Here is a 144179-nt window from a genome sequence, read left to right as displayed (position 1 = left end):
TATGAGAGAAGTAGAGTACATCTTAGGAGTGAAGATCGTTAGAGACCAATCAAAAAGGCTTTTGGGTTTGTCTCAAGAAGCTTATATCATTAAGATGCTACAACACTTCAATATGTCAGATTGCAACATTGAACAGACGCCTATAGCGAAAGGTACTATTTTGAGAAAAAGTATGTATCCCAAGACTCTTGAGGAAATAACCGAAATGAAGAAGAAACCATATGCTAGTGCTATTGGTAGTTTGATGTATACTATGTTATGTACTCGTCCTGATATAAACTATGTTGTTGGCTTAGTAAATCGTTTCCAGTCAAACCCAGGATTGAGACACTGGAAATCGGTGAAGAGGATATTTAGATATCTCAAAGGAACAACGGATTATTGCCTTTGCTTCCAAGGATCAGAAATGAACCTAAGTGGCTACACAGATACAGATTGGGCAAGGGACCTTGATGACAGAAAATCCACATCTGGCTATGTTTTCTTGCTGAATGGTGGCGCCATCTCATGAAACAACAAGAAGCAGGCTTATGTAGCATTGTCGACAATGGAAGCTGAGTATATGGCTTGTGCAGCGGCTGTGCAAGAGGCTATCTGGTTAAGAAGGTTCCTAAGCATCTGAACATTGCTGAGGACAGTGGAAGTCTTGTTACAGTGTACTGTGACAGTCAAGCTGCGATAGCTTTTTTCAAGGATCCCAAATATCACAGCAAAGACAAGTATATAGAAATTAAGTATAATTTTGTAAGGGATTTTGTTGACAAGAAAAATATTATTCTTGAATACATCCCTACACGGAATATGTTTGTTGATCCTTTTACTAAGTCATTGACTAAAGAGTCATTTCATGGACATGTGAAGTCTTTGGGACTTCGAAGAATGTAACTAATTGTAAAGATATTTTGATAAATGAAAAATATCATGATCTATTCAGTGTATATGTCTTTATTACATTTGAATAAAAGTCTCGATAAGCATGTTGGTAGATTGAGATTGGTCCACTCACATGAACAATCATCTCTATTAGTTAAGTACAAATAGAGGTAAGACCGTTGCTTATGGGACAACTTATGTAGCTGTGAATAGAGACATACCCATAAGTTAAGATCGCCTTGATAATTGTGTCAAGATGAGATCATTTATGTAATGATTGGAGTAAATGCACCCACCATTTACTGAATCTGCTTAGAGGCCAGATTAGAATTTATATGTTGAATTCAGGATTAGACATTAGGTACGTCTAAATCGAAATCTGTACGATGTTAAATTTGGGAAAAACATGCGCTCTTTTTAGTAAAGAGAATAACATCGTAGCATGTGATTCATACCACATGTGCTATGGCGACAAGAAGGGTTGTAGGAGAATGGATCCCTGCTTCTCTACTATGTGAGACCCTTGAGATTATAAGTTAATCTCAATCTTACTCTAAGTGACTATTTAGCTATCTACTTGAAGTTTTGATCAGTGTCTGCTACTTTAGCATGTTTCCTATTGCCTATGGATGATTCGGCCTATGGAGCATAACTAGAAAAGTGACTGATTAGAATGAATAGATTCTAGCTAAAAAGGAAGATTAAGATTGATTTACATCTGTGACATTTATTCACTGGTACCAGTTACATTTTTAGTTCAGTACATAAAATGTAATTGTGAATAATTTATTTGATTGGAGATGTTGAACATGCTCTTGACATATAGTCAATATGAGGGATTAGAGATGTTCACAATGATGTAAATAATTTGATCTGGGGTAAAGGCAAGCCATTTATGTCTCTGAGTCGCTCTATGGACATTTATGTCTCTGATTCGTTATATGGAGCAGCTAAGTAAGGTGTGACAATTTTCTTAGCAATTAAATGCTCAGTGTGCTTGTTGTCGTACAAACCATTTTTCCTAATGTATGGAATGGATGTTCTTATATGGTCTTTGTGACTAATTTTATGCTCTTGTCTTTGTGACTTGATCCTCATAAAGTCTACGTGACTTATTTGGTCTTTGTGACTAATTTTGCTCTGGTCTTCGTGACATGATCACCTTGAAATCTATGTGGTTGACTTGGTCTATATGACCATATAACCTTATGGATTGACTTGGACAAGTGGAAGATGCTGCGCGTTACAAGAGATGAAGAGGTTCGTCTCTCTAGTTGCTGCAAACATCTCGTTGCTGCAAACTGCTGCAAACGCCAAGGAGACAAAGGGCGTCCTTTCCCCTTCGTCTTCCTTAGTCTTATAAAGGTGCGTCCAAGTCTTTGAGAAGAGATCAGATGATCGTAGCAGAAGGTTTGCGAAGGTGATCAGAGAGCGCAAGCGAAATTGTGTGAGGTGATCAGAGAGCGCTAGAGAATGTCCAGAGGCTGAGATTTGATTCGTGGAAAAGTTTGAGGGGGTTCTGAGTGGTGATCTTCTTGGCGACAGCAACAACGACTTCTCCGGCGGTTCTTCGGCGATTTCTTCGGGAGATCACTATGAGTGGTTATTGTTTTAATTTCATTTTGTTTCATGCTCTTAAAAGATTCAACACTTTATATGAAAATTATTACAAAATTTTTGATGCCGGTGGGGGAAGCCTAAGGCGAAGCTACCACCGGTGGTCATCGCGAGACTGTGTGTTGGTTAAGGTGTCATCGCCGATAGAAAGGAGGAGGGGAGTGACGATGAAAAGGCACAACAGAATGGTCGGCATTGGGGCTGAAGTGAGCAATGCTAAGTATGAAAATTGTTTTCTTTTCATGCTATGTTTTTAACTGTATCTATATTTATCTTTTTTTTTCTTTATATACATAGGACTGACTTTAGGGGCCGTTATATTTATATTTTTTCTTTATATACATAGTACTGACTTTAGGGCCGTTAATGTGGCTATACCATATTCTATGAAATTGATTTTTTTTTACTACCAAACTGCTCAAATAAGCTATTGCCATATGAATTTATAATCACAGTGCATGAATTGACTTGTAATCATAGTCAATGAATTGACTTGGAATCAGTCAATGTTCTTATAGTGCTAAGCTTTGATTGAGAGTTTGTGACAACTAAAAAAATTGTATAACATTGTAACCTTATCCTATTCTAAAATAATGTTTTTGTGATAGACAAATTCATAAGTTTCCAGATGGGGATGTCAATTCAGGATCTTGAGCAACCATAAGGATCCCTTCCATTTGACTATCATACTCTACTATCTGCCCTATAATTATCGTCTCCTTTGCCATGTGAGAATGGTAAATAGTTAGACATTAGATATTAAAAATTTAAAAATTTGAATATCAGCTATGATACTAAGATATTTTCTTTTTAATAACAAGTAAATCTAAAAAAATTGATCATCTAGATAAGAGGAGATCTCCTGATCCACAAAAATATAGACCAGGGGGTATATCATATAGAATTACGGGTGAATCGTGGCAGCAATCTAACCACAATTGATTATCATCTCTCCTTGGATTTACTGTCCCTCCAGGTTATAATTTGAGTCGAGACAGATGATGTGTGGTCGAATGTCACCCCCGCTCGATGACTAGCAACCTGATCACTTGCCCACCATTGGCGGCAATCGCCATTATGGTCGAATCGTCGTCACGATCCGACCGTAATTCCATATGGTCTATCTTTTGATCCATAGGACCAGGAGAACTAGTCTCATCTAGATGTAGATTCATGACTACTTCCTAATTTATCCTAATAATGAAAATTTTTACAGAGTCTAGAATTAATGGATAAGTGATAACTAAAAAAACATTATATATATATATATATATTATATATATATATATATATATAAATATGTAAATGGCACAGTTTCACCGAGTGAAAGCATTTGAAGTAGGATTAATTTGAATGTGATGCAATTTATTATTATTAGGAAATTATTATTTTATATAATTTTTTTTTGGGCTTTTAGTATATTTTTGGTAATTTTTATATATTTTTTGAATTTTAAGTACGTGTAGAATTTTTAGGATTATGAGTTTTTTTTATTAAAATTTCTTTCTTTCTTTACAAGTTAGGAATTAGAGTTTATAAGTTAGGATTTTTTTTTTTATGTCTTAAAGTTTAAAGTTTATATAAACATATGTTTAATTACTTAAAGAATTATCCTTGATTGTTAAATAATATTTTCTTTTTTTAGAAAAAATTAGAGGACGATGATTTTCTCTTCTTGCCTTCTCATCAAACTTCTCTTGTCGATTCACAGGATATCACTATCTTGCCCGATGTCAATTGATATCATAGCTGACAAGTTTTGATTGATGAAGTTGAGCATCATATCCAATGGAAGGTCATCATGATCATAATCATAGTCGTGCTAGGTACTAGGTAGGTTCCGATTAAAGAAGTCTCGCATTGTGATTGTAGCACCCAAGATGAGATTGATGATTTACAGATGCAAGTCACAGTTACTCAACATATAGCGACGGCGACGCAAAATCTTAAATATCATGAGATCTCATATCATGGTTCTAAGTTTACCTTCAAGGACCCTTATCAATAGCGGACTATATGCCTAGAACGCTGTAGTAGGGAGGAAACTTATGGAAGCTTGGGTTTTTGAGTTAATCTGTCTAGGTTTTTAGGTACGTGTGCCTCCTCAAGTTCAAGCGTGAGAGAGAGAATCTCTCCCCATGCATATTTACAACTCTCATTGTTGTGATTCATTATAAACTAATCACAAAGCCACAAAACTTGAACTAAAATCTCATTTACAACAAAGTCTCCTTCCATTCATCTCTTTTCCATTAACATTTTTAACAATATATATTGTTCTAGTATTATAACATCTACCTAGTAGCTTCAATAACTTTGTATTAGCTATTTTAGCTATTTAGATAGTTGCTATAATTATTTTAAAGTGACTTTGATCTATTTAAAATTATTTTAAAGAAGTTTAAATAATTTTGACCTAGTTAATAAAGAGTATTTTGATTTAATTATATTTAGAATTTATGATTTAAGGTTTAAAATTTTAGAATTTAGGGTTGGGCTATAATATAATTTTGTGTATAATAATTTTAATTAAAATATTTTTACGTTATAACAGTTATTCAGTAGCCACCATGTGCTGTTGCAACTACCGAAAGCCGCTACATAATTATAACTAAATTCTAAATTTTAACATCTTAAATCCTAAATCTTAACTTCAATACTATTATATAAAAAAAAGCTCTTTACAAACCTAATTAAAATCATTTAAAGTTATCAAAAATATTTTAAATTAATTAAAATTACTTTAATCCTGTTACAACAATTGTTTAAGTAGTTGTTACATAGTTATATTAAGGTGTTACACAATGTAACAATTATAAAGTGTAGAATAAATAATAAATTATTGCTATATATATTGTAGCAGGTAGCTACTAGTTGAAATAAAATATACCCACGTAATAACATTTATGTTGAGGTTTTTTTTTGTAGTATTAAGTTAAATTAGACCGTGGAAAACATCAATCTATTTTGACTCTAACAAATAATAATCAATTTTTTATTCAGTAAATAAGTTTTTAAAATATTAAAATTATGTATTATAATTTTAAAATTATCAAATTGTATACTCACTTTCTTGTTTTATTCTTATTTTTAAATTAATTTGATGAAAAAAATTTATCGAATTGATTTGAACATCAAAGTAAAAAAGAATTAATTTGAGGACGAGAATAAAATAGAAAATGAATATATAATTTAATAATTTGAAAATTATGGTAAAAGTATTTTTAAAACTTATCTAGTTCGGTGAAACAGCTGAATAATATTGGGTAAAAGTTATTCGCCACTGTTGGTGAAAAGACGGGACATGAAGATTTTTCCCTTAAACAAATGGTTGGCCGTGGGCCGCTCCGGCGCCGCATCATCAATGATTCAACTCTGCGGCTTCTTCGACGGAAGACCGTCGGACGCTTGGTGATGTCGAGGTCAGTTACTTGGTTTCGCTCAAAATGGCATTAATTATTCACCCCCTCATTTTAATCGGCTCGCCACCTACTTCTACTCTCTTTGTCGCCGACGACCACTCTGTCTTTTTGGAATCTTGTTTCCTGGATCGGGATTTAAGTCTTTGCGCCATGGACCCGGAGGAGGAGCTGCCACTGGAACTCAAGGATTTCAACCTCCTCTTTCATCGATTCCTTACAGCACTCGCCTTCATCCATGGCTGCACAAGTTAGTGCGTCTTATCTCCGTCAATTTCATTTTTTTTTGCTTCTTTTTCCATTTTTTTTTGTCTGCGTATTTGTAAGTAAATCCATGTTTGATTTGGGTGCTTCTCTGGTTAATTTTAGGAGGAATACATTTCCTTTTGGCAACCATAAGATATATTCTTTTTCGATGTTTGGAATATCTTTAGGCTCTGGCGGTGAAGGATTCGAATACCTAGTTAGGTGTTCTATCTTTTTCTTCTTGATGGGGTTAAACCCTACTGAACTGAAGGCTTAACCCGAAGCGTAAACTAGGGCCCTAGCTCAATGACTGACACCAACAATAAGGGTGGGCGTACAAAACCATAAACAAAAAGCAAACCCAAACCATTGACAACAACAATAAGCCAATAATACAGAACTAACAAGGACGGTGACATATATATATGTGTTTGTGTATATACATTGCATGCATGTGTACTACATACATTGTCTCAGAGTTTGTAGCAGAAATCCTGGATTAGTGGGGTGGTAATTTTTTTTTTTTTTCTATTTAGATGTTATTTTTTTTTTTACCATCATAGCTATTATATTCTCCAATAATTATGGGATTTACCTCTAGTTTAAGGATTCTTTCTATTGCTTAATTGAGGACCAAAACACTTGTATTTATACCCTTAGAATAGTAGAATTGATAGCCAAGTCGTTTCAACTATATTTTCCTTTCATTTTATCAGAAAAACATCTGACCCTTTTGCTTGTACCTACCGCTGAAACAGTAGCCCAAACGATAACAAATTCTGGAGCTTCTTCAAGCGCACCATCTGCAAATCTCCTACATAACCCTCCACTGTCTTTATCCTTTGTTAATCATTCTTTGTAGATTTCCAACATAGACTGAACCTAAAAATTATGAGGAATGGTTAGCCTGGTCCTTCTCGTAATTTGAGGCAAAGGAAGTATGGCTATCTTTCTAGAAGTTGCTAACCTCCGTTTGTTAACGCACCAACTTCCTGAGCATAAGAAGCAAAGAACTTCGTTGTCATGGCATGGCTGATTAATTCAACGAAGTCAGAGATTTGTTGAGCCTTCCTCTTTTTTAAAACTTCTTAAAAGATTTGGAAGGTTATCCAAGAAAAGTATTCCAATCATAAAACACATCTTTGTGTTTCAAGGTTCACTTTGAATCCACACAACACAACAAGGCAATTTGTACCGAGTATTATAGAAATGGATCTCTTTCATGGTCCAAAGTAGGCTATTGGTGGCCTAAATTAAAAACCAAAACTTTGCAAGAGATGAAACCTAGTTGATTTCTAGCTTCTGGAGGTGTTGGAAGTGTTTTAGGGACAAGGAGAAGTTTATTGTAATTTTTGTGTCATGTTAAGGCCTCCTCTATTCATATTTATATATGTAATCTAATAGCGTAAGAGGATTTATATAGTTGACCCCACTTAGTAAGATAAAAGTTTAGTTACGTAACCCAACCTTATAATTTCAAATAAGGCAACTCAAATGACTATTTTTGCTAGACTTCAATTAACTTAAATCATCTCTAATTAATTAGATGCATGTATAGAAACCTTATCAACTAACGGCTAAATGCTAGTTGACTTAAACACCACTTTATTCAACAATATCAATGTATAGTCGACTCAAACCAAGTTTAATTAACTCAAATGGCTAAGACAACAAGGAGTCCAATTCCCACTTATGTTTCCAGTGCCCAGTTGTGAGGGAGCTTTGGGACAAGGTACAAGGTTGGTTCCATTGATTCCTAGAGTACTAGTAGCTGCTCGATGTTGCCTGTCAGTTTGCATGTCTAGAGTGTAGTAGCTTTGCGATGGCATCTTTCATTTCATTTCATAAACCTCTAGAGTTGTAATGATTTTGTGATCCTTGAGCTCTCTTTATATATATAAAAAAAAGGCTAAGACAACAAAAAATATCCACCAATGGCTAGTCTACCAGTCAATTTAAACCATTTTCAATTGACTTTAATGACTAGTTTACCTCCAATAGATAGGTTTTCAATTGGCTAAATATCTCTCCAATTGACTCAAGCCTAATAGAGAGCAAACTATTTTGAAGCAATCGAATAGCTGGTAGTCTCAACAGATTTAGTTGTCTAGTTACAATCAACTCCTGAGTAGACTCAACTTTAGTTAATTGAAAATAATCTCCAGTTGACTTTATCTGTTCGAAGATCCCAATTTAATTCGAGATCAGGTAGAAATGTTGACTATGACCCACTATTCTTTGGCTGTACAAGCCACTAAGTAGATTACCTAAAAACACATAAAAAAGTGCATTCCCTTATAATTTCTCACATTTTACATATCTTCAAAGATTCAATGTAGTCGATGCTTCTTATCCATATGTGATCTTCGGTCCCTTAGATTCTCTAAGTCTTGCATGGTTGTTTTATGTCATCCTTCTCCTTACTTTCAAGTTCACTTTGTTCTGGGCCTTCAAACCATTGAATCAACAACCAACTTGACCATGAGATCACCACTCGATTCTGTCGAGTTATGGTCTTTCCTACTCCATTAGCAACATACCAAGCTCCTGGTTAACCTCAACCTCTTCATCCAATAATCTTCTAACTCCACTATCTCAATTTACGAGTTTTTCAAGTTCTATGTGCAACCTGCCAAGTTCTTGATCAACCATGACCTCTTGGTGCATATACAATGCGCAATTTGACCCCACAGGTCATCCGAGTTGGTATGTGGTGGGATGCTTGCCACATGAGGTCGCGGGGTCGAAACTCAGGGTAGTCGGGGCGTAAATCCCCGGTCCCTGTGCAACTCACCCCACCTGCCACATGCTAGCTCAGGATGCTGTGATTTACCTCCCTCGTGATGGCCTTGGGTCGGGTGAGGCGGGGGCGCTGGAGGCGAGCGATTTCGCCTTTTGCCACATATACAATGCGCAATTTAAATCCTTTATCAATTGCATCAAAACAATCTAGTCGAAGTCGACTGCATAGAACATCATTGCACCAGCATCTTTGACTTCCTTTAAAGAATTAATGCTGATCTTGATAAAGTCCATAATTGTTTTCTAGGCACCAATTCTCTTCTCTCTCGTTGAAGTCTGTGCTGGATTTGAAGAGACACCAAAAAGGATCATGTTCAGCCCCTCAATACACTCCCAATTTATGCTGTTAACTTTAAACATGAGGTGAATCCCTTTAATGGTGTGATCACTGCAATGAACCGTATCATACTAGGGAACCGGAAAATATACAATAAATCAACAAATAAGAAGCCAACAAATAAGAGAGAGAAGGATTATTCAGCAATTGCCAATATAAATGCTATTGAGGTGGGAAAAAGTATAAGCTCGAACCACTCTAATAAACTTGCAAGCTGTGAGTCAAACCTAGTTGATTATGGGACATGACACTTCTACCTCCAACCTGATGACTCTCATGATCATCCCTCATGATTTTAGTCCAGTAGGAGACAACTTCATTTGGTGTGCATGATTAGAACAGATAGCTTAAATAAACAATATATGTCAAATGAGAAATCACAACCAATGGCACTGCCAATTTGATAACCATCTTATAATTGGAGGCCAAAATTAACTAGGGGAGTGAAACATTTTCAAGATTCTTAAACCAATTTATGATGTCTCAACACCTAGAATATTTGTTTGTACTTAACACTTATCTAGAACTCTCTAAATTGAACATAGATAATCTCGATACGTAATATAGGAATAAAAAAGGAATTTGACCCAAGTACCTTGCTAAAATTTTGAACTATATGAAAACAAGCTCTTCAAGTAAATTGGAATTACCTATATCCTTATGCTATTTATATAAGATCTAGATCTACTAATGACCAAAAAAATATACTTCACATACTTTCAATGTTGTCTTCATGCTTGATATAGATTAGGGATGACAATGGGGCGGGTTCGGGCCGGGTTTGGCTAATCCCAGAACCCGCCCTGCTAGAAAAAAAAGGATCCGAATTCGGACCTAACCTGCTTAGTTTTTCAACCCGCCTCGACCTCGCTCAAAACTTGACAGGTCTATAGCGGGTTGGACCCACCAACCCGCTAAGTTTAAAAAAAAAATACAATTCAATAATAAGTTATTATTATTGTGTGTGTGTATATATATATATATATATATATATATATATATACACGGGGTTCGGGGCAGATTCATTGAAATCCGTAGCCCGTTTCTAAATCCGGTCAACGGGTTTATACCCGCCTTGTAACTCGTTTGACCGGGTTTAAACCCGCCCCAAATGGGGCGGGTTTAATACGGGGTTGGGTTTAAACCCGTCCCATTGTCATCCCTAATATAGATACAAGATGAAAGCTTCACTTGCTTATTTGTCTTTAATTTAATTTATTCAATTTTAGTTATCATGACCTATAATGGATATTAGAACTGTAAATCGACAATCAGAATCAAATTAAAATTGTTATTAAATATTAAAATCACATGATTGATCTAATATAACAACCAAGCCTTATCCCACCAGGCGGGGTCGGCTGATTGATCTAATAGAGGAACCAAAATTATTCAACAATCTTTTCCTTTTTATTATTTAATAATATGCTTAATTTGTAGTTGAAAATAATATTTTATGAATTAAAACAAGTAGTTAAAATACATGAGATCAAGTCTTCCAATTTTTAATCTAAAAACTAAAAAGCTAGATCCCCAACCCCAATTAGACAACCTCCCCCAATACAAGCAAAAAAAAAAAAAAAAAAAAAAAAGGTCAGCTCGGTGCACAAAGCTCCCGCCATGCGGGGTTCTGGGGAAGGATCCATTGTACGCAACTTTTCCCTGCTTTTTGCAAGAAGCTGTTTCCAGGATTCGAACCCGTAACCTTTTGGTCACATGGTAACAACTTTACCGTTGCGCCAAGGCTCCCCTTTAACCTCTCCTAATATAAGCATCCGCTAGAAATGCAACACTTTCGATTTATGGATCTGTTATCTATAAAGTCTATCATCTACCTTAGATGAAAAATGGGTAGAGTTTCAGTTTGAACATGATCATGATCATACAAATATCACATAACATGTATCAAGTATAAATGCTAAACATATGCTAAACACATGTATCAAGTATAATTGATGAAAATCAAACAAATAGGCATACGATATTAAAATAATCAAATAAACATAGGTTCTAATATCAAAATAATAAAATCACAAGTCAGCATAGATCATGTTATTAAAATAATGAAAACTTGATAAATTTAAACCTTTATCTCTCCCACTTAGCGGAGCATATATTGAAATAATTAAAAATATGTACGAGGATGTAATGATAAGAGTGAAGACTCTAAACAGATTAACCGAACGATAGGGTTACATTTAGGATAAACTCTAAGCCCTTATTTTCTTACATTAATCATGGATTAATTCACTGTACACACCCAAGACACATTACTATAGTATATGTTGTTTGCAGGTGATATTATTTTAGTAGATGAAACACATGAAGGAGTAAATACTAAGTTTGAATCTTGACGAGAAATATTTGAAGTGAAAGATAAGATAGACTTAGTAGAGGAAAAACAAAATATGAAATTTAAGTTAGCAATATTAAACGTAATAAAATAATTGTTAAGATAGGAGATGACGAGTTAGCTGTAATTGAGAGATTTAAATATTTAGGATTGTTTTTGTAAAAGGATGGAGAGACTTGTATGGAATACAAACTGTTGGTGCGGGAAGCATCAGACGATCGAACTCAAGTTTTGATAATGACAAAGGGGTCAAAGTTAAGTCATCTTGTGATCTAACAAGTTCATGGAGCTTGCAGGAAAGTCCTAAGTGGTACTTAGGCAAAAGTCCTAGCTGTGGTTAGGCAGGTGGAAAACCCTAGGGAGTGGTAACCCTAGGTCATAGGGGGTGGTAACCCTATGCGGAAAGTCTTGGCGGGTCGAGAGCTTCAGGCAAAAGTCCTAGGGGGTGGTAACCCTAGGTGGAAAGTCCTGGTGTCGCGAACCAGGTGGAAGACTGGACGGGACGAGAAGCGGAAGTCCAGCAGAAAGTCCGGAAGCTTCGAACGCTGAGCAAAAGTCGAGTCGATCTGGAGGATCGCACTGGCAACAGGTAAATCTCCTGAGTGGAGTAGGTGAGGACGCGTTCCCCGTAGAGGAAACAGTAGGCGTCGGGTCGACCTAGGGTTTTCGGTTGAAAATCCGAAGTCAGACCCGGACAGTCCGATGACTGTCGATTATATCATTCATCATATTATTGTGCTAACTTTGTTTTGCATGGTTTGTGTTTGGGACTAACACATTTTGCAGGAACAAAGAAACACATTTGACCTCGGATGAACAGTGTCCGAGGCGCCTCCATGGGGCTTGGAGGCTCCTCGGGTGCGAGCCAGAAAAAGCCAGCGCAGCAGAGGTGAGGCGCCTCGGACCAGGCTGAAGGCGCCTTGGACCAGGCGTTGGAGGCGCCTTGGATCAGCCTTGAGGCGCCTTCAGTGGGATAAGGCGCGACCAGATCAGAGCTGATCCACGCGTGCGACTCGGCGGCCTGGAGGCGCCTCGGACAACTTTAGAGGCGCCTCCAGCACAGTATAAAAGAGGGGTCGAGGCAACAACTCAAAACAACAACTATCGAGCAATCCTTACGCTAAAAGCTGCTAACCAGACGATCCCGAAGTGTTGTTTCAAGTTTTCGACGACCCGGAGCTCCACAATTTTAGATTATGTCGTTCGGTATCATTTTCATTATTGCACTCATTGTAACTCATATTCTGTACTATTGTTTCGAGTTTATAGTTATTGCCCACCGGAAGCGATCAACGATCGCGGGTCTTGGAGTAGGAGTCGCCACAGGCTCCGAACCAAGTAACTCCTCGTGTCTTTGTGTGTTGCTCTGTTTTCTTTACTTAATTCCGCTACGTATTTTCGACTCTGTTTTAAATCGAACGAAATAGCCACGAGCGCTATTCACCCCCCCTTCTAGCGCTTTCGATCCAACACAAACATGATGGTTAAAATGGAGGAGAACATCGATAAGTGTTTTTTTAATCGTAAAGTACCTTTAAGGAAGGGAAGTTCTACAAAATGACGGTTAGATTGTTATGTTATAGGGAGCTGAATGTTGGGTAATAACTCAAGTATACAAGCAGAAGAGAGTTGCAGATATGAGGATGTTAAGATAGACGTGCAGATATATGAGGATGGAGAGGATAATAAATGAGAATATTAGAGAGAAAGTCGGGTTATGCCTATTGAAGACAAATTTCTAGCGACGCATTTAAGATGACACGAACACTTAGACGACAAATAAATGCTCTAGTTAGGCGATGTAAAACTATGACAAATATGCACATTAAATAGGGAGGAGGAAGACTAAAGAAGACTTGGTTAGCAATGATAAAATATGATAATATTTATTTAAATATAGATAATGATATAAAAGGGAATATAACTCAATGATATAGGAGGATCCATATAGTTGATCCCATCTAGTAGACTTAGTTGTTGTTGTATGCAGAAAATAGAAAATTTTATAGAACTATAGACAAAATAAATAAGATATTTCACACATATCGCATGAGTAGCATTAAGTTCCCAAAACATTTTAAATAGATAAACAATCACATTAAATTCATTAAGTTCATAAATGCCGAAAATACAGAATCAAGTCAAGTAGACTATGTGCATAAATATCTAATGTACAATTATGAAAGCTAAATGTTTCCTGAGTTATGTGATAATCTCAGCATGTGCTAAATATTCAAATGCTACTAAAATAAAACGAGTCTTCTTATAAGAAAGGACCTTCCTTGTTCCACATACAAAAATATTTAAAGATTTCTTGATATTTTACTCTCAATTTTGCTTGGTTGGCTTATTTGTGTAAAATTGCCTATCTATGTGCTTGTCAAATTCTTGAAATTAAGTGGTTAATATGTTATTTTCTCATCTAAGCTTCTTGGCGGTCCATGCGGTTCCTCTTTTTCTTCTGCTAGTGCTTCTCCTTGTTCATCCTCTGCCCCTCTCTTCTCCAATTGGTTGGGGCACGCTATCTTTCCAGATTATGGAGTTTATAGACACAATATGCCCTTGAGGTTTATGTTTACCATTCCAAGCTTTCCTTTGTATCACTCTGCTAGGTGTTTTTGTGGATATAAAGAACTGTTGTGATGATATATTAGTACAACATAAAAAGCTTGCTTGATGATATAACACTACAGCATAAAAACTTGCTTGAAGTGGTTTTCAATATACAAGCATGCACTCGTACGACAGCAATCTATGTTTATGTCATAGATCTACTATATGTACACAAGGGTGTTTTTATAGAATTATTTGAACATCTTATTTAGTGTAACCATTGGAGCAAGGGAGTTGCTCATGTTGAACTTAGGATACTCAATTTTTTTCTCAGAATTTAGGGTTCCAAGGAATTTATTTAGAATTGAAGGTAAGATAGTGATATCCTTCCTTAGCATGTAGATAGTGGCTTCATTGTTCTCCTTGGGTTCTCGATGACGATAAAGGATCTTCACTCCTCTTGCTAAGAAACAAACTATCACAATATGCTATTCAATGATTTGAGGGCATAGTTAGCATAACATCTAATGAAAAAATAATCTATATGACATATAACTTGGCTACAATGAGATGAATGTGGATATCCTATATCTAGATTTGATGGTAGACCTAGTTAGAGAAATATAACTTTGAGAAATATGGCTTAACTCCCTTTTAATAGAAAAATTTTCACCTTATTTTAGGAATCTAGTATATGTAACAAAAATATGATTTTGGTGAGATTTCAATGGCATTTGTATGAGATGAATTAGCCGCATGTTATATAAGTTGTAATAAAATTTTAAAAAAAATACTCAAGTTAGAAAGAAACAAAATATCAATTTATGATTTTTTAGAGTTTTAGGAGATAAAAGAGATACCATGCCCCCTTATGGTTAAAATCATGGTTTGAAATCTCGTACTGTGTCGAATGAAACAGTCGAAGTGTATATTCCGATAAATTAACGAAACTCGATAGTACTTGGCATTGAGACAATATTTCACGTGTCGTTGCCCTCACTAGTTGACGTAGTTGGTTCATGCAAGGTGTTACTGCTAATAGGCCTAGAGTTGATTCCTAGTGGTGCGGAATGTCCCGTTGGTTGCCTTAACTCCTTCTTGCATGCACTGCTGTTGTTGGGCAAAAGCTCTTACGATTTACCTCCCTTGGAGGGCCGTGGAGGTGACAGTTTCACCTTTTGCTGTGAATATTTCATGTGTCGTGTGTCAATCGTGTCAACAAGTTATAATTCCATGTTAACCCTTGAGATCCCTTGGCATGTTAAAATTGATATGTTTTTTTTTTTTTTTTGTAGTTTGTCTCCACACAAGATGATATCCAAATTGTAGCATTCTAAATGGAAAGTAAAGATTGAGCTTAACTATAATTTTCATATCTTTTTCTTTTTCTTCTTCATCTTTTTCCTCCTTCCACCTCCAATTTATCACCAGCATCATACATAAAATGCCCGAAATAGTATCGTTCCAATAAAAAATTGAAACATTGGTACAACTCGAGATTTCAAACTTTGTTAAAATTCAAGAAACAATAGTGTCATATCTTTTGGAATATTAGAGAAATAATTTGGAGTAGAAGAGAAATATAGAAGACCAAAATAGGAGTTAAATTGGCGGACAATAAATTGACTAATTGTATGTTTGAATTTATAGTTAACGGTGAATTAGTTGCGTAGTGAAACTTTTACTCACCTAGTCAACCTAAGTTTTAATTAACTAATGAAGCATTAGTTGCCTAAGTTTTACTCTTGATTAATTTGTGCAAACTCTAGTCGCTGAGTGGAGATCTAGTTGATTAGTTTTAACTTTTTGTTTGTTTATTTAGTTGACTAGATTATGAGTAAGCGCCTAAAACCAGGATTTTGTGAAGGTTGATACTTTGTTGTGTGTTAGATTAAGTTGCCTAGTTCACTTCTAGTAGCCTAGCATTGACAAAATTGAATTTTAAATTCGGAAATACATAAAAATTCAATGAACTTCATAAATCTGTTATGATCCCGAGTGTAGGATCGAGTCACAGGTCGAGATCCGGATCCGTACTTGGTCATGCAATATGTAAAGGGGAAAGGGGGGGGGGGGGGGGGGGGATTCGTCTTAGACAGAGTCCAAATTGCTCAGGGGAAAAACTCGTTCTAGACAGAATCTAAATTACTTAATTTTTCTTCCTCTCTTCATTGATAACAATACTCCTAATATAAGAAGTCAATTACATGAACTATTCAAGGAAAAAAGTAAAAGACAAATTGCTAAAGGAAACAAGGAATAAAAAATAGAAAGACCCTTTATTTATTTCTACTTATAGCAGTAGTAAATTTTGACAGTAGTAGAATTTGGGCAGTAGCAAATTTATTCCAGCAGCAAATTAGGTAGTAGCAGATTTATTCCAAACTGACAATTTAGGTAGTAACAGATTTATTTCAGTAGCTAATTAGGTATTAGCAGATTTATTCCAAGTTGATAATTTGCTTTCGATTATAGTGGCATCCAATAACGACGTCTACATCATCACTCCCCTCCTCGATGCTGAGCTTGTCCTCAAGATGGAAAGCGGGGTATAACGCCACTAATAGCATGGAGGGAAATTTCCGAATCCACTTCCACTTCCACCTCTTCCTCACCTTCCCTGTCATCATGAGACACTTTAATCCAAAACAAACGTTTACACTTGTGACCCGTGGAATAGGACTGATCACAGTTAAAACAGAGACCCTTGGCTCTCCGTTTTGCCATCTCGACATGGGTCAAATGTTTGAAGAATGAAGCAGGTGGAGTATCCTTGCTGATGTCCTCTGTTGTTTTGGTCTTCGCTAAAGGAGGGCCTCCACTGCTAGTGTTGAGCTTGGTTGTGGTCCTGTCCTAATTCGTGCGCAGCAACCACCCGCCTTGATGGAAGTACTACTTCCGTTCTAATGCCCTGGCCATATTCATTGCAATGCCTAGGTTTTCAGGCTTCTGCAATTCGATGTCGATACGGAGATCTTCGACTAGCCCTGCAGTAAATAAGTCAACCTTGTTACTGTGGTCGGAGGTCCGAGGTCCGAGCGAGGTGGGACTGGAACTGCTGCTAGTAGTCTTCTACTGAGCTTGTCTGCTTCAGATTTGTTAGCTCTCCCAGAGGGTTGTTGCTCATAAGCATCCCAAAGCGGATATGATAATGTTTTTGAATTGCTTCCAAGTCATATCAAGTTCTTCCTGTTCCATTTGATCAAACCAAAGTTGGGCTTCCCCTACCAAGTGGAAGGCAGCAATGCCAACCTTGTTGGTTTCTGTGGTCCTTTGGTTGGCAAAGAATTTTTCGCACCTTTTAATCCTGCTCAGTGGATCCCCTTCTCTAGAATAGGTGGAGAACCCCATCTTCGAGTACCGTGGAACTAGGGTGCCACTAATTAGTGGTTCGAGTCTGACCTCCGAGGCTTTGGAAGGGCCACACTCTACGCTAGTAGGGCTGTTTGCGGTGGGCACCGACTGCTGTCTTGTCTCTTGAACAGTATGGGATAACTCGGTCATTTGCTCCTCTAGTCCGCGGAAGGTGATATGCTCCATGAAAACTTGCTGTTGCGAGATCAATCTTTCCATGAAGGCATCGAGGTTGGATGTGATAGGATCCGTGTCACCTATGATCGACTCTAATACCAAGTTGACCTGAGTGCAAGATCGAGGTCGAGATCCGGATCTGTACTTGGTCATGCAACACGTAAGGGGGGAATGGAGGGGGAAATACTCGTTCTAGACAGAGTCTAAATTACTCGAAGGGAAAAGACTCGTCCTAGACAGAGTCCAAATTACTCAATTTTTCTTCCTCTCTTCATTGATAATAATTGTGGCAAAAGGCGAATACGCTCGCCTCTAGTTCCCCCGCCAACCCATCCCAAGGCCAACACGGAGGAGGTAAATCACAGGCGGCTACTAGCCTTTGGAATAGTGACTAGTACATAAGGGAGGTATTTACCTCGGCTTTGTCGAGATTCGAACCCCAGACCTCATTGTGGCAACACCTCATGCGCTAGCCACTAGACCCTTCCGAGGGGACATAACTAAGGTAGGGTAAACTTTTTACGTGACTGGGCCCACCGCTCCGCGGTCCCATACCCCAGAACCCCCCGAAAGGATTTTTTGGGGAGCCTCAGTACCACGTATCCGACGGATAAAGAGTTGATTAGAGGGCTCGAACGCGGCACCTCAGTCAACAATGCCCAAAATAGGACTTAAATTGATAAGAGCATGCGCAGGTGGGGGCTCGAATCTGACACCTCAGTCAATGGGTAACAACGTCATAACCAGAGCACCCCTAGTTCAGTTGTTAAAACTAAGGTAGGGTAAACTTTTTAACGTGACTGGGCCCAATGCTCCGCGGCCCCATACCCCAGAAACCCCTGAAAGGATTTTTTGGGGAGCCTCAGTACCACGTATCCGACGGATAAAGAGTTGATAAGAGGGCTCGAACGCGACATCTCAGTCAACAGTGCCCAAAATAGGGACTTAAATTGATAAGAGCATGCGCAGGTGGGGGTTTGAACCTGGCACCTCAGTCAATGGGTAACAACGTCATAACCAGAGCACCCCTAGTTCGGTTGTTCTCTTCATTGATAATAATACTCCTTATATAAGGAGTCAATTACATGGACTATTCAAGGAAAAAAGGAAAAGACCAATCGCTAAAGGAAACAAGGAATCAAAAATAGAAAGATCCTTTATTTATTTCTACTTATAGCAGTAGCAGAATTTGGGCAGTAGCAGATTTATTCTAGCAGTTAATTAGGTTGTAGCAGATTTATTCTAAACTGACAATTTAGGTAGTAACAGATTTATTCCGGTAGCTAATTAGGTAGAGTAGATTTATTCCAAGTTGATAATTTGCTTCCGATTATAGCGTCCACATCAAAATCTTAAAGGTTCACAAATAATTTAAAATCCTCTACATGGGAAAAATATCATTTATAACAAATTCAAACTATTTTAATAATTTTATATAAAATTAATTTATAGACAAACCCATTAATGCTATCAAGCAATCTTACTATCTTTTAACCATTCTACATCTAAACAACAAATGGGTATTTAATGTAATATATAAATATGACATAAGACTTTTTTTTTTTTTTTTGATATACCTCTAGTTGCTTGCTTAGACATAAAAGGATCATTATGTTTTTCTCCTAACTTAAATGTGTTTGTACACATAAAAAAAATAGGAGATTATTAGTGCAGTCAACCTCCTTGATGATCGAGTATGATCATAGGTTTTGATGTGTTAGAAAAGAGTTTAAGTTAAATTTGCCTACTGCTTTGGTAGTGTGTATTTGAGTCTTGCAGGACTTGTTAGAGTATACACAGAGATGACTCAACACGGTCAAGTTGGTTGGATATCTGGTGGTGCTGTGTAGATCAGTAAATGATGACGTACAACATTTGAGAGATTGAAGGATAAAGAGTATTGGAGTAGAGCTAGGGAAGTAGAATTCAAAGCAAAGACGTGAAGGATGACACAGAGAAAGATCGTGGCCTCAGGTGCATCTGAAGGATGTGGGGCCGAAGGAAGATGAATTCGAGGTTAAGGCAAACCTGAGGGAGTTGGGTGTTGAGAGATTATATACTAGGGCGAGGGTAATATCTAATATAGGCGGACTCAATCTTAGAGTGGTCAAGTCAAATGCACCAATCAACTAGTATATTGATGGTGATAAATCCGCAAGTGCACGGAAATGTCGTTAAGTTATAAAAAGATATCAATCCCACGAAGACTATAAATCAAGTACTAATCAAAATGGCAAAATAAGTTATCTAGAGAATCAAGGGGGGTTGAGTTAATAAGAGAGCTTAAGAGAACAAGAGTGAGTTGAGAGCGAGAGAGAATTGTGAGAGAGAGAGAGAGAGAGAGAGAGAGAGAATGTTGTGAGGTTGAGAGCAATTGAGAGACAGAGGAAGTGATCGAAGGGGGAAAGCGATTCTCGGACTTCGGTTTCACCCAAATGATTGTAAGCACCTAATCTATATTTGGTTTCCCATCATCTATGGTTATTTTTGTAGGTAGACTATTTTATATATCCAATGTGAACTTTTAGGACTACACTAGTGTATCCGTTCTAATTCATCGTCTACTTTCAGAGCGATAGAGCTTGGGGATTGCTTTTCTAAGGAGATCTCTGTCACGTGATCCCACTGTTAGTATTAGCCCTAGTACCAATTATAAGATGATTGACAATGACATTTTTTGAATCATATTTCATTAATTAATAAAAGACAAAGTTGGTTATTATATTACTTCATTTCAGTGCCGAATGAATAAGTATAATAATGTCCTAGGGTAGTAGGTTCTAGTCTATAATATATCAATTGGTTGAATTGATAGTAGGATATTGTAGATATATATAAAATGCTATTCTTAACTATTCCTAGTCAAGCATTAATATACAAGGACAATATTAATGCGTTGAGACTAGCATGTAGGTCAACGGATGACTTAATCTCACAAGTCATAGATATGAGATATCAGGTTGACACATGAGTATATATTAGAGAATATGTATTGAATGACCCATCATAAGAATGTTTCATGGATCGTTATATGAGTGTCATAAACATTCTTGACTATTAGTATGAATAGTCCTTAGACCTGAAGTCATTATAGTTCCTTACATAAGGAGATGTGTATTTTGGTATCGACAAACGTCACCTGTAACAAGGTGGACTATAAAGTCGATCACTAGGTATGCAATAAGTTATGCGAAAGGATGTGAGTGATGTAGATGAGATCTATTTCTTCCATATGACGGAAGCGATATCTGTGAGCCCCTTGATTATGAGTTAATATGCAATATTGAGCTTATTTGATTGAGTGTGTTTATTTAGATATCAAGAAACACAAAGATTGATAAGAGGATGACACGGTCTATGCCTCATTGATCAATCTAGATATTAAGGATAGAAGGATTGAGTCATACAAGATAATAGACACGGAAAGGTTAGGTCAGATTGCGACATTCTCATCACTTGAGTATTAATGATGTCTTGCTAGATGTCACTCATTGCTTATGTTTCTAAAATGATTTTAGAGACATTGCCAACGTTACGAGATCTCACACACAAAGAACATGTTAATTTAGAGATGATTTCATATGATGGATCATTGAGTCAATTCGGATTGATGAGGATTAATGAGTTATACTCATTCATTTAGAGGAGTGTTCAATTTAGAATTGATCATGCATTGGATGAAGAGCAAAAAGGTGGTCAATTTCATAAGACAATTGATATTAAGACATTTGATTGAATGAGTACAAAAGGGGTTTTTGATTCATTTCATAAATACACTTGTGTTCTTGCTCTTCTTCTTCTTCCCTCTTTGGCCGAAATCTCCTATTTTGGCTGCTAGTACAACCTTAGGTGGGTTTTCTTCTCTGAGTTTGTGAGTTCGTGAGACGGATGGAACGTGTTCGTGTGGATACCAAAAGAAGCGCAAACACTTGATCGTGTTGAGATCCAACGAGGACAAAGTTGCTGTCGTGAGTTCGTGTTTACGCAACAAAGGTATAACTCTCATCACAATTAGTATATGGTTTCCTTCGCATGGACCTTGTATTTATTCCGTTATGCTTGTGTTGTTTTACGCAACAAAGATCCTAACACCCACAACCCCTGAGATACCTACTCCTATTGGGTGGCGACGAATTGGTACAAATCCATTAAGTTCTATGATAATCTATTGCTTATCGTGACATACCGATCTGCTTTTGTAGTCGACTCTCCACGTCTCGGGTTTCTACGGATCGGAGGATTGGGTTCTCCTTTCAGTTCATCCCCAAATCCTCGTGGGATATGAATCTCGTGCTTTTGACATTGAGATCGTGTGTACATAGTAGGCTCGGACCATAAATACACATTTCATCCGACAAGAAACATGCAAAATTAATAGATTAAACAAAATAGTGTTTACATATCAAAGGGCTAATTCCTAATTCTAGAATCAAGAGAACTACTCCATGGTGAGGGAATTACAAACCAAAGACACTGAGAGAAACATTCATACAATCCAAAACAGAGAATAGAGGAAGAAATGCTTAGCGAGAAGATTGTCGGTGTCTTCGGTATGGTTCTTTACTCTGGAGGTGGACGAATCATCAAAACAGATGAAGATGGTTGCTCTAGGGTTTCCCCGAGAGAGGAAAACTCTCTCCAAAGGAAGGGGACGGAGCCCCTAGTCCAAGATCATCCAAAGAAGGGTTTCCTTGACTTTTTTATATCCTCCCCAAACTGTCAAGATCTGCCAGATTTACAAGGCTCCGCCAAAATGGATTTTTCTCGGGTTGGGCCCTGAAGCAAACTTGTAGAGCATGAGATTATATATATTTTGATAGGTGGTTTGACCTGTAACTATAACCGAGTTTAAAGTTATGACTATTCGAAGTTTGGTCTGCAGTTTGGGTTAAAGGCTGACATGACCCATACTGGTTGGCACGGGTGCCCATGTTAGGCTCACGAAAATGACCAAAATTGATACGGGTGGTGCCCACAAACACGAGTGACTGCAGTGGAAGGTGTTTATGGTCATTTCAGTACTGTTTTGCCCCTGATTTCATCCGTACGAACACACTTGTGTCATGGGACATTGCCGGAGCATGTTCCTTGATTAAAACTTCATTTTGATGGTCTTTTTAATCTTTTTTCTTTGTGGATGCTTCGTGTGTTCGGATCGATAATGAGACTCGATGATGAGGTATGGTTAGCCCGTGTTGAGCCTTTTTCCGCCTAATTCTTCATCTTTCTTGGCCATAGGAGCACACCCATGTCATGGGACACGGGCAGAGCATGTTCCTTGCTCCAACTTCACATTCGAAGGGATTTATGCTCCAGAAATCATGTCCTATCAATGAAAACAAGTAAAAAACAGTTCTCCGAACTAAAAGAGTAAAAGTAATGAAATGAAACATAAAGAGAGGCAAACATGAAATACGTGCATATAAAATGGGACAAGATGTGCGTCAAACTACGATAAAAATCTTATATGAAATACGCTCATCATATACATGTTGACTAAAGGTTGAGTTGGGTGCACAACGGTTAAATAGAACAACTTCTATGCTTGTGGTAGTTTGGTTTAGATGATTGATGGGACTAGATTTAGTGGATTGATAAAATCCAAATCCCAAATGAGGAAGCTTCGAGGTTAAGGTGGATTTGTAGTATTCCAATCAACTAATAAGGATTTATCAGTCGATTACTTGTCCAATTGACTTGGGGCTGGATGACAAGTGAACAAAATGTTTCTATTCACGAGCGAGTCAACTGGTGAGTCAATTGATCATGGATTGCTCAATTGCTAGAAAATTTCCATCGCTATAATATTTAGGTGGTGTTTGTTTAAATGATGGGAATGACTATGAGTATGAGTTTGATAGTAATGTAGAATGAGAATAAGAATGGAAATGAAACTCACCTAGTTATATGGGTTTTGTTGATTCCCATAAATTTGGAAATAATTTCCAAATTGTCATTTTCAAACCTACAATCCAAACACTATCTTTTTCTATCATTCCAGTCCCTCATTCCCAAACCCATCAACCAAACACCCCCCTTAGATTGTCATAAGCCAATGATGTAACAAGAAGGATCTGATCTGCCGACTGATGGAAACTTGGCATTCGATTGATGGCCGTCGAGCAGCCATTGACTTTACTGAGAAGGAGAAAAGTTTAGTGACTGATTCGATGATATAGGCTGTGGACATGGCAACTCGTGGGGGGCTGTGAAACAATTAGGTATTTGATTTGCTGAATTTAATTTCTTCATTTCCTCTATGTTTTTGTTCAACTAACCAAACTAGTCTTCAAACGAGCATGTGAAATCTGTAGAAACAGGGATGTTCGTTATTTACCTCTAGCTAGGCTATCGGATCTCCAAAAATTATGGGTGAGGTAAGCTGAATTATGAGTGTGGTAAATAAGAATATGCATGGACGATTTGAGCTCAAAGATACAAAGACTTACAGATATAACTTTTGAAGAGATTGAGGATGTGAGGAATGAGGATCTCTTTTCATTCAGAAGACAAAATATGTTGCATTTATATACCTCCTAGATATCAAAATTTTACAACAATAGAAAGAGGTTCAAGAAAGATTTTACTGCAACTTGAGAGTCTATTGATGCAAGTTATATGTTTTAGGAGGTTACATTCACCACGAAATTCACCAAGTTCAATGTTTTGAGAATAACATTATTATTATTATTATTACTGAGATATTAGTCTTTTTTTTCTTCTTACCTGCATGTGCAAATTAATTAAATTTGCAGACGTCAAAAATCCCAATTCCTAATTATATATATCCCAACACTATCACATAACTGTTCAGCAAATAAGGTGCAGCAGTTGAGGGAAGAGATGCAGCAAGGTAAAGTCCGTTGATTAGAGCTTCAAAGATGATCAATTGGAAGCCTAGGAAGATAGAAAACTACAATTAGGGCTTCAAAGAGATCTATGATGCGATTAGGTCTTCAAAGAATCAATTTGACGAGGAGTTTCTCTCCTTTCAATTTTTGAGTTGGAGTTTGGTAGTCACAGCTAAGAGTGGAGATGGAATGAGATTCAACAGAGATCAGGAGCTGCAATCAAAGTGCTAACTGGAGCAAACATGCGGAAACTGGCAGAGATGATCACCCGCACAATTGATGGAAGTTATAATAACCATCTAGCTGTGGAAATTTAATTGATGTGGCAGATGAGTTGGCAACTCTGCATCAGAAAAACTGTGACAAATCTAGCTGTGCTATCGACACTATAAAACTCACAGAAGGATTGCATTGGCAGATTGATCTTTTAGTGTAGTGTTGTTTTCACCTGATTGAGAGATACTAAATAGGTAAGAGATTCATGGGTTGATATCAGTACTGAATTTGCACTGGGTGATGATTACGTGTCGGTGCACCTTATAGACTTAAGTGCATAATACATATTATGCCTTTATACTTCCTCTAAAACCTTTTATTTATTTATTTTTACTACCTTACTGGGAGTCATTGAAACCTCCATCCATGTTATTAGGTCTCTTCATTGGTCGCACCCACCCAGCCTGTGTTATTGTTCTCGTTTGTCATTGAGGACGCTATGGGACATAGATAATGTTTCTGCCTTGTAGTAACTTGTTGCATTTCCTAACTTATTGGAAGAAACAGTTAAGAAGCTAATGATAAAGTCAATGCTCAATTTCATGAAGATCACAATGAAGATGAAGATGCAGCTTTTACTTGTCCATCTGAAAAACAGTGAATGAAGCAAATAACGAAACCTTGTTTTGATTTTGAAAGACCACATATAAGATGATGATTCAACCTTTTCTTATTGGATGGAACAACCTAAGAAAGATAACAACAATTCATTTAAGTTCTTAATGAAGGAGAATGATGCAGATTGAAATTAAAATGAATAAGATTAGAGCAATGATATGCACAAGGAAAAAAACTCAATGAAAATCTCAAGGATAGACACATAAAGTCATGGCCCACCATTTCACTTTTTGTGGGCCCCCATCACTTTATGTGTCTATCCTTGAGGTTTTCATTGAGTTTTTTTCCTTGTGCATATCATTTTTCATAAGATTATTATTATTTTTTTTTGGAAAAAATCTCATAAAAAGATCCTATCAACCAGACCTACCAAACCTAGTAAAGACTGGATCATGTTTTTAGGCAACTTGAGCCATTCTTGTTTCTATAAAAGAGAGTCTCAACCTCTTGTGCCAGTCATTCCATTTCTAAAAGTTTTGATTCCTCCAGTCATTTTCTTCCCGCGAGATGATCTAACCAGGCACGCAACATCAGGATCACAAATAGAAGCACACAGATCTGTCCCATCCCTGGTCATCACCACATCCCATCACTTTTTCATCTCTGTTCCACTTTGTGTAGTTCAAGCTGCTAGGAGTTTTTTTAGCAGCTTTAATGAGATATTGTTCTGAATGCACAAAGCCATAAGTTTACCCTTGAGAGAGTATATTGGAAGTACTTTTTTATGTTACAATCTCCAACTGTATCATTGTCATCAAGCTGTGCTTGATCAACCTGCTAAACATATTATAACACAGTTGGATTTCTCTTTGATTCCACTAAAAGAGGATCCATTGCCGGTATCAATGCTTAGAGGTGAGGAGACACCATGAGAAGAGAAGATTAGGGGAATCCTGGCTGGAAATTTCTTTGCTGATGTAATTCTACTACAAAGGGCTTGAAGTTGTCCCTTGCCATGCTATGGAAATCCATGGTTGCTCAGTGTTCTGATGAGGTCTTTCTTCTAGTGCTTGAGAAGGAACCAATATTTCTCCAAAATTCACTCACCGTTTGAGAAAACAGACAGTAACCATTAACACAATGGAGCAGAATTGAGTCCACCAGCAGCATTGCTCAGGGGATTGAGATGGCATCGACAATTGTGGGAGGAGGAAATTAGGAGGCAGTTGTCCTTGCTTGTAGTGAAGAGCATCTATGTGCTCATGAATATGATTCTATTGCTTCCTCTTCTGTACTTTCTTGTGCTGATGCTAAAGAAAACACATGCACGCTAAAGAAATGCTATATTGGAGATATGGCAGGAGTGACGACAGTTAGTGGTGACCATGAACCCTAAGTGGCTTGTTTGTAAAATTATAGAAGGGAAAGCAGTGTGAAATTGAAATCAACTATGAAAAGCAACTAGTCGAGGAAAAAAACATTTAATTAAAAAAATTGGCAACCTTTTGCCTACCTGACAAAGCACAAATAGGGTTGCAAACTCTTCCGTTTTAGTGTAGTTTAATATAGAAGATTCTAGAAAGTAGGTTGATATGGATTGTTGTAAAATTCATAGATTCATAATAAAAATTGAAGCTATTTTGTTAAACAATTTGCAGCTTTCTTATCAAATTGTCCAACATGCTGAAGAATGACTAGTATTCATACTCTTCTTTGAGTACTACCATTTCATTATGAATACTAGATATAAATACTGCAATGCTGTTTAATGCACGTGTTCCTTTAACTTTGCCAACACGGATATGCACTAACTTCTTGAAGTTGTCCAATTGTGGGAAGTAAATACATCTTAGACCTTTAAGATTGCAGTCATGGTGTGAAATGTCGTTCCGTGCCGGGCGGTACGAACGGTATTTACCGTTCAGTTGCGGGCGAAACCGACACCTCACGTGCTGAAGTTTTGCATAGCGTAGACGGCTGCGGGAGATCGCGGGGGGTGTCCGGCGGCATCGAAAACTTCTTGTGATGCTTTCGACATCGTTGAAAATGTCCTGCGACGCTTTCGGTGCCGCTGGAAGCTTCTCTCAACGCTTCCAGTGCCGTTGGATGCCCCCGCAATCCCCCACGATTCCCCGTAGCGATTTGCATAGCAAAGTAAATTTTTATTTAATTAATTTAAACAATTCCAGTGTATAATATTTCGAACAGACTTTTATAAACCTTAATTAAATTATCTCAATAAAATATATAAAAAATATATTTAAAATAAAAAATTTTAAAATTAAATTTATTAATTAATATTCTGAAAATTTATATTTTAATGTTTTAAATTTCATTTAAAAATTCAAAAAAATTATAATAATTCTGATATTTTTTTATTATTTTAAATTTCATTTAAAAAATTCTAATTTTTTTAATAAATTAGATTTATATTATGATAATTTTTTTCATTATTTTATATTTTTTTTACTATTTTACTGTTTAATTAATATTTTTTTGCTATTTAAAATATATATTATTTAAATTAATAATTAAATAAATAAATAAATAATTTTCTTAAAAAAATATATATTTAATTATTTTTTCTAATCATATTAAGTTGTCCAATAATTAAAATTTATATAAAATCAATATACAACTTATTTTTAAATTATACACAATAAACATATTTATTTAATAATTACTATATATAAATAAAAAATATTAAAATTGTATTGGCATGACACGATATGATATCAAAACCGTATCGTTTCGGTTTGGGACCAAAATCTCGGCACAAGTCGAGATTTTAAACCATGATTACAGTACCTACCTTGATAAACAATTTTTTCCCAAAAAAAATTATCGCTTTATTTTTTGTTGGCAAGCCATCACACTTACAAATCATGATCATGCATGACACTGGAGCATATTCATGTAGATTTATCTTCATGAGCATGCTATATCATTCTTATATGTGCAGTCATCTAGGCTTTCTTAGTGAACTTTACTATTTTCCATGAAATGTTTTAAAAAGGTGTGGATTATCAAATAAGAAAGTGTAAATTTTGATAATAAATAGTATAGAGGAAATAATAATAGATAAGGAAGAAATAAAGGATTAGATTAATTGGATTGGTGTTTTTGCTGCATCTCAGTTACATGATGCATCTTCTTATATAGGAGGATGCTTTCATGAAAGTCAAATTGAAGCACCCGTAGATTTGGGTCTACATTAATTTGGCAGCTACATTACTTTGACCTTTTCAAGATTGTTTGTGACTTGTCCAAGACTCGTTTTCAAGTTGGAGCATACACATCCGTGATGCCTAACTTTCCTAGTAGAAGCAAAAATGATCTCCTCCAAGTGACTTTACCGCTTCATGAATATATTGACCAACTGATACTTGGTTGAGCCATGACCTAGTGAAATGGTTAGACTGGACATGCTTTATCACTTAGTAACAATCAAATTTAATATGTTTTATTCATACATAAAACACAAGGATTAGCCGCAATGTGGAGAGCGACCTAATTATCACAACAAAAATGATAGCAAAAGGTGGAATCTGTCACCCCAACGACTCCACACGATCGGCCCCACAACCATCTGTGAGGAGGTAAATCGGGAAACTGTAGTTGGCCAGTACGGAGAGGCCTTTTTTTTCCTCGGCTTTACCGAGATTTGAACCTTTACCCTATGGTAGCAACTCTACCCGCACAAGCCAACTCAACCCTGCCCCAGGGGCAATTATCACAACAAAAATGCATTGATTGTGGGTGGTCAATTCTGAGTGATGGTAGCAAACCTTTTATGCATAGCAACCGACTTGTTGCTAAATATCATTGGCCTGAAATCTGCTTCTGCTTAGGGTCTTGAGGTGGTCGTTTGGTTTTTGGCCTTCCAAGAGATAAGACATCCTTAAGCATGAAAAAAAAAATGATTTGGAGCATCGAGTCAATAGGTAACTTGCCCAGTCTAAGTTACAATATGCAATAAGGTTGAGAGAAGTTGGCCTCTGAGCTAGATTTTTTGAACCAGATTTCTCTTTAAATATCAAAAACTCTTATTGTCGCATACCGATGTTCTTGGCCAAGAGCTTTTATAAACTGAGACAATATATGGATTGATTGAGTAGCATAACTCTGCTTGAGTAATACTCAAGGAGATAAGTCTGCCCATAAGACAATACTATTTTATTGGTTCCTTCAACCAAGTTATGTTTGCCTTTTTGCCAGCTCGTGTTATTGCTCCATCAGGAAATTGGTAGGTTTCAAGCTCAACATTCTCACATTCTCAGAGAATGTACAAAATATACTTCCTTTGATGCGAGTAATGACTAGTTTTCATTTTGCAATCTTAATTTTTAAGTACTTCAATGGACTAAGATCTTTAATTTTAAAATATTTATACATAAAATTCCTGACATCAAATAAAATGACATTCTTGCAAGCATGATTTAAAATATCGATCCGTTTCGGAGTTTTGATTTATAATTGAAACGATACGATTTTGGTACTGTATCATGTTGTACTGATATGTTTTGAATATTTTTTAAATATAAAATATATTAACTAAAATTACAAATTTAATCTAAATATTAAAAAAAATTAAAATATATAAAAAATGGAAAATAAAAAAAATGAATAAGTTTTTTAATAAGAAAAAAATGCAAGTTCACAGGGTGTCGTGACCTCACGGAGGTCGTGGCATCCCATAATCCCATGGCCCATGCAACCCCTCGAAGTTCGTGCGTCCTCACGATCCTGAGGGCCACTGCGACCCCGAGGCGACCTCCACGAGGCCGTGGCGGTCCCGTGTAGGCCATGCAAGATCATGGCACCTTCGCAAGCCCACAGAGATCGTTGTGATCCCGTGGCTGCTCGCTATGTAGGTGCCAGGCTACGGACGGAGTGACAAATTTTGTGTTTCACCTGACATGGTATGAAATTTGAAACCATGCTTATAAGAATGGAGTCAACAACATAAAGTAAAACAAATAAGTTTGTCACTTTGAGTAAGTGAACAACAAATAGCTAGAATCTATTTGCTTAAAGCTATACTCCACTGTAGAAGTGAATTTTTCAAACCAATTTCGAGGAGACTATTTCAACCTATACAGAGACTTTTGCAGCCAACATACTTTTCTTTAACCAATAGATTGGAATTTTAGCAACAACTTTATATAAGCCTCCTTGTTCAATCCTCTATGTAATAATGCATTGTTGACATCTAATTAGTGTAGATTCCAACCATGTTAGAAAGTATAGCAAAATATTTTTGCAAATTTGTACCCTCTTGATTGTTTATACCCATTGATTATAATTTTCTTTCCAATTAATAGGTCTTTAATTGTCCATGTTCCACCTAGGGCTTGTATCTCTATCAAAATTGATTCTCTCCATTGTGAATGTTGGACCACAATGAAAAAGGATGTTGGCTTTTTATCCAAGTTGATAACAACTACATAAGCTTTGTGAGAAGGCATTACTTTATTCAAAGAGATATTTTTCTTATAGAATAAAGTAAACATGGATATTTGGATGCCGAGAAAGGGTGGTCACGTGGCGTACATAGTGTTTAAGATATTAAGGTGGTCTCCATGCTCATCACGGAGAGCATGGATTCCCCTACTTGTTTATCACCATCTCTTCCATTGCCACTTTATGTTCCTTCACTTCCAAATTGTATTGACTCCTCTTCTTACTTATCTTCCTTCGTGTCTATATTCCTCTCCACTCATCATTTAATTCTTTATTCCTCTTCACTAGTTGAACCTCATTTTTATTTATCTACATATTGTGTCTCAACAACAAAGTATTATTTTAAGCAAAACAAAATTCAAGCTCTCTAAAAACACCGTTACATACAAAGATCTCATAGTTTTTAAGCCTAAGCACTTGCATCGCTTTTGGTCCCGAGGATACCCTAAAAACAAATTTACTTCACCTATTATCAAACTTATTCCCACTTTTTAGATGCATTGGATATAACACCAATACTCAAATACTTTAAGAGATTGTATGTTAGCATTTTTTAAAAGGATCTCGTAGGGACTTTTTCCACTTAAGTATTTGTTAGAGTTTGAGTAATTAAGTGTGTTGCTACTCGAATACACTCTGCAATATTTTATTGGAAGATTTGCTTGAAACATTACAACTTGGGCAACATTTAAAATGGTGCTTTCATCTCCACCCTTCCATTTGGTGTGTTTCTACTCGAATACATTGCAATCTAAGTTAAGAATTTGAGAACACACTATCCTAAATGCCTCCATGTTCAAACCCATCAAAAGTTGTTGCAGCTTCTTCATCTCACACTCCTTAACTTACTAAGTAGCAGACATGGTTTAAAATTTTGAGCCACATCATAGTTTCATATAGTATCATGCTGTGCCTATATGATTTCAATAATTTTTTAAATATACAATATTTTAATTGAAAAAATATTATTATAATACTTAATTATTATAAATACTTATGATGTGGATGCCGAGGTGGACACCTTTGTTGGGCGTTGCTATAGTCGGAAGTAAATAAAACAAATTAGCTACTACTATAGTAGAGATAAATTAGCTATTATGAAACAAATAATTGCCTAATTTAACTACTGCTATAGTAGAAATACATAATGGTCTAATTAGATTTTCTATTTTTGATTGTTTCCTTTATGGGTTAGTCTTTCTTGAATCGTGTCATGTTTGGCTTCTTATATAAGGAGTGTTATTATCAATAAAAAGAGGAAGAAAAATTGAGTAATTTGACTCGGTCTAGGATGAGTCTTTTCCCCCTCCCTTCCCCCTTGCGTGTTGCATGACCAAGTTTGGATCCGAATCTCGACCTGTGACTCGATCCTGCACTTGGAACCATAACAACTTGGTATCAAAGTCGGTCATGGGTGACACGAATCCTATCGCATCCAAACTTGTTGCCTTCAAGGAAAGATTGACCTCACAACTAGTTTTTTTGGACCAGATCACCTGCCAGCGAGGACTAGAGGAGCAAATGGTCGAGTTATCTCGTATTGTTCAAGAGACAAGACGACGGCCGGTGCCCACAGTAAACAACCCTACCAGCGTGGAATGTGACCCTTCCAAAGCCTTAGAGGTCAGACTTGAACCGCCAACCAGTGGCATCATGGTTCCGTGGTACTTGAAGATGGAGTTCCTTGCCTATTCTGGAGAAGGGGATCTATTGGGCTAGGTTAAAAGGTACAAAAAATTCTTTGCCAACCAAAAGACCATAAAAGTCGGCAAGGTTGGCCTTGCTGCCTTCCACTTGGTATGGGAAGCCTAACTTTGGTTTAATCAGATGGAATTCAAAAACTATTGTCATATCCCCTTTGGGCCGCCTATAAGCAACAACCCTTTAAAAGAGCTAGCAAATCTGAAGCAGGCTCGGTAGAAGACTACTAGCGGTAGTTCTAGTCCCACCTTGCCCAGAACTCAGACCTCAGACCTCCGACCTCCGACCATGACAACAAAGCGACTTGTTTATTGCGGAGCTAGTTGAAGAATCAACATCGAACTGCAGAAGCCTGGAAACCTGGGCATTGCAATGAATATGGCCAGGGTATTAGAACGGAAGCAGTGCTTCCATCGAGGTAGGGGACCACTGCACACGAATTGGGGCGGGACTGTTACGTAACCGCAAGTGCACGGTTTCGTCGTCAATAATAAAAAGATTATCGATCCCACAGGAACTGTTGCTTAAACACTAGTTAACTTCGCACGGTGAATTATCTAGACAAACGTAAGATTGATTGGAAAAGAGAGAAAGAGAAGAGAGAAGAGATGGTGAATCTTGAGAAGGGTTGAGCTAAGAGGATGTGAGAGATAGTTTAAGGTGTGATTCTAGGATTTTGGTTTCCTTGTGATACTAGGCGATGTTACATAGATTGCTTAGTTCCTATCCTCTATGTTCATGCTCTTGTAGGAAGTCAGATGCATTACCGACTCTCCCCTGCAGTGGATAAGCCGGCATGATCTCATACTCCATGTCCTATGCTACTAAATGGAAGTGATTCCTATGAAGTCCGTCAGCAGGGCAACCTGTCACTAACGTCTCTCGGTCATATAACACAGAAACACACTAACACAATAACATAGAAATAGAAATAGTGATTATGCCCGATCCCCTACTTCCTTGTGGAGATTTGCTTCTCCTTTCAAGGTGATACCCTAGACATCCGTTAGTGGGGCAGTCTGTCACTAGCGCCCCTCGGTCATACGATCTAGGGTATCCCCTCTACGGGATTAACAATTCTACATAACCATTTGATAAAACATGCAAAAGATATATATAAGCTTCACACACATTTCATCAAACATGAATAAGGCATTAACAAGTCATTAAATAAAAACATGACAAATCCACATAGTTTTACATCTCCATCACACCACAAATACTCCCTAATCCTAGAAAGGAGATCTACTCCGTTGCAAAGGAAGAACAACCCCAAAACATAAAGTAAAGCATACTTACAATCCTAGATGTGAGAAGAAGGGGAAGAAGAGATGCTTGCCGATGTTTCCGATGTCTTGGGGATGCCTCCTTGCTTTGAAAATGGACGAATCGTCAAGGGATGGAGGTGAATGAAGCTCTAGGGTTTCCCCCTTAGGGGAGAACCCTTCCCCAAGGAAAGGGACGAAGTCCCAAACCCAAGATGAGAGGATCCGGTAAACCGGGTTTTCACCCATTAAATCAGGTTTTCTCATGATTCACCTTGAACCAAAGTTGTATCTCTTGAAATTATCTACAATATGATATTTGGATCAAGCCTTGGCTCCAACCGAGCCGAAAGTTATAGCGGTTGAAAGTTTGGTCTACAGTCTGGGCGAAGGTCCAGATGAACCCACGGTTGGGAGGCACGGCCATACCATTTAGCACGAGTAGACAATGCTATCTCTCCGCTGGATCTGAAGCAAAGTTGTAGACCTTAAAGTTAACTACGTTTCAGTATAAAGAACAACCCCAAACTCCAACCGAGCGCAAAGTTATGGCCGTTTTACGATCGGTCTGCAATCTGCCCAGAATTCGGCATAGCTCTGTTTTCGCGTGGCACAACTCCGTGGCACGGCCGTGTGAGATCCACACGGCCTCACTGGACTTCCTCTCGGGTTGAGTCACACGGCCGTGTGGGTCACACGGCCGTGACCTTCTTCTATGCCAAAGTCACACGATCGTGTGGATTCACACGACCGTGGCCTTCTTCGCCTCTGGAAAGTTGGCACGACCGTGCCATTTGGCACGACCATGTGCTGCTTAGCCACAGGATATTGACACGGCCATGTGGCTCACATAGTTGTGGCTTGATTTGCCTCTGGTGGGGGAGCATAACCATGTGGGTCACACGACCTTGGCTTGATTTCTTCCAAAGTTGTTCTCATGTGCGTTTTTGTTCCATTTTCACTCCAATACGCGTCCTGTCAATCAAAATATGCAAAGAGCAAATCTCCGAACATAATATAATGGAAGTATGACATTATAATGAAATATGGTGCAATAAACATAGATTATGCTCATGAAATATAAGTAGATGTGCGTCCAAATATGCATAAAAGTGTATATAATCTACGCATATCAGGGACCACAACCAAACTCAACACCAGCAGTGGAGTCCTTCCTTTGGTGAAGACCAATACAACGGGGGACATCAGCAAGGAGACTTCACCCGACGTCTGACCCGCGCTGAGATGGTAGAACGGAGAGCCAAGGGCCTTTGTTTTAATTGTGATGAGTGTTACTCCATGAGTCACAAGTGTAAGCGCATGTTTTGGATTGAAGTGCCTGATGATGACAGAGAAGGTGAGGAAGAGGGGGGAAATGGATCCGAAAATTTCCCTCCATACTATTAGAAATAAATTAGCTATTGCCAAATTACTAGAAACAAATAATGACTTTATTTAACTATTGCTATAGTATAAACAAATAATGACCTAATTAGCTTTTATATTTTTGATTCCTTGTTTCCTTTATGAGTTGGTTTTTTCTGAATTGTGTCATATTAGACTCCTTATATAAGGAGTGTTATTATTAATATAGAGAGGAAGAAAAATTGAGTAATTGGACTTTGTCTAGGACGAGTCTTTTCCCCCTCCCTTCCCCTTGCATGTTGCATGACCAAGTCTGGATCCGGATCTCGACCCGTGACTCGATCCTACACTAATGACCATAACAACTTACTATTAGGTTAAACTAATATTTTAAAAATTAGAATTGAGTAAAAATTAATTAAAATCTAGACATAATAATTAGGATCAAATTTAATTTAAATTTGCATTTAATTTATTTTAATTAATGCTTGGAAATTGTTTCCTAGATATTTAATGAGAAAAAGGAATAAGGAAAAAAAAATCAAAAAGACAATTTTATCTAAATAAAAAATAAAATATAGGGAAGAAGGATAAAGAATTAATCATTTAAAAATAAAAAAATATTACTTAAAAAAATAAAATTGAAAAAAATTGTAGAAAAAAATTAAATTGAAAAAATAACTCCTTCGCGAGCCCCACAGGGCTCGCGTGACACCTCCATGGTGGTTGCGGGGCTTGCGCGACACCTCCACGGCAGTCGCGGGGATCGTGTGATGCCTCGACGGCGATGGAGGGCCTTGCGACGCCTCCACAGCGGCCGCAGGGCATGTGCGATGCCTCCGCATCGGTTGAGGGGCTCACTGGGCTCTCGCGACGCCTCCGCAGCGGTCGTGGGGCTTGCGGGGCTCCCGCGACACCTCCGCGGTTGTCATGGGGCTCACACGACTCCTCCGCGGCGGCCACAGGGTGTGCTGTCTATGTCGGCTAGCAAGCGGAACAACATGTCTTATCTATGCCGCTTGGTACCGCATGAGATTTTAAACCATGATAGCAAATTCACATATACAAGTTGGGATATTGGAGTAGTTCTCTAACATGTCACACAACTCCTGTAACTCTGAATAATAATTTACCATCATCATTCTCTTTTGTGTTAGAGTGGTGATAATGGTTTTATTCTTGTGGAATTTGGGAGCATTCTCATGGGAGAAATGCTCCTTCATATTGTCTTATTGTATCTTCCCCTCCTCAGTATAGGTAGGCCTCTCATGGAGGCTTTTTCCGCAAAGTTAAACATCATGCAATCATCATGGCGTTGCATTCAAGACACGTCCTGTACTCCAGTGTATCTTCCTTTAGCTTTCCAATAAAACCATCAAATTCAAGACACGTCGTGTACTCCAGTATCTTCCTTTAGCTTCCAATAAAACCATCAACTGATCCCGATCTTAATTTATTCCTTTAGCTCAAATAACATTTTGCATTCCTCAGACCAAGTCAAATGGAGGCACTTATATAGATGTTGCACGTAGCTCACAATGTAATTACAAAACTATGTCGTGCAATTGTAACTAAAAGAGATACAGTAACCTTGTTGTGTACGTTGATTCGATGGCTGCATTTTGCCTCACTTGTCCAATAAAAATCTCACTTTGAACTAAAGAAACTGATGTATTCAGATGAATGTTTTTCAGGTTGAAAATGCACTTGGTGGTTGGCCTTTCGGACTTGAGAGCTTGACCTTCAGACTGAGGAATATGGAGTGCTTACAAGCTCCCACAGTCGCAACAAATTCACTTAACAGACATTCAGATAGTTTTCCCTCCTATTCTTCTTCTGAACTTGATACTATCGTATGTCCTATTATCATTTTGTTTATTTATTTAATAATTCTTACATGATACTACGATAAGCTCAATGATTATGACACCACTGCATTATTAATCATTTCATGTATTTTGAATTCAGTCAACAAAATCCTTCTTTCAAGATCATAGCATCACGCTGGGCACTTTAATTGGGATGACTCCAGTAGACAGAAATGTGCGATTTGCAAAATCATTTTTGCATGAGGAATTGGAGTATGCAGCAATCAAGAGCCTAACGTGTGACTCTGCTGAGGAACATGACGAAGAGATGGTATCTTGTTGCATCTGTGCCCCTTTTGTAGAGAATGTTCTTCCTGGCAAGAACAGCTCAAGATGATGAAGTTGTCTAATGGATAATTTCAGCACCAAGAGATCGTCTGTTCTTTTTGTAGCTGTGAAGGTATAGCTGGATGTTCAGCCTTTCGCCTACTGCTGCCAAGAATAATAGCAAGTGTTCATTTCCACACTAGAACTCTTTGTATGCTCTAATATACTACAAGTGATGGAGAGAACTTGGGCATTATTTCATTGAGATCTTTGTTTTCCCTGATTTGCTACAAGTGAAGGGGACTTAGGCACTATTTAATTTCATTGATGAAATGTTGTTGTGGACTCTAGAGATTAAGGTTATCAGTTGATTTGATCTCCCGTCTATTTATCCCCGGAATAATTATTACAAAGTCTTGATTTCATTAGATTGAATAACAAGATAAAAGAATGCATTTGATTTTTGCGGTGATGTTGGGAAGAATCATTTATAGAATAATGAAACATATGAAAAAAATTATAGATCCGTTACATTAACGGTTCCCTAGTATCGATCGTACGAATATGGAGGGAGGTAAATATAGGTACACAGGCGTTAGGTACATGGTGGGATAAATCTCAAGTCGTCAGTTTCTGAGACTCGACCTTTGGCCATTACGCCAGAGATGTCATGCGTCCACCGTCTGTGCTACGTCCTGGGGCAATACTGAAGCATATAAGTATGGTCATTAGTTGGTTATACATATGTTTTTATTTGGTAATTCAGGTGTCTTATTTTTCGAACTAACTAATATTGGAGGCGATTGAGCCGACCCCATCGAAGTTTCTCACTAATTATCAGGTGTTGGGGTTGCAAGATTACAAACATAGTCTCACATTGAAAATACATGGGAAAGATCATGAGTTTATAAGAGAAAAGATATTTCCATTGGTATGAAGCCTTTTGGGTAGAGTCCAAGAGCAAAATCATAAGGACTTAGGCCAAAAGTGGACAATATCATACCATTGTGGAGATATCTAAATTTTTTTTATCCTTCAATTGGTATTAGAGCTATAGGTTTTTGGCGGATTTCTTCAACATGTCGGGAACGTCTTCTGCAAAGTTTGATATGGTAAAATTTGACGGAACCAGAAACTTTGAATTATGACAGAGAAGGGTCAAAAATTTATTGGTGCAACAAGGCATGATGAAGACACTAGGAGAAAGAAAATTAGAAAGCATGGAAAGATCAAATTGAGATTGCAACATAGCCGCACTGCTAGATGAGGACCACTCGGCCCTACCTAAGTAATCGTACTTTGTGTTGTGTCTCATGGTTTTTTCTGCCAAATGAAAATGTGCATGCTCTAACCAAAAATCGAATCATGGTGCTCTTGAGAATCTGCCAAGCACCTTACCACTGCACCGTGTGTGTTTGATTGTTGTTGATGGAGTATGACTATTAATTATTCCTTTTCACATGAATAATGAGAATCTATTAACAATTGTTTTGTTTAGCAATGTGAAGTATTAAGCGAGTTAAATTTAGAATTTAACAAGAATTATTTTCATTAGAGAATTAGTATCCTGGCGTGTTATTACATGAAAAAGTAATTCAAATTTATAGTGAAGGACAAAAAATAAAAAAAAAATCTTGAGGGAAAATTTTCATTAGCTAAATACTTAGGTGTGGTAATATACGGTGTTAGATATAGACCCCAAGCGGACATGAAAAAATAAAGTGAAGGAAATGTGGCGGTCCAAGTCAAGGAATGTTGCAGTCAAAGGGTCACCCCTGAGCCGGGCCTAGTCCTCCACCTAGTTTTAAGGCCCCTAATTCAAGGACGATCGGCCCAATAGACGGTCAATCCTTCTATATCCAATGATCATTATCCTTCTAGGTTGAAAAAAAAGGTTGGCCCAGGAACATGCTTGAGTAGATTTCCATGATCCGGTCTTACTCCAGATACAACTTCATGTACGACTTGTCAAGCATGTTGGCTTTATTGTTCGTTCTCCCGCCTTCCTGTATACAGTCAGCAAGGTAAAAAAGGAAACTAGTCATAGAACTCGATATTCTTAGCCTCACTGAGCATGTTAGGTAACTTTAAGAAACTCGACCAAATTCTTATGGCTCAAGATATCACTCCAAGTGCCCAGAAGACCAGTCTCTATACGGAAAGATGATCGGCTAAAATAACTAGTCGAGTCTTTTAAGGGCTCAGTTTCCTACTTTCCAAAAGCAAGCATCTCTGCATATGGTCGTACAGTCATAGAACTGTCCGCACTTAAGGGACTCGTTTCTCTACTAGTTCAATTGTCTCAAGCATCCTACGACATATACTCGAGCGGTCTTAAAGACAATGCATTCTTACAGAAATCAGTGACTGTTATACATTGATCTACCGCTCGATTAGGTGGTCGATTGGCTAAACTCTCCCAGCCGGGAAGCATCTAGGGAATAATATTATCAGAGAATCACAATAATCTGTCAGAGAATAACAACCGTGTGTCAGATAATATTCCTCAATGATAACATGATCATTCAATGGAACCTTTCTTAATGTTGCTCTACACTATCTGTTATCCGACACTTTATTACAATATATTCTTCTAACCGCCTCATTAACGATGTCAGTTATAAAAAGGGCATACATGCGTAACGAAAGATTCCTCTGATGGTAATTATATACCTCCCAGGCTGTACATATTCTCTTATTCAGCAACTTCTGACACCTGATATTCCCTGTCATCTCATGAGTATGGAGGTTATAGAGATGATGTATAAAGGGGGTTCTCTCCGATGAAAAGGTATGCAAAAAATACTCTTCATTATACTTACACGCACTGTACTACTCAATTACTGTTCTACATTTCGCTCGGGCAATACACTGATTTGAGAGTCGGAGGACCTTTGTCGGGAACCCCTTCCTTGATTTTTGACGTTGACGTTCTGTTGACTCGTTTAAATATGTGTAGAGTGCTTAGCGCATTAGCCTATAGTTTTTGATTCAATCCGGAGGTCTTCGCCCTATTAACATTGTAATTACGTGCCCAGCGCGTCAGAGGATCATGTGGATTACAAAGAAAAGGAATCAAAGGTGGGAAAGGGTAAAGTAGGGGAAAAAATGAAAGGAAAAGAAAAAAAAAATGGAAGGAAAAAATGAGCTAGCTTCGTGGAACCTCATGTGGTTACGAGTGACGCTGCCTACGATTGCTAGCTTTCTCTCTTGTGACTATATGAGGCTAGCGTCGTTGGAAGAGATTCGGCATAGGCTTTTGACAAGAGAAGAAAGAAAAGTTCGTTGTATTCGATTTTAGACGGATAAAAAAATATTCAAAAAATATTTCACAAATGGATTCTTGAATCTGTCCGTTTATTATTAGTCATTCCCTTTTCTTATCTGCATTAAATAAACTGACATTAGTTTTATTGATAGTGGAGAAAACAAAGGAGAAATAAAATATTTTAAATGAGAAATAATTCTTTCTTCTATTTATTTGAAGTATTTATTTATAAAAACAAAATATTTACATTAAAAAAAAAGAAAATGTCATTTAGTAAAATTTAATACTTAGAAATAATATTACAAGAATCTTTTGTGTCTCACTCTAAATATCATGACTAACTAACTATATAAGGGCATCTCCAATACAAGGTTTGTGAGGGGTTTTTAAAATTAAAAAAGTTGAATAAAAAAGCTTGAACTATTGTAGATATAAGATTTGAGGTTTGTAGTTCAATAGCAGTAGTGAAAACTCAAACCTGTTTTTTTTTATTGAAATTGATGTATATGTATGGAACCATGCAACTACATGGTATGAATTATATCATAAAAAAATTCATTTAGAACTTTTACCATTGGAGATATTTCAATGGAGTTTTATAATATTGACATGACATATTGAAATAAAAAAAAAGCTCATTTAGACGAAATTAGTAATATTATCCGTGAACGTATTGAACAATATGCTAGAGAAGTAAAGATTGTGAATACCAGTACCATACTTCAAGTAGGCGACGGAATTGCTCGTATTCATGGTTTTGATGAAGTAATGGCAGGTGAATTAGTAGAGTTTGAAGAGGGTACAATAGGCATTGCTCTGAATTTGGAATCAAATAATGTTGGCGTTGTATTAATGGGTGATGATTTGATGATACAAGAGGGAAGTTCCGTAAAAGCAACAGGAAGAATTACTCAGATACCCGTGAGTGAGGGTTACTTGGGTCTTTAACTATTTGAGATGCCCTAAGGTAAATTATATAATTCATCCATCCATTTTTTTTCTTTATTTTTATTTATAATAATAATAATAATGCCGGACAAATAGCATAATAAAATAATTCTACAATATTGCAAATTTTCTTTCTACCCCATTAGGAATAATAATATTGTGGGGAAAATATTTTACTTATATTTGCTACTTGACATGTCGTCTCAAGGTGCTTTGATATTCTAGGCAAAAGATGTTCGAGAATATACCAAGGGCACACTCAAAATTTGGCATTCCAAAGTTTGAAAATGCTCAAAAGTTGTATCTTTTCTCGGTTTTACCCCTACGTCAAATCCGACTTTTTCTTTTTCTTTTTTCTTTTTTCTATCCTCTCTCTTATTTCTCTTTTCTCTTTTACCAAAAAAAAACTCTCTTTCCTCTATTTTCCTTTTCCTTTTCCTTTTCCTTTTTTCAACCAAACACTACAAAAAAAATTATTCTATCATGACACATATAAATATCCTTATAACATATTTATGGTGACATTAACGTTTTGGTGACATTTACCAAAAACACCCTATAAAGTGATGTCGTCTTAGACCCTCCTCAATTTCCTGACATTTTATAATGTCGTTATACAATATCAATGCTAATATCAAAAGTGTCCTAATTTAAAGATATAACGATACTCTAAAATATCAAAAAAAGTCTTTTTTAAGGACATTTATATATGTCGTGTTATCATCATAACAGTGACAAAGATAAATGTCACCAAAACTCATTTATTATGATATTTATATTTTTTATAAGGACAATTAAAAGTGTTAGTAAAGATAATTTATAAAATAATTTTAAATGTCATCTTAATTAATCTATTATGACATTAACAAATGTCATTATAATAATTTATAAATATATTTAAAATGATCATTAATATTTATATAGAATATATAACATGAATTCAATATTTGAACATCATCACAATTCATCCACCATTTAGAATAGAAACAAATTATAAAATATAATTTAAAGTGCAAATATATAATCTAAATTCATCCAACAAATATTTGAGTCAAAGTTACAAATACAAACTAACGACAAGTTCTTTACATCCAAAACTAACAACACACTACACTCAAAATATTACGTTTTAAAACAAAGTCTTATAAAATAAAAACTAACTAGGCAGACCATCTTCAACCGTCGTATTGCTTCACAAAAATCCAAGTACCTATCACCTACAAATACAATGAATAAATTTGTATTAGTGAAATAAAACAATGAAGACAAAAAGTTAATAGAAATAATGATAAAGATTAAATATCATGCCAAACGAGAAAATGTAAAGTATCATTTCATATTCACCTGATAGTAATCTTTGTTTACTGTTAACTGCAAATGCATTTCATATTTATTTAAAATTATAATTACATGATAAATATAAAAAATTAATAATATTTCAATGAAAAGTAGAAAATATACCATATGATAAGGCCAAGATATCATTCCTCCAAGTGTATCCTCAAACTTCTGTAAAAGATCATAAGGTCTAATTAAACTCTCTTATGGTTCTAGGACAACTTGTATTCTTACTTCACACCAATTTGGTCCTAGTACTTATCTCCCTACTATAGTATTTGGATCTAGGGCCGTAAACAAGCTGAGCCAAGTCGGGCTTTGGGGTGTTCAAGCTTGTTTGATAAGATAACCGAGCCGAGCCGAGCCGAGCCGAGTTAAAATGAACCAAGCTTTTGAAATGAGGGTTCAAGCTTGTCTTGGTTTATTTTTTATGAGCTTGAGCTTGTTTGAAGCTTGGCTTGAACTTGGTTCGTTTAGATGTTATCAAGCTCTCAATTCAAGCTTGGCTTGAGCTTGGTTCGGGCTTGGTTCGAGCTTGGCTTGAGCTTGGTTTGAGCTTGGTTCGTTTAGATGTTATCAAGCTCCCAATTCAAGCTTGTTTGATTGTTTGAAACTTTTAATTGTTTGATTGGTTATTAAGATTGATAATTTAAATTTATTTATTTTATTTTATTATTTATTTAGCATATTGAAAGAATTTTATTAATAAATATGGTCCGTGAATATTGTTCATGAACGTTGTTCACGAACATTGTTCACGAACGTTAACGAGCCGAACACATATGTGTTCAAGCTTGTTTGTTTAGCTTAACGAATTGTTCAAGCTTGTTTGTTTAATTAATCTTATGTATATTGAACGAACATAAACAAGCTCTTACCAAGCCGAACACCAAGCTTGTTCACGAACGCTTGGTTCATTTACAGCCCTATTTGGATCCATGTATGGAGCACTCCTTTTGCCACAATTTTCGTTAAATCAAATAAACTTTTGATCAAAACAGAACATCCAATCTACATAAAAGTGTAAAAGAGTTAAAAATTTGAAGAGTTTGAAGATGTGTGAAACGCATAATCAAAATGAAATTAAATAAACCTTACTCGTAAAGATGGATGATGAGGAATAGACATTTGTAGATTACTACTTGGTGATGTGTGTTGATCACTATTGCAATTCGAAAAATGACTCTGGTTTGATTGATCATAAATTTTAGCTTCTAACATTGCAATATGTTGGCCTTGCTTTTTTAATTTGCTCATCCTTTTTTCTAATTTTGTCTGTTGCTTCATCACTAGTCGATTGCATGTGCCACGACTAGGAACTTCTCCCCATAAATCAGATGGACTAACACCATCACCAAGCATACGTACTCGACCAGGTCTATTTGGTCCCATGATTTGAGCAAATATATCATTCTGATTCACTGGATCATTAGAATCTTCAGGAAGTTGATTTGTTAATTCATTCGTTGCAGCCTTTATCAAAACATAACATGTTGATACTTAGTAAATATATAATGATAATTAAAATAAATCATTTTTGCTACAACATAGTTGAAGAGTATAAAATAGTTTACCAATCTTTCTGCTACAATATTACTTGAAGGACTTCCATTGGCATGAGTAAAGCAAGCTTGGAATAATTCAACTCCTAATGGAGGGTGTCCCTTTTCTTTTTCCTGCAAATATTCAAGTTCATCACAATCTAATAAGCATGTTTTCCACCTTCAGTTACTTTAATAAAACTAATCAACAAAAGCTAATAAAGCTAATCAACAGAAGCACGTTTTCCAAAGAGCATCAAACTTGAACAAAAATATTATATTATCTTAATGTAATCGGTGGGAGCAGCAGAAGCATTAAACTTGAAGTCAAATGGGAGCAGCAGCAACAAAAAAAAAAGCAAAAGAGGAACAACAGCGGGCAGGAGGCAGCAACATCAGTAGGGGCATCCAGAGTCAGTGAAGAGAGATCAGACTGCATCCCTACACCTGTACTTGGCATGCTTGTTCCTTTATCTGCTTTCAGTCTCAAAAAGAACATAGCACTGGCACTAGGTGGCAGAGACAACCAATAGCTGTTGCACCATCGGACACAAGCTGCACCATCGGACACAAGCTGCACCATCGGACACAAGAAAGTTTTTAAACCAAGTCCTTTGTGAACAGATACAGTTAAAGCTTTGAAAACCTACGAAATCGGTCTTATGATTCCCCTCTACCAACAGCTGCAAAATCAGTCTTATGATTCCCCTCTACCCTTTGACTGCTCAATCTTTACTGCTCAATCTTCCATTATCTGCTTCTTATTAAAAACCTGCATCACTTCCTTTGGTTGCTTTTTTGCTACCCTCTGTCACATTTTTGCTACATTTTTGCCACAATTTTACTACACTCTACTCAATCCAGTACCTCCTGATCTCATCACTGCACCAAGAGAAGCCTCTTCATGGATCCCAATGGTAAATTCTCTAAAGCATTTTAAGATCCACCATACCTAACTCATTTGTTGTAATTCATGTACTACATAATATATCGCTGACAACAATAAACTCTACTCAATCAATAAAATTCAAAATTTTCTTGAGGTTAATGTGCAAAAGGCAAACTCTACCATTTAGAAAGTTTGGGGATACTAAAACTCGTATAGAATTATAATATGAATAAGAAGAATTACCAATTTGTGTTGCACTTGAGCAAAAGATGTCCTTCCAGTGGTTTAATGCATTATCTTATGCTTTCTGGCAGCTTTATTTTTTTCACACATTTCCTAATATATTGAAATACACACATGTTACTCAAAATAAAAATCTACATACGATTAGAATCAAATTATATTCTAAATAAAAAAATATTGTTTACCTTTGATTTTTCTTTGTTCCAAAAAGTAATTAGTCTCATATACTGTTCAACATGAGCTCTTTCATCTCTCTGTTCTAAAAGGACTTGAATTGATAATTCAGGATTATAGTACTTCTTTTTAAATTCTGCCTTCCAGTTTCTCCATTTTTTTTTTGCTATTGAGCGTAGTGTCCAATTTTCTGTCCCCAGAGGAAGATCATACTTTTCATACCAAAAATATTTAGATAAATTATCATTGCATAAATTAAAAGTCTTAAACACTAAAATAATGCAAAGTGTTTTAGTTACCTTTATAACATTTAGCATGTCTTTCTTTTTTTTTCCGTTGGAATTTTATGCCAATTTTCCACATCGATTGGACAATAATTACCATTTCTTGCCAAAGATCCCAAGAAATCAATAAATTTATTTCTTTTTGTTCCTAAGGACGCCCCATATCATCACATGTAATCTCAATGCGTGGTAATGTGCTAGGTCGACCCCATATTTCTTTCATAAACGTAGGACCTCTTTTTTTCCTATTAGTATTACGAAATACGTCATCACTATCTATGCACAAAAATTAAAAAAGATGTTTAAGACATAATACAAATAATAAAATAAATTATTATAATTTTCATATATGTTACCTTCATTATATTTTTCGTTCATATCATCATTTTGGTCTGGAAATAAAGAATTATTTTCAACATGTGGGATATGATCTTTTACATCAACATGGAATTGATTTGAAGTTGCATCTCTTTGGTTATTCAAGGTAGCTTGCATATTTTTCACCATATATAAAAGTATTGATTCAAGTAAAAAAATGCAAATAAGAATTTTATATGCATAATTTTAAATAATAACTTGTTCAATTGAATGTCGATCTGTGTGATTTGTACACATAGCTGATGGTTGCATATCAATCTCAGTCTGAAGTTTCCTAATACAAATAATAGTTAGTTACAAATTATAGATAATATATAATCATAAACCTTCTAATATCAAATATAAATGTAGGACCTCTTTTTTTCCTATTAGTATTACGAAGTATATCATCACTATCTATACACAAAAGTTAAAAAAAGATATTTAAGATAGAATATAAATAATAAAATAAATTATTATAATTTTCATATATGTTACCTTCATTAGATTTTTCATTCATATCATCATGTTGGTATGGATCTAAATTTTTTGGTATGGATCTAAATAATTATTTTCAACATGTGAGATCTGATCTTGTACATCAACATGGAATTGATTTGAAGCAGTATCTATTTGGTTATTCAAGGTACCTTGCATATTTTTGCCATATATAAAAGTATTGATTCAAGTAAAAAAAAATGCAAATAAGAATTTTATATGCATAATTGTAGATAATACCTTGTTCAATTGAATGTCGATCTGTGTGATTTATACACATAGCTTATGGTTGCATATCAATCTCAGTTTGAAGTTTAAAGCGAGATTTCTTATTAGTTCGACGCTTAGGAGTCGTTCCTACTACAAATAATAGTTCGTTAAAAATTATAGATAATACAGAATCATAAACCTTCTAATATCAAATATAAATGTAGGACCTCTTTTTTTTCCTATTATTATTACGAAGTAGATCATCACTATCTGTGCACAAAAGTTAAAAAAAAAATATTTAAGATAGAATATAAATAATAAAATAAATTATTATAATTTTCATATATGTTACCTTCATTAGATTTTTTTCATTCATATCATCATGTTGGTCTGGATCTAAAGAATTATTTTCAACATGTGAGATATGATCTTGTACATCAACATGGAATTGATTTGAAGCTGTATCTCTTTGGTTATTCAATGTACCTTGCATATTTTCACCATATATAAAAGTATTGATTCAAGTGAAAAAATGTAAATAAGAATTTTATATGCATAATTTTAGATAATACGTTGTTCAATTGAATGTCGATCTTTGTGATTTGTACACATTGCTTATGGTTGCATATCAATCTCAGTTTGAAGTTTAAAGCGAGATTTCATATTAGTTCGACGCTTAGGAGTTATTCCTACTACAAATAATAGTTAGTTAGAAATTATAGATATTACAGAATCATAAACCTTCTAATATTAAATATAAATATAGGACCTCTTTTTTTCCTATTAGTATTACGAAGTACATCATCACTATCTATGCACAAAAGTTAAACATGAAAAAGAAGTGCATAACACCATATATCATTCAATCATCATATAAAAATCCATATTATACTGTTATTACACTGATAATTAAATAAACATAAATGCATGAACCAGATAAATTTCCATCACAAATCGGTATCAATTTCCACTCCTATAACATCATCACGAATCCAAACCACTTCTTCATGTTCATTGTAGTCTTCAGAATTACGAATATTACTTTGAAGATATGTATCAACATCTGTCATAGGCTGCATATTATGTTTTGCTCGTGCATCAATGGTGATAATAACATGTCAATCACAATCAATTGGATCTTCCACATAAAATACTTGCATAACCTGAGATGCTAAAATATAAGGCTCGTTATGACGTCTAACATTTTTAAAATTTGCTAACACAAAACCATCCTCATCCAATTTTAGCCGTTTACCTTTGGAGACCCACTCACACTCAAATAACACAACTTTTCGACCTCCTCCATAATTTAACTCAATCACATTGTGTAAAATCCCATAGTAATCAAGTTCACTTAATATTGGATTATGATCTCTTATACTTGAATAACTTGAAGTAGTTGCTCTAACAGTTACACCACAATTTTTAGTTTTTCTCTTACGTTCCACTTCCTTTGTATGAAACCTAAATCCATTTGAAATATATTTTTCATATCGTATGCCAATGGCATCCGGGCCTCTGGCAATTAATCTCAAATCATTTGACACTGGATCATCTACTGGAAGATTTGTATCTTCAATCTATCATACAAAAAGTACTTAATCAATCATATTTGAAAATAATTATAACAAATAGTTTTAATAACTATTACAACACAACTTACATGACTGGCAAACCATGAGGAAAATGTTTCACTATGTAAACGCTCAATTTGGTGTGGTGGAATACGAGAATGACTTTGATTCAGAATTCTTCGATGTTCACTAAAAAAGAATAATAAATTTGTAAATGTAACGCCCGAAAATTCTCAAATTAATTTCAGAAAAATCTCACTTGGTTACCAGGATTCATAAACTTTAATACTTAAGCCTGGAGGTTTAGACTTCGAATCCTGGGGGAGGCAAAAATCCACTGCCAGGGGTGGAAAGTCCTAGTGAATAACGACACGGCCAAGGGTCATCGGTCGACGACATGAGAGGTCGCCAAATGAGCCGACGACATAAGGACCGACGGTCGACGACATGAGAGGTCGCCAAATGGGCCGTCAAATGGGCCAAGAGGGCCGGGTCGTTACATTTTGAAACTATGATACATGATTTGAGTATTTTAAAAACTTATCTACTAGGTTCGATAAAAAACTGATCATTTTTTTTCACTACAAACTCCATCAACTATCCTAAAATTTTCATTATCTTTATTTGTTACTATTTTCTTCTCTCTCTTCTATTTTTTATTATTTTTTCACTCTCCTTATGTAAATCTATTTTTCATTACCCAATCCATTCTCTTTATTTTTTTTTTCTCTCTTCCAAATTAAATAATATTTTATTATTTAGGGAAAGGATTTTATTCCATAAATTTAGAAAAGTACTATTTATGAAATCTAAATTTCAATAATAGATAGGATAGATGCAAAAGTTTATTTTACGTAAAATATAAAATTTAAAATAATTATGTGTTTAAGGGAACTGATATGAATGCTCTCTCCCTATTATCTTTCCAATTGTCAAGTGCTTAATCAACCTTAACCTACTTGACACAATGCTCAACCATCAAACATATTAAATATTGAAACTAAATCCAAACTAGATCAATTTTGACCAAGAATCTCATGCAACCTTATTGGAATTCCATTGAACTAAGACATTGATCGTCTTATCCTGACCATGCCAAATTATCATCAACACTCGACCTCATTGAATCAAGATCTCCTCTAGCTTCATGTGTATACTAAGTTCCTACGTAACATATATATCAAATAGCAAAACATAATTTAAACCCTTTGTAAAAACATCAAAATCCAGTCAAACCTTACCACTTAAGATTTAAATTAAGGGAAAATTTTCATACAGTCCCTATTGACAAACAAATCTTTATATGTAGTCTCCATCCATAAAAATCTTTATTTCCACTCCCTATTCAATCATATTTACCTAATTGCTCATAATACTTTTAGGTATAAAAAGTCCAAAATCAGTATAATTCCTCTTAAATTCAGTACATTAAATTAGAATCTAGTATATTTTCTATTAAATTGAGTATGATTCTTTTTTCACCTCAATTGGATGGAAAATATACTAGATTTTTTTTAAATGGTACTCAATTGGATGAAAATATACTAGATTTTCTTTAAATAGTAAATGATGCTGAATTTATAAGGAATTATATTAAGCAGGAAAAAAGTTTGCTCAATTTAATAGAAAATATACTCAATTCTAGTTTAATGTGTTGAATTTAATAGGAATTATACTCATTTTTAGACTATTTGTACTGGAAAAAATATGATGGTTAATTTTGATAGAAAATATACTCGATTCTACCATAAAGTACTAGATTCTAGTGTAAAGTACTGAATTTAATCGGAAATATATTCATTTTTAGATTTTTTATACCTAAAAAATCTAAGGGACAATTTAGGTAACAATATTTGCATGAGGGACTTGAAACAAGTAAAATATTTTGCATGCAAGGAGTGGAAACAAAATTTTTTATGATTGGAGTCTGTATGCAAAATTGTGATTATGATTTAGGGATTTTTCGCTACTTTACCGTTAAACTAACAATATTAATTCGCGCTACCTAAGCCTAGTAAAATGTCCTCGTGTTCTTAGAACATCTCCAATGGTTAGAACTCTAAATGAGTTTTTTTTTTTCAAAATCCCAATATGTCACATCAACAATATGAAAGCTCATTGAAATATCTTCAATAGTTAAAGCTCTAAATGAGCTTTCTTATGATCCATGTCATAACATGAGTTGCATGACTTCATGCATATTACATCAAATTTGACACAAAAGAGTATGTTTGTGTTTTCACTACTACTCTTAAACTATAAACCTCAAACCTCACCTTTATAATAATTCAAGACTTTTTATTCAACTTTTTTTATTTTACAAACATCTCATAAACCTTGCATTAGAAATACCCTTATACATACAAAAAAAAAAATGGTTTTGATAGTGCAGGTTGGTGGTCGGGTGCATGCATCCACACGGGGAAGTGGACAACCGTAGCATTTTGATGAGTTTGCATTCTCATGACTACGAGAACCTCCAAGTCACAAAGTTACAAGACAACATCTTAATGTGAAAAATTATACACATTTGATGGTTATTTCCATGCTCCTTATCCTCCATCTATTGGCCCATAGATGTCTATAATATCAATTTTTAGTGTAACTTTTTTAGTCTTGCCTTGAGGTATTCTCACATCACATTCATCACATTGAATATGAGATTGTTTTCCCTTTGGGGCATACCATTACAAATTCAACTTTGCACAATGTTTGATAGGTGATCCTTAAATACATTCAAAAAGCTGTCTTTCACTGTTGTTTTTAATCCACTGGAATCGCACATTCTAGCACAATCGATGCACACGAAGTATGAACAGTTGTAGTTCAACTGTTTCCAACTACAAGAGTAGCATGAGATACCGGAGACGAGAAAAGCTAGAGCTAACCAGTGTTCCTCATGCCAGCTGCAATGCCCTTCATTGTCAATATGAGGGTGTCTTCCAGTCCAGGACCATATTCACTGGTGGGATTCAGTTTCACAACATCTGCTGATGAATCACTAGAATCCATGTAAGGAGGCTTTGCATTTGCATTGAAGTTAGGGTCCCTCATTCTCTTCAGTGTATAAGCTTGGCAGACATTTAGAGTTGTAATATACGCACGGCGCAGCCGTAATCTTTGTTTCAGATAAGGATCGCCTTCGAGAAGATCCTTGTGACCAGCAACCTGCCAAAGTTTATACAGATCAAGTAATATTTCAGAAAAAATGAATTGAACCAATCAAACTACAATAGGTTGCTTAGTTTTTTCAGGCAAACATGAAATCAATCATCAGAAAATTCACCACAGTACAACATCTACATGTCAGACCTACCTGAAGAAGCAGATGTTTTGTCTCCTCATAGTTGGCCCTCAGTCGCTCACCAAATGGACGCAGCTCATCAGACACGAGTAATTTGTCGTACAGAGCAGCGATTCCTGGATCTCCCTTTGCAAAAACCATCTCAACTAGATCTATTGTAACCCTGAAAAAGGGCCACTCCTTGTACATCTCCCTTAGCATTTGAAGGTTTCTGATATCCTTGTTCAGCACATGCTTGAAAGCTGAACCGAAGCCAAGCCACACAGGAAGGTGAAACCTTGTCTGGGTCCAAGCAAAAATCCATGGAATTGCACGAAGAGATTCTATCCCCCCACTGACCTTCCTTTTGGATGGCCGACTACCAATGTTCATCCTGCCGTACTCTGTTTCAGGTGTGGCCTGTGTATTTAAGTAGTTATTTCAGATGAATATATACCATTTCCTGTGAATTTGGATGAGATAAGCATATATGTTGTAGTCGTCTAGTAAAAGGGTTTAACATTTTCCATAATTTACACAAGCCTAGATGATCTTAGGCATTTGAAATTTTTAGAATAGGAAAGAAAGGCCTAGTTTATTTAATAGTAGACAGCAGAAAACCTTTTGGGAAAATAATTTCCAACAGACCAAAAAGAAAGAACATTGACAAAGGAGAACTAAGACGATTAGAGAACAATATTCTAATGAAAAATCAAGTAGAAAAGTATAAATTCCCAGAGAAGGTTTAATTTGCATGTTATTCCACTAATATTAGAAAGAAAAGTATTTCTCAGAAGCACAAATTGACAAGAGAGTACTTACTAGTCGAAAATATTCAACAAAATGTGGCTCCTTGAAAACTATTGACTGATATTCTTTTGTGGCCACTACAGCCATCTCATCCATAAGTGCGCGCCATTCTGGCTTAGGTGATATAGGAGGGTGCATTCCATGCTCAAGAGTAGCAGCTGTAAAACGCTGAAGTGTTTTAAAGCACAAATGCTCCTCACCAAATGATTGTTCGATTACTTCACCTTGAATTGTCACACGAAGTGATCCATTAATGGTTTCTGGAGGTTGTGAGAGTAAAGCAAGATGTGTAGGACCACCACCTCTTCCAACAGTACCACCTCGACCATGGAACATTGTTAATTTGATTCCATAATCCTTAGCAACCTTTACGAGCTCCTCTTGTGCTTTATATAACTGCCAAGCTGCAGAAAGACGACCAGCATCCTTCCCTGAATCAGAATAGCCAATCATGACTTCCTGCTTTCCATTAATCCTGTTCACGTACCAATCTATTGAGAACAATCGTGCTAAAGCAGCAGGGGCTGCCTGAAGATCTGCAAGTTTTTCAAATAGAGGCACAACTCTCAAGGGATTCTTCACATGACACTCGCGTTGCAGGAGTTCCACAGCAAGCACATCTGATGGAGAAGTTGCCATTGAGATGATGTAGGCACCAAGACTATCAAACGGAAGTTCAGCCAAGACGTGGAATGTCTGTAAAACATCAGAAATTTCCTCTGTTTGTGGAAGGTCATGACCAAATAGAGGGCGCTTGCCTCTGAGTTCAGATAACAACCACTCCTGGCGCTTCTCTTCAGGCCAATTATGGTATGATCCAATTCCAAGAAACTTAGTGATGGCATCAAGAACATCACTGTGCCTCTCAGATTCTTGTCTAATATCAAGTCTCACAAGGGAGAGTCCAAAGGTAGAAACTTGGCGCAGAAAGTCGAGAAGGCTTCCGTCAGCAATAGATCTATCACCACAGGAGCATAGCGACCTGTAACACAGTTCAAGTGGCTCCAGGAGCTACAAAGATAAATTTACTAAAGTTAAGTAAATAATAACTGATGACTTACTATAAGTATCTTGTACATCTATAATAGGAACTAAACACCTAAATACTAATTGTTCGTCGACGTATTTTTAAAACTATCAAAATTAAGGGAAGAACAAATGGATATGGATATTCCAAAAGAGAGGGAGACCGTGAGAGAGATGTCCTGTGCAAGTACCAATATAGCCTCTATAATGGAATAAATATACACATGCTTATCCATCGTATCTTTTTTCTACTTTTGGAACCAATATACCCAAATTGTAGTGAAAGCAACCTTAACTCAGCAAATATACTAGACTTGACAGCCTAAGTCCATAGTTAAAACTGCAATGATATTAGCGACACCTTTTTTCATTATTGAATATCAATTTATTTTATAGTATCATCACTAAATAATAAAATTGTTGATTTTGTGATAAACATTTTTTCTATCACATGTATAATTATTATTTATGATTTTGTCACCAAAAATACGTTGACAACTGCCTAATATTAGTTGTGACTAAAGCATCATTTTTTTGTAGTATGATAATTACCTGCTCAACATTAGTGAGGGTTGCTTCCAGTGGTATATCTGAAACTCCATTTGTCAATAAATGACGTGAACGTTCACGTGTGTTATAAAGTTTATCTCTCACATCACCCAATATAACACGATATGGTTCACTTGGAGGAATTTGTTTCCAAAATTCTGCATAAAAAAGTGCATTGTCAAATCACATCTGAAGCTCCATAAGCACATTTAAGTCCCAAGATAGAATTCAGCCCAAAAGACCATAAATGTTTTATGTTTTGGTTGTTCATTAACAAACTTCTCATTCAAACGAGAAGAAAGAAATTTTGATAAGCTACTTAACTATGGTTCTTATTACAAACAAGAGACTCAGGTAAGAAAATCAACCAATTTTTCATATTTTGAATAACTTATATCAGATGGTTTCCTAAAATACCATCTAACATAAAATAGCAGTGTGGAAACAACATTCCAATTGCTAAGGTTAAATCCCATGCTTCACTATGGCTCATATTATAGTAATTACCTATGTAGTGTTTTGCGATTTTCTTTGACAATTGGTGAAGCACATTTGCCCTTTCTTGAAGTTCACTGGTGCACCGCCACATAGATAACTACAATAAAATATGGTCTAAAATTAACATTAATAACTAAAGTAGCATCATGTTAGTAAATAATAATTTGCATAATATATGGATAGTTTGTCATACCTCAAACATCAAATCTTCTATCTGAGAATAATAGAAGCTTGCAGCAATCATTCTAGCTAGCAAGCACACATCTCTTGTGATTTCCGGGGTGACTCTAGGATTGCCTAAACAATTTACAGGATTACCATAGTATTCAATTTATTGCCTTTTGGGCAGGAATTGTCATCTAGTTAGCATATAAACCAGTTTCAAGGGTTCTCATACATGATGATGAAACTAGCAGAATTGGTTAAGCATAACCTACCATCACGGTCACCGCCCATCCAAGAAGAGAACTGAATGAGTGGGGCATTGTAAGGAATACGCTCATTGATTCCAATGTTCTTCAAAGCTGTATCTACACGCCGTAAGAATTTTGGTACACCTTTCCATATTGTTTCATGAAAGTAGCTCATTCCAGCACGCATCTCATCTTGAGGAGTAGGTTGTATTCTTCGGATTTCATCAGTTCGAAATGCAGCTTGAATCTGCAATAGAATGACAAGCTGACTAAGCATTGAATGTAAGTTTAGAAGTAACTAAAGCAACAATCTATGACAAGAATTATTTCAAGGTACGACCAGTTTTGGCGCCATAAAAGTTGGAAAATAGTAAGGAAACTATGTAATGAAACACAGGACAAAGCTACCTCCCTTTGAAGTGCTTCATCGAGTTCATGCTGATCATCAGTGGTAATGTCCTTGCCCGTAAGCTGTGTCAAGCAATTTCTTATCCTGAAGAAATATACTAATGCTGTAAGAAACTCCATGTTGTTTCCGTAACTGAATAAGGGTACATGTAAACTTAAGTTTTCTTGTGTTTTTTTCTTTTGTTTGACCCAAAGACATGAAGAACCTAGAGTCTGTGACCCAAACAACAAACTTATGCAGGGAAGTTTTGAGAAGCACAACACATTAGTATCATATGTAGAAAATAGCCACGGTACTAGAGTTAGCCAACATACCTGGCATGTTTCTGAAGCAATGATCTTCTTACTGACTGTGTCGGATGTGCAGTTAAAACCAGATCAACTGTCTGGTTTTTCACAGCATCAAAGACCTCCTCTGGTGACTTATGCATCTGTTCTACAAGCCTTTTAAGTGTCTCTTCGATATCAGACTCAGTTGTTGCGTTATTTTCATCAATAAAATCTCCACTTTTCAGCTTGTTCCTCCTGCGGTGAGCAATCTGCACCTCCTCGGCCAAATTGCCCAAATTGAGCATGTGGGAAAACGCACTGGTGACCAAGATAGAGTCCCCAGGATCCAGATTCATCAGCACATTTCCCAGCTCATCTAGCTTACTTAGGTCACGAGAACCTTCAAATTTTGCAGATATTTCATAACACTCTTGAACCTACAGAGTTATTGCCAAATCAAAATCTTCAGTATTCTAAATGGATTGACCAACTTCAAGTACAATAGATGACGCATACTGCGATGTCAGAAAAAGAGAGACAACTTCAGAGGCGATGGAAACAGAAACAAGATAGTGAAACAAGTTTTGTTCTTATATAGATGCAAATCACTACACGAGGACGTTGAAATTAAAACAATACAGTTTGTCTTCAATGAAAATTTTCAGGCTTAGAGTATTACGAAATCTTAAATTTTCTCAGAAATTGGCAAAGATGACAACTCACCGTTTCCCGAAGATCTTCGCCGTGCAAGGACTGGAGGATGTCGAGGAAGCGATCCACGAGAAGTGCATCGTACTCCACCAACTTATCATCCTCGGAGACCTTCGCCGGCGCCAGAATCCTGAGCTGTGCGTCGATCGACCCATGCCTCTCCAGAGAGGGTCGCGACATCTTAACCTAAAAGTTTTCGCCTTTACCACACCACAGCCTCTGCTCGCCCGCCCAGATCCTCTTTAAAGAAAGATAGCCGATCCATGGACGCAAGAAACTCGCCTTTTAGGGTGCGGCAAAGGTTGGAAATTAGAAATGAATGCGCCCCTATCGTTTTCTTCAACTCCCACCACACAGACCCCGGAGGAAGCCTCCAAAGATGTCAACTTTATCCGGTTTCCACAGTTTCCCATGCGACCAAGCAGAACAGCAGGCTAGAGAGGAAAAGAGTCCGCTTGGTCTGACTCCATGGGTGGGACTTTCATCGCATATCATGCGACTCTTATCGGAATTGGAATGGCGAGAGCGGGGTGGAGTTGAGCTTCTCTACTTCTTATAGAGGCTATGCACAGGGCGGACGTGTTCATGGAGTTCGAGTTCTGTTGTCGGGCAGTTCAAATCTTCCTGTATCTAAATTTGTCTGTTCTCGCGTTTTTTATCGTGTTTCTTGTCGTTGATGGACTAGATTATATTTTAAGACATCGTGATATTCGTAAGATATATAATATTTTCATGATGTGTAAAATATCCTTGAAATATGATATGATTAAAAAAAAAATTTGAGGACAAAAAATTTATCGTTGTCAGGTCCGTGGAGTCAATAGGCCGGATTTGAAGTATCATATTTAGTTATAGGATTTTGATATGCTATCTGATTAGCCGTCCGTGGTTGTCACCTGTTATTTTAGTACGTGACGTAGTGAGGCGGGATGTCCGAAGATAAGTCAAATGTCTGGAAGTCATTGCACACAGGATGACACGCAGTGTGACACCTCCCTTTATATATATAAAAAGAGAAATAATATCTTACACATCAGGATGAGCATTATTCAATTAATTTTTTTTTTTATTTCTCTTCTGTGTATATAATAATTTTTTTCTTTTTTTACTTTTAAATTAAAAAAAATTCACTTCTCTTTCTTTTGATTGCATATAATAATCAATATGATATTAGTCTTTAAAAAACATCACCATCAAATGATATTAACTTTTAAGCTGGTGTTAATTTTTAAAAAGTACCGTGCTCTCTCTAAGCATCATTGTTGATTTTTAAAAACAGGGGCGGCCCTGGTGGGGGGCAGGCAGGGCACCTGCCCAGGGGCCTACTTTGGGTGGGGTCCCATAATTTATTTTAATATATTATTAAAAATATATAGTTTAAATTTCTCGTCGATTTCTCCTCGCCGAATTGAAACCTTCTCGCCCTAGCCCTCTCCCTCCTCGCCAAAGCGAACTCGCCCTCCCTCTCTAGCTCTCTCGTCCTCCCTCTCTCCCTAGCCCTCTTTCGCCCAGTCGCCCTCCCTCTTGCTGCGCCCTCCCTCTAGTCGTGCCTCCCCCCTCATCGTCATCGCTGCCGAACTCTGAAGTTCCCCACGATGGCGCAACGTCGGGACAGCGTGACGGCACGACGACATCGTCCTTCACCGTGCTACCCTCCCTCGAGTTTTTAAGTTAATGTAAGAGGGAGGGCTCAAATGACCAAATCTATAGTTTTGTCCTAGGCCTAGTTTTTCTCAGGACCACCCCTGTTTAAAAATAAACATCAAGGTACTAAGGTATTTTTTAAAAAAAGAGCACCAAAGTAGTACTATTTTTAAAAACTAGCAATAAAGTGGTGTTGATTATTAAAAATCAACACTAGCACCAGCACCACCTTGGTGCTGGATGCTAGTGTTGACTTTTAAAGACCAGCATCGTCTCTACCGCAGTGATTGGTGTAATTAAGCTATGGTACTTATTTGTAAAAATTAGTACCACAGTACTTACTGCATGCAAGCAAAGGAGAGAGAAGAAAATTTTATTTTAATTTAAGAAAAAAGAGAGAAAAGTTGTTGCACACAGATAAAAGAGATTAAAAAATTATATATATATATATATATATATATAATTTTTTAATCTCTTTTATCTGTGTGCAACAACTTTTCTCTCTTTTTTCTTAAATTAAAATAAAATTTTAAGTTGTTGCACACACACAAGAATGATACCCTGCACAAAGGTGGGTGATAGTATACGTGGATGATCTAATACGACCAAAACTTTTTTTTTTATTTCCCTCTCTCATCAGCATGTAATATTTTTCTCTCTCCTATATGCAGCGTTGGTGTTGGTCTTTAAAGATTATGACCAACGTTGGTTTGAAACCAACACCCACTAGCACCACATTGGTGCTGGTCTTTAAAAATCAGTACCAAGTTGGCACTAGTTTTTAAAGACCAGCACCAACACTGATTTGCAACCAGCACCACTAACACCACGTCAGTGCTAGTCTTTAAAGATCAGTACAAATGTTGGTTTCAAACCAACACCAGGCAACACCATGTTGGTGATGATCTTTAAAGACCAGAACCAACAATGGTTTGAAACTAGCACCAACTAACACCACATTGGTATTGTTCTTTAAATACCAGTACCAACGTTAGTTTCAAACCAACACCAGCTAGCACCATGTTGGTGTTGATCTTTAAAGACCAGCACCAATACTAGTTTGAAACCAAAACCATCCAATACTAGCGAACACCACGTTGGTGCTAGTTTCAAACCAGCGCTGGTGCTAATCTTGAAAGACCAACACCAAGGCTAGTGTTGGTAAGACTAGCACCAACGTAGTGTTGGCTGGTGTTGGTTTCAAACTAGTGTTAGTGCTAGCTGATGCTGTTTTGAAACCAACGTTGGTGCTGGTCTTTAAAGACCTACACCAACATGATATTGGTTGGTGCTGATCTTTAAAACCAACACCAACGTGGTGCTGGCTGGTGCTGATTTGAAACCAGCGTTGATGTTGGTCTTTAAAGACCAACACCAATGTTGTATGCCGGAGAGAGACTTGTATGCAGGAGAGAGAAGAGCATTACATGCAGATAAAAGAGAGAAATTAAAAAAAAAATGGTCATGTTAAATCATCAACGTATGTTATCAGCCACTGTTGTGGAGGATAAGGGCATCTCTAATGGAAAACCCTCAAAAGTGATGTTTTTCCATTTTTGAGATATCATATCATTGTCACATCAAAAGTAGAAAATCTCACTCTTCTCTCCACTATAAAAAAAATCTTCCTACAACTCTTTTATGGGCCTCACGCTCAACAATTCATATATCTTTAAAAAAAATCTTAATTATTTGAAAACGATCACTCTTATATCACTTAATTTGTTAAAAAATAATATCAAAAATTTATAAATTTAAAAATAAGAAATACAACATTAAATAATAAATTATTACAAATAATTTATAAAAATAATCTTTTACTAATCACACTTGTAGCGTGTCCAAATATGCTCAACTAATTCGTCTCAAAGCTAATGATGTACTTGATTATCATGTAGCTCACAGTTTCTTCGAAGGTATCCTTCAAACTCTTAGATAGAGCCCTGAAACATCTATGCCAAAGGATCTTCTTCATCATTTGGCCAATTGCTTACTGCATCCCCCTCATCCTTAATAATCATGTTGTGCAAAATAATACACGTATATATGATATCCTTTAAGTTATTCTTATACCAAAATCGTCCTAGACCTCTCTCATCATTACCCAACGAGATTGGAGTACTCCAAATGTTCGCTCAACGCCCTTTCTTGTAGTTTATTATCTTTGTTTGAACATTTTTCTCTTCGAATCTTGGGGTACGAAAAGCTCTTAATGAAAGTAGACCATTCGGGGGTAAATCCCATCAGTTAAATAATATCCTTTTATATATTGTGTGTCATTTATTGTAAAATTAATCTCTGTTGCATTTCCTTGTAAAACTTTGTTGAATAAAGGTGATTCGTTAAGAACATTGATATAGTTACGTAACCCTATGATTCTAAAAAAAGCATGTCATATCCACAAGTCTGCAGATGCAACCTTTTCAAGGACAATTGTTGGGACCCCATGATTCCCTCAAGTAAATTGGCCTTTCCAAGCAACGAGGCAATTTTTTCATTCCCAATGCATATAATCAAGGCTACCAAACATACCAGGGAAGAGGTGTCTCTGTTCATGCATTTCAAGCAAACATTGGATATCAGAAACATTAGGCATTCTTAAATATTGTACCCCAAATACTGCAATCACATACTGACAAAAGTTAACCAAGCAATCTAGAGTAGTTATTTCACCCATGCATTGATATTCATCACAAATGTGGGCAGGGGATCCAATGGCAATTGACGGATAGTGTTTGTGCATTTTTGAAGGGGTGACAAACGACGTCTTCCCGCTACATCAACCCTCCATTTAAAATATTCTGAATGATGTCGCAAGGTATTGACTATGCTAAAGAATAACTCTCTTTGCATTTGAAATCGTTGTCAGAATACTTCATTAGGATATATCGATTTATCAGAGAAGTAATCATTCAAGAAGTGATAATGTCCTGCTTCACGATCTCAATTTAAATACCTTCTATGAGCTCTACTGGAAGAACTTTGAGCTGCTAAAACTTTCATTTCTTCATGCTCTAGTAGCATCATCGTCATTTGATCCAAGTCATCATCTGAATCTACCACAAAATTTCTCCACTGATCGCGAAGAATAGAATGCCTAGAGAGATTGGGATCATGAGACATTTGAAATAAATTAATACTATCAATATGGTTTGAGAAGACAATGTTAGTAAAATGGAGGATTCTAGCTTCCATACATGAGTATATAGAGGCATTTGTAACGACTAGTTTTATAATGGCTAGTTTGTAAGGTTTATTTTTATAACGGCTAGTTTGTAAGGGTTATTTGTAATGACTATTTTTTAAACTGGCTAGTTTTATAACGACTACTTTTATAATGGTCAATTTTATCCACCTCTAGTTGGTTAACGACTATTTTTAAATTGGCTCTTTAGTTATAATAGACAATTATTTCTCCTAGTTTTAGGAAACTCATTTCAATACAAATAACATTAATATAGATAAAAATGAATTACACGGATGAAAAAAAATAACAAATCTTATAAAGATAATCTTAAAAACATCCACTATATACCATATTTTTTTAATATTTTCACAAAATTTAGAATGTAACTTAAGTCGATCTACTATCATCCCAGTAGTATCCTAATTTCATACTCCTTCATTGTCATCTCATGCTTTTATATCTCAATTTGCTCTATTTGTAATTCTTCCTCTTTTTTTTGTCATTTATTATCAAATTTCATGTCATCAATGTCTCTAGTTTTAAATTTGTCTATCCTTTTTGCTGTCTTTTGCCCCATTGGAAGAGTATGGACTTCACAATCATCTACGTCGATAGGAGCATCCGGATTGGATGAGGATGTGTACTCTTGATTCTAAGGTCTTGGATTATTTGTTAACACAATGACCAACTCTCTGTGGAGTATATTTCTCACAATCTCTGAGAACTTGTCAAACATGTTCATAATTTAAGGACTTGTTGCAATGATTTTCTTACCACATTTTATGTGCTCTCATGAGCACATCCTCGTCGCTCCACCCGCTTTCACGATATGTATAAAAGTTGTTGTATATTGCTATAAATTCATTCACCATCTGATAGAGCCTATAGAAATGTAATTTTACCTTCACCCAAGATCGCTCCACAAATCCATCAAGCCGATACTTGTAGTAATCTACAATTAGTTTCTAGAAAGTTTGTTCCTTTGGATCATTATTGATCCATGTCTTTGCAAGGTGTATCTCTTCGTCCATTGACCACTTGGCTTGTTTAGTATTACGCACACCCAGATTCCCTTCATTGCTCAACTTTGGAACCTCAAATGGTGTTACTGATTCTTTGTCGGTCCCGAATACATCTATGTTAGCCCTTTTTGATACGTCTAAAAGCATGAATAAGGATTGTGGAGAAGAAATTCCATAAGAAGAGGATGCATATAAAATGGAGGTTGTGAGGCATTACTCGAAGAAGTCGGTAAATTTTGAGAATTTTAAAAATTTGGAGGAAATTATGGAATGTATGGAACATTTGGAAATTTTGAGGATAGTGTGTGGAAGTGGAAACTAAGAATATTGAACTTTGCGAAGTTATATTTTCATAATTAAAAAAAATATATAAAATCTCAACTATAATTTGGATCTATTTCGAAAGAACAAAGATGATGGATTATATAAAATAAGAATGAAATGACTTTGGGTAGGATGAATGAAAAACATCCAAAATTAATCCAACCGTTGGAAAAAAAAATTGATTACAAATTTGATAGAAAAAAAATGTTAAAAAAAAACTACAGAAGCAACGATTAGAAAAAAAAAGGTAAAAACGGACAGAAGCAACGGTTTAAAAAATGGTAAAAACACATTAAAAAAAAAAGACGATAGGCAAGACTCATTTTACAAAAATGGTAAAAGTTAACTAAATTATATTAAAAAATTATGATTTTGTTATGTAGGACCCACTAACCTTAAAAACCTGGTTCGATAAATCGAACCTAGCCAAAAAGTTTTAAAAAGAAAAAATCTGACCACAATGCCATTGTGGTCAGGTTTTTGGCACAAGTTTTTAAAAGAAAAAATCTAAAAAATATATATCTATAGGAGATACCCTAACTTTTATATATATATATATTAAAGAAAAAATATGAAAAAAGTATTTTTTTTAATAAATAAATTATTATTTTATGATATTTATTTTGTTTCATTCTATTTTACTGAGTTAGTTATGTTTATGCTATTTGACATTTACTTAAGTTTAGAACTTATTTCATTAATTGTGGGTTTGAGTGCCCAATGAGTACTCATCTTATTAATAAGCTGAGTACTTAATTTAGTTAAGTGGATGATATATATTTCAATTTTAAAATTTTATATGGGTATTTATTAGTTAAAAAATATAGATTTAAGGTGGGTAAGCCATAGAAACAAAACTTATTAAGACATGGTTTGAATCATTCATCAATGGAGTTGATACCATCGATATTGACCCTGCCTGCATGGCCCTGCTCTTGGAGTCTTGGTTAGATCAGACTCCCAAGTGTCATGCATGACTCGGCATCCCAATTTTTAGAGCGGTCAGACAGATCAATCTGTGGCAGGGTGGGTTGGTCCATGATGAATCAGTCATTTGGTGGAGTGGGACGGACTGACTCGTCATCTTGATAGATTAGAAACTCCTCAATCCAACCCAATTCAAGACGGATTATGGATTAAGCTAGCCAATCCATGGGCATATCAAAAGTTTAAAAAAAATTTATATCTTTAACGTTTTACTTCGAAAAAGTTTCATCAATTAAATATATATAGAAATAAATATTTTAAATATAAATGAATACAAATGAGTACTGATGTGTGATGAAAAATATTATTTTTATTTTAAAATTATATAAAGAAAGATAATAAATTGCATAAAACTTGACTTATATATATTTCTCAACCCGCGAGTCAACTCAAGCCTGTGACGGTATGACCTGTGCGGGTCACGAGCCTAGGCGGGTTAGCCGCGAATTTAGGTTTGATAAAATTCTAACTCAACCACTTAAATTATTTCACGGGACAAATCAATTTAATAGGTCCAACCTAAATAGACGGCTCTACCAATTTCTCATACAACTCGATTTCCCAATCGCTTCATGCGATGCAACTTCACGAGTTCTCCATCATCTAGGTGATTCTCCAATTATCATGCGGCTATACTCGAGTCTCCTCTCTCCTCTTCGAGCATCTATGTAATCAACTTTTAACATTTCGATATTTGATAATATATTTTGTATCTCATCAGTATTAATCAAAAATTAATCTAAACAAGTCAAGATTATCAGATATTTAGAAGTAATTTGATGAGAAGTCTAAATATATCAATGTTGATTGGATACTTGATAGTTTGATAAGTTTAATCAGGTCAAAATTGATTGGATGACTGATAAAGGGAAAGTCCAAATATATAAAGGCTAACCGAATGGTTGGTAAAAAAAAAAGTCAAAATTGGGCGGATGTCCGATAAAGGGTAAGTTCAAGCGGATTGGTGACTGAATATTTGAAAAAGTCCAAATAGATCAAGAGTGACTTAATATTTGAAGATGAGACATCTTAGAGCAGTGATCTCCAAGCGAACAGGTTTGGATGATTGAACAAAGGTTTTAGTTGACCGGAAAATCCGGTCGAACGGACCGGCATGTTTGATCAACCGAATAACTAAATTGGCAAGAAAGATGCTAAGATGGTGGCAGATAAGCTTTAGGAAGTTAATGTGGCCAAGGATAAGCATTGTTCAACTTACATGACAGAAGATTAGGTAACAAGATCTAGATAAGGCTAGATTTAGATAAGGTACCACTAAAACCAGATAAGACTGGATCCAAATAAGGGAAGAACAAATCTAGATAAAGTTGGATCCAAATAAGGCTAAACTGATCTAGTTAGCGAATGAACATGGGCAGAGCTGGTGATCAAGGAGGTTCCAGGATGGTGCTCCGTATTCAGGATGTCGAGAGACAATCAAGGGCCAGTAAACTATTTGTTGTGTTTACTTTTGTTTATTAATTTGTTGTTTTGTTTGTGCTTGTGGGCATAAGCTTATAAGAGATATCTCTTCTAGCGGAAGGTGTTCAGAAAGGAGAAAAGAAATAGTGCTCGTGCTCGAGATATTACCTTGGATATAATAATCCAGAAAGGTTGTGAACTAAGTAAAAAACCTAGTGTGTATCTTGTGTTATTAAGAATGACACAAGAAAGAAGAAAAAGAATGAGTGATATTCACCTTACCTCCTCTAACACATTTTTACGGTTCTACAATTGGTATCATAGTCAATCAAGCTCTTTACTAAACTAACTGCTTGAGGAGCAAGTTAGAAGTATTTTTTTTTTCTTTATCATTGTATTTGAAAGATTCGTACTAATATGTGACTTCGAAGGTGAGCGTCATTGAAGAAGTCCTAAGATTTGGTTGCAAAAACGAAGGCAATATAATTGATTTTAGGTATTTTACCAAATAAAGTTGTTTGTAGAATAGGAAAGTATGAGAATGCCCACGAGCTTTGGATCCGACTGATCGAGCTTCACGAGGATTTGTTGAAGTTAAAAGATCAAGTCTAACTCGATCCAAAGTCCTCAAGAGCTCAAGTCTAACTCGATCCAAAGTCCTCAAGGAAGGGAGGGGGTGTTCAAGTTTCACATAACATGTGGGCAAAAACAATTCGCTCGCCCCAACGCCCCCGCCAACTTGTCCCTAGATCAACACGGAGAAGGTAAATCACGGGTGGCTATTAACCATTAGTACAAGTGACAAGACATGAGGGGGAGACATGCTCGGACACGTCGAGTTTCACATAACATGTATTATTGTCATGTGTTCAATCAACCATAATTCATTTGGACTTTATCCTTATCAACTTTCTGTTGACCTTCCAATTGCTAAATGTCCCGTTAACCGTAATCCTCTTAAATTTTACTCTTACCAATTCTTATTGGACTTCTAATTATCAAATGTCCAATCAATCATTATCTATTTAGATTTCTCCATCCTTAATTTTTCAATCAACCTTGATGTATTTGACATCTTAAACTTCTGCATTATCAATTATTCGATCAATCTTGATTTATTTGACATCTCACTCAATTATCAAATACATTGATCAAATCTGGGGGCGAGCGTATTCACCTTTTGCCACCAAATACATTGATCAAATATCAAAATCTAATTTAAGCTTGGTTCAACCTTGATCAGATCAACCGCACCAATAATTAGGTTGTAGTTGGTTTTAAGTGTGTTGCGATGTATGTTATCTTTAGAATCTAGTTTGCTACATAAATGATACTTGCGTTTCTATTTATGGGGATGTTTATTTTTTTTTTACATCCGTCTCTTATCCTACTAATCCTAAAAGTGACCAATCCGAATCCCATGAAATTTTTCCACTGGATAAATCTAGAAGTAGAAGCATCTCATCATCCAACAACTAACGCCCCATATTGTAGCTAAAGTTCGAACCATAAATTATTAGGAACGGCTAGAATATCGTTACCACTGCACTGTAGCCCGGGAGCCCTATTCTTGGGGATGCTGCAAGTATAAGAGAGCGTCAAATTTTATAAGAATTAATTCTTTGAATTTAGAAAAAAAATGTATTTGCCTCTTTGTTTCTAAGAATTCTTTTGAGTGATGATTTAAATTAAAATTCTATTTAAGGTGCTACATATCCTCAAGGTGGTAAATTTGTTTCAATCATATTATTTCCAATCCTCACTGCAATACCCTGCAATTTCATAACAATATTTTAAAAGCAAAAGCATATTGAATTTGTAGTTAGATTCTCAAAGATATTGGCAATTAGCCTTAGCTAAGATGTGCATGAACCATGCAAATAATGTGGATTTTAAGCCAACGGTAATTAAGTTGCATTCTAAATGTTAATAACCCATTTCTAAGGTTAGAGTTAAATAATTACCTAAAATCCTCAACAAAACTTGTCTACTGCAATAAATCCTCACTCATACCTATTGCTCTTTATAATCAAAGACTCATGAGTAAAATTCAAACATTCTTCGGTAAAATTGATGTTGACTTGGTAAGAATTTATTTATTTTCATTCAATATATACCAAATTAATTAAATAAATAAACTTAAATAACTCGTTAAAATAAATGAAGAAGCTTAAACACATATGTTCATCTCGTTAATATTTATACAACGAGAGTTCAATTCTTATGTAAAGCACATCTGCAGCGCTCGAACTACTAGTGATGCTAAGGCGCCACATCAGACGTCACCTGCGCTTCGTGCATTTACCCTAATAGCCAGTGGAAATTTTTTATGGAGTCAGACCAGTAACCTTCAAGATTAGTTAGATCATAAAAACTGAATACTTGGATTACCAAAAAAAAAGTGAACATATATTGTGCACTGTTTATGATATTCATGAACAATATTCACGAACAAAATTTGTAAACTATGTTTATCAATAATTTTTTTATCAATGTTTAAATGAATAAATAAACTTGTATTATCAAGTTCAATAATCAAACAAACTTAAAATATAAAAATTTCAAACAATCAAATAAATTTAAATTGAGAGTTCGATAACATCTATACAAATCAAGCTCAAGTCAAGTTTGAACCAAGCTCAAGTTCAAAAAAAGATCATATCAAGCTTGAACAACCATTTCAACAACTTGGCTTAGCTTCGCTTAATTATTTTATCAAACAAACTTAAACACTGTAAAATTTAACTTGACGTGACTTAACTTGGCTCATTTACAACACCATCTCTTTACATATACATCTCTTCTCTAATCAAGACTATAATGATGAGATTAAGAACATTAAGACCATAATAATAATCATAGCAACAAAAAAAACTCAACACTACTCTCAAATGTTTGACCAAAAAATAATTAATGGTCTTCTTAGTCTTGGATCACACCATCAGGCCTCTAATGCTCTAATATGAACAATATATAGGTCCTCCAATGCTCTAATATGAATAATGCATACTTGTCAAATGTTTTTGGTTAAAAGTCTTCAATGACTCTTAAGTGATGGTCAAATATTAATACAACTAAACTACATTATCACTCACATTGCTTTCAGAAACATAATGATAATTGCAGATCTCTGATAAATAATGTTAATAGTACTTGTCGTAGGAACCTTGAATGCCATCCAATGCTCAAACAATGTGAGTAGAAAAAATCAATCACATAACTACAAAGAACCTATTTATAATCTTGTATCACTGAAGTGTTTGATGGTCTTAAATTTGTAATGACATGTATAATTGTATTAATACTCTAGGTTAAAAGTATTTGATAGCTCAAGACATGATAAAACCACTTGGCAATGACATCTTGATGTTCCATGGCGTATTGTAAACACCATGAAGCTTTCAGATTCAAATACCGTTAGGGCATCTCTCAAGGGCTACGACACTTTTTTCATAAGACATGACAGAAAACAGATCTCACAAGATGAGATCAAGAAAATGGTAGGGACAGCCTCATCTCATCAGATATGGCTCAATGAAGAAGTGAGGAATTAACTAAAGAAGCCAAGGTATTGCATCACATGTGGAAGGGGTGTGATACGAAAATTTTGAAAGAACATTTTCGGGCACGGTTCGAGAAATTTTTAGTTTAAGTGAATTACAAGAATAACCATTTCACTAGTTGAACTTTGTAAAAAATTTAAATACAACAACAAACTTAAACAACATCCAACTTCTTAAACATCATACACCATGCTTTCTCACAAGGCAGTAAAGGGTACAAAAGCCTATGGGACTTGCCTCACAAGCAATTAAGTCCAAGAAAAAATTATATTTCCCTACGGATAATGCTTTTTACCATTGGCAAATTATCGCAAGAGTTAAGAATCATTGACAAATCCACAACTTCAAAGGAACAGAATCCCGATATAATTAATTGCCAACGAGTCGATGAAAATTTGATGGGAAAATTAGTGCTACACTGGGCAAGCATTCTGGCAAAATACAAAATGTAAAATCATTCAACAGCATTCTAAAGTTTCTTTTATTAATAAAAAAAACTACAACTTCGATGATTGGGTCATATATTTTATTTACGTACACCTGAATGTGCCTTCATATAACCTATAGCACAATTCTCGAACAGAGGCGCCAATCTGCCCCAGGGTGGAATAGGGACCTTTCAAGAACCCAGATGTCTCGAACAAGCACCTAGACATGGCACGAAAAGTTTTTCAGTAAAAGCCTTTTATAATTAGATTCAGTATATTATACCTTAAATTGCTATAATAAACATATTCAGCAGAAGATGTGTGTAGATTAACTAACACAAGTTTCTAAACAGATGATGCATTCACCACCATATCCAAAAGAAGTACAAGCCCTACACTTGAATTTAATGTATGAGGAATTTGCATACATGTCGCTTTTAACAAAAGTTTACTATCACCTATACCCTATTGGAACTTTCATCCAGAGCAACAAGCATTCATTGTATCCTAGTGAGGAAATAACCAATTAAAGGTTCCCTGCTGCTTAGATCTAGAATGTTTGAATGCATCAGCTGAAACCATAAAGAAAATGATACATGCTAGAATTTAATACCTCCATATATGCATATGCAAGGCCCATCTTCATCACAATCATCTATATAAGTCTATCCGATAGCATTTTATCTTATCTTCGATTTTCTCACTCAGACAGTTATTTCAGTCTGTTCAACTTGCTATCTTTATGAATAACAACTATAAATGAATATGATGGTTGACCTAATTTATGTTTATTGGTTAAAATATAAATAACTTAGAAGGGATAAAAGATTCTTGGTTAAAACAAGACAAGGCATGAGTAAAAATAAAATCTAGAACAAAAAAGATTTGCAATGGATTTATCACTAAAAGAAGAGCTCCAAAATAACTTATACCTAACAAAAGACAATTAAGAGAATTCGATGAGGAGGGATTCAACGATGACTATGGTTTCTAAAAATTTTTACTAATTTGAAATTCATCCTTTTAGGTTAATATGTTTTGTCTCCTGGAAAGTGTTAAAACCTATTTGCAATGAGTAAATGCCCTATATTGAAATGATACTTTAGATAATAGTTTCCATAAATTTATGTTTTTAAGGATCCAATTATCCTCCAGTCGCACATATGCATCTGCATAAGCTTTTGCTTCTTGTCATTAGTATTCTCTTTAACACCAAGACTGAAACTTATATTCATCAATCCATCTTTGCTTCTGCAAAATATTATATGTGTTTAATTGTAATTGGAAAGAGAACTAATGTTTTCATTTGCCGCTGAATGCATATCATAATTTGGGAAGCTGACTTCCCAACACAAATAAGGAATTTACACTTATAAGTTTTGATATCTAATTTTGGTAATATCTTTAGGAGAACTAGTATTTAAGGCAGTATTTTACAATAATAATTGTTTTATTTTAGGGTGTTAAGTAGATTTTGTATGTTTTAATCTAAAAAGAGAGAATACTTCTGGTAGGAGTTTAATTTATTTTGATTTATTAAAAATTTATTATTTTGTAGTTTGTTTAGGTTGAGGTCTATAAAATGGTGTAATTCTTCAATGTTTATCATCTTTAAAGTAATAAAAGTCTTCTGTTTTTTATGTGAACTTCTTTCTCTATGTGAATCGTTCTTACTTTCTGTTTAAAGATAGTTATCCCACATTTCATCAATCCCAATATGGATTGTTAATGTAAGTTTGAATTGATTTCAGTATCAGAGTTGTAATTCTGATTTGGTTTTCCATACTCCATCCTTCCCTACACCATTGCATCTTAATTCCTCCTTCATATTCCACCATATCAGCGACAATAGTTTTCTTACTCCACTTGAGCAGTTGTCCACCTGATATCCACAACTGCCATCAAAATAAGATCCATCCTTTCCAAGTTAGCAATTTTCCTTGCTGAAAGTACATGGACAACTCATCTCCCCAGCAGTGGTGGTGGCTTTCTTCTACCTTAGTTACCAAAATTCCAAAGCTTCACTTACCCACTATTTCTATAACCACTTCTTGCTTGCCCTCAACCTGTGACATGGCAGCGATTTCTGAAAATCTGCCTTTGCATTGGCCATCCTTGGGATATCTTATACACTATAAATTGCTTCCTCAAACCTTGTACTCTCCTTAAATATGGCACCTAGAAGCTTATTTTACCTCAATCTCTTGAACATGCTTGACAATCAGCTGTTAATTACTGAACACCTAAATCTAAAATGGCTTAGATCAACAATCACCCCATATGTTTTAGTCTGGCTTCTCCTAAGAACATCCCCATCACATCAACCATGAAATTCGGCAATGAATTCATAAGCTCCTGATCTTTATGTCAGTGGCAACAGTTTGTTAGTCCAACACTTGAAGAAGTAAACAAATTTTTCTTAAAAGAGAATATAGCTGGCTCAAATGGCCTTCCAAGTTGGCCATCTACCTTCAAAGCTTTCCTTGATTTGACCTCATCTCATCCCTAGTGTCTTTTATGCCTACTTGCTATCTAGTGCGCAAGTTTGTTATGGTCAATTTTCAGAATAGATGTCTAAACCCACTGACATGTAGCTATTGCAGCTTACTATAGGGTTTGGTGAGAGGAATTACACAATGGAGTTTGGTTGAGCTCCACACTAGCTTGGCTGAACTATCACTCTGGCTCTGTTTAAACTCTCAAAAATTCTGACAAGTTAAATGTTATCCCCATGGAAGTTGACTAACTATTACTGAACCCATGTGGTCTTGAGAATGACCTTCACAGGGCTCTGAGAATGAGTTCACAGAGTTTAAGGATGAGTCGCTATAAGCATAGTCTAAAGCATTCCCCCAATATATGCCATCTCAGACCCTACTTATATGTTCTTTCATGAACACTCCTACGAAGTGACAACATGTGGCATAAAGGTTGCCCATGAACAATTCTTAGAGCAAGACATGTAACAGCCTTGATTGGTCCATGTTGGTGTTGCTAGCTGTTGATACTCTTTTCACTGGCACTTGTCCACTAGTCCATAGATAATATTGGAGTAAATTTACCCACATTGCATGTGAAAATTTAAACCCTAAATATTTTCAAAAAAACTAAAAAATCACCTCTAATTTTAAACTGCATCAGTAAATTGTCAATCTCCAGTAGCTCCTGTAGCTCCCAACCCCTAATGGCCCTCTCTTGTGTGTTCGGAGCAACAGCCAACTCTAGTCAAATTTCTTCACCACCACAGCAAAACCAACCCCCTAACTTCCTCATCTTCTTCACGAGCAAGTCAACCCTAGCACTTTCTTCTCACCTTGCAAGAACATCAATCTTCCAACAATTTTCTTCCCCGCATTAATAGCCTATCTAAGCCCCTTACTTTCCTTGTGTGAGCAGCATCAACAACAGCCCACTCTCTAGCATTTAGACGTCGATGACATCAGTTGATACAACTCACTTTAATTTTTCAATTTTCATGTGTATTGTCACTGTTATATTAGTGTTCCCTCGTTTTTCTTCATTTCCAGCAAACTGAATGAGCAAAGTTCACCTTGGATCATCAAAGACAAAGAAAGGATTTGTCATCCATCTCCAGCAGTTTATTGGGGATATTTCGGTTAATCTCAATGCCCATGTAGTAAAAATTCTTCAATGAGGAATTTCAGTTTATTGAGGATATTTCACCTAAGTGAGCGACGATCACCTGGCTTAGGTTGAGATCTAAGTGTTGAATTCTTCAGTTTATTATCTTTCAAGTAATAAAAAAATTATCTGTTTAATCTCTGCATGACATTCTTTCTTCTGTGTGATAAGAGATATAACTCATTTTATAAAACTGCTGCAATCAATATGTTTCCTATAGCAGGTCCCTTTCTGACTAAAAAGGTCGATAGATGAGTATTTAATTTATAGGTATCTCTTCAGCAATCAAACAGGAAACAAAAAGGATTAGGAGGCTGAGATCTATACCTCTTTTGTTTTGTCTCCAGAAACAACAGCGCCTTTCGCATTGTAAGCTTCAAACCTCTAGAACATGAACAAAAATAAGAGATCAAGGGAAGAAAACATAATAAACATCATAAAAGAAGTAAAATGACCCCAATGGAAGAGCTTATAGGGCATTGTACAGAATGGGCAGCATGTAGTCTTCTGACTATTACCCCTGGGTGGCATATGGTTCAGAAGGTACTTTATAATGCATAACTATTAGCGTAAACTTGATGACCCCAAATATATAATTGTTGCCCCTGTTAGAATTAAAGGTAATAAGAAATGTTGATTATACAAAGGGAGGTGTAGTCTCATTTATAACAACCCAAATTTCCTCATTTCGAGTCCTAAAAGTAATTTTAAAATGCCTTAGAAATATTCTAGAGATTTTTTAAAAAATTTAGAGTATTTTTATGCAATTTTTGGAGGTCGTTTGGTATTTTGACTAGACGAAAGAAGTTTCGACAAAAAAAAATGTCCAAGCCGAGATTCGAACTCGAGATCTCGGATTAAGCCGAACCCTAAGCGAGTCCGGCTGACCAAGTGTGCCAGCGGTCATTACTGATCAGATAAAGGATGAATAATATTTAAGCAGTAGTTAAGGAAACAGGAAATAATTGGGAAAAAAAGGGTTCGGCTGAGGAATCGAACCTGCAACCTTTGACTCGGTCAAAACCCGGCTGACCAAGTGTTCGCGCGGCCATTGCTGAATAAGGAAAGAGCGACAAATATTTAAGGTATAGTATTTAATAAAAACCCTAGTTATAAGAAAAGAATTAGGTTTTCTTTTTCCGGAAAATTTTCTCTCCTCTCCTCTTCCCCGTGCGTCGGCGTTCTGTTCTCAGGCAAAAACGCAGCAGCGCGTTAGGGCTTGGTCTCCGGCGCCAGCGAAAGGCTTTTTCCGGCCGGTCTTCACCCGTGCGTGACCACCTCTACGAGGGGAGCTCGGAAACACAAAGAAGCCGCCGAGATTTGAAGCTTCTCCGAACCCTAGAACCTTCCTCTTCCGGTTGTAAGTCCCAAAAGCAAAGGTAAGTTGCTACTCACCTGCAGTAGGATAGCTTCGAGGTTTATTCCTTGTTCCTCTTCTTGTTTCCGAAGCTTTGCATTGTTTCCCTTTTTGTTTCATTGCCGTAGCACAGGACATGAGGAATAATTATGGTAGCAAATCGTTTTCCTTGTGTTTCGGATCATGTATTGCAGAGTAGTTGCAATTTGGGTTCCTTTTTGTTTAGTTGCCGTGTAAGTCATTGATAAGGGTTTGCTGCCGTGAGTTTCAAAGGAAGGAAGTAATTAGATTAAGCATGTAGGGTTGTGTTTTAATTCCTTCTTATAACATGTTCTAATGCTTTGTTCGGTTTTGGATTGTTGCTAACAGTGAAGCAAGAGTTGAGTTGAATTTTGAGCATGTGTGCTGTTTTCGTGGATCACTGCTGTTAACAGTGTTGATCTATATGCATGTAACACCTTAGTATTTGTCTTTCCTTCTTGCTGCCATGGGTAGAAATATAAGTCTAAATGGGTATGCAGTAAGGTTGTTTTGTGCCTATTAGACCTTTCCTATTTAGAACTTATGAGCATGATTAATTCATTTCCGTGAAGTTGGTTCAACACCTTGTAAATGTTGTTTCTGTTGGCAGAAGTTGTGTTCCGATGCTGTTGCAGTGTGAATCTGGAGAAAAGGGAAATATGTATCATGTTGATTATTTTGATCGGTCGGATTAAGATTGGTTTCAGTTCTCAATGTTGTTTCCAGAAAATTTCCGAATTGATCTTGTTATGAGTATGTTCTGGTGCCGGTTTTGGGTTTTTGTTTGGTAACCAGTTAGATAGATCTGTGAGGCCTATTTGCTTAGGAGATGTGGAAATATGGAACAATTAGAAATATAGCCTATACATTATTATGCACGAACAGATTTCATATTCACTAAGTATCCTATGCCATATATGAATGTAGTTAGAGAAAGGTCCGGACAGCATGCTTGATATTCTATACCATTTGATAGTTGTAGACTTCTAAAGTGAAGTAGTATCTAATTGTTGGTATTATTTTGTTATTATACCGCGAGTTAACCTTGTGTAGTTTTGGATTCATGCGAAGCTGTATGGTAGGAAGTGGCTTTGATGCTTTGGAAATAGATGTACCCAGCAGCTAGACCACCAGTTGGGTGCCACTAAGATTCAAAGATAAGTTAGGTTTATAGAAATATAAAAGCATAAGGGAAAGGTCCACATTGTTGGTGAATATGCCGTAGGTTACTTTGGTTTTAGTTTAGTTCCTAAAGTGTGTAATTTAATGTTCTGCAGATTTCTTTTGGTTAAGCTCAAATACCGATTTATGTTAAGCTTGATTTCAGAATATTGTTAAGTTTATATACAGAATTAAGCTTAAGTGGGTATGCAGATTTTGATTTGTTTAGCATTTCAGAATCTTGTTAGACAAAGTATGCAGATTTATTTCTGTTTAAACTGCGGTTTTGGAACTTCCCAAACACAGCAGTTTCAGTTGTTATGACATTCAATTTTAGTTTGTTTAAGTATTCAATTTTGGTTTGTTAAAGTATTTGAGATCAATCTTGTATGAGACATCCTTTTATTAGAGGTATTAACAAGTATAAGAAAGATAAAGAAAAGAAAGAAAAAGGCCAAGGCCTTAAGTAGATCCCAAAGTCAAGACTTTAGGGATTTTGGTACATAAAGTGCTTGTTAAAATGTCAAGACATTTAAAGAAGAAGTAAATAAGTATTTTATTTTTTTAAGAGGCTAGTACCCGACATCCGAGAATATCGTTAAATAAATCCAGGCGACCAATTCCGAGGTCTTAGCCCTAGTAAGACCGAGGTCTTTATCCTCGTAGGACTGGTGGCTCGCTACCCCAGTTTCTATTAGGGAGCGCGCTTTGGTACTAAGCCTGGGCCCAAGAGAAGTTGATTACTATTTTGAAGTATTATAAGTATAAACTTTTGAACAAGTAAAATAAGTTTCACATAAGTATAAAAGTATTAAAGTATAAGTTTTAAACAAGTGAAATAAAAGAATAAATTTAGAACAAATGAAATAAGTTTCACTTTGTTTTTAAATGTAAGTTTAGTTTTCTTTTATGCTAGCATGTTATTTAGATTAGCTTACTGTTATCTGCTAGTAGGTGAGCATGAGCAGCTTTACATGTTTAGCATTTCAGTTTGTTATGTTTCCTTTACTATGGGATGAGCATGAGTAGTTTTCAGTAAGCATTCAGTTAGTTTATGTTATAGATATATGTACATGCATATCGAGATTTTGTGAGTTAGATAGCGCTTACTAAGCATTCGCTTATAGTTTGCATTTTCTCTTACTGCAGATACAGGAAAGGAAAAGATTTAGCAAAAGAAGGCGACAAGGAGGTGTTCGATGATGTGTGATGTAAGGACTATGGAAGAGACTTGGGATGTTATTGAGTTTTCCGCATTTTAGTGATTAAGAAACATTTGAAGTTGTACTTTAAGATTCATGTTATTTGAGATTATTGTTGTTCTAGGTTGCATGCTAAGATATACTTAGTTTAGTATGTATGTACTTTTGGGTTATTTTTTATGTGAGTAGTGTTTGACACTTATTTAACTACGTGAGAGTTTGTTATATGTTCCAGCCACCTGTGGCTGATGTATACTATGTTTGTATCTCAGTTTATGGTCACCGGTACAAGGGAGACTCTGCCGAAATTTTTCAGTAAGGACTCCTCGTGGTTCCGATCATACCGGTTAAGTAGAATCAGTAGTTAAGTAACGGCCACCCTTAGAGAGTAGTAGTAGTAAGAAGGGTGGTCGTTACATCATTGGGTATACTTAGTGGTGGCAACATAGGCCCACAGAGTTGGGCATAGCTCAAGCCCGATAGTCCCGTTTGATTGAAGTGTCAGGTTGGGTCTGACATGTAACTTCATGGATCATGCTAGGCATGACTCATGATGTCATACTAGAACTCCAAGAATGAACCCGGGTTGCCCATGCATGTGGCCCAAGCTTAAGTCGGCCCCAACCTGCCTGAGCGAGCATTTTTTTAATTAAAAGGGTTGACCAACCCAAGTAACTAGGCTGATCGAGCAACCCCCTATTTAAAAGATATATATAAATTTTGAGAAGTTGAAAACTATATAGAAAAACTTTAAAAATTTAAAAATAAGCATTTTGAAAAAAACTCAAAAAACATGTTAATTAAACATAATGAACTTTAATCAAATAATGTTAATTCTGAAAAATTATTGGATAAGTAAATTTTATAATATTACATAATTTACATCCTTAATTTAACTTTAACACAATTAAAAAATATAATATAATTTGAATAGTATATTTCAATTCCTATGTTGCATGGATACGGGTACGGGTATCATATCAGACATGACATGGATACAGCAATACGGAAAATTTTGAAAATATAAGACAATACTGCTAGGATATGGTGATTTTTAAAAAATATAAAACTACTATATATATAGTATTAAAAATTAAAAATCCTAGAATAGAAAACCATATTACATCAATCATAATATCCATTAAAAAAAACAAATATAACAAAATATAAAACACCAAATTCATCTTAAACAAATAAAAAAAATCAAAGAAGGAAATAATTTAGGGCTTTTTAGGCCCAATGCATTTTAATTTATTTATTAATTAGTCCTCAAAAATTTATTATTTTTCAATTTAACCCTTACAACTTTTAATTTTTGCAATTGAGCCTGAACATATCCGAAAGCGTGTCCCATCTGTGTCCTAACCATATCCGACTAGTCAAACTTTAAAAATGTCAATGACATGCTTTTTGCCCTATCCGACATGTGTATTTGTGTGTCGTGTCCGACACTTCAAAAAAACAATTGTAATGTCCATGGACACCGTTCAATTCTTATGTACATGATTATTACATCTTAATATTAAAATTAAAATTAAAATATATACATATATTTGTGATCCGAAACTAATCTTTTAATCTTCCACTTAAGTTGCATACGTAGCTTCCTTCGGAAAGATTAAGATCAATGTATTTCTACCCAAGGTTTAAAATTTCGACCCGTGCTGAGGTTTCGGTTATGGACCGGAACGATACGATTTCGGTACCGTATCGTGCCGTGCCGATATAGTTTCGGTATTTTTTAAATATAAAATATATTAATTAAAAACTAAAATATTTAACATAAATATTTAAAAAAATAAACAAGATAAAAAATAATCTTTTAAAAAAGGAAAAGATATGAAAATAGATAAATAAATAAATAAAAATTTTAGTATAATTTTTAAATTAAAATAAATGAAATATAAAATTAATTAAATAATTTTATTAGGATTTAATAAAGTATCTTTAGATTATCTCTATAATAGCTAGGAGTTGATTAAAATAATTAACCTAAGTTTAATTAAAAAAAAATCTGAAATCCGACACCACTCGCGAGCCCGCACGACTTCGACGTTGTCGCGGGGTTGTGCGACCAGCCATGGCCGCGGGGATTGCGTGACTCCTTCGACGCGACCACGTTGGTCGTGCGACCCCTTTGCAGTGACCGCAAGGTCGCACGATGCCTCCGCGGCGACAATGGAAGGGTTATGCGACCCCTCCGCTACTGTTGCAGGATCGAGCGACCCCTCCGCTGTGACCACGAGGTCGCGCAACATGTCACACCTGTCGTGGGTCTGGTGCCAGGGTCGTGTCGATGCCGGTCACCAAGCGGAACGAGACGTTTCGCCCGTTTCGACCGTTTCGGCACGGCACTTTAAACCATGCTTCTACCTTACTTACCATATCAAGGCAACGTAAATGAGTTGAAAACCAATTATTCTTGACTTGGTCCTGCATTGTATCACTTGGACCAAACATGATGCATCTAGTCAATCCTTCAAGCATTAATGCATTTCTAATGAATCTTCCTTCAAGCAACTACTCTACTCATCCAAGTCCCTATTACCTGCACTAAAACAAGACTTGGACGCTCCTGTAGACATGAGAATTGGTAGTACATCACGACAATGGTAGCTAAAATCGAACACATTGATGCATGTTTATTCCACCAATTTAGTTTTCATAATCTACTAAATTATCGATAAAAATTAAGCTCATTTACCTCATTACGAGTCCATTATTTGAGACTCCACTTATTGACTACGACGAGTATTGGCATGACTAAAGTTTGATTAGAATATATTTCTGCCTTGATCTCCACAAGAAAATGATAGCAGAGGTGGTGGAGTTGATTGGTGATCATACCTCTCCCATAGGAAATTAAATACATTTAATTCAATACTCTTCTAATTTTTGTTGAAAATTTTTAAACTCTAATTTTTCATAATACACAATTAAAAGATTACAAAACAGCAACTACAACCAAGTCTTATCCCAATATGTGGACATTAAATTCTATCCCCTACTATATCATCATTTATATTTAAATAAATTTTACTAGCCAAATCTTTTTTGATCTTTCTCATTTGATGTGCACATTAATCATAGTTTCACATCGTCTAACTAGAGTATTTATTAGTCGTTTAAGTACATATACATATACCATCTTAAAAGTATCTCCTAGAGTTTTCCCTCAATTTTCATCTTCTGCTCATGTGCTCAAATTATAGCCCAAAATTCAGCTTCATATAACATATCAAGTACAACGGTTGTTTTGTAAAACTTTCCTTAAAGTCTTAGCGGTACTTTAAAATCACAAAAAACATAACGCTCTACTCTATTTTCATTATCCTGATTGTATGCTATGTATTAGGATTCTATGTAAGAAATCTCTCAATCCCTCCATCTTTTGCAAAAATATTCTTAAATACCTAAAACTCTCAGTTAATGACAATTCGTCACCTCATATCTTAACAATTTTTTCATTACGTCTAATATTGTTAAACTTAAATTTCATATATTCTATCTTTACTCTACTAAGTCTAAAACCTTTCACTTTTAGCGTTTCCCACAAAGATTCAAGTTTAACATTTACTCCTTCATGCGTCTCATCTACCAAAATAAAATCATCTGCAAATAATATAGACTATGATACTATATCTTGGATGTATCCAATGAATTCATTCATGATTAGTGTAAAAAATATGAACTTAAAATTGATCCTTGATGTAACTTCATCTTTATGAGAAATGTTTTGGTTAATCCGTCTAAAGCCTTCAATTTTGTCAATACATCCTTGTATGTATCCTTAATTAGTTCAATATACACTACGCTAATACCACTTTTTTCTAGAATTTTCCATATAAGGACTCTAAGTTTTTTTCTAGATCGATGAATACCATGAGTAAGTCTTGCTTCTATTCCTGATACTTTTCAATTAGTTGTATGAGAAGATGTATATCTTCTATTGTTGACCTTTCGGGCAAAAATACAAACTGATTTTTGTCACTGTAATCTTCTTCCTTAGTCTTTTTCCTATTACTCTTTCTAAAAGTTTCATGTTAATTTAATACTCCTATAATTTGCACAATTTTGTGCATTTGCTTTGTTTTTATATAAGAGAACTAGAATACTTAACCACCCTCCCCCCCCTTATCACACATTTTTTTCATTTAACTTTGTAAATCATTGAATATCTTATTTCGTTAGGCACTTCTATACCTTTATTGAAATATTATCTGGTTCAACTACTTGTCCATTGTGCATCAAATTTAAAACTTGTTCTACTTTTGAAGTTTAAATTCTACAATCAAAATTTAAATTTCTATACTCATTTGACCAACTTAAATTACCTAAGTTAAGTTGATCACCTAAATCTTCATTAAAAAATTAATAAAAATACTTATTGCATTGCTCTTTTATTTTCTCTATCATTTATTAGTATCATATTACATTTCTCTTTAATACATCTTATTTGGATAAGATGTATTGTCTTCCTCTATCTCCCTTTAAATATTCTATAAATATCTCTTTCCCCTTCTTTTGTATCCAATTTTATCCTAAATCTAAAATAATTGCAACAAAAACATTAAAATAATATTTTTAATTTTTTTCTAAAACTTCAATCGCTTAATGAAATAAATTATAGTATCTATATTTTTTTAAATAAATCAAGTACCACGATTAATGCATGACGCATCTAATGTGAACTTGGAGAATACACAACTAAGAAAAAAATTTGATTCGTACAAGAATAAAATAATACAAAAATCACATGCATTTTCAACATGTTAGCTAAAAAAGTTTCCACCATCAAGATTTCTAATTGATCCTTAAACAGTATGGTTGCCGTAAGTATAAGGTAAGTCAACTTCCACCTATGTGGTACATTAAAATGTATTTTTTTATATTTAGCATTCACACTTCTATATGTTTTAAAGTGTTATGTTTTAAGAATGATAATTGGATAAACCTAACTGAATCTTTAATTTGTGCCACCACCACAACAACAACAACAACAACAACAACAACAACAATCAAGTCTTATCCCACTAGGTGGGGTCGGCTATATGGATCCTTTTACACCATTGAGCTCTATCCAGTGTTGTTAGAGGTGCGAGGCGCACCGAGACGCAAAAAGCTCCTAGAGCCCGAGGCGCGCGCCTCTTGAACATGAGGTTGATGATTACCAGACTATTGCCACACACATATACTATGTCAAATATGATAACTATTAATATTCCACACACATCAATATCAAATATAACAAGCAAAACAACACCATGATAAAATTAATAAAAGTTTCAAACTTTCAAGTTTCAAGTTTCTAATTTAAACTAACAAAGTCCATCAAAACAAGTGTAATAAGTAAAATTAATCATCAAGCTCAAGATCATCCTCATTATATTCTTCTTCTTCGTTATCTTCATCTTCTTCAAATTCAATTTCTTCTTCTTCTTCTTCATCTCTAAATCTTAGAGATGAGTGTCTCATAGAGGAAGATGCATTTCCCTTCTCGACTTGTTTAGGCCTAGCATTTGAACTAGAGGTCATGGTTGCAATATTTTTTCCTCTAGTACAATATTCAGGCTCTTCAGCTCCACTAGCCCTAGCAACGACATCCCATGTCAAGTCATCACCTTCAAAAACCAACTCATCTTCTTCATTATCACTTTCTCCATCCATTCTACCCATCAACCATTCATTACTATCATCAATATCTGTCAAAGAGATGGGGTCAATCTTATCCCGTGCATCATACCGAAGCTTTAAGGCACGATTGTATTTCACAAATACCAAATCATTTAAGCGTTGCTGAGCTAGCCTATTTCTTTTTTTGCTGTGAATCTACAAAATGTCAAAAATCACAATAAGTATAATAAAATATCAAAGAATATTTTCTACTTATAAAAGTAGCATACTAATAGTATCAAACATTTATATTTATTACATACCTGCTCAAATACACTCCAATTGCGCTCACAACCAGAAGCACTACAAGTGAGGCTAAGCACTTTAATAGCAAACTTTTGCAATTCTGGGGTATTTGCTCCATAGCATTCCCACCATTCTGCTGGAGATAATGCTCTTCTATGTCTAATTGCTACATTCCTCCCAAATAGCCCTTCTGCCTTTCGATATATAGAGAGCTGGGTAGTGATTTTATCTTGCTCGGCAGCGCTTGAAACCAATCTCTCCATAGTTTCAAACAAACCATTCACCACTTCTCCACAGATATTTGAATCTGTGTATGAATAAAAATATTCTGGATTCAAATAATGTCCTGCAGCATGCAGAGGTCAATGAAGTTGACATTCCCATCTCGCATCAATGATCTCAAACACTTCTTTGTATTTCTCTTCTTTCTCCTTGAAGGCCTTCATAATTGTTTCTTTTGCCCTATCCATAGCCTCATAAATATAGCCCATTCCAGGTTTTCTTTCGCCATCAACCAGTCTTAGAACACGAACTAAAGGGTCATATATCTTTAAAATATGCACAATACCGCTCCAAAATCTAAGTGTCATGATAATTTTAGCTACCTTCTTCCCCGCCGCTTCTTTTGCCCATTTACTCTCTGTCCAATCTTTTGAAATGAACATTTTTCTTAAATTTTGCTTCTGTAGGTGCATCCTTTCAAGAGTAAGAAAAGCTGTAGCAAATCTTGTGACACCTGCCCGACAAAGCTCTTTTTGTCTTGTGAATTGCCTCAACATATTTACCATGCCGGGGCGAACATAAATGTAAGCATTCACACTCATTGCCTTCTTCAATGTTGCTTTAAAATCAGGCAATTTCCCTATATCTTCTAAGATCAAGTCAACGCAGTGAGCAGCACAAGGAGTCCAATACAAGTGTGGCCTTTTTGCTTCTAATAATTTTCCTACAAACGAAGTTAGAAAAGTAGATAAATTTAACATATATAAGAAAAAGCATATTGATAAGAAAGAATTAAATAGATTCTTACCAGCAAGCACATTGTTACTTGCACTATCTGTAACAACTTGAACAACATTTACTTCTCCTACACGCTCCACAAATCGATCAAGCAACTGAAATATTTTCTCTCCAGTCTTTGCATAATCAGAAGCATCAACCGATTCGATGAAAACTGAACCTTTAGGAGAATTCACTAAAAAATTAATCAATGTTCTCTGCCTTTTGTCTGTCCACCCATCTGCCATCAAACTACAACCATACTTGGCCCATTCTGTTTCACACGACTTAATGTAATCATTTGTCACACTATCAACCGCCTTTTTTAGAAAAGGAACCCGCACCTCATGATAACTAGGTCCTTTTAGACCTATACCATATTGCCAACCAAGTCCAACATTCTTTTGAAGCTTGAATAATTAACGGCATTAAATGGAATTGCCGCATCATACATCCACTCGGTTATGGCCATATAGCTTTTTCCCTCAATTCTTTCTTGTATGCCTCATTTATCGTAGATTGTCTTTTTACCCTTTCTACTTTCAACAATTTTTTGTACATTAGGAGCAAAATACGTATCCATTGGACTATTTGTCCGGCCTTTTGCATATTCACCGATCTAGAACTTGTACTTGTACTTATAGGCGGCACACCTTTAGCTCCAATATTATCCATATCAATATCATCACCAAGAGGGTCTACATCCTCAAAGTCCAATGTCGCAAGTTGAGAAAGATTACTTTTCTCCGCTTTTTCTCCATGAAATTTTTAATTTCTTCACGTACATGAGGTGGACATTTTTTGCAAGTCGTAGTATTTCGAAACCCCCCAACAAGATGCTGTTTTGCACGATAAATACCCCCTTTTGTAACTTTTTGACAAAAGTTACAAATTAAATCATTTTTATTATCCGGATTAATTCTTTGAAAATAATTCCATCCCGGATCTTTTGATATATATGTTGGAGTATCACTACTACCTTCCATGATAATTGAACAAGAAAATAGTCTGAAAAATTAAAAATAAAAATAGAATCAATAAGGTACCAACAATAAAAAAGCATTGTACAATCTATACCAGTAATTTAAAAGTAAAACTTAGACCAATTCAGGCACTGTACCTACCGCTTGAAAAAATAAAAACCAGTAAAAAAACAGAAATGTTCATTTCAAAGCAAAACAAAAAGCAGTAAAGAAAAAAAAAATAAAAAAATAGTAAAAAGTCTAAAATACTGGACAGTGGAGAGCACGGCAGTCGCCAACACCAATACAACAAAACCAAAAGCAGTAAAGACAGAAAAAAATGAAAAAACATTAAAAAAATTGAAATACTGGACAGTGGACAGCAGCACGCAGGAAGTCAAAAACTGAAATACTGGACAGTGGACTGAAATACTGGACAGTGGACGCGTAGCACTAATACAGCACCAAATACGAAACAAAAAAACAGTATCAAAAATCCAAAACCAGACGGCAAAAGAGAAGGTGATTAAAAAACAACCGGCAAAAATTTAAAAACAGAAACCAAAACAAAACAAAACCTGACAGCAGCACAGAAAGTACACGAACCGAACAGCAGCGAAAAGAATACTCGGAGGCGAAACGAATACAGAACTGCAGCAGGTAAAAAAATACAGAAAAGAAGAAGAAAAAGAAACGAAGAGAAAGCAGCGAAGAGAAGAAGAGGATGTTAACAGACGAATAAGAAGAAGAGAAGAAGAAGAAGTGAAGAACAGAAAAAAATAGAAAAAAGAAGGAAAACATACTTGGCGACGATGCAACTCAGCGATGGCGCGACTCAGCGATGGCGGCGGCGGACGGAAATGGGTTCAGGTTTCTTCCTCCCTTCCTGCGTTTTCTTCCTTCCTGCGTTCTCTTCCTTCCTGCGTTTCCTTCCTGCGTTTTCTGCTGCGTTTTTGCTCCTCTTTCCCGTGCCCTAACTCCAAACAATGCTGATTTGGAATTTTTTTTTTGTTTAAAATCCAGATTTGGTCAAGATCTATTGCGGCGCCTCGATCGCGCTTCGTTGAGGTGCAAAGGCGCACGAGGCGCGCCTAGGCGCGCGCCTGGCGAACAGCGCCCGCCTCGCGCGGGGAGAAGCGTTTTCCCTCGCGCCTTGCGCCTGGGGCGCGCCTCAGGCGCACCTTTAACAACACAGGCTCTATCTCTTACTATATCATCATCTATACTTAAATAAATTTTATCTTATTTTTTTTTGTTGCTAACCAAGTCTTTTTTTGTGTCTCTTCCTCATTTGATATACGTGTTTGTCATAGTTTTGCATCGTCTAACTGGAGCATTTATTGGTCTTTTAAGTACATGCTCATACCATCTTAAACGTGTCTCTCGGAGTTTTCCCTCGATAAATGCAACTCCGACTTTCTCTCAAATGCTCTCATTTCTTATTTTATCCATCTTCGTATGTCCACACATCTACCTTAACATCCTCATCTCTACAACTCTCATCTTCTGCTGATGTGCTCGAGTCATAGCCCAACATTCAAATCCATATAACATAATAGATCTAACAGCAATTTTGTAGAACTTTCCTTTAAGTTTTAAAGGTACTTTACGGTCACATAAAATATCCGAGGCTCTCCATTTCAATCATCATATTTGTATTCTATTTAAGACATCTCTCTCAATCCCTCCATCGTTTTGAAAAACTGATCTGAAATATTTAAGCCTCTCAGTTTCGGACAACTTGTCATCTCCTATCTTAATAATTATCTCATTACGTCTAATATTGCTAAACTTAAATTTCATATATTCTGTATTTATTCTACTAAACCTAATATATTTCCCTTCTAGTATTTCCCGCCAAGATTCTAGTTTAGCATTTACTCTTCCACGTATTTAATCTTCCAAAATAATATCATCTGCAAACAACATACACCACGGTATTGTGTCTTGAATGTGTGCAGTGAGTTCGTCCATAATTAGTGTAAATAAATAAGGACTTAGAGCTGATTCTTGATGTAACCATATCTTTATTGGAAATACTTCAGTTACTCCTAAAATCTTTACTCTAGTTGTTACATCCTCATACATAACTTTAATTAGTTCAATCTATGTTACGCTAATACCTCTCTTTTCTAGAATTCTCCATAAAATTTCTCAAGAACTCTATCATAATTTTTTTCTAAGTCAATGAATATCATGCGTATGTCTTGTTTTTGCTCTCGATATTTTTCAATTAGTTGTCTAAGAAAATGTATAACTTCTATTGTTGACCTTCCCGGCATGAACCCAAATTGATTTTCGGTCACCGCGGAATCATTCCTTAATCTTTTTTCTATTACTTTTTCTCAAAGTTTCCTAGTATGACTCATTAGTTTAATACCCTATAGTTTGCACAATTTTATATGTCTCCCTTGTTCTTATACAAGGGAACTAGAGTACTTACCCTCTATTGATTTGACATTTTTTTCATTTTCAATATCATATTAAATAATTTTTTAAGGCATTCAATATCTTATTTCCCTAGGCACTTCCATATCTCTATCAAAAAATCATCTGGTCCAACAACTTTTCCATTGTGCATCCCATTTAAAACTTGTTCTACTTCTGAAGTTTGAATTCTATGATAAAAATTTAAATATCTATACTCATTTGACCTACTTAAATTACCTAAGTTAAGTTGGTCGCCTAAACATTCATTAAAAAGTTGATAAAAATATCAATTCCACAGCTCTTTTATTTCTCCATCGTTTACTAGTACCTTATTATATTCATCTTTAATATATTTTATTTGGATAAGATCTCTTGTCTTCCTTTCTCTTACTTTAGCTATTATATAAATGTCTCTTTCCCCTTCTTTCGTATCAAATTTTTGATATAATTGTTCAAAAATTTTATTCTTTACTTCATTCATTACTTTCTTAGTCTCTTTTTTTGGCTATTGTATATTTTTTTAAGTTTTCTTCATTTTTACAAATATATACTTCCTTGTAAGTTGTTCGTTTTTTCTACACTTTCTTTTGTACTTTCTCATTTCATCATCAAGATTCCTTACTTAGTGGTGCATGTTCTTTGACTCACCGAATACACTCTTAGCTACTATTTTCAACTTTGATACCATCTTATCCCATGTCATATTAGAGTCACTGTATATTTCACCTAATACTTGTACTTCTACCTTCTTCTTAAATATATTTTGCTCCTCATACTTGAACTTCCACCACTTAATTCTAAGAGTCATATATATTTTCTTTCTATTAATACTATGCTTAGGTATATATCCAACACTACTAGCCTATGCTGGGTAATTAAGCTTTCTCTAGGGATGACATTACAATCTTTATAAATCTTTACAAGCTTTGCCTGAGGCGGTGCTTTAACCAGTAACTCACCACTTTCCGCCACTACGCTTGGAACCGCTGCCGCCGTTCACCACCACAACGAGTCTGAACTCGTGGCCTAGGGCCGACAACGAGTCCGGAGGCGTTGCCCAGGCCTAGTAACCGCGACAAGCTCGGACGCATCGCTAGGGCCCGAAGACGCGTCTGGACGTGTCACGCAGTCCCAGCGACATGTTTAGACTCGTCGTGAGATCCTAGTGACACGTCGAACTCGCCGCCCAGCCGAACCAGCGTACGCGAGTATGTTGTAAATTAAGGTTTAACTAAATAATTTTAAGTTAATAATTTGAATCAACTCCTAACTATGTCGGAATAATTTAAATAGACTTAATTAAAGTCTAATAAAATTATCCCATTAAATTAATATATATGCATATAATTATATTTAAATATTTGATTAATTTTAAATTAATATATTTTATTAAAAATAAATATTATAAAAAAAAAAGGACAGTCCGGTGCACGAAGCTCCCGCCATGCGGGGTCCCGGGGAAGGATCCATTGTACGCAGTCTTATCCTGCTTTTTGTAAGAGGCTGTTTTCAGGATTCGAACCCGTGACCTTTTGGTCACATGGCAACAACTTTACCGTTGCGCCAAGGCTCCCCTTCATTAAAAATAAATATTACAACGAATAATAATTATTTATAATATTATATATAAAAATAGTTTAAAAAAATTCAACCGCCTAGGCAGCAGAGGAGGTAGGCGGTCAATGACCGTCACCACCTACTGCCATTTACAACACTGAACCTTTGCAAATCTTTTTATCCTTTTTCTTAATCATAAAAAAGTCAATTTAGGGTTAATTATTCCGACTTTTGAACATGAATCAAGGGTTCTTCTCTTTTATTAAAAAATGCATTAACTAATATAAGGTCATATGCTATCGGAAAATCTAATATAGTTTTCCCTTATTTATTTCTTATTCCAAACTCATAACCCCCATGCACCCTATCATATTTCTCATTTTTCATTCCGACGTGCTCATTTAGATCTCCTCCTATTAAAATCATTTCGTTTAACGGAATGTTTTGTAATACCTCATCTAGGTCATCCCAAAACCTAGATTTGATGTCTTCATCTAATCATACTTGAGGTGTATATATGCTAATTACGTTAATAGTTTATTTCGCTCTATAATTTTATCCTCCTTTCTAACTACTCTTATAACTTCATCCTTTAATGAACTATATACAACAATACCTACTTCATTTCTCATTTTACTCCTTATGTATCATAACTTAAACTCAAGTTTTATATCTTCTGTCTTCTCTCCTACTCATTTTATCTCTTGTATACACAAAATTATAATTCTTCTCCTAAGCATTCGTATCTACTACCTTCATTGTTTTACTAGTGAGTGTTCCTCTGTTTCATATTCCAAATCTAAGATCATTAGTTTTCCTATAATATTTATTTTTATCCAATCTTACATATTTAACACTACGTTCAAGTTCTTGAGATGTAGCGGTCCTTAACGATACGTTACAGTCGGGTCATGCAACACAAACCCTTGCATAGTTAACACTATACTCGAGTTCTCATGGAGATGTAGTGGTTTTTACCAAGACACTATAATCGGACCCTACAACGCATTCCTTCCAGGGAGCAACCTAGGATTAACACAATAGTTTGATGGATCCATTTATTAGACATTTGCCTTTACCTGAATTCAACATTGATCGACAACTTAACAAAACTCTTACCCTTTCTTATCCGAGCTTGGGACCAGTCATGGCAGGCTTGAGTTAGGAAAATTTTTAGGGCACCAAGTATTTATTGATGTATAACTCTAAGAGAGATATGATTTCATGTAATAAATATTCTTCTTTTTGTGAAATTTAAATCTTTCTGAGCTTAAGTTTGTTTCCTATGCTACATCTTCACCTATCCCATTAGCATTGAGTTTCATCTCTTGTTCCTATGTTACCCTAAACTCCACACCCCACCCCAAAACACATAAAAAGTGTCCTATGATCTCCTTCCTTGTTACAATAGTGTACTTCACAATATGACATTGTAGGGGTAGATCGTAGCGATAGCCAAACAGATCGAATAACAGCAAGTGTCTGTAATTATGTGCAAAGTTTTAAGAGGCAGTTTCAAACACCAGAAAGTCGGTCCATTACATAACGCCTAAGCAACAAGTGAGAGCCTAGGCAATGAGCATTAAAAAAAATATTAAAATAAAAGAATATATATAAACATTTTAATCAATCAGAGCAAACAAGTGATAATTGATTAGTAATTACTTAACAAGAACACATTATATCTCACATTGCCAAAAAAAGAATAACAAAATAAAACATACAAGTAGATAACAATAATCAAATGACAATATATGTTCCCAATTATTGTTTGATTTAAATCAACCAATAATAATAATAATAAAATAGGTGTTTTTAAGTGAAGTCACCAACACCTCTTGGGATGCCTAAGACACCTAAGTAGTCGACCTAAATCTCTTTTCAGAATAGCCACATAATGGGGGCTACTTAATCACTTGGTCTAATGTTTCTTTTTAAAAGTCCTATCATACAATTTTGTCTCTTCCATGACATGTATAAGAAGAGTAAACCATTTTTAACCATCCAGATATGCATGCACGCCAATATGTTCAAAATGACAACTAAATTATTCAATATTGTTGAAGTTCACAAATTAAGAAGCATAATTGGAAGACATTCTTGATGAAGTATATGAAAATTGTACTTAAATAGGACGGTTAATAAGATGCATAACCATGTTTTGTTTCATTGCAATCAAATAAATGAAAAAGTGCATATGAAGGTTGTTGTCGTGTGAGTTGATAGTCATGGATTCGAGTATCGAAAACAGGCTCTTGCATTGAAGGGTAAGATGGCGTATAATAAACTCTTTCCCGGGACCTGCATTAGTGGGAGCTTCATGCACCAGGTAGGGCTGCCTTTTTATTCAAGCCAAATCTCGCAAAACATACTACAGTAATAACTCGATGGTATTGCTTAGAAAAAATAAAACCCTTATTTCTTCCAGCAACATATAGAATAAAATGTCAATTAGTGAAAACCAAAGAACACCAGAAGATGCCATGTCATAGTAATCCAAAAGCTTTTTTCAATAAAAAAATCATTTATTCAGAATTCACCTGCTTTGCTGTGATTTCAAGTGTCATTTGTACAAAAGCCTTATCAAGATCATCTTTATCCAAACCAATCTGATTATAAGTTAAACAATAGACATGAATAAGAAATTAGCCTAGATATTTAAAGAAACACTTTATAAACAAGTGAAACCATCTATGAGATGGAAGAATAAAAATAGTCGGTAAGGTTTCGTCTTCAACTTTGCATTTTGTTCACTGTTCTTGTTATCATTGCCAACCTAAGTTTCTTGAAATCAGATAATGTTGTATTCAACAGGAGTGTTGATGAACATGGCATGTGGATTTGCATGTGCAACCATCTATTTCTACAAAACTCTGTAGTCAACTATTGTCATTGAGCATTAATGTCCATCATGGTTATGGAGGGGATAAAGAGTCTAAGCACAAGAATTGCCACTAGAGTCATTTATGAAATCATAGAAATATAGAGGATAAAACCAATGAATCTAATAAATCTTACCATTCGAGCACGCAATGTCCGAATTCTAGTCACAGGTTCAACTAATTCCCAGTAAACTGAATTCCACATTGCATCCCTCCGCTTGATTTCATTCTTCAAGGTCTTCAATATAGTAACAATAAATGAATAGAACTTCTAGGCAAATATTACAAAGGATACAAAGAGATCCATAGAGGGAAAAAGGAACTTACAGAATACATCTTTTCTGTAACAAGTTTTCTTAAAGATGAAGTGTCTCCATTTGCCAATGAAGTGTTAATCTGAAAAGATAAAGAAAGAGATCGAGCTATTACTTAAACATGCATGTCCAAGCATCAGCGTGAAGATCACACTTTAAAATGAAAACAAGCCTGATAGAAAATTAAGCCATAAATTCAAAATTCATAAAATTTCAGCATTTCCATAACCAGAAAATTCATACAGAGAAAAAACATCAAATCAACTGCTACATATACTTTGTCGTCCAATAAGGAAGTATGCTGGCGTCAACCATTTAAGCTTGTTGAAAAATTAGTTGAACCAAAACAATTTAGAAAAAGTAATAAGGAACCGATAACAATACTCAGATCATATTGTGTATGTAGACAAACCAATAATTCATGAGAAGCTGACAACAAGAACCAAACTTATAAACAAATTAGGATATGGTACTTGAATACTGTCTTACGTAAGAAACCTTTGCCTAGCAATGGTTAACTGTCCTGTAATTTAAGAGACAATTAGACAAACCTATAATTCACGAGAAGTTGACAAGAACTAAATTTATAAACAAATTAGGATATGGTGCTTGAATACAGTGTTTTATGTGAGAAACCTTTGCTTAGCAAAGGTTAATTCTATTATATTGGGAAATTAAGCAACAATTAGTCTTGAATATAACACCTATTACCCTCACATATAGTAATTGGTCTAAACTAGGGATTAAAATTTCATTCTATGTACAAAACTTCTCATTTAGTGGGTCAATCAGCACACAATACATGCTCAAGGCAACCAAACCAAACAACAACATGGAGACAACTTCACGAGACTCCTATGATAGCAGTGGTGGCTTCTGCATCACAGCGAAGACCTCCACAAGATTAACAAACAGCATAATAGCTTTGCTTGAGATCGTTAGGGATTTCATTCAAGGTTGGCAAAGAAATCACAAGCTTCTGAGACTTCCGCGAGCTTTTAAGACACATGCGACCCCTTCTTGAGCTCCTGAGATGCATTCAACAATTTAGCAATCGCTTCAATCTAGTAAGGCACATGCGAATACTTCTGAGACCCTCCTCGACTTCATCGCAGAACCTCAGGGTACTCCTAGTGCCTTCTTCTTGTGTTCTATAGAGATGTTTCACATGTTTTTCTCCTCTATTCATCTCTCCTCTTTTGTTGTTTGTCTTTGGCACACATCAAGCACCGCACTCGGCAACAACAGCACATCTCAAGCCAACTGAGGACCAAAACCTCGACTCAACTCAAGATATTAAACCTTGGAGTAATCGTGATGGCATCAAATCATTTCCTAAGTTGGAGCGCCTATACAACTTGTTTACCCATGTGGATCAGCATGAGAAAAGAGGAGAGCTCCATTTACGAGGAGCTCTTCTTCATTTACACCGAAAAAAATACTACAAAGAGGAATCAAAATCGTTCTTCATGGACAACACTATAGTAATAGAAACTTGAATAAAATCTCCAATTTACCATCAACATTAGCAAGTAGCGGATGTAAAAGTAGTTGTAACAATTGACTGGCAACTGCAATGAGCTAGGAGTGTAGCTGAGATTAATTATGTCGAGCTACGGGGAAGATTGCCCAAGCCAAGGGGATGACATGAGTGATTAGGCACTTGACTACGTCAAGGGGTGATCCAGTGGATGGGCAAGTGGTTGTGGAATTTGATCAACAACTAGGACAGGTTAGGAGCATAATCGAGGGTGACTATGGTACACTTGACTAATGGATTTGTAGTTAAGTTACACTCCACCTTCAATGTGGTGATATAGCTAGCCTCATTCTAATGTATCAATTGTCAGCTTATGTGGAGAAGGTATGTTAGGCTATGACATGCTTCCTTGTGAGCAACATTCAGCAGTTGTCAAATTAAATGGAAAGAAACCAATTTAATCCATAACCTAGAGAGATCTGCCTAGACTCCAGAGGAAATAAAATGTTACATTGTGCTTATATTATAAGGTATTTTACACTATAATCATGAATATTTTTCACCAAAAAGAAAAAAAAATAATGAAAAAAAAAGATTTGCAAGTGACACAACAATCAGCAAAATGTTAAATTTAAATTGTCTTAAAATTGCATATGGTTTCAAGACAAGAAAGCATGGCTTACTACCATAATGCATGCAAAACTCTAATTCTTCCTTCGATAGTGCAAGCCCCTGAGCCATGCTTATGATAGAAACTATCTACATGATAGATCTGAAGAATCACTATTATCCCCTGCCCATTCATGACTTACTAAACAATCACCTCCACATGTAGACCTACCCATGGTTTGAAATTTCATATTGTGTCGGGCAACACAGTCGAAATGTATTTATTTTGATAAATTATCAAAACTTGATACTACTCAGCACACAACAAAGAAAATCCATCCTATATAACTGTGTCAATCATATCAATAAGTATCATATCATATTGACATTCGACACCCCTAAACATGTTAAAAAAATGCATCTATATGAATTGAAATGTCGTAACAATTTAATGTTAAAATTGTATCATTCTAAATAGAACACAAAACTTAGATATATAGTCATATTGTCTTCTTCTTTTTCATCTCTTTCCTTTTTCCCCACTAATTGTTCATCAGCATCACACATTGAAACGCAGTAGTACCGAAATAGTATCATTCTAGACAAAGCGTGAAAATTCAAAATTTTAAACCTTGGACCTACCCTTTGTAGAACTACTCTAGATTGAGAAATGGTTTTACTTTATGTAATAGGCCTCTATTTGTATTTTGTATTATCTTGTTACAGCTTTGCAAAATATCTCAAATAGGTCCTTCAGCACCCTTTCTTGAGTTGGTTAAAAGATATTAGAAAATCATAGTTTATTATAGATATATTTGATTCTACAGCCATTTAACAAGTTAGACAACATCTGAGATCATCAAAACAAGCAAATGAACTTGTTAGATTGCATTTTTTTTCTCTAAGAAAGTAAGTTATTCCTATGGTTTATTATTTTATAGAAGACAAGATTAATGACAATGAGCATTATAGCCAGATTATCACAATATAAGTTCATTATTTTATGCTATGTTTCTATGTAAAAATTAGTCAGCCTTATATTCTACCTCTAGACTTCATCTAGCCGCCATGGTCTTTCCAAAACACCATATTGTCCAAGGGGAAACCTACCCAATTTGTATTTGTGTACGCTATAATTAGTATAAGACCACAATCATGATATAGGAGATTCTTCTTAGAAGCGTCCTTAAATACTGAAGAATTTATAGAGTTGTCTTCCAATGGTGTTGGCATGAAAATAAAAAATTAGCTACTCACACTAATAGCAAATGAGATGTCAGATCTCTAATCAAATTTACCAACTAATCTCCAAATTTAGTATGCTTGAAGAAGCTTGGATACTAGCTAAATTTATTGGCACTCTTATTAACCCAAACTATCAAAATAATAAGAGTGCTAACAAATATAGTTGATAGTATCCAAGCTTCCTCAAGCATACAAGTACATGTTTGTCGTGAGATATAAATGGTCCCTATTAATAAGCATCCTCTATAAGTAGAAGGTACTTCAAATCAGTCAAACCCTTGATTCTAAAGTGTTAGTGTAGAGGTATAAGTTAGGGACCTAATTGTCAATATCATATATTCCAATGTGTAATTGTAAAATTACAATAATGAATATGGGTATAGGTGGAGGAGATTCCTCTACCAAGGGGTGAGAAAGCTTGATAATTTCCCTTTTAACCTTAAGACAGTGTCACAGCTGTAATGGTGATACCCAATTCATCTATACCACATGACCATCATTGATGTCTTCACACCATGGCCTTCTCAATCATTGTTGATGGCTCCACATCATGACTTATTCTTGTGCAGTTTGAGTTTGATATCACCCTCCGCTTTGTGTGTGCAATCTCTAAGTTTGCACAGATTGTTGATGAGGATTTATATCATGCAACTTCAAGCGTCAATAATTAATGGGCAACACCTCCCCTTTTGGATGCACCTATGAACAACTTTATCAGACCTTGTTGTACCATTCTTCAATAGAGAACAACATCTTGTTCATGGACCTATGGTCAGTAACCTCTCGAGCCCAAGTTGTTCCTTTCTTTGACATTGAAAGGTGTCTTTGTTAAGTTGAAGACCTAAATATGAGAGACATTTTTCAGGACTATGGTACAATTAGCAATCTATTCTAATTGTGGCAATTAGACACCTAGATGAACTCACACATTAGTCAATATTAAACTTTTACTACTAATCTTAAAATCATCTGTTAAATCACTTCAAATGTTAAGATCATATGCCTGATTCCACTTAAAACAAACTCGCCCTAACAATGTAGTTGCAATTGAAGGACCTCAAGGCAATAGGGGGCATCAGCAAGGTCATGGAGACCATTCTAGTGGATAGGATAGGCTTATATGCTTCCACTATGGGAAATTTGGGATGTCAAAGATTTCTTCTACTCTTTTCATGAATATTCAACTAGTCATTACTTACCCACAATATGTGGCACGGTTAAAAACTGATTCCTAAGATAGTTCCATTTGCTCACATCTGTTCCAGTTTAGTCTTGGTAGCAATATTGTAATTTTTATAATTTTTACTGAGCGATATTCCAGCTTTCTTCAATACTAAGCTACTGCCAGCACCTCATCCTAGTTAGTTAGCTTAACTCTATATAAAATTACACCAATTTTACTTATGTCATACATCTAAATCATTCTCTTGAATTCCATATTCAAATCACTAAGCACATTGCTGTTAACATCTTATATTCCTCTAACCTTGCACCACATTTATGTCCTAATGTCATACTAATTAATGGGACTCATTCAATGCATAAGAGCATTAGAAATATTAGTATTTCACTTGCATTATCCTTATCCTCTATATATTTTAATTTAACATCACCAATATTTTCATTCAAGATTCAAGGACAAGAAAAGTAAATGGTGATCGATGCGCACTAGAGGAGAGGTGAATAGTGCTCGTTTTCAAACTTTCGAAAGATAGGCAGCGGAATAAAGAAGACAAACGATTGCAAACACACCAAGTTTTATTTGGTTTGGAGCATGTGACGACTCCTACTCCAAGGCTCGCACTTGTTGAGTGGTTTCGATGGACAATCACTAATCAATTGCAAAGTTTACAAATACAATAAGATTTAAGTACATGCACTTTGAAACGTAAATAATACCGACAACTTGAAGAATCAAATCTTTAGCGCAGTCATCGTCGGAGCATCTTTCGAGTGTCGAAGAGGCGTTTTCTAAGAAGCACGCAAAAGCAAAAGTTGTTTGGAAAGTTGTTTTTAAGCCACTGGTCGAAGCCTTCTTTTATAGCATGTTCCAAGCGTCTGGATCCCCTCCCGAGCGCCTGGACCATGCTGACGTGGTGTTCTCCTGTCAAAAGTTGATCGGCAAAAGTTATCGACTTCCGAGCTCTCGGACCGTGACGTAGGCTTGTCCAATCCTCGCGCCCCATCTCGGCGAACAAATGATATTTGGCGGTCCGGGCACCTGGAGCAACTCCGGGCACTCGGACTCCTTCCGGGGGCCAGCGCCCGGACCACCTTTTTCTGATAACTTCTTTTCCTACAAAATAAGGTTAGTCCAGGCAAATAATATGTAAAGAATGATAAGAATTGACAGTCTTCGGACTGTCTTTGGATTGTCCGATCCTGATTTAAAGTTTCACTGAAACTCTAGATCGGACCGATGCCTACTGTTCCCTCTTCGGGGAACGCGTCCTCACCTACTCCTCTCAGGAGAAATTACCTTTTGCCAGACCGGTCCTCCAGACCATCTGGACTTTTGCTCAACATCCAAAACTTCAGAACTTCATGTTGAACGTCCACTCCACGACCCATCCAGTCTTCCACCTAGTGTCCATAACCACTAGGAATTTCACCTTGAGTCCTCGACTCTAGGATTTCGCCCAAAGTCCTCAACCCACAAAGACTTCGCCGAGTCCCCCGGATTAGGACTTCGTTGCCTAACCGTAACAAGGACTTTCCATAACCTAAGATTACTATCCCCTAGAACCTAGAGTTGCCTCCCCCTAAAGTTTTCCACCTGCCTAGGATCTATTAGGACTTTTTCCTAAGAACACTTAGGACTTTCCTGCAAGCTCATTTACACTTGTTATATAACAAGACATTTTAACTTTTAAACTCTTTGCCATGATCAAAATATAGATTCGCATCTGGTGCTCCCTGCACCAACAAATACGCCATCATCTTTTACTCTGCTAGCGGCCTCACCAGCTATTCAAATACACAATCATCATGGTTATCATAATCTTGAGTTTAAAACAAATGGATCCTAATTTGTATGTTTTTTGTGCATTGAGTGTTAGTCAAGTCATTTAGAGTAACATGTAAAGTTGTCATTCCTCAATAAAGTGTCCATAAGTGCATCTTGGCGCATATTACTTCGATTCATTCTAATGTTGAATCTACTTTGCTTATACAAACACATGCTCCCCACTCATTCTGGGTGATGTCATCCTTATTTCATGCTCCCTTGTCAATTGCATATGATCCTCTCTTCTATTCATGATAAGGTTCCTTCCTTACCCCACGAGTTGGGGCAGTCAGTATTTGCATAGGTGTTTGCTATAATAGGATTTAGGGTCAATTCTCACCGGATGCAAAATATCTCGTTGGATGTCTGCTGCTGCGCTAGGGCAAAATGTTCCTGTGATTTACCTGCCTACATCTTGCCATGGGGTCGGGGATACTGGGTTATTTGAGGTGAGCCAATGATAAGGTTCCTTCCACCATTCTTTCCTCGTGGTGCTCCTTATTGTCCCGTAGGTGTTTAGAGATACCTCGCTTATCCCTTGGACAAAACAAATTATTCCAAATCCATTACATGTGTTGTTTTTGGCTACTCCTATCTCTAAAATGACTATATATATATATATATATATATATATATATATATATATATATATATATATATATATATATATATATATATATATCCTTATTTTTTTAAGTAGATGACATGTTTATTATCCATTGTCCATTCTCATCACTTGCCACCATAGTTCAGAGTACCGCCCAAGACACAGACATAAGAATAATTGATCACTTCCACAAGACTCTCTAGCCCTCTGATTGCTTATTGTTGTCTCAAATTCTAATTTGAATTTTTCTATTTCTCGTTGCGAAGCTACTCAACACTATTCTACTTTACACTCATTTTGTCACTCAATCCTATGCTACACCAATTATTTTACTTTCTTATCCTCATTGTGTCATTCATTTTTAGGATACAAGCAAGATGGTTGAAATGGAGAAGACCATAAGTTGTTCTTTGTGATCATAAGGTACCTTTAAAACTTAAAAGGAAAATTCTAAAAACGACGATTAGACCTACTATGTTATATGAAACTTACTATTGGACTATGAAGCCAGCACACGTGAAAAAATGAGAGTAGATGAGGTTGTTAAAGTGTATGTGCGGATATACAAAGATAGTATGATAAGAAATGAGAACATTAGAGAGAAAGTTGGGGTTCCACCTATTAAGGGAAAACTTCGAGAGACACATTTAAAATGTTATGTTCAAGTACTTAGGTGACCAATAATAATAAAACAGGATAAAATTCATTTAAATATAGAAGATGATATACTAGGGAATTAAGCCTAATGGCGTAAGAGGATCTATAGTTGACCCTACTTAGTGGAATAAAGCTTAGTTGTTGTTGTTTTTTATGCTCTTGAGCTTCAAAGTGAATTTCTTAAATTATCCCAAAGGCTCTTTCTAATCTAGGTAGATGACAAGTCATAGCTAACAAGATGGATTCTCTCCACTCTAACAACATTTGAAAATTAGCTTTTTTTTCTACTGAGAAAGTATGTTGCAAGTGAACCTCCACCATTAGATGTACTCTTGATGGTGTTCTGCACTAGCTCAAAAATTGCTTGCTAGTTATGAGATACACACAACTTTATAGTGTGGACCATCTTGAAACTTTCTCCTACGACTAAAGATCAGTTACATTTGTCTCTTTTCTCATATTAGCAAATATCTTTCATTAGTCCCTTCATCAATTGTAGTATCAAGGACGCTTGCATCTGTAGTGATCTTATTGAGGATATATATATATAGTGTAACTTACACAGATTGTTATTCAAGAAGTGACTAACCAATGTGCAAATCGAAGAAATAATTGTATAGGTTAAAGCAATCTCCAAGAGCTTGGTTTAAAAGATTTAATAGTGCGGGTTTTTGCTACTCAAAAAGTGACTAGCTAGTGTTCAAGACTAATAGTAATTCCAATTGGATCACATAACTAAAAGACTACCTACTCATCATTTTTAGATTAAAGAATTGAAAGAACTCAAATACTTAGTCAGTATAAAGGTTGTCCACTCATGAAGAGATACAAATATCTTGAGATTTATTTGATGCAAATATCTTACACAGAAAACATGAGTATGTATTTGGCATGCTTAAGAAGGTGGATATACTAGGAACCAAAAACAATTCACAATCACATAGACCCTCATGAAAAGGTAGCCACTATTTAATCTAGGAAAGTATAAAAGTTTGATAAAGAGACTAAACTACCATGCCTACCATCTAATTTACAATTAGTGTTATCCATTATTAAGATCCTAATAGCACAATCATTGGGAGGCAATCTTGGAAATTCTATAGTACCTTAATAAATGCTTCAGTGAAAAATCGAGAAAATTATGTTTTCGGACATGTAATTTGTACTTGTGTCAATTTTAATCCTGTAATGAGTCAATTTACGTTCTTAGTCCTGTAACTTGTAATATTTTTCAATTTCAATCCTTTTTCGCCAAAATTAAAATTTTTTACCGGAAAATACCTAGTTGGTGGTCAGAATCAAAAAAGTCACATGAGTCAAAAAAAAAAAATCAAAAATCCTAAATTTAATTTACAACAACATTTTCCGATAGAAAATTTTAATTTTAGAGAAAATGGATTGAAATTGAAAAATATTAAAAGTTACAGGACTAAAACTGTAAATTGACTTATAATAGGATTAAATTGAAATAAGTGCAAATTACAGGACCGAAAATGTGATTTTCTCATGAAAAATCTCTTGAAATTTTGAGTACAATTAATATTGATTGGGCAAGTGCTCCCCTAGAAACACGATCCATATCAACTTATTGCATTCTTCTAATACAGGTAATCTAATTTATTGGAAGTGCAAAACATAGACTATCATAGCCAAATCAAGTGTAGAGATGGAGCAAAATGCTATCATCACAATATGTGAGTTAGTCTAGTTCAAACAATTGATGATCAAGTTGATATACTCCCATAGCCAAAGTTGTATTACAACAATCAAGCTATCACATTAATCCAATGTTCCACAAGAAGATGAATCATGTAGAGAGTAATTGTTAATTTATTTGAGAGACTATGTAATCCAATAAAAACCTCGTTTATCAGCTCTATTGGTTAGTTAGCACTTTTGCTAACCAAGTCCTTAACAAGTTCTCGAATCAAAAATATCATCAATAAGCAAAGTTTTCATAATATCTTTGAACAAACTTGTGTAATTGTTATAGGAACATAGTTGCAAACCCTTTGTATTCCAAGATGTGAACAATTTCCATATTAATGTTATGTATGCTCCCAATTTTGCAACTCCTACGGATGTCAATCACTAACAAGTGAAAGCACATCATCTACATAAACAATGATAAGAATATATTTTCAAAAATAAGAGGTTAGGTGAAACACAAAATATTTGATATAATCCTAACCATACCAAATTGAAGAAGAGAAGAGCTTACACTCTACCCAGATATTTCAGCCTGTATAGAGAATTTCTCAATTTGAAAACAAGGCATACTCTCCCTAAGCCACAAACCTAGGAGCTTGGTTATGTTACTCCTTAATAAGATCAATGAAAAAAAAAAGGAAATCTTATCATTCATCCAGTGAAGTGGTTATTGGAACATAGCTACCATGGTGAGAGGGTCAGACTAAAGCAATTTTAAGTATAGGAGAAAAAGTGTCAATATAGTCAACGTCAAATAGAGTATATTCTTTTGCCACCATTTGAGTTTCTATCTTATCCACAAACAAAACCGCATTGGATGTTTTAACAATGAGAAGTATAGTGGATCGTATGGGAGATTACGAGCTAAATCCCAAATGCCACTACAATACAAAGTTACTTTTCATTACCATAGTTTACCCCGAACCTAGATTAGTCAGCCCATCGTGGATAATATTCATTATTTGAACTTACACCAAAGGAAATAAAAAATGAAAAAATTATATTAAAACAAGGAATCTAAACAGAGAAAAGAGACTGCAAGGTTTTGCCCTTACGAATTGCTGATGATACTCCCCTTAAAAAGAGGTCTAGATAAAAGGTAGGATTTCAGTTATTAATAGTTCTTGCAAAGAAAGCATGCTCAGATCTTGGCTTGTGGTAGGTTTCTAGTGGTTGTCTCTGGCGGTGGCATTTCAAAAGTGTGGTGGGCCCACAACCAGTAGGTTCCAATATTTAACATGGTTTTAAATACCAAGTAGATGAGGATATTATTTTAGGTTCTTGTAACTAGGGGAGAGCATAGTTCAGTATATTGATTTGGTAAGAAAAATCTAAACCACAACAAAAATTTGAAAAAACTAAACTGAAATCAACCAAAATTTTTCCAGTTAATTTCAAAAGAAACCAAAATCATTAGTTTAGTTTGGTGTGAAACCAATAATTAGCATATATATATCAATAAAAAACAATTAAAAATGTATTCAATGAAAGGTTTCTATTGAAAAAAAATAGCATAGTAAGTTTATTTAAACAATGAACACAAGACAATAATCATATGCTGACGATACCCTCAGCCCTTATGGTTGAGGTTATCTTACAATAACTTGACGCTAACTATTGAGCTCTATGCCTCGCTCGCATGAGGTCTTCTCTCTTGCCTTATCCATAGATAAGAATGAATGGGTAGACAGTTGAGGTTCTTGTGTTTAATCAGGTCTTTGTCTCCCTTTTGTTATCTTCAGCCCCTGGTGGATTTTGTGGGAGCAAGCTACCTTTCTTTGATCCACTTTATCGAGCAGCAAGGAGAATGAAAAAAGGCAAAAGATGGTGGCTGTGATAGGTTGGAGGGTCTTACGTGGCAAAGCGAACTCTTCTATCGTGTAGCATTTCCTCTGGCTCAGTAGCTGCACCCCCTGGATCCATCGTACTAGAGCGATCCGAGAAGAACGATTAGGGTCATATTTAATCCTTTCTACAATGCCAATAGACGATGTGCTTCATTTTAGGTCAATTTTTCGCAGCAATCGCTTCAATCCACCCTCTCGGTTTTAAACAATGAACACAAGAAACCAATAATCATATGAGAACACAGTAGCATAGTTATGCATGCATGTGTATTTGTATAAAACCTTAACATCTCAGTTCGGTTTGGTTTATCTATCTAGGTTCAAACTAAAATCAAAGCAAAACCAATAATTTTATCTAGCTCACAACCCAAAATCAAATTGATAAATCAAGAAACTTGAATGTCTTGGTTTGGTTTATTGGTTTCAAGTATAGATGCCTCCTTTAATATTTTCTGTCATTCATCCACTATGTCAGCAATAAAGAAGTAATAAGCCATATACAACAAGAACTTGGCAGCTGAACAGCATACAAGAAAATATCTTCAGATTACTTAGGGAAAGGGTTCATGAGACAAAATTACATGGAGGAATAGAAAAGAATGTTGGGGCAGCATACCTCCTTGTACAATCTCAAAGCATGTTGATAGAAAAGCTTCCTTGAATATCCAGCTACTTTTTTTAACCTAGTAATGGCATAAGCACTCTTCAACTGCAACATAAGCATAAAATAACAAGTTGAATCATATATTAGATAATGAAATCAATATACAAATAAGAATTAATATGTTAGAGTTATTAGGTCATTAAAAATTATTAGATTTATAATAAAGCATTGAATAAGTATGGTTCAACAATGGGTATTTGGCGAAGCACCAATGGGAATCAAACCTCACAAAAGAAATCTCGCATAAAAATTTGAAAGTGAAAAATTGTTATTAATCAAAAGACTTTTATAGATGCAACCTTAATGGAAAGTAAAGAACAAATAATTAAATTGAGAAATACAATTATCCCTTTTCTTTTGATAACCCAAATTGAAAGATAACAAACAAAATAGACTAATTACTAGAGAACTCTAATCAAAACTAAAAATTCAAAAATTGTCCAAACTTGATTTCTTTTTTGCATCATTCTCCACCACCAAAGAGAATTTGACTCCATCTAGACTCCATCAAGTGGAGTGACAATGTTATGGGATTTCACATATAGGTGTAAAGTGGAGTCGTCTCTGTATATCGATAAGAAGATTGTTGCTTCATTCCTTTAAGTAATTTAGGTGCAAATTATTGAAGCTCATCATCACCAATCAAAGTGTCATCAATCTCTAAAAGCATCATCTATACCTAAAAGTCTTTCCCAATGAACTAGGTACCTCTAGATGCTTGTGTGATGAGCTAACTCTGTCTCAGTGTTCTTAGTAGGCTCAATATAAAAAATGGGCCCTATCGTAGATGGGAAAGTGCAAGAGCCGACACCATAGGAACGTACTTAGGCAAACCATTAACAAAAAGGAAGTTTGAATGTTTCTCAATATAAGGGAATTATTCAATATTGAAAAATTAGACTAATGTTCAAATTAGAAAGTAAATCAACAATTTATGCATTAGTACTATTGGAAGAGTTTTTTTATAAAAGTGTTTCAGACGAATACAAACAAGCACACAATAACCACATTTTACTCCTTACTTATTGAAACTCTATTTTCTAATTTGTTAAGGCAATGTGTTATAGGAGTCATAAAGATGCTAAAGTCTTTAATGAAAGATCTATAAAAGGCATGAAAGCTTCAAGCCTCCCAAAGGATATGTTAGTCTTGACGTATGGATAGTGTAGGATCGAAAAGAATTTAGATATCTCCACAATGACATGATATTGTCCACTTTGGGCCTAAGCCCTCATGGTTTTGCTCTTGGGCTCTACCCAAAAGGCCTCATGCCAATGAAGATATCTTTTTTCTTATAAACCCATGATCTTTTCCATGTGTTTTCAATATGGGACTATGTTTGCAACCTTGCAACCCCAACAATCCCCCCCTCAAAAGCACCATGGGCTTCCCACGTCCGATCCTCGACCCACCAGGTCTTCCTGCCCCTCGGTCTACCCGACCTACTAGGACTTCATTGCCTACTTCCTGCACCTCGGTCCACCCGACCTACTAGGACTTCCACCAGGTCTCTCTTGAGAACCTAAGCAGTCATTTCCCCAGTATCTAACTCGGTCTCAAATGGGTAACTTGCTAGATTCCACTCATGACAACTGTTATTGTAGGATCGAAAAGAATTTAGATATCTCCACAATGACATGATATTGTCCACTTTGGGCCTAAGCCCTCATGGTTTTGCTCTTGGGCTCTACCCAAAAGGCCTCATGCTAATGAAGATATCTTTTTTCTTATAAACCCATGATATTTTCCATGTGTTTTCAATATGGGACTATGTTTGCAACCTTGCAACCCCAACAGATACAAGCCCGAGTTGCAATGACTCAAGCTTGAGTCTTGATGTTTAGGTTTCGATGTTTGATAATACATGGAGATTGCAGGTGCAATCGTTCATTTGGGAGATTGTTGGTACAATTCTCCCGGTCAAAGTTGACCAGTTAGATGTGAAGAAGAGTCAGGTAGGTCAAGACTGACTGGATACTTGATTGGAAAGACCTAGTGAGTAAAGCTAGGCAGAAGAAAAATCCTGGTGAGTGAAGTTAGGTGAAAGACTTAGTGACTGAAACTAGGTAGAAGGGAAATCCTGGTGAGTGAAGCCAAGTGAAAGACCTAGTGAGTGAAGCTAGGCAGAAAGAAAATCCTGGTGAGTGAAGCCAAGTGAAAGACCTAGTGAGTGAAGCTAGGCATAAGGAAAATCCTAATGAGTGAAGCCAGGTGAAAGACCTAGTGAGTGAAGCTAGGCAGAGGAGAAGTATTGGTGAGTGAAGCTAGGCAGTTGGGAAATCCTAGTGAGTGAAGTCAGGTGAAAGACCTAGTGAGTAAAACTAAGCAGTATGAAAATCCTAATGAGTGAAGCTAGGTGAAGGTCCTAGTGAGTGAAGCCAAGCACGTGGAAATCCAGGAAGGTCAAGGTTGACCGGACACCTGGTATTGAGAAGTCCAACTCGGTCGAAGGGTTGACCGGATACTTGGCACGAGGAGAAAAGTCCAAGTGGGTCAAAGGGATCGACCGGATACTTGGTGAGGAAGTCCTAGCAGGTCGAGGGTGACCAGATGCTAGGCATAATGTCCCAACAGGTCATGGTTGACCGGATGTTGGTTTGAGGGACTTCAAACTTGATTTGGCAAGTCACAAGTGAGCCGAATCGATCAACCGATCGATTGACTCATGCCCAATTGATCGGTTGATCAATTGGGTGAGATGTCGCGACAAAACTTCTCCTAATCGATCAGTGGATCGATTGGGGAGAATCGTCGTTCGCACAGAAGTCCTCCCAATCGATCACCCGATCGATTGGGAGCCTCCAATCGATCAGGTGATCGATTGGGAGGCTGGAAATCGCAGGAGAGCCTTGAATCGATCGGGCAATCGATTCAAGCTCTTTCCAGAGAGCAAAGAGGCGCTCTGAATCGATCGACCGATCGATTCAAAGCCTCCCCAATCGATTGCGATCAATTCAATCGATTGGGATCCGACCGTTGCGCAGGTTATAGCCGTTGGCGAGCGATTTCCTCGATAGTTCTTCGATTCGTCTTCACACGATCACAGCGACTTCTCCGAGCTCTCACCGCCAGTTCTTGAAGGTTCTTGGAGGCAAGTGCTGGTGCACATCCAAGTCAAGAGGCGATCTACTACAAGAAGAAGAAGCTAGGGTTAGGGTTTCCAGTGTAAATCTTGTAAGATTTCAATTGTATTTGTTTCTCTTTTCTTTGTTCTTGTACTGAGAGTGTTGTAAGGCTTCTCCACCTTCGGCAGTTACCGTAAAGGAGTGTTTTCATAGTGGAGAGTGCTCGTGTGTGTGGATCCTTGGATTAGTCACCTTTTCTTGAGGTGGATACCAAATAAATCCTTGTATTAGAGTTGTATTTTTGTTTCTTGTACATTCCGTTACATATCATCATCAAGAAGCAAGGTACGACGAGTTATTCACCCCCTCCCCCCTCTAACTACATTTCGACCCTAATAGTAAGAAGGTGCATTTCTTCAATTAACAAATATTTTTCAATCTTGAGAGTCTTAAGGAAGAGCAGTGTTCTAAATGGTGGTCGAGGCGACCACCTATACGGGAGATGGGCATCAACCACACCGTCTTTGCCCTAAGCGATGCTTTAGGCGGTCGCAGTCTAGGCGAGGTTGGCGAAGCGGCGGACGAGGCGAGTGAGGCAATGGGTTCGAACACGTCGCGCAAGCCCACCAACGAGTACAGACACGTCGTGCGGGCCCAACAACAAGCCCGAATGCATCGCCCCAACCCCTAACGAGCTCAGACTCATCGCTCGAGCCTAGCAACGCGTCTGAATGTGTCATGCAGTCCCGGCAACGCGTCCGAACTCGTCGTGCTAGCTGGAACAGTGGTAAGAGGAGTTAGATTAGGATTTAATTAAATATCTTTATGTTAATAATTTTAATCAATTCCTAGGTATGATTGGGATAATTTAAATAATCTTAATTAAAACCTAATAAAATTATCTCATTAATTTAATATATATTTTTTATTTTTAATTCTATCGCCTATGCTACCGAAGCGGTAGACGGTCCCGCCACCACCTACTGTCATTTACAACTCTGAGCAGGAAGTAAATGTGTTCGTGTGAGTGTCGTATGTACTATTGCAGATCAACATGTCATCAAGCATCAAAGTAGACTATAAGGAATTTCATTAGCCTCATAAAACTACTAGCGATTTGAAAGTTCAAAGGGCATGACTAGTGACTCATACAATTTGTTTTGTGTATCAAATGTAACTTTAGTTTTTCAAGGTTTAAACTCTCAAGCTATGTTAGAGTTTTGACCTTTGACGGGAAGAATACAGTTTTATCCCATGTTGATACACCATATCATCCCATGTTGATACAGTTCTAATACTTATTTAATTATAGCTATTTATTAATTATCCTTTTATGATTAATTAGATTGCTAATTTATGTTTGTTCTTCGCTTTACATTTGTTGATTAATCTGATCACCTTAGTCTTTAGAGTTAAAAATGCTTACAACTAATTAACTTTTGCAAGTAAAATATTAGATTAAGCAATGAAAAACGTTGGGTTGCCAATCAGCGTTAAAACTATAGTAAATGTTCCAATAAACTATTGTGCTAATGCTAGGTTGTTCTCCGGAAAGAACTCGTTACAGGGTTAACGTCTTAACAAGTACCGCTACATCTTCAAAATTCAGGTGCAGTGCTAAATATGCAAAAGTTCGCATTGCAGGGTTAACATATCGACAAGGACCGCTACATCTTCATTAGAACTTTGTATAGTATTAAATAGGCAAGAGTTCTCACACCATAGGTTGGATAAGAACAAATGATCGAAAAACTAATAGTCTAAGATTTGGAACATGTAATATAGGAATCCTCAATCAATGAAGGTAGTAAACACAATGATTAGTATTGATTAGGAGAAGAACTAGTATTTTGTGTGTACAAGAGACAAAATGAGTAAGCGAGAAAGCAAAGATGATAGAGAAGTCGAGTTTTAAGTTATGACATAGGAAAGAGTAAAAAATAAGAAATAAAGTGGGTATGGTTGTAGATAGTTCATTAAAGGATGAAGATGAAATTATAGGAGTAGTTAGAAAAGCGGATTGAATTATATCCCTTAAGATAATAGTGGCGAACAAAACTATGAATATAATTAGCATATATGCACCGCAAGTAGGATTAGATGAAGTTACCAAATCAAGATTTAGGGACAACTTAAATGAAGTATTACAAAACATTCTGCCAAATGAAATTATTTTAATAAGAGGTGATCTAAATGGGCATGACGGAGAGAAAAACGAAGAATATGAGAAGGTACATGAGAGTTATGAGTTTAGAATGAGAAATGAAAAAGGAAAAACTATATTAGATTTTGCGATAGCATATGACCTTATATTAGCTAATACGTTTTATAAGAAAAAAAAAATAACACTTAGTCACGTTCAAAAATGGGAATAATAAATCGTAAATTAACTTTTCTTATAATTAAGAAAAAAGATAGAAAGATTTGTAAAAATTGTAAGGTTATCCCTGAAGAAAGCTTAACTACCCAACATAGGTTAATAGTGTTGGATATATGCCTCAAGCACAGTATTAATAGAAAAGAAAATATATAGAAGTTAAAGGATGGGAAGCAAAATATATTTAAGAAGTAGATAGAATTATAAGCATTAGGTGAAATATATGCCGACTTTAATACGACATAGGATAAGATGGTATCAAAGTTAAAAATAGTATCTAAGAGTGTACCAAAGGGACATGCACCACTATGTAAGGTACTTTTTTTCACTTTCTCTTGTACTTTTTCATTCTACCACCATTGCCACCATGGTGGTAGAATGAAAAAGTACAAGAGAAAGTGAAGAAAAATTGAACAACTTATACAGAATTATATATTTGTAGAAATGAAGAAAACTTAAAAAAATATATACAATAGTCAGAAAAAGAGGCTAAGAAAGTAGTGAGTAAAGTAAAAAATAAAACTTTTGAACGATTATATCAAAAATTGGATACAAAAGATGGGGAAAGAGACATTTATAGAATAACTAAAGTGAAAGAAAAGAAAACAAGAGATCTTATCCAAATAAAATGTATTAAAGATGAATACAATAGGGTACTAGTAAACAATAGAGAAATAAAAGAGCAATGAAAAGTATTTTCATCAACTTTTTAATAAAAGTTTACATGACCAACTTAACTTAGATAATTTAAGTGGGTCAAATGAATATAGAAATTTAAATTTTTATCGTAGAATTCAAACTTCAGAAGTAGAACAAGCTTTAAATGGGATACACAATGGAAAAGTCATTGGACCAGATGATATTCCGATAGAGGTATGGAAGTGTCTAGAGAAATAAGGTATTGAATGACTTACAAAATTATTTGACATGATATTGAAAACGAAAAAAATATCTAATCAATGGAGGGTAAGTACTCTAGTTCCCTTATATAAGAATAAGAGAGACGTACAAAATTGTGCAAACTATAGGGATATTAAATTAATGAGTCATATCATGAAACTAGACAACTAATTGAAGAATATCTAGAGTAAAAACAAGATCTACACATGGTATTCATTGACTTAGAAAAAACTTATGATAGAGAACCAAGTGAAATTATATGGAGAATTCTAAAAAAGAGAAGTATTAGTGTAACATATATTGAACTAATTAAGGATATATACGAGGATGTAACAACCCAAGTAAAGACTTCAGGCGAAATAACTGAAACATTAAGGATCAGCTCTAATCCTTATCTTTTTACACTAATTATGGGCAAACTCAACACACTTTCAAGGTACATTACAGTGGTGTATGTTATTTGCAGATGATATTATTTTGGTAGATAAAACACGTGAAGGAGTAAATGCTAAACTGGAACCTTAAGAGAAAACACTAGAAAGGTAAAGTTTTAGTCTAAGTAAAATAAAGACAGAATATATAAAATTTAAATTTAGCAATATTAGACATAATGAGATAATTGTTAAGATAGGAGATGACAAATTGTCCAGAATCAATAGGCTTAAATATTTCGGATCATTTTGTAAACCGATATCAGTTGCCTGAGGTTTTGAATTGGCTTTCAAGTTATTTTGATATATATTTTTTCATTGTAATAAGATTTGGGGCTCCCTTAACTTTTTTGTAGTCAGATTCAATTTTATTATATTGATTACATAGCAAGCTGAGGCTTATTCTTGCTGTTTAGCTTTGTTGTAATTTCAAAACAACTGTAAATAAAAATTTTCTGATCTCTATTCAGAGAGATTTATGACTAGTTTCTGTATGAAACTTGATAGTGATTTCAAAATAACTGTAGTAACAATTTGCTGCTGTCTATTCAGCAAGATTTAAGATGAGTTTCTGTACTAGAGTTGCCGGTGATCATGCCGGCAACGGTCGGCGACCGGCAACCGGCAACGGTCGGCGACCGACGACGGCCAATGACGGCCGGGGACCGGCGACGACCGGCGGCAGTGGCCACCGCAAGCTCCGACAGAGATATAGCGCCCGCCGGTAGAAGTCGTAGGATATTTTTGTCATTTTATAATAATACGAATTACATTCCTTATAAAAATAATGGACACCAAACAAAAGAATGTAATCACCTTTGTAATCAAAGATTACATGCATTTCATTACCAAACGTAGTAATGTAATCAAGATTACATTACATTACAAATTTAATTACATTACAAGCTCAATTACATTACGCCCAACCAAACGTAGCCTTAAAGGAAAGTTCTACAAAATCGCAGTTAAACCTACTATGTTAAATGAAGTTAAATATTGGGCTATAACTTGACATGAGCAGAAGATGAGAGTTGCAGAGTTGAGGATGTTAAGGTAGATGTGTGGACATACAAGGATGGACAGAATAAGAAATGAGAGCATTAGAAAGAAGGTCGGAGTTGCATCTATTGAGAGAAAAAACTCCGAGAGTCATGTTTAAGATAGTATACGCATGTACTTACACAACCAATAAATGTTCCAGTTAGGCGATGTGAAACTATGACAAACACGCATATCAAACGAAGAAAAACAAAAAAGTCTAGGTTAGCAACAATAAAACAATACAAAATTTATTTAAGTATAGACGATGATATAGTAGGAGATAAAACTCGATGGCATAAAAGGATCCATATAGCCAACCCCACCTAGTGGGATAAAACTTGGTTGTTTTAGTAAATACCTAATTTCCTTAAACCCCCATTTCACTATCACCTTAAACCCCCATAGAGATTCATAAAATAACTAACAAGTTATCTCTATAAGACACAACTTATAGATGTAATTTGTGAAACCTAACAATCTCTTTATGAAAAAAAAATGTATTTCAATTATATATGTAATTATCATTGGTTTTCTTTTCCTAAATAAAGTGTCATTTTTATAATTTTACCTAAATCACTAGAATACAATCATGAATTCAACTAGTAGAGGAAACTTTGACAAAGTCATGTTAATATCATCCTAAGATTCATAGGTAATTGGGAGTGAAGGCCCATATTCTGCTATTCATCTTGGTAATCTTACTAACAATTTTTCCAACATCTCTCCTCAAAAAAGGCAAAAAAAGAAACTTACAACCACTAAGGTTATCTCAATAGTCTTACTATTACTAAAATTGTCGACAAGATCATCTGCCTGTAAATTTGATACCAAATAAAATTATATTTAAAATCAATTTATTCCAAATTATTTAACTTTATTTGCATTAGAAAAATTTTAATTTAATTCAAATAAAGTTAACTATCTTAACCTTAAAAAAAATACAATAAATTATATATATATATATATATATATATATATAAAGATTTGATAAGTTGTATACCACACTTTTGCACCTGTAGACCTAAGTGAGTCGGGCGTCCGGAAGTGTTCCGGGCGCCTGAGTGAGTCGGAGTCAGATGCCCAGATCACTTCCAGGTGCCCCGATGTTCGCACGGGGCATTTCGCAGCATAAAGTACCTATATATATATATATATAAAATCAAGTTTAGGTTGATCAAAAGACACTATCAATTTATCATTTATTTGTCACATACTATATAGGTTTCTTATGTTGATTATTTGGATATATTATGCAATATATATAACAAAATGTGGAATTACGGAATACTTTGATTAGCAATTTGAATTTAGTATAACATGTATCTGGAGTAAAAACTCTTGATTCCAAAAGTTTGTGTTCCAAAAAATGAGAAAATAAAAAATGCTAATGAATAAGTGTAGCTCCACCGTAACGACGATGACGACATCCAAGACTTATCTCATTAGGTGTTAGATGACAAAACAAGAAAATAAATTAAAATGGTACGGGCTCCAAAGTTTAGACTAATTCAACATTGATTGGCTAGAAAGACTTCTTTATGGCCTTGTTCTTCCAAACATCTAACTAGCATTTGAGAATTATTACATAAATTATACTAACGATAGGATATATATGTGAAACATGATGGACTTCAGGACTAGAATAAGAATGGTCGATGAAAAAGGAAGACAAAGTATCGATGAAAATTTGCTATTGATATTTGATTCAATGAACTTAAATTCATAATTAAACGATGTAAGACTATAACAAACATGCACATTAAATGAAGAAGACAAAAAAAAACTTAGCAACAATAAAATAAGATAAAATTTATTTAAATATAGATGATGATTTAGTAGGGGATAGAGCTCGTAGAATGATTCATATGGCCAACCTCACCTAGTGGAACAAGGCTTGGTTATTTTTGTAGTATGAGATGGATATGTAAATTTATATTAAAAAATACTAATATCCTAGGGTAATTAGATGTGGCTCCAAGGGATGACAAAAATGAGAAAATATATTGAGATGGTATGTTTTGTTAAAAGGCAATAAATGTATTGGATAGCTAGAAATTGGATGTATTGAAATGAAAGGTGTAAAATATAGAGGAAGATTAAAGAATATATTAGTCAAATGCAATATTCAATGAGTCAATTGATTTAAATATTACTAAAAGCCATAGAGCTTAATAGAAGAGTACAATCTAGGTAACCAATCTCAAATACTTATGGAAAACCGATCTTGACGATGATGATAAGCATGTTCAAAGGTAAACCAATCAAAGTTGTCAAAAGCGCTCGCTTAAGCGAAGCGCAGTGAGCCGTACGGAAGTGCAAGAGTTCCAAGAAGCGTGCGCTTCGCGCAAAAGCGAAGCACGAAGCAAAGACCTCTTTTGTTCATTTTTTATTGTTTTTTTTTATAAGTTTAAAGCCTTGAACCTCTTTAATTTTCGTCTGCTTCAAACGAAGCACCACTACCTCTTCGTCTGCCTCTCGCCATTGTGCTTCATCTCTTGTCTAATTTCTTTTTATCAGAATTTTTCCAACGTCTTTGGCATCCCGCGAGTATCCAGTGATGCTTCTGGCGGCTCCGGATGTGTCAAGCTGTCGCAGAACACTTCCGGCGCGGTCGGAGTTGTTCGACGATGCTTCCAGCACCACGAGAAGCGTCGCGCCTCCAACGGCGCCGGAAGCGTACGCGATGCCTCTGATGTCGCCGAGGCGTCGCAATCCAGGTATACGTTTTTTTTTAATTTAATTAAATCAAACAACTCCTAACTTAAATGGAGTATTTCAAATAAGTTTTTATAACACCTAATTAAATTATTCCAATAAAATATATAAAAATATATTTAAAATAATAATAAATTGTATTAATTAATATCCAGCTACTTTTTTTAACCTAGTAATGGCATAAGCACTCTTCAACTGCAACATAAGCATAAAATAACAAGTTGAATCATATATTAGATAATGAAATCAATATACAAATAAGAATTAATATGTTAGAGTTATTAGGTCATTAAAAATTATTAGATTTATAATAAAGCATTGAATAAGTATGGTTCAACAATGGGTATTTGGCGAAGCGCCAATGGGAATCAAACCTCACAAAAGAAATCTCGCATAAAAATTTGAAAGTGAAAAATTTTTATTAATCAAAAGACTTTTATAGATGCAACCTTAATGGAAAGTAAAGAACAAATAAGTAAATTGAGAAATACAATTATCCCTTTTCTTTTGATAACCCAAATTGAAAGATAACAAACAAAATAGACTAATTACTAGAGAACTCTAATCAAAACTAAAAATTCAAAAATTGTCCAAACTTGATTTCTTTTTTGCATCATTCTCCACCACCAAAGAGAATTTGACTCCATCTAGACTCCATCAAGTGGAGTGACAATGTTATGGGATTTCACATATAGGTGTAAAGTGGAGTCGTCTCTGTATATCGATAAGAAGATTGTTGCTTCATTCCTTTAAGTAATTTAGGTGCAAATTATTGAAGCTCATCATCACCAATCAAAGTGTCATCGATCTCTAAAAGCATCATCTATACCTAAAAGTCTTTCCCAATGAACTAGGTACCTCTAGATGCTTGTGTGATGAGCTAACTCTGTCTCAGTGTTCTTAGTAGGCTCAATATAAAAAATGGGCCCTATCGTAGATGGGAAAGTGCAAGAGCCGACACCATAGGAACGTACTTAGGCAAACCATTAACAAAAAGGAAGTTTGAATGTTTCTCAATATAAGGGAATTATTCAATATTGAAAAATTAGACTAATGTTCAAATTAGAAAGTAAATCAACAATTTATGCATTAGTACTATTGGAAGAGTTTTTTTATGAAAGTGTTTCAGACGAATACAAACAAGCACACAATAACCACATTTTACTCCTTACTTATTGAAACTCTATTTTCTAATTTGTTAAGGCAATGTGTTATAGGAGTCATAAAGATGCTAAAGTCTTTAATGAAAGATCTATAAAAGACATGAAAGCTTCAAGCCTCCCAAAGGATATGTTAGTCTTGACGTATGGATAGCACCTATGGTTGTAAGTGCAGGTGCAATATTCCCTAGGTCAAGGTTGACCTGGTTGACTAAGTTTGAGAAGGCTCAAGCTTGAGTCTTGATGTTTAGGTTTCGATGTTTGATAATACATGGAGACTGACAATACATGGAGATTACAGGTGCAATCGTTCATTTGGGGAGATTGTTGGTACAATTCTCCCCTGGTCAAAGTTGACCAGTTAGATGTGAAGAAGAGTCAGGTAGGTCAAGGCTGACTGGATACTTGATTGGAAAGACCTAGTGAGTGAAGCTAGGCAGAAGAAAAATCCTGGTGAGTGAAGCTAGGTGAAAGACCTAGTGAGTGAAGCTAGGCAGAAAGAAAATCCTGGTGAGTGAAGCCAGGTGAAAGACCTAGTGAGTGAAGCTAGGCATAAGGAAAATCCTAATGAGTGAAGCCAGGTGAAAGACCTAGTAAGTGAAGCTAGGCAGAGGAGAAGTCTTGGTGAGTGAAGTCAGGCAGTTGGGAAATCCTAGTGAGTGAAGCCAGGTGAAAGACCTAGTGAGTGAAACTAGGCAGTATGAAAATCCTAATGAGTGAAGCTAGGTGAAGGTCCTAGTGAGTGAAGCCAAGACGTGGAAATCCAGGAAGGTCAAGGTTGACCGGACACCTGGTATCGAGAAGTCCAAGTCGGTCGAAGGGTTGACCGGATACTTGGCACGAGGAGAAAAGTCTAGGTGGGTCAAAGGGATTGACCGGACACTTGGTGAGGAAGTCCTAGCAGGTCGAGGGTGACCAGATGCAAGGCATGATGTCCCAACAGGTCATGGTTGACCGGATGTTGGTTTGAGGGACTTCAAACTTGATTTGGCAAGTCACAAGTGAGCCGAATCGATCAACCGATCGATTGACTCATGCCCAATCGATCGGTTGATCAATTGGGTGAGATGTCGCGACAAAACTTCTCCCAATCGATCAGTGGATCGATTGGGGAGAATCGCCGTTCGCACAGAAGTCCTCCCAATCGATCACCCGATCGATTGGGAGCCTCCAATCGATCAGGTGATCGATCGGGAGGCTCGAAATCGCAGGAGAGCCTTGAATCGATCGGGCAATCGATTCAAGCTCTTTCCAGAGAGCAAAGAGGCGCTCTGAATCGATCGACCGATCGATTCAAAGCCTCCCCAATCGATCGCGATCAATTCAATCGATTGGGATCCGACCGTTGCGCAGGTTATAGCCGTTGGCGAGCGATTTCCTCGATAGTTCTTCGATTCGTCTCACACATCACACGACTTCTCCGAGCTCTCACCGAGTTCTTGAAGGTTCTCGAGGCCAGGCACATCCAAGTCAAGAGGCGATCTACTACAAGAAGAAGAAGTTAGGTTAGGGTTTCCAGTGTAAATCTTGTAAGATTTCAATCAGATTTGTTTCTCTTTCTTTGTTCTTGTATCGAGAGTGTTGTAAGGCTTCTCCACCTTCCTAGCTACCGTAGGAGTGTTTTCTACAGCCGAGAGTGTTCGTGTGTGGATCCTTGGATTAGTCACCTTTTCTTGAGGTGGATACCAAATAAATCCTTGTATTAGAGTTGTATTTTTGTTTCTTGTACATTCCGTTACATATCATCATCAAGAAGCAAGGTACGACGAGTTATTCACCCCCTCCCCCCTCTAACTACATTTCGACCCTAATAGTAAGAAGGTGCATTTCTTCAATTAACAAATATTTTTCAATCTTGAGAGTCTTAAGGAAGAGCAGTGTTCTAAATGGTGGTCGAGGCGACCACCTATACGGGAGATGGGCATCAACCACACCGTCTTTGCCCTAAGCGATGCTTTAGGCGGTCGCAGTCTAGGCGAGGTTGGCGAAGCGGCGGACGAGGCGAGTGAGGCAATGGGTTCGAACACGTCGCGCAAGCCCACCAACGAGTACAGACACGTCGTGCGGGCCCAACAACAAGCCCGAATGCATCGCCCCAACCCCTAACGAGCTCAGACTCATCGCTCGAGCCTAGCAACGCGTCTGAATGTGTCATGCAGTCCCGGCAACGCGTCCGAACTCGTCGTGCTAGCTGGAACAGTGGTAAGAGGAGTTAGATTAGGATTTAATTAAATATCTTTATGTTAATAATTTTAATCAATTCCTAGGTATGATTGGGATAATTTAAATAATCTTAATTAAAACCTAATAAAATTATCTCATTAATTTAATATATATTTTTTATTTTTAATTCTATCGCCTATGCTACCGAAGCGGTAGACGGTCCCGCCACCACCTACTGTCATTTACAACTCTGAGTAGGAAGCAAATGTGTTCGTGTGAGTGTCGTATGTACTATTGCAGATCAACATGTCATCAAACATCAAAGTAGACTATAAGGAATTTCGTTAGCCTCATAAAACTACTAGCGATTTGAAAGTTCAAAGGGCATGACTAGTGACTCATACAATTTGTTTTGTGTATCAAATGTAACTTTAGTTTTTCAAGGTTTAAACTCTCAAGCTATGTTAGAGTTTTGACCTTTGACGGGAAGAATACAGTTTTGTCCCATGTTAATACACCATATCATCCCATGTTGATACAGTTCTAATACTTATTTAATTATAACTATTTATTTAATTATCCTTTTATGATTAATTAGATTGCTAATTTATGTTTGTTCTTCGCTTTACATTTGTTGATTAATTTGATCACCTTAGTCTTTAGAGTTAAAAATGCTTACAACTAATTAACTTTTGCAAGTAAAATATTAGATTAAGTAATGAAAAACGTTGGGTTGCCAGCCAGCGTTAAAACTATAGCAAATGTTCCAATAAACTATTGTGCTAATGCTAGGTTGTTCTCCGGAAGGAACTCGTTACAGGGTTAACGTCTTTACAAGTACCGCTACATCTTCAAAATTCAGGTGCAGTGCTAAATATGCAAAAGTTCGCATTGCAGGGTTAACATATCGACGAGGACCGCTACATCTTCATTAGAACTTTGTATAGTATTAAATAGGCAAGAGTTCTCACACCATAGGTTGGATAAGAACAAATGATCGAAAAGCTAATAGTCTAAGATTTGGAACATGTAATATAGGAATCCTCAATCAATGAAGGTAGTAAACACAATGATTAGTATTGATTAGGAGAAGAACTAGTATTTTGTGTGTACAAGAGACAAAATGAGTAAGCGAGAAAGCAAAGATGATAGAGAAGTCGAGTTTTAAGTTATGACATAGGAAAGAGTAAAAAATAAGAAATAAAGTGGGTATGGTTATAGATAGTTCATTAAAGGATGAAGATGAAATTATAGGAGTAGTTAGAAAAGCGGATTGAATTATATCCCTTAAGAAAATAGTGGCGAACAAAACTATGAATATAATTAGCATATATGCATCGCAAGTAGGATTAGATGAAGTTACCAAATCAAGATTTAGGGACAACTTAAATGAAGTATCACAAAACATTCTGCCAAATGAAATTATTTTAATAAGAGGTGATCTAAATGGGCATGACAAAGAGAAAAACGAAGAATATGAGAAGGTACATAAGAGTTATGAGTTTAGAATGAGAAATGAAAAAGGAAAAACTATATTAGATTTTGCGATAGCATATGACCTTATATTAGCTAATACGTTTTATAAGAAAAAAAAAATAACACTTAGTCACGTTCAAAAATGGGAATAATAAATCGTAAATTAACTTTTCTTATAATTAAGAAAAAAAATAGAAAGATTTGTAAAGATGGTAAGATTATCCCTAGAGAAAGTTTAAGTACCCAGCATAGGTTAGTAGTGTTGGATATATGCCTCAAGCATAGTATTAATAGAAAAGGAAATATATAGAAGTTAAAGGATGGGAAGCAAAATATATTTAAGAAGCAGATAGAATTATAAGCATTAGGTGAAATATATGCCGACTCTAATACGACATAGGATAAGATGGTATCTAAGTTAAAAATAGTATCTAAGAGTGTACCAAAGGGACATGCACCACTATGCAAGGTACTTTTTCTTCACTTTCTCTTATACTTTTTCATTCTACCACCATTGCCAGAAAGTGAAGAAAAATTGAACAACTTATACAGAATTATATATTTGTAGAAATGAAGAAAACTTAAAAAAATATATACAATAGTCAGAAAAAGAGGCTAAGAAAGTAGTGAGTAAAGTAAAAAATAAAACTTTTGAACGATTATATCAAAAATTGGATACAAAAGATGGGGAAAGAGACATTTATAGAATAACTAAAGTGAAAGAAAAGAAAACAAGAGATCTTATCCAAATAAAATGTATTAAAGATGAATACAATAGGGTACTAGTAAACAATAGAGAAATAAAAGAGCAATGAAAAGTATTTTCATCAACTTTTTAATAAAAGTTTACATGACCAACTTAACTTAGATAATTTAAGTGGGTCAAATGAATATAGAAATTTAAATTTTTATCGTAGAATTCAAACTTCAGAAGTAGAACAAGCTTTAAATGGGATACACAATGGAAAAGTCATTGGACCAGATGATATTCCGATAGAGGTATGGAAGTGTCTAGAGAAATAAGGTATTGAATGACTTACAAAATTATTTAACATGATATTGAAAACGAAAAAAATATCTAATCAATGGAGGGTAAGTACTCTAGTTCCCTTATATAAGAATAAGAGAAACGTACAAAATTGTGCAAACTATAGGGATATTAAATTAATGAGTCATATCATGAAACTAGACAACTAATTGAAGAATATCTAGAGTAAAAACAAGATCTACACATGGTATTCATTGACTTAGAAAAAACTTATGATAGAGAACCAAGTGAAATTATATGGAGAATTCTAAAAAAGAGAAGTATTAGTGTAACATATATTGAACTAATTAAGGATATATACGAGGATGTAACAACCCAAGTAAAGACTTCAGGCGAAATAACTGAAACATTAAGGATCAGCTCTAATCCTTATCTTTTTACACTAATTATGGGCAAACTCAACACACTTTCAAGGTACATTACAGTGGTGTATGTTATTTGCAGATGATATTATTTTGGTAGATAAAACACGTGAAGGAGTAAATGCTAAACTGGAACCTTAAGAGAAAACACTAGAAAGGTAAAGTTTTAGTCTAAGTAAAATAAAGACAGAATATATAAAATTTAAATTTAGCAATATTAGACATAATGAGATAATTGTTAAGATAGGAGATGACAAATTGTCCAGAATCAAGAGGCTTAAATATTTCGGATCATTTTTGTAAAAATAATAGGAATTGAGAGAAATGTCTTACATAAAATACAAGCAAGACGGTTGAAATGGAAGAGAGGATCGGGTGTTTTATGTGACCGTAAAATACCTCTAATACTTAAAGGAAAGTTCTACAAAATCGCAGTTAAACCTACTATGTTAAATGAAGTTAAATATTGGCTATAACTCGATACGAGCAGAAGATGAGAGTTGCAGAGTTGAGGATGTTAAGGTAGATGTGTGGACATACAAGGATGGACAGAATAAGAAATGAGAGCATTAGAAAGAAGGTCGGAGTTGCATCTATTGAGAGAAAAAACTCCGAGAGTCATGTTTAAGATAGTATACGCATGTACTTACACAACCAATAAATGTTCCAGTTAGGCGATGTGAAACTATGACAAACACGCATATCAAACGAAGAAAAACAAAAAAGTCTAGGTTAGCAACAATAAAACAATACAAAATTTATTTAAGTATAGACGATGATATAGTAGGAGATAAAACTCGATGGCATAAAAGGATCCATATAGCCAACCCCACCTAGTGGGATAAAACTTGGTTGTTTTAGTAAATACCTAATTTCCTTAAACCCCCATTTCACTATCACCTTAAACCCCCATAGAGATTCATAAAATAACTAACAAGTTATCTCTATAAGACACAACTTATAGATGTAATTTGTGAAACCTAACAATCTCTTTATGAAAAAAAAATGTATTTCAATTATATATGTAATTATCATTGGTTTTCTTTTCCTAAATAAAGTGTCATTTTTATAATTTTACCTAAATCACTAGAATACAATCATGAATTCAACTAGTAGAGGAAACTTTGACAAAGTCATGTTAATATCATCCTAAGATTCATAGGTAATTGGGAGTGAAGGCCCATATTCTGCTATTCATCTTGGTAATCTTACTAACAATTTTTCCAACATCTCTCCTCAAAAAAGGCAAAAAAAGAAACTTACAACCACTAAGGTTATCTCAATAGTCTTACTATTACTAAAATTGTCGACAAGATCATCTGCCTGTAAATTTGATACCAAATAAAATTATATTTAAAATCAATTTATTCCAAATTATTTAACTTTATTTGCATTAGAAAAATTTTAATTTAATTCAAATAAAGTTAACTATCTTAACCTTAAAAAAAATACAATAAATTATATATATATATATATATAAAGATTTGATAAGTTGCATACCACACTTTTGCACTTGTAGACCTAAGTGAGTCGGGCGTCCGGAAGTGTTCCGGGCGCCTGAGTGAGTCGAAGTCAGATGCCCAGATCACTTCCAGGTGCCCCGATGTTCGCACGGGGCATTTCGCAGCATAAAGTACCTATATATATATATATATAAAATCAAGTTTAGGTTGATCAAAAGACACTATCAATTTATCATTTATTTGTCACATACTATATAGGTTTCTTATGTTGATTATTTGGATATATTATGCAATATATATAACAAAATGTGGAATTACGGAATACTTTGATTAGCAATTTGAATTTAGTATAACATGTATCTGGAGTAAAAACTCTTGATTCCAAAAGTTTGTGTTCCAAAAAATGAGAAAATAAAAAATGCTAATGAATAAGTGTAGCTCCACCAGGTAACGACGATGACGACATCCAAGACTTATCTCATTAGGTGTTAGATGACAAAACAAGAAAATAAATTAAAATGGTACGGGCGTTCCAAAGTTTAGACTAATTCAACATTGATTGGCTAGGAGCGTCAAGTAACCCTTAGGGCCTTGACCTTGTTCTTCCAAACATAGAACTAGCAGTTTTGGAGTTGATATAGCAAAATATGAAAATGATAGAATGGATATGTACATGAGTAGAAAATGAGGATGCTAAGGTGGATGTGTCGAGATATGAGGATGGACAGATGAGAAAGAACATTAAAAAGAAAGTCAAAGTCATATGAGAGAAAACTCCGAGAGACACATTTAAAAGATAACATGAACTTAGATGATCAATAAATGTCATAATTAAACGATGTAAGACTATAACAAACATGCACATTAAATGAAGAAGACAAAAAAAAACTTAGCAACAATAAAATAAGATAAAATTTATTTAAATATAGATGATGATTTAGTAGGGGATAGAGCTCGTAGAATGATTCATATGGCCAACCTCACCTAGTGGAACAAGGCTTGGTTATTTTTGTAGTATGAGATGGATATGTAAATTTATATTAAAAAATACTAATATCCTAGGGTAATTAGATGTGGCTCCAAGGGATGACAAAAATGAGAAAATATATTGAGATGGTATGTTTTGTTAAAAGGCAATAAATGTATTGGATAGCTAGAAATTGGATGTATTGAAATGAAAGGTGTAAAATATAGAGGAAGATTAAAGAATATATTAGTCAAATGCAATATTCAATGAGTCAATTGATTTAAATATTACTAAAAGCCATAGAGCTTAATAGAAGAGTACAATCTAGGTAACCAATCTCAAATACTTATGGAAAACCGATCTTGACGATGATGATAAGCATGTTCAAAGGTAAACCAATCAAAGTTGTCAAAAGCGCCGCTTAAGCGAAGCGCAGTGAGCCGTACGGAAGTGCAAGAGTTCCAAGAAGCGTGCGCTTCGCGCAAAAGCGAAGCACGAAGCAAAGACCTCTTTTGTTCATTTTTTATTGTTTTTTTTTATAAGTTTAAAGCCTTGAACCTCTTTAATTTTCGTCTGCTTCAAACGAAGCACCACTACCTCTTCGTCTGCCTCTCGCCATTGTGCTTCATCTCTTGTCTAATTTCTTTTTATCAGAATTTTTCCAACGTCTTTGGCATCCCGCGAGTATCCAGTGATGCTTCTGGCGGCTCCGGATGTGTCAAGCTGTCGCAGAACACTTCCGGCGCGGTCGGAGTTGTTCGACGATGCTTCCAGCACCACGAGAAGCGTCGCGCCTCCAACGGCGCCGGAAGCGTACGCGATGCCTCTGATGTCGCCGAGGCGTCGCAATCCAGGTATACGTTTTTTTTTAATTTAATTAAATCAAACAACTCCTAACTTAATGGAGTATTTCAAATAAGTTTTTATAACACCTAATTAAATTATTCCAATAAAATATATAAAAATATATTTAAAATAATAAAATAATAATAAATTGTATTAATTAATATAAATCAGATTTAAAATTTATAAAAAATATATTTAAAATAAAAAAAATCTAATAAATTTTATTAATTAATATAAATCAGATTTAAAATTTATAAAAAATATATTTAAAATAAAAAAATCTAATAAATTTTATTAATTAATATAAATCAGATTTAAAATTTATAAAAAGTATTTTTAAATATAAAAAATATGATTAATTTATATAAATCAGATTTAAATATATAAAAATATATTTAAATTTAAAAAATTATTAATTCAAATAAATCAGTAAATCAGATTTAAAATTTAAATACATAAAAATATATTTAAAATAAAAAATCTAATAAATTTTATTAATTAGATTTAAATATATAAAAAAATATTTTTTAAATTAAAAAATCTAATAAATTTTATTAATTTATATAAATCAGTAAATCAAATTTAAATATATTTAAAATAAAAAATTCTAATAAATTTTATTAATTCATATGAATTAGTAAATCAGATTTAAATATATAAAAAATTATTTAAAATAAAAAATTCTAATAAATTTTATTAATTCATATAAATTAGATTTATATTCTATAATTAATTTTTTTCCTATTTTATATTTTTTTATTGATTGATTATTATTGATTTCAACAATCTTGATTCTTAACCATATCAAATACAACAATTTCATCAACTCGAAAGGATATTGCTTGGAATTAAGCAACATGTTCAGATCCTAAATATCCAAATATCGTTAGTTGCATTTTTTTGGTAAAATAACAAATGGCGGGATTTATCGACACAAGCTACATTTAATTGGGGGCAATATAAATGCGAAAACTTGTCTAAAATATCCCGAGCATGTTAAAGAAGAAATTAAAGAGTTCATGCAAAAAAAAAGGAGTAATTTAAATAATCAAATGGAAGAATTCTTCATTCTGACGATATTGATTATTCGGAAGATTGGAAGAACAAGAAGATGATCATCAAACCAAAGTGAAAGGGAAACAACCAATATTCAATCCAATCATCCATCCTCCAGTCCAAGGTAAAAAGTGTAAACAAACTAGGCATATTAATTCTTATTTTCTGAAAGATGTCAACGAAATTGTCAAACAAAGAGGTGCAAAAAAACAAAGATCAATTTGATGAAAATAAAAAGAAGTTAAGAAATATTGCAGTTGAGAAATTTGCAAGATGGATATACGATGCTGGAATTCTTATCAAAAAAAAAAAAAAAGGGCAGCCCGGTGCACGAAGCTCCCGCTATGCGGGGTCCCGGGGAAGGATCCATTGTACACAGCCTTACCCTACTTTTTTGCAAGAGACTGTTTCCAGGATTCGAACCCGTGACCTTTTGGTTACAAAGCAACAACTTTAGAGTTGCGCCAAGGCTCCCCTTCCTGAAATTCCTTTCAATGCTATTAAATATGATTCTTTTGAGATTTGTATTGAAGTTATTGGACAATTTGGATCGAGGGTGAAACCTCCATCATATCATGAAATGAGGGTTAAGTATTTGAAAAAGGAGTTGGCAAGTACGAACTCGCTTCTCAAATCCCATGAAGAAGATCATACTAAGTTTGGGTGCACAATCATGGCAGATGGATGGACAGATAAAAAGGATAGGACTCTTATAAATTTTTTGGTGAATGGAAGTGTATTTGTTGAATCAGTTGATACTTCAGGCTATTCACAACAAGATGTTTGAGTTACTTTCTAAATTTGTGTATCGCATTAGAGAAAAAAACGTGGTTCATATTATAACAGATAATGCAAGCTGCAAGTCAGTGCAAGTAATATTTTAAATTTTGATTACTTTCAATTAAGAATTGGATTATATTTTTATTTTTTTTGACTAATTTTTTGTTTTAGGTTGCCTTTTGGGAAACTGATTTTCACACTTGTATTGGACTGTGCAGCTTATTGTTTTGATTTGTTGCTCGAGGATATATTCAAAATTCCTCATCTCAAAAAATCAATTTTTGAGCATGATAAGAAAGTTTAGGACAGATAGACATGGTAAGAACCGCAAAGACACGTTTCGCAACCGATTTTTTGACTTTAAAGCAGTTTCATGTACAACAATCGTATCTAAGAAAGATGTTTACATCTGAAAAATGGGCAAATAGTTGATTTTCTAAAGAGGCAGTTGGAAAACGTGTAACAAAAGTGATATTAATGCCTTCTTTTTGGAAAAATATGATTTTTGCATTAAAAGTTGGTGGCCCATTGGTGAAAGTATTGCAGCTAGTAGATGGTGAAAAAAAGTCTCCTATGGGTTATATTTATGAGTCAATGAACACGTCAAAAAAGCTATTGTTGCATCATTTAACAATAATGAAGAGAAATATCATAGCATTTTTTAATTCATTGACAAAAGATGGAACGTTCAACTCCATCGACCTTGGCAAGCAGCCGGATATTTCTTGAATCCAGAGAGTTTTTACTCAAACCCTAACATAGAAATTGATACAGAAGTGATGGAGGGTTTGTACAAGTGCATATCCAGATTGGTAAGAGGTGAGAATTTACAAGATAAGATCACAAATCAATTAGAAAAATACAAGAAAGCAGTACTTTTTGTTTGCCAATGGCTATCCAACAAAGAACTTCAAAATCACCAGGTAAATTTGTAAATAATATATTGTGCAATATCAATATTGGATGGTAATAAAGTTAATCTTATAATTCAAATGTTTTGTATTTCAAGTTGATTAGTGGTCATCTTACGGTGCATCAATTAAAAACATTTGCAATGAGGATTTTAAACTTCACATGCTCTTCTTCATGCTGTGAACATAATTGGAGTGTTTTTTAACATGTAAGTTGGAGTTTTTTAATACATATTAAAATTTATATTATGGACTTAACCTTTTACTTTTTAATTTTTTTGTAGATACATTCTAAGAAAAGAAATAGATTGTCTCAACAACGATTGAATAATTTAGTATATATCAAGTACAACAGAGCTTTGAGACGAAGATATGACATGCAAGATAAGATTGATCCTATTACTTTGTCAGAGATAGGTGATAGTAATAAATGGTTGTTGGGAAAATTAGATGACAGTGATAAAGACAATGATAATGATTTTGTCTATGAAGGTGAAGATTTGTGTTGGAGTGATATAGCACGAGCATCTGGGGTTGGTGAAAGTGCATATGGCTTTCGGTCTTGAAATGTTTCTTCTTCGAAAGGAGCATCATCATCTGCTTCCGCAAAAAGAAAGTAATTTTCAGTTCAAACTAGTCTTGTAGATGAAGAAGAGATTAACCTTGATGATGAAACTAAAGAAGATACCAATGAATACAAATCAAGCGATGGAGCTGATGACGTAGATTTGGACAACCAAGATGAAGAAAATTATCACATTTTCAAAGACTTTTGATTTATTTTTAGTTTTTTAAATAATCTATAGCTACATCAAAGAATATTTTGTTTATGGTTATTTGAATTTTTAAAGACTTTTAATAGATATAATAGTCCATGTGTTTATTATGTTTTTTTCCGTAAAGCCCGCGCTTCGCCTTACGCTTTGCACTTTAAGCCCCAAGACCCATGAATGCTTTCTTGCCCCTTGCGCTTTTGACAACTATGAAACCAATGGATATTATAGTTATACAAGTTGAATATACTAAAGTGAAAACCATAGGGGGTAGAGGCAGACTCATGAAGTTTTAGTTAATATAATAAAAAATGATAATTTAATTAATTAAAACATACCAGAAATTCAACTTATCCAAGTAGGTGACCCCAAATAGTTTGGTGTGGTCTTGCACGTATAGCCATATATATGCCCTTGTGTGGCAATTCAACAAAATATGGTTGGAAACATCCTTTATAGCTATGTTGGATGTTTGATCAAAATTTATAGCTCATATAGATGGCTTGAGAAATGGTATATTTTGTAACAAATGTTTAAGTAAATTAGTGATATATAATATGATCATAGTAAAACTCAAAAAACTGATTATCACATTGGAATAACTAATAGTCTAATAACAAAATTGATATATGTTTAATAATTAATAATTGTCCATACCAGAAGAATGATTAAGGCAATTATCGCTACCCATGTATGCTACTGTTATGACTAACAAGGTATTGAAACAAAAACAAACATGAAGTTTTTGAAAGGCTGTGAAGGGATGCATGTAATAAGAATTCAAAATTAGAACTCTTATAAGCAATAAATTGTTGGAAGATTAAATGATAAACTGTCCAGGTTAATAAGATCAAAATAAAGGAACCAGCATTGTAGAAGGATTAATCTTAAGTCAGCATGCAAAAATATACCTCCATAATTAGATCCTCCTTAGTTCTTCTCCAGCCAGATGGCGTGAACCACCTGGTAAAAAACGTGTCAAATAAACCATAGCAACTCTATCATCGCATTTGCTTGTATGGCACATATACTACACTATGTCAAAGCATAATTATGCAAAACAAGACCTAGAACCTACAAAGAACAGAAAAACTTGGTACAAAATCATATAAACAACAAAAGTTGATGTTGCCAAGTTACATGAATTTGTAGAAACTTCAAAACCTCTGAGTTCAAAAAGTATTAAATATAAACATAGATAAATTATTTGATTTAATGAATGGAAATACTGATCACCTAACTTCAATTAGAGAAACTGAGAAAGAACTATCTAATAACAAAATCATATAAACAACAAAAGTTGATGTTGCCAAGTTATATGAATTTGTAGAAACTTCAAAACCTCTGAGTTCAAAAAGTATTAAATATAAACATAGATAAATTATTTGATTTAATGAATGGAAATACTGATCACCTAACTTCAATTAGAGAAAGAACTATCTAATATTTCATCACATGTGGACATATATTGTCAATTTTTAAGTTTAAAATATCAAACTAGCTTAATCCTCTGATAAGGATGGATGATACAGAAAGTACAACTATCATATGAATTCAAAATGTCAACATATTTAGATGAAGAGAGAAATATAAACTTGATTGATCTACCTTCTCCAAAAAGGAATTGGATCTCGTGGCACATATGGTTCATAAACAAATCCAGGGCTCAGCAGAGTCAACTTCAAAGAAACCTACATGAGTTACTCGATCAAATGCAGAACTCATGTTGAATGAAATACTTAATATTCAACGGACAAAATTCAGTCTAGATGGTACAGAAGGCTAGCAGTACAAAAACAATATATTAGAAATTAAAATTATCAAATTTTAAAGAAACATAGAAGTTATTAGAGTAGAATCCGACAAGCTTTCAAGAATGCATATCAATCCGCAGACCAACAAAATGGTTGAACAAGAGAAAAGTTAATTCTTTGATCACCTGTCTTGCTCCACCGGGGGCTTTCACAATGGACATGTATCTAACTCCGCTAATGCTGGATGATATCTCCGTAGACTGACAAAAAAAAATATAATAGTAAAAAATATATATGGTAAGAAACTAACTTTACCGGCAACTTCAGAAACCAATACCTTATAAGAACACGGCTGAGTCAAGCAGCCTGCATTTTTGACTGCATGCGGAGGAACGACGCTACTAGCATTATAAGAACAACTTTGGAAGCTTCTTCGAAGAACAAACACTGAGAGTAAAAGTCACTTCATTTTGGCAGAGAGAATCGACAAGATTGAAAACATAATTTAGAAGTCTGAGAAAACCTTCTGCTCCTGAACTGAGGTAACTCAAAGGGGCAGGGGAAGTGATTAAGTTGCGAGATAATTGAGAGCGCAACGCATCAGCTTTACGGGTATAACCGGAAGAGAGAGAATATTCTGAGGGAAACTGAAATCCTTGACGTCGCCCATGGAGACGCCAGGCCGCACAGAACCGCGCCAAGGCCATCTGTCGACACGGCTGCCACTGTCGATTCCGCAGCCGCCGCTGACGGTGGTGGTAGATCAGAAAGGTCGATTAAGGGTTTCGGGACAACACAGAGATAGTGGTCTGCAGTTCAAAGCGGGCTGCGGCTCGGCACTGACCGTTGCGGGCCATGAATCCGGTCGAATGGCATTTCTTTGCAAAATGAACTGACTGAGGGCTTTGAGGGTAGGATGAACCCGATCTGGTGATCAGATCCGAGTCTATTTTAAAAAATAATAAAAAATCAACTAAGGTTTTGAAGTTGAGTAAAGTAGAGAAAATTTTTCAATCATAACTTGAATTTTATATATAATTCTCATTCATAAAAAATTTTATTTTCATTCACTGTATGTAAAATTTTATTTACTTCAATTCCCTCATGCAAATATTGTGACTTAATTGTCCTCAGATTTTTTAGGTACAAAAGGTCTAAAAATGAGTATAATTCCTTTTAAATTCAGCATTTTACATTATAATCGAGTATATTTTATATTAAATTGAGCATATTTTTTTCCTATTTTAATATAATTCCTCCTAAATTCAGCACCGTGTACAAATAAAATCTAGTATATTTTCTATCCAATTAAGTATCATTTAAAGAAAATATAGTATATTTTCTATCTAATTGAGTATCATTTAAAGAAAAACTAGTATATTCGAGTATATTTTCTATTAAAATTGTCCTTCCTATTTTTTATGTATAAATAGTCTATAAATGAGTATAATTCCTATTAAATTCAGTATTTTAAAATAGAATTGAGTATATTTTCTATTAAATTGAGTACGACTTTTTTTCTATTTAATATAATTCCTCCTAAATTCAGTACAATTTGAAAAAAAAATCTAGTATATTTTTCATCCAATTGAGTATCATTTAAAGAAAATCTAGTATATTTTTCATCCAATTGAATACCATTTAAAGAAAATCTAGTATATTTTCCATCCAATTGAGGTCGAAAAAGAATCATACTCAATTTGATAGTAAATATACTAGATTTTAATTTAATGTACTGAATTTAAGAGAATTTATACTCATTTTTAGACTTTTTATACTTAAAATATCAGAGACAATTAGGTAAGTATATTAAATTAGGAAGTTAAAACAAAGATTTTTTCTAATGGAGTGCATGCAAAGTTACAAATGAGGACTGTATGTAAATTTTCCCTTTGAAGTTCGGATTGAATTTGAATTGGAGGAATTTTTTATTAAAATTTTTTAGGTCTGACTAATCCGAATTTAGATTTTAATGAGTTAACTTTTATTTTAAAAATTAATATATCAATAAAAATAAAGAATTATAAAACAAATAAGTAAAAAAAAGTCATTTTTAATTTAATTATTTGGGTCGAATTCGAATTTAAAATTTTCAGATTATATTCAAATTTAGGTTAGTCTTGGATAATGATTTTTTATATAAAAAATAACCCGAATTCAACGAGTACATATCCTCTAGTCCGTAAATTACGGACCAGATGATGATACATTTTTTTAGACCCTTGATTTGGATAGACTCTATTTACTTAAAAGTGGGGTTCATCTAAATCAAAGACCTTTATGCAGTGGACCATTTTCTGATCTACAATTTACGGACTAAAGAATCTCTACTTAAATTCGACAAGACATCACTAGTCGGTGGAACTTTACCAAAACACCCAAATTTTAGGATTTTTTAAAATGTACATTATACTTTAATTTTTATCAAATTGCACACTTATTTCAGAAAATATTCTTCCACCCAAAATACTGTTGCTTACTTGATATGGTTGTTTCTCTATACTTTGAACCGTTTAGATTGAAATCACGCCCTAAGGGCATAGCATAAATTGTGGGTGTATAATCTAATACTTAAGGATTAAATTTTATAGGAACTCACGATTTAGAATTTATCTCACTATGCATCTTTTGTCTGTGTACATAAATTTATCTTTCTCCGTACCCGTGAGACCAACGGTAAGGGGTCACTAAAGTGACGAATCCATTTTTTTTCCATACCAAATCATCACCTCAATTAGCGTACCTAAAATTTATTATTTACATGCAATTGTTACCGTCCAAAATAGAGGTGTTAAAAATAAACACGACCTGACAATCCAATCTAAATGAATCCAAAAAATATTAGCTTAGAGTTCGAGGTTTTTGGATCCTGTTGGGGTTGAGATATTTTTGGATTATGTTAGGATCAGGTCGGATTCAGATTAACGTGGTTTCATCTGAATTTAAGATTTAGTAGGGTTTTTAGAGTTAAATTAAATTTTATTTTAAAAATTAAGATATTTTTTTATATCAAAGTTAGTACAATAATAAAGTATTAAAATGAAAATGAAGAATTATATAAAAAATAATAATTAGATTATTCGAGTTATGGTAAGATTAATAAAAAGATTATTTTACCGAGATAGTAATTTGAAAAAAAAAAGTAAAAAATATTACCGATAAATATTTTTTTTCTCCAACATTGACTACTTTTAAAGCATAGTTTAAAATAATATTGAAGTTTCCAGAGTCATGGTACCACGGTAGGACATTCAAATTATCATCCTACCATCCGCAGTTCGAATCCCAACTCGACTCATACACATGTAGGTTTTCTACCTCTTACATGAAATACTATTTAGAGTTTATTTGAATAGTTTTTAATCTTATAAAAATGTATATTCGTCAAGATTTTTTTTACAATGTAAATAGAGCTAATATATTGTATTTTTTTAGAATCTCTATTAACTGATATAATACAATTTTAGGGGTTTCTATTAAATAATAGTTTCTGCTATCTAAGAATGTCTAAAAATCATTGATGATAATCATCGTGAATACATTAAAATGAGTTAACAGTATCATCCTATGTTAATTTTTGCTATACAATGATCCAACAATTACTTTTTGCTAAAATCATTTGATATCTAAAATAATTTAAGTAAAACTAATAGGATTTTAGCAGTTTACTGATGAGATCCATTCTAAAGATTAAAGATTCAAGATCCATTAGCTCCATCAATGAATTTTTATCCATTGCCTCCTTTTCACTCCCCTTTGTGTCACCGTTCTCAAAAATTTTATTAACTCGATCCCTTTCAGCCAATAGTCACTATTGAGAAAAATTCAACTCTCTTACAAATAGACACCTTTGATTAACTCTAGGATTGCACTAATAGAAATTTTGACAGTGTCATAGCTAATGGATTTAACTTCGTTAAGGTTGAGCTTCTTCGACAAGAAATGTCTGACCAAGAAATATGCTATTCTGCTTAGAAGAACTAGTCATAGCCCCTAGAACATCAAAAAGGGTTGGTGAATCAATTTATCTGTTTTGTTCAAAGTATCTCTGAGGTGGAGCTGCTTTCAACAAGATGCTCCATGGGTATTTGAATTCAGTAAGGTTTAACTTCTTCCAAAATGATAAAGCTGAGTGCAAAGAAGTTATTGGTGTTGTCCTAGAGTGAATCAAAAATGTATAGGATTAGATATGATTTGTGTCAAAAGTCACAAAGGTTAAATTTTTTTAGCAGGTTCTCCGATTTGTTTTTTTTTTTTAAAAAAAAATTACTTCTATTTTGAATGAACTTGTTACGTGGATGAATTATGATAATGTGAAAATTTTAAAGTTCAATTATATGATTTAAATAAATATCAATAATATTTTTTAATATCTTTATAAATTAGTATAAATTTTTTTTATTAATGTCACTATAGATTAGTGAAAAGGACACTGATAATAATCAACATAAATGAGTTATAGTAACATTTAAATTTATTCTTATTATGATAATAATAATGCATATATAAATGCCCTTAAAATTTTTTTTTTTACATTTCATATTGTAATTATATCCCCAAATTGAGACATCTTGAAGTTGATATTGATATCTTATAACAACACAAAATGTTAGGGAGGCTAAGACAACATCGCTATAAAGAGTGTTTATTGGTGATATCATCAGAAGTTTAATATCACTAAGGCTTCGTTTGGTAGGGGTGATAGGATTAGAATTATATTTTCAAAAAGTTATTAATATGTCATTTGGTAGGATTGATTAGAGGTAGGATTAAGGTTGATTAGGAGTGATATTCACAATCCCTAGGCATGGGGAGTGATTATTAATCAACACAATCCTATCCTAATCAATCCAATCCTAATTCTATCACCCCTACCAAACAGAGCGTAAAAGTATTCTATAAGGACACTTATGTAAGCCCTTAAAGATATCTATTCTAGTAATGTTTGCTCTAGGTGTACTTGCCTTTGATACTCCTCATATTTCAGTCCCTCGAGTGTTTCATACCACTCTTTGAAAAGTTTAAGTTAGGAAATCTTCATTTATGTTTTGACATAAGAAGTTGGATATTGAGCTCATAGTTAATCTAATTTAAATATATTATTAGATATTAAAAGGGAGGATATTACTAGTACAATCGACATCTAGTCAAGGTCGACAAAGCTCGAGTTGGGAAGGTTACTAGGTATTGATGTTTGATCAATATATTTAATAGTTAAGAATGAGATATCAAGTAAAAGGGGAGATTGTTGAATGGGGTGATTCTTCATGTAATTAACCTCCGGTCGAGACTGACCAAGATTGGTTGAGTTTCAATGTTTGATGACTGAGGAAAAAATAAAATAGACCAAGGTTGATAAAATGCTTAGGAGAAGTCCAAATGAGTACTAGGATTTCTTGTGCTAAGAAACTTCTTATCTCTGAGATTTTATCTATTCCCTAACATAATCATTAAGATTTTCACTTAGCCGACCTCACTACATAAGTCTTCCTCTTGCCCAACTTCAATGCTACTTGGTCAACCTTTGATAGGTTGGTCAACTTTGACTTGGGCTTACTGCACCAACAAAAACTTGTGGCTCTGGAATTTATAAACTATGTCATTATTTGGTGGGATTAAATGGTACTAAATATGGTGACAAAAGGTGAATACGTTCGCCCCCAACATCCCCGCCAACCCATCCCAGAGCCAACACGCAAGAGGTAAATCACGGGCGACTACTAGTATTTGGAATAGTGACTAGCACGTAAGGGAGGCATTTATCTCGACTTTACCGAGATTCAAACCTCAGACCTCATAGTGGCAATACCTTATGTATTAACCACTAGACCGTCTCAAAGAGACCTAAATGGTACTAAACATGCAAAGACATGAAAAAAAAATTATTTTAATAATTGGGAAAAGATGAAAATTATCATGTAGGAAAGGTTCACGCCCTCTCATTACTATTGGGACTTAAATGAATTGCTGCAAGGATTAACACAAGGATGCAAGAGTGTGGTGGAGTATCAAAAGAAAATGAAACTTGTCAAGATTTCATCCAATATATAAGAGGATTGAAAAGCAACCATGGTTTAGTCTTTGCAAGGCTTAAACCTTGAGATTGCAAATATAATGGAGTTGTATGTGTGGAAAAAAAAGGTTGATAATGTTCACCCTAAGCACCCCTCTATAGTCCATCTTAAGGCTTGTGGAAGGATGGAAAATCATGGTTCCGAACAACCTCCCAGGTGGGAGAAACTTATTCACTAAGAGAATGAACCTTAAGGGATACAAACATTGCTCTCGTGTGACAATTCTATCATCCGAGTACCAACTCGATTATAGCACTGTGTGAAGATGGAGGATGTGTTGCACATGGCCACCAAAGTTGAGAGGTAAGTAAAAGGGAGGGGGTCAATCAAGCATGAACAAAATTTTGGTTCACCCACTTAGAGATCCAGCCGGAGAAAAGGGAGAGTTAATTCAAGGAGGAAAGTTGAATCATCTAAAGGCCAAGAAGTAAGCTCCTTTTTGGACAAGGGTGAAAAATATACTCATTCCCTTTGTAAGCAATATATTAAATGTTTTAGGAGATTGGGATGGGGGCATATCACATCACAATGCCCAAATAGAAAATTGATGATCTTGAAGGATGATGGTGAAATTGAAACTGAGAACAAGGAAGCAAGTACCTTTCCACCTTGATGGAAAGTAGGGAGAAGACATCTTATACATCTCGGAAGGACCAATTATGAGGCTCGAGTTAAGATTATAATGGAAGCACTCAACAGACTAAACAAAGAAGTCAATGCTCAAGTTGTAGTTGGAGATGTTGCAACCAATTGCAAGTCATATGATCTGACTAGCTTAATCATGTCTTCAATTAAATAATTAACAGTCAAATGAAATATAATGGGATTTAAACTCACATCGCCTTTTATGGTTTCCTCCATGCATGGGTTGTAGGACTATTGTGATCACTAAAGGGTGAATAGTGATTTATAATTTTATCATGTGCTCATTTATAAAAGATTAATATGCAACAAAAATATAAATAAAAATACAATAGAATTAACAATCACAAATTAGGAATTTATCTGGTTCATAATGTTGGATCGAGACACATCTGAGAGGGACATAAATCACGTGGTTTTCAAAAACTTTTTCTTTTTGATTTAAAACCAAAGTATGCAGTGGAAAAATAGGGAAAAAAACAAGTAAAATAACAAGTTTGGTTTTACTTGGTTCGGAGCTTTCGGTGACTCATACTTTAAGACTTAGGTCCTGCGGACCTATTGATGGGTAATCCACTAAATAACCTTTTCCAGAACAGCCGGAAGAGGGGATCGAATACAAAAGAATCGAAAGAGTATAACAAGCTACACTTTCCATTTGTAGAAATTAAGTACAGAACTTTAATTTTTGTTACCAAATACTTTTGTAGATAGTCGGCTCGAGCTCGGTGTTTGGACAGTTTCTTGGCCACAGTCAAGTATAGTAGAGTCGCAACAGGGCAACATCAGGAAGCTGAAGCAGTCGAAAAGTCAATCGAACGCGTAGAAGCTCATATAAAAGTTGATGTTGAATGCTTGGTCGAGACACCCTTATAAAGAGTATAGAAGACGCCTTCTATAGCCTTGAAGGTGCCTTCCATAGGCAAAAACTATCCCAAATTTGTTGCTCTTTATTGTCGACAAGTTTTGAATTTTATCCATTGGAAGGCGTCTTCCATATCATCGAAGGCACCTTCCATGAACAATGTACTAAAAGGCGTCTTCTAATATTTGAAGGCACCTTAAGTACTGTTCACCTGAGACTTTTTTTGCTCATTTTGCTCTGCAAATTAGGTTAGTTTAATACGACGATATCTAACATGCAAAACAAGATAAACATAATAATAATATAATTAATTTATAACTTAAACCCTGTCCTCCAGACCAGGATCTAGTCAGAGTTTCAATTTAGATTTTTGAAATGAACGTAATTACTGTCCCCTCAATAGGGACACATCCTCGCTAAGTCACTCTCCTCCAGTGACTTACCTTCACTTATCATGTGTCAAGTTATCTACTTGATGTCAATATGACCCATCAGGTCTTCCTGTCGAAATCGTACATCTGGACTTCCTCCCGTCAGGAATCAAACATCCCAATCTTTTGTCGGAATTGCACAACTGGACTTCCCTCCTGCCAGAATCCCAATTTTGAACTTTACCACTCAAAATCACACATTTCGACTGGACTTCCTGCTTGGTGTCAGATCCTCTTGACACTTCAAGTTAGTCAACCTTGCACACTCGGTAACAAGGTTAGATCACGATAACACTAACTTAACTCACTTGTCATTCATTAAAATCTGAATTAGACCGTTAGTGCAAATTGCACCAACACATAACCCTAAGTTCCTACTTCATGGCCTAGAGTCTTAGTGGTAATACCAATATTCTTCTGCCTTATTAGATACCTTCTGGAGGCCGAGAAACCTCTTACAAAAACTTTTCTTACAAGCAACGCAAAACAAAATATAAATATACAAATAATATTGAATACAATTGAAATGAACAATTTTATACAATGAAACTTTACTTTGATTGCTTTTAGTTACTTCCCGAAGGCTCTAGAATATAGCAACACTCTCCTACATACCTGCTAAGAATCTATTACATTAAACCCTCTCTTATAGTGTTGTTGTTTGTGATTAAAATTCATCTATCTGTTGACTGCTTGAACCTCCCCAGTCAATTGCTCGCCATCAGTCAACTGTCTACTCTTCATCAATTGACTACTCTTCCAAAATTTGAATGTTGTTCAAGCTTTATCAACTCAATGACTCTTTCCAAATTCTAACTCAGTATCCAAGCCACTAACTGACTACTTTGCAATTCACTGATCGATTGGTTATCATTAGTCTACTACTTTAGTTGATATAGAAACATTCTATGATGTTTTCTATTAGTCCCATTAGACTACACAATTAGTCAATTGAATAACTTCAATCAGTCGACTGATCATAACATAAAATTTAAACTCAAATTTATGATTTTATATTTACTAGTTGACTGATACCTTGGTTTTATCTGTGCCAAAGATAAATCCTTATCTTGCCTAGTTTCTGATTGACTTTAACCTACTAAAATTTTCTTTGCCTAACATTTGGTCACTAGGACTTTTGCATTTGCTTAGAGTTCACTTTTCTCAATGACTATCAGGACTTTCACTCTCATACCTAACATCCAATCTTGTATAACCTATCAGGACTTCCCTTTTTATCCCTAACATCCTGTTCTCTATGACTTGTAACGATTTCACTTATTTGTAAAGTATCCAATCAATCATGATTCACTTAGACTTCACTATTTTATGTATGTCAAATGTCTAGTAAACTCTGATTCACTTAAACTTCTCTAATGTTAAGTATTTGATCAACCTGACTTACTTGACATCTTGCTCAACTATTAAACATATTGATCAAACATTAAAACCTAATACGAACCTGATCAACATTGATGAAAAGTTGATTGCACTAATAATCTCTCTATTTTTTATATTTGACAATATATTTAAGTTAGACTAACCTATTAGCCTAACTTTTTACATCTTATGTCAAAGCATAAATCAATATTTTTCTAACTTAAATCATTCATTCTCCCCCATTGGCATATATAAAATAATTTACAAATTTCATGTTAATACCTTAAATGAAGGTTTGTTACCTTCTATTATCTCCAAAGCTCAACTTAAGCTTATTACTTTTTCAAGGTGGATACCTTCCCCTTTTTCTAACATTCTCTTCCCAGCTTCTTTCTTAAATATAGAAGCCCCTCTCCCCTTAAGGAAATACATTTCCTCTTCCTAAGTCATTTTGCGTGTCTTTAAAGTGGACCTCCATCTTAAAACATACTTACCTTTAGTTATTACACCAATAATATGTTGGGAGATTGTTGATGCAATCATTCCCCGGGTCAAAGTTAACCAGTTTGACTAAGCTCGAGTGAAATTAATCTTTAGTTTCGATATTTAGATAATATATCGTGGGACATATGTGAGAGAAGTCAAGTAGGTCACAGATGATCAGTATTTGATTGGTAAAATCCTAACTAGGGATTAGGCAAAGGAAAGTCCAAGTGGGTCAAGAAGGATCGTACGTTGGCAAAGGAAAGTCCTAATTATAGTTAGGCATAGAAAAGTCCAAGTGGGTCAAGGAGAATTGCACGTTGGCAAGGAAAGTCCAAGTGGGTCAAGGGGGACCGCACATTGGCAAGGAAAGCCCTAACTGTGGTTAGGCAAAGGGAAGTCCAAGTGGATCGAGGGGGATCACATGTTAACAAGGTAAAGTCCTAACTGCAGTTAGGCAAAGAAAAAATCTAAGTGGGTAAAGGAGAACCATACTTAGTGATTGAAAGTCCAACAAAAAGTTGACAAAGTCCAAGTGAGTCAAAAGGTTGACCAGACACTTGGTAGAGAAGTCCTAACATGCCGCGATTGACTAGAGGTTGGACAAGGGAATCTTATACTCAACTGGGTGAGTTAGGATTGGAGAAATTGATTAGGTAATCAATTTTCACAAGTCTCAATCGTTCAGTGGATCGATTGAGAGTGTTATCATGAAGAGGTGCGGTGAATCGATCGAGTAATCGATTCAATTGGATCGATTGGGAGATTGTCTCGAGCAAATAAAAGGTGACTCAATCAATCAACTGGGTTGCGCCAATCAATCGAGCAGATGATCGATTGGGCACATTTTTATAGCGACAAACAACATCCTTTTGATTGATCAGCTGATCAATTAAGAAAAGTTTTTTTTTTCGCGAAGCACAGTAGATTCCTTGTGAGAGAGTGATTGATTGGGTAATCGATTAGGAGAACTTGTGAGTGAATAGTGGGGCTCCTAATTAATTGGGTGATCATTAAGAAGGTCCGTAATTTATTGGATAATCGACTAAGTGACAAAGAAAATAACCGTTGCGAGTCTTGGATGACTAGATGCACTATATTTGATGTGGCAATCGATTGAGGGTAATGTCAATTGATTGGAAACCCTAGATTGTGAGGTATAAAGGCGTTTGTGAAGATTCAAATGCAACTCTTCTTCTTCACTCTTCACCGTCGGTTCTTGGGTGCTTGTAGACAAATTGATATTGGATTTTCCACCACCAAGAGGCAAATACAAGCCATAAGAAAGCAAGCAAGGTTTTCATTTGTATTGTGTATTTTCTTCTTGTTTGCATTGTATTTCTTGTATGAGAGCTTGCACGAGGTTTCTCCACCTCCAAAGTATTTCCGATAAGGAGTATTTTCATAGTGGAGAGTGTACTATGCATGGATCCTTAGATTAATCACCTCGTTGAAGTGGATACCAATTAAGTAAATTCCGGTGTTAGCATTGCTTTGAGTGTTTTCTGCTGTAACTCATTATTAAAGAAGTGATTGAAGCTAATCACCCCCTCTAGCTCATCAGAGTGTCCTAACAAGATATTTTAGATTTTCTAAACATCTAGAAAATTTTAATTTTGTATTATGAGGTTAATTGTTCAACATTGAACTTTAACTTCTCTTCAATTCTTTATTATTCCCCTTTGAACACTTTTTTTTTTATTTTCATTAAGAATTTTTCTTTTTGAATGTTTATTCAAACATGTCAGAGGGTTAGAGGTAGCTAAAATACCTAAAAGTAAATCTTGATGATTGAAATAATTCTATTTCAATAAAAATCCAAAGTGTCAGTTAATTATCATATCTATTAGTCGATTGGTATTTCTGAGGCAGTTGATTGAAGTTTAAATAATTTAATAGTTTGCATTTTGAAATTACATAAGTAATTCTATAGTTTTTAAAAAATCATAAAACTTCATGAAGACATTGCTTATGTCAAGGATTATTTTTGAAAAATAATTTTATAAGAAAATACCTATTATTTTTAAAGAATGATTTAATATTGGAAGTCATTGAAACCTTTAATGTTTTGCCATAACTTTATATCAACATTGTCAATAGTTATTTCTTTAATTAAATACAGTTCACCAAGGTTTTTAAAAATTATTTCAAAATAATTTTTAATCATTGTGGCAAAAGATGAATACGATGGGGAGAATACTATTAGACGTGCCTAAGTGTATACCATTACTTGACACTAAGTCCATTAATAAGATTATGCCCCTTCCAATGGGGAAGATCACACGCTCTTAATTAATTTCCTATAGTCATCATAAATGGAAGTTTAATCTAGTGATCCGCAAATAAACTCATCCGATATGGAGGAAGACACTCAGAGCCAATGCGCAAGTTTGTTTGCATCACTTACAAACCAGTAATGGAGACCGTGGAATTTATTAAAATAAATCTCTCTCCCATTTAGTTATTTAAAGTGAGGAATTTTAAGTTATCCTAGCATACATCACATGCATACACACACATCACAGTAAATAAAAGCAATAAATATGGAAATTATTTTCCAACTATTATGGTATTTTCCTGTTACTGTCCTCCATGTGCTCCAACCCTAGCTGCTGTCATCTTTAGCCACCATCATTGGGTCGAGTTGTCGCATCCATCTTGCTTCTTATTCCACTGCGCCTCTGGTGCTCCAAAAGTACCACGCCTCGCAAGAATCTGATCCGTGACAAAAATAGAATTTTACATATATCGATCCTATATTCCACGAGGGAATGTACATGTAATCTAGATCGAAAATAAAATTCTAAAATCCTAGGGCTAATACAGCTCCTGCTTTATTAGTTACATACAATCATGCACACACAAAATAATGCTCTTGACATGTCCAAGGGTCCAATCACACACAACATCTATAAGCCATAATAGTTGGAGCCTGCAACCACAAAGTTAGCACATCCTACTATTATCCTGCCTAAATTATGTATGACATGTGCATAACCTAATTTGAAAACCAAACACACAGAGGCAAACCCTAGCTCTGATACCAATTGTTGGAATAATGATTAGCACATAAGGGAGGTATTTACCTTAGCTTTGCCGAGATTCAAACCCTAGACCTCATTGTGGCAACACCTCATGCGCTAGCCACTAGACCCGTCCGAGGGGACAAAAATAATTTTTAATCATGCTCTATAGGTTAATTATAGATGACCTGTACATTAACTTTTCCCTCAATTTGTCTATACAAGGTCTATGTGATTTGATGATACTTAGCTCATTTAGATGCATCATGTTATCATCTAGAACTCAACTTTTCATCTTAACACCTCATTGAGATCTACATGTCTCAATACACAATAAAAGCTAATGTTATCATCTAGAACTCTAACTCATCATCTTAACATTGTTAGGACCAAAAGAAATTTAGATATCTCCACAGTGACATGATATTATTCACTTTGGGTCTAAGTCCTCATATTTTATTTTTAAGCTCTACCCAAAATGTCTCATACCAATGAAGATATCTTTCCCTTATAAATCCATGTTTTTTCTCATGTATTTTCAATGCGGTACTTTGTTTGCAACCTTGCAACCCAACAATCCTCCTTCAAACAAAGGACCACAGGCTTTTGACGTCCGATCCTTGACCCACCAGGTCTTCCTGCCCCTAGATCCACCCGACCTACTAGGGCTTCCTTGCCTAGCCGCGACTAGGACTTCCTGCCCGGTGTTTGATTCTCTTGATTAGGACATGGGAGCCCTCACTTCCTTTGTTCAAGGTCAATATTATACTCACATGACTCAATTAGACCATAACTCTTATGCACAATCGACGGTTAGACCTTCTGCAGTCCAAGCTTTGATACCAATTGTTAGGACTAAAAGAAATTTATATATCTCCACAATGACATGATATTGCCCACTTTGGGCCTAAGCCCTTATGGTTTTATTTTTGGGCTCTACCCAAAAGGTATCAAATCAATGGAGATATTTTTTTCTTATAAATCCATGATATTTCCCATATATTTTTAATATGAGACTTTGTTTGTAACCTTATAACCCAATAAACATCTCATTGAGATCTACATGTCTCAATACACAATAAAGGCTAACGTATGGTTCCTGTGAGATGTAATAGAGTTTTTCTTATACTATGAGATCATACATATCTATCTAGATAATCTTAATTTGACTATCCTACCATGAATGTTAAATAATGTCATTGTCCTTAATTGCATAAAAATTTAAAATAATACAATGTGAATGAGAATGACATTTATTAAATGCATATTTTTCAAATTAAATTTAGTGTGATTTGAATTTTAATACAAGTCATGATGTATGTATGGTATGATAGTAATTATTAACTTTTCATAAAAAGATCATGTATAATATATGTCAATAGTAAACATATATGATATCACGTGGAATTATGATAAGAAAATCATAGCTAACATAGACATAAAGAAAATTAAAGTCATATCTATGCATTATCATCCAATATTGCGTCAAATATCATATTTGACACGAGCAAAACAACTCCTTGGAATGTGTCAAACCCCAAACTTGACACATTGTCAAATTTTATCCTATCATTCCGATTTTGATAGATTAAAAGTTAATTCCTATTGGCATACTCTAGAACCTTCTAGAGTAGGATTTTGGATATTCATTTTTCAAGATAAATCTCATCCTTAGAAAATACCCTAAAATATTAACTTTACTAAAGATTCTTTTAGGCTTCATAAAAACTTTAGTCATAATAATCTTATCAAGATCAACACTAGGGATGCTTTTTCTTATAACCTTAACTTTACTCCTAGACTTATGTTTGGTTTCATAGTCATATGAAACTCTATGATAGGATGGTACACTCTCCTTAGTCTTAGACTTGTGACCCAAACCTTTCTTGTCTTGGATTCATTATGCCTTCCTACTCCTAGGTTTTATTTCTTTGACCTAACTTCATCTGTTTTTTTTTTGGACTTTTTTCTAAGGTATCAAGTCTTGACCTTAAGATGTGATTTTTTTTTTTCTAATTCTCTAATCCTAACTTCTTCATTTTGATCATGCAATTTTCTAGAGTTAGCTGTAGAGACATATGATCTTCTATTATCATGGTGTATATCACTTAGATTAATATTGTGGGTGTAATTGACCTAAATTTGATTGGGTATGATCATGGTTTTGATGTGTATATCAAAGAGTTTAAGTTAAGTTTTCATATTATTTTGATATGTGTTTGAGTCATGCAGGACTTGGTGAAACACATGAGTAAAATCTCATCCTATGGCTCGGGTCCTTGAAATCGGTGAAGGATGGTGCATCCAAGGGACTACCGGACAAGGAGCAATGGAGTGGGCCGATGAAAGCAAACTTAAGGCAACATGAATGATGACATGGAGAGGAGTCGTAGACTTAAGTACATATGAGGGACGAAGTCCAAGGAAGAGGGCTTCAAGGGTGACTCCAAAGAGGATGAGTGTGAGTGAATGTAAGGGATCAGTCGATTGATACTGAGGCCAGTCGA

The 144179-nt window shown here is 35.2% G+C and overlaps 3 protein-coding genes across 9 annotated transcripts; 1 reads left to right on the top strand and 2 right to left on the bottom strand.

Moving 5' to 3' along the window:
* The first annotated feature begins 5778 nt into the window (after positions 1 to 5778).
* On the top strand, positions 5779 to 37736 carry LOC122017117. Its single transcript, XM_042574622.1, has 4 exons — positions 5779 to 5912; positions 6053 to 6159; positions 36905 to 37063; positions 37179 to 37736. The coding sequence occupies exons 2-4, from the start codon at positions 6148 to 6150 to the stop codon at positions 37413 to 37415; spliced, it is 408 nt and encodes a 135-aa protein (XP_042430556.1). The 5' UTR covers positions 5779 to 5912; positions 6053 to 6147; the 3' UTR covers positions 37416 to 37736.
* A 13584-nt stretch (positions 37737 to 51320) lies between these two features.
* On the bottom strand, positions 51321 to 57120 carry LOC122016838 (phosphoenolpyruvate carboxylase 2-like). Of its 2 annotated transcripts, XM_042574259.1 has the most exons (10): positions 56650 to 57080; positions 55972 to 56363; positions 55657 to 55741; positions 55273 to 55495; positions 55029 to 55132; positions 54845 to 54932; positions 54341 to 54495; positions 52775 to 53773; positions 51986 to 52372; positions 51321 to 51837 (listed from the first exon to the last, which is right to left on the bottom strand). In XM_042574259.1, the coding sequence occupies exons 1-10, from the start codon at positions 56815 to 56817 to the stop codon at positions 51553 to 51555; spliced, it is 2886 nt and encodes a 961-aa protein (XP_042430193.1). In that variant the 5' UTR covers positions 56818 to 57080; the 3' UTR covers positions 51321 to 51552. The 2 variants fall into 2 exon arrangements, with proteins under 2 accessions (XP_042430193.1, XP_042430195.1); XM_042574261.1 differs by lacking the exons at positions 51321 to 51837; positions 51986 to 52372 and having other exon boundaries at positions 53581 to 53744; positions 56650 to 57120.
* Positions 57121 to 69129: 12009 nt separating this feature from the next.
* LOC122016836 lies at positions 69130 to 129643 on the bottom strand. Of its 6 annotated transcripts, XM_042574254.1 has the most exons (12): positions 129298 to 129642; positions 129112 to 129221; positions 128960 to 129034; positions 128629 to 128711; positions 127932 to 127983; positions 103439 to 103531; positions 91674 to 91742; positions 91483 to 91584; positions 91005 to 91073; positions 73184 to 73240; positions 69325 to 69434; positions 69130 to 69217 (listed from the first exon to the last, which is right to left on the bottom strand). In XM_042574254.1, exons 1-11 carry the CDS (start codon positions 129479 to 129481, stop codon positions 69348 to 69350), a joined length of 981 nt encoding a protein of 326 aa, XP_042430188.1. In that variant the 5' UTR covers positions 129482 to 129642; the 3' UTR covers positions 69130 to 69217; positions 69325 to 69347. The 6 variants fall into 6 exon arrangements, with proteins under 6 accessions (XP_042430188.1, XP_042430187.1, XP_042430190.1 ...); XM_042574253.1 differs by having other exon boundaries at positions 69130 to 69434; XM_042574257.1 differs by lacking the exons at positions 69130 to 69217; positions 69325 to 69434 and adding an exon at positions 73856 to 73910 and having other exon boundaries at positions 73197 to 73240; positions 129298 to 129643.
* Positions 129644 to 144179: the final 14536 nt, after the last annotated feature.

The sequence above is a fragment of the Zingiber officinale genome, chromosome 8B (genome assembly GCF_018446385.1).
Source record: "Zingiber officinale cultivar Zhangliang chromosome 8B, Zo_v1.1, whole genome shotgun sequence".
Lineage (NCBI taxonomy): Eukaryota > Viridiplantae > Streptophyta > Magnoliopsida > Zingiberales > Zingiberaceae > Zingiber > Zingiber officinale.
This window is presented reverse-complemented; position numbering and strand designations above follow the sequence as displayed.

Excerpts from the sequence above, each read along its gene's own strand:
- LOC122016838 (XM_042574259.1), bottom strand. The coding sequence starts at position 56,817 with ATGTCGCGACCCTCTCTGGAGAGGCATGGGTCGATCGACGCACAGCTC. Across the intron at positions 55,133-55,272 it reads GATGGGCGGTGACCGTGATG|GCAATCCTAGAGTCACCCCG; the intron begins GTAGGTTATGCT and ends TAAATTGTTTAG. Across the intron at positions 51,838-51,985 it reads CAAAACATCTGCTTCTTCAG|GTTGCTGGTCACAAGGATCT; the intron begins GTAGGTCTGACA and ends AAACTTTGGCAG.
- LOC122016836 (XM_042574253.1), bottom strand. The coding sequence starts at position 129,481 with ATGGCCTTGGCGCGGTTCTGTGCGGCCTGGCGTCTCCATGGGCGACGT. Across the intron at positions 129,035-129,111 it reads CTCAGCCGTGTTCTTATAAG|TCTACGGAGATATCATCCAG; the intron begins GTATTGGTTTCT and ends TTTTTTTGTCAG. Across the intron at positions 73,241-91,004 it reads TTGAAATCACAGCAAAGCAG|AGGTTTGAAGCTTACAATGC; the intron begins GTGAATTCTGAA and ends TTCATGTTCTAG.
- LOC122017117 (XM_042574622.1), top strand. Across the intron at positions 37,064-37,178 it reads CTTCTGAACTTGATACTATC|TCAACAAAATCCTTCTTTCA; the intron begins GTATGTCCTATT and ends TTTTGAATTCAG.